The sequence below is a fragment of the Mytilus galloprovincialis genome, chromosome 2, assembly GCF_965363235.1.
Source record: "Mytilus galloprovincialis chromosome 2, xbMytGall1.hap1.1, whole genome shotgun sequence".
NCBI classification, from domain to species: Eukaryota; Metazoa; Mollusca; class Bivalvia; order Mytilida; family Mytilidae; genus Mytilus; species Mytilus galloprovincialis.
The window spans coordinates 4,517,232-4,661,410 of record NC_134839.1 but is presented as its reverse complement, the minus strand read 5'-3'; the positions used below and the strand labels follow the sequence as shown (position 1 = coordinate 4,661,410).

Sequence of the window (144,179 nt, the reverse complement as noted above, 5' to 3'; positions counted from 1 at the left end):
ATTTGTGTGTCACTGATTAAGTGTACAAAATTTTAATCATGATATCTTTGATGGGTTTATTTACAAAGGCCGAAGTTAACGATCAACTGATACCTAATTTTTAGTTATACATTTATTCAATCTAAACCGATCTCTCATCGCTCCCGTTTTCTGATATGTCGCGTGGGAGATCTAACGAAACCCGCTTTAAGGTCACATGTGAGTGAACTGGAAGTTATGAATTTATAATAATATGCAAATGAGTTGACGACCTATTAATAAGCCAATCAAAAAAGTTTATGAATTATTTGGACTGACGATTTCTTCGTAAATAAAATGAGTTACAACCCTTTATCTTACGATAAACTTTCAAGATCGTGGAAGACTCATTTTCATTGGTCAAAAAAGACACACCTACGAGGTCACTCACATGTGACCTCAAAGCGGGTTTCGTTAGATCTCCCACGCGACATATGAAAACGGAAGCGATGAGAGATCGGTTTTTAATGAGATTGACATTTATTAACCCTGCAGTATTATTTCCGGGTTGCCCTCTTCGGACTTTTCTGTGTTCAGAGCATACCTTCCTGTATCAACCATTGACGATGCATCTTTTTATTTTAATTCCACAACTATGTTCTTTTTTGTCATTCTCTTTACTAGTGTGCACGTTTTTTTTTCCAATATCATCAATATTTTTACATGTGGAAATTGATATTATTTATATGTCGAAGATTATGTCAATGTGTCGATCGACTATCATCACATCAAACTGATGAATATTAATTGTTTTATTTGTTTTTGTTAGATATATTAGTTAATAAATCTTTGTTTTGTTTTGAATACTATCTTTGCATGGTGCTAGGCTAAAGGCATAATGAGGATTTCACATGACATACATATGCATGGTGCTAGGGTAAAGGTAAAATAAGGATTTCACATGACATACATATGCATGGTGCTAGGCTAAAGGTAAAATGAGGATTTCACATGACATATATATTAATGGTGCTAGGCTAAAGGTAAAATGAGGATTTCACATGAAATATGTATGCATGGTGCTAGGCTAAAGGTAAAATGAGGATTTTACATGACATACATATGCATGGTTCTAGGCTAAAGGTAAAATGAGGATTTCACATGACATATATATGCATGGTGCTAGGCTAAAGGTAAAATGAGGATTTCACATGAAATATGTATGCATGGTGCTAGGGTAAAGGTAAAATAAGAATTTCACATGACATAAAATTGAGAAAGGAAATGGTGAATATGTCAAAGCGACAACCACCCGACCATAGAGCAAACAACAGCCGAAGGCAACCAATGGGTCTTCAATGTAGCGAGAATTCCCGCACCCGTAGGTGTCCTTCAGCTGGCCCCTAAAATATGCATAATAGTACAGTGATAATGGACGTCATACTAAACTCCGAATTATACACAAGAAACTAAAAATTAAAATCATACAAGACTAACAAAGGCCAGAGGCTCCTGACTTGGGACAGGCGCAAAATTGCGGCGGGGTTAAACATGTTTATGAGATCTCAACCCTCCCCCTATACCTCTAGCCAATGTAGAAAAGTAAAAGAATAACAATACGCACATTAAAATTCAGTTCAAGAGAAGTCCGAGTCTGATGTCAAAAGATGTAACAAAAGAAAATAAATAAAATGACAATAATACATAAATAACAACAGACTACTAGCAGTTAACTGACATGCCAGCTCCAGACCTCAATTAAACTGATTGAAAGATTATGTCTTCATCATATGAATATCAGGTACAATCCCTCCCGTTAGGGGTTTAGTATCATACTATCATAAAATATATGAGAAGAACATAACCCGTGTCATGCCAACAACTGTTTTTTTTAGAAATAAATGTGTTTAGTTCCGATGCAAAGACCCTATCAGTGAATCAATGTTAAAGCCAAAATATGCAATCTTTAATGACCTGACAACAGTATCGTAACTATATCCCCTTTTAATAAGTCTATTTAAAGGTTTTGTTAGTTTCTGAGGAGAATACTGACATTTTTGTGCTTTATAAAGAATATTTCCATAAAATTTTGGATGTGAAATACCTGAACGTATAAGATGTCTGCATGTTGAGTTATATTTACGAATTATTTCCTTATACCGGTGATAAAATTTAGTAAATGTTTTGACCAGTTTGTGATATCGAAAACCCTGGTGTAATAATTTTTCAGTAATACATAAATTTCTCTCGCTAAAATCTAATACATTGTTACATACACGAGCGAATCGTACAAGTTGAGATATATAAACACCATAAGATGGTGACAAGGGAACGTCACCATCTAAAAATGGATAATTAACAATAGGAAATGAAAAATCATACATACATATACATGGTGCTAGGCTCAAGGTAAAATGAGGATGTCACATAAAATATGTATGCTGGTCCAAATAAAAGTTAAATGAATGGCAACCTATACATTGACTTCTTAAATGTGAAAGATCAATGCACATAAGGATCCGTCGGCTTCGTGCATGAGATTTTTAAAATATATGCTGAAACGCAGAACGTCTAATCCAAGGAACATGAATGGAGAGTGCTACGGTCAATGCATATATAACCATGCCAAGAAAGACCTTCATGCGTATAGGCGTTCGCAGATAATTTGTAACCATTGTCAGGCATGCACATATTCTAACTACTATATAAACACACCATTGATTTCCGGCATCAGTCGACAATATCGGTCAAACATTGTTTTGCGCTCCAGTGACAACTAATAACACAGTGAAAGCAGCTTTATATATTACATGTATATTAAAAATACAAGGCGAAAAACCGCTGCGGTCCAGAGACAACTTTGAACTTTCGTATGTATGTGTCCTGTCATTTTTCATAAGAACAAATCTGAGTATTATTATTAGAAATAATATTAAGGTAACCAGGGAATATAAATAAGAGGGAAACAATTTTCATGATTATAAATTGGGATCATTAAGTCAAGTTATAAAAATTTGACAGATCTAGAAACGTATATTGTCGATTTCATTGGAACTGCAATTGAATTCTTCCAGAACACATTGAAATTTGTTCTGTAGCCAATATGTAAAATATCATTTTTTTTTAATTTTAATTTATCATTTTAGTCGAAATACGTTTAAGGGACAATATAATAATTCTTTTTCATTTGTTATGAAAACTGTAACAATACTGTCTCATGGTATTTTGAAAAATGATAGTTAACAGTTATTTATCTTAAAATTTATGAATATAAATAAAAGAGGAATAAGGATACGTTTGTTAAAAGCAATTTTACGATTGGTTTAGAATGGAATTCAAAACAGTGTGGCTGTGGCCATTAATTGACACATTAAAATCATCCATTGACTGGGACAATTTAGGTGAACGTTTGTATGTAACAACCACTGCTCACTATGTACTTTTTAAAGACACTTAAACTATGGGGTCACCAAAGGTTCTCAACACCTTAATAAAGTAATTCGAAAAACTAATCAGAAATAACACGATGTTTTGATTTATATCAATTATATAAATTAAAACATAAAGGTTATTCCTGATTAATTTTTTGAATTATTTTATAATTAAAGGCGTAAAGAAACCTTTGGTGACCCCACAGTTTAAATGTCTATCGTAGGTACGTCGTGAACGGTGGTCGTTACAGACAAACGTTCATGTAAATTGTCCCAGTCAATGGATGATTTTAATGTGTCAATCAATGGCCACAGCCACACTGTTTTGAATTTCATTCTACATGCAATATTTATAACTGTCCATTTCGTCGAGTAACACTGTTCCATACATGCAAATCGATTCTCTCGTTACAATTATTTTTTGTTATTATCAGAAAAAAATACTTCCAAACTTAAAATACCTGATCTAACTGCTAAATTTTGTATCTTCGGTGTAAAATGTTCAGTACATTTTTATTCAATTTACACAAATTTCTTGAATAGAAATCAGATCAATGCTTCGATCCGTGTTTTATTGGCAATTATGCTTCATAACACTGTTGTAATAAATTACCAATAATCGAAGTATGAGTGTTACTGAAATTTATTTTTATCTTCCAATGGACAACTGCTATGTTGGTTCATCCCGTAGTACTATAAGCTAAGCTGCAGCTAAAACTAATATACGGTCAACTTGAATTTCATTAATTTATCACAGACTTACTTTTTTACAGAGCCTGTGCTGTATGTAAATAAAGGCAACAGCAGTATACCGCTATTCAAAAGTCATCAATAGATTGAGAAAAAAACAAATCCAAATAACTGAAGGAAACACATCAACTATAAGAGGAAAACAATAGAAACACTCAAGTGCAGCGAAAACCAAACGACAATGCAACACACACAGAAACGAACTATAAGATAACAATTGTCATTTTTCTGACTTGTAAGGCGCATTTATCTAAAGTACATTTTTTTGTTAAAAAAAATGACAGACAGTAAACCCCATAATCATTGCAATCCGGACATTTGATGTTTTATTATTTGTTTTGATTCCACCCTTATTTCATTGGCTTGTGGTCTAAAGAAATTGGTAGCTTGACTAAATTGAGAAATTTTTCGTTGACATATCATTTACATTGTCCTATTGGAGAGTTTGTCAAAAACAACACGACAGCTCCATGTTTTACAAAGAAAACATTGCTTGGCCGTCTTTACCTTAACTAAAATCAAAGAACACAACTCCCAAACCTTGACTCATTTGTCAGGCCCTGTAGATAGAGTTACCGATGACATTGTATTTTACCAAGGATAGCGACGGATACATCACGTTAATACGGTCCAGCTATGCGAAGTCCCATGTACTTGTATAATTTGTGAGAAGGGGTTTGATTTTATCAGATTCTATACTTTTAAAATTAAAAAGAAGAATTCAACATTACCTAGACAGTTGGTCAAATTTGGCGCCCCATGTTTAGGAGATGCCAATCAAATTTATAAGTCACAAATATGATTCTACGCATGAAACATTATACATTAATTTTACACAGTCAACTGATTTTTTCACCTATACTTTTTAAATGAAGCGCAGCAGGAGAAAACATACATTTTTCCGGAACTGTCAATCAAGTTTCCAGTACCTTTTAACGATACCTGATCTAATTCGTGATAAAATCATCGTTTCAATAAAGCGTCTGAATATTTTGACAGGAGTAAATCTTTTTTGGTTTATAAAGAATTATAATTTTAAGATAGAAGTATGATAGCTGAATATTCAGAATAATTCGTTAAGTGGTAGTTTTGAGTATTACAGATTGTTGACTGGCTAAAATCGTTTCATCTTTTTCTTTCTCAGCATGACAAGGTATTTCTTAAAGTATCTCTCACCCCAACGTTAAAACCCAAATTATGATATTTCCTTTTTCTATTTTTATCAGATGAAATTGCATTTTTATTGGAATGAAAATATTAAATACCTACGTCATGAAATATAATATACAATCATATATGTCAGATGGAACAAAAGTATTATTAAATGAACGTTACTTAGTCAAGTTTAAGATAGAAAGTGGTCTACATGTTGCATGGTCAATGAATCTGTAGGATCCCCTGGACCGTTCCCATCCGATTGAAAATCTCGTTCCAAAAGGGAGTACATTTGGTTATGTGGACTGTGTGAATACTCGGGCATTTCAGTTCGAAAATGAAACGTAAAATCGAGCCCATTGGTATGAGTGCACGAAAGGAATCGTTATACCAAACCTTTGGTGTTTTTTATAAATAAACTTCTATGTACGACTATAAAACAGACTGTCCGCGCTCCTTCCAGTAACAGTCATACCTACTATCCCATCCGACCTCCTGATATATCGTTAGATCGTTCTATTTTGTGTCATTTAGGTAAAGAAATGGAAGGATGGTGTTGATTTGTGTAATTATTTTATCATAAATGAGACCATTAGTTCGCTAGTTTGAATAGTTGATATTTCGTCAATTAAATCGGGGACCTTTTTAGAGCTTACTATATGGTTTTGGTTTTTATTCATTATTGAACGGCAATCTTTTGACTCTTAATGGTCACATGTCAAAGATATGAAGTCAATTACCAAGATCAGACTCTTAACAGTAAAGCCAATCTCTGCTAACTGAATATGCATAATCGTTATGTTTATGTAATATAAAATATCATGCTTAATTTTCAAATCAGTCTTTTACTAGTCAAGAGGCGGTCCATCGAAAACCACTGACAATTTGATACAAACTCAACGGTTTAGTAAATTGTATAACTGTATATTCCAATGAAAGTATCAGTATAATTATCTACAATTATAAATTGCAAACCATCGATAAAAGTTTTAATTTATTTCATCAACGGAATATGAAGACTGCATGTGTTTCAACGAAATTTCAAGTGCTATTTAATAAACCTTGCTATATAACAAAACAGAAAGGAAATGCTATTATTCGTTTATTATCCAAGATGCAACGGTAGTGAACGATTTTTTTGGTATCACGATTAAATCTATTTTGACAATAGACTGTTTTTTTTCAAGATGCCTCTTAGAGATTGTATATTACTATAATACTTATATTAAAGAATGAATAAAATAACACTTCAACAAACTGACCTTGTCCCTCTGACGATATCACTTTTTTTTTCACAAAATGATGTCAAAACGCCGAGTTTTACTTTGTTTGATTGTCTACGGCCTCATTCATCATTACACAATGTATTGCCGAACAAAACTAATTATGTCACATATAGATGCAGCAGTTATTGCTTACGTCACTCTTCTTTAAAACACATAAACAACGGTACAATGTACAATCCTCAAGCTAGATTGTGACATTTTATTTCCCTGTTTCCAATTTTGATCTGTATATTTTACCTTTTATTCATTGTATAAAGAATAAATGTTGACATACATATGTCTTTTGAATATCTGTTTCGTTTTGTTGCTATCTAATTGATATATATATATATATATATACTCAATACAATCTTCCCTAGCCAAGGGTTATGATCCACTTCCCTCAACTCCCCCCTTGGCAGATTTAATAAGCCAACATATGTGATAACAATGTTGTGCCATTTATCGGTAGATTAAATGAACACCCATTCTGAATTCATTATTCTTGGTAGCACTTGAACTCTTCATTTTTGAGGTAAAATCACCGTAGCGTCTAGATTCTACACACTTGGTAAATCAGGAAACGAAGATATACGTTGACAATCATGAATTTGTGCAAGAAACATACACAGGAACTTCTATTAGTTGATTAAAAATATTCAAATTGTCACTCAATATAGTCGTATGTTTATACGTTCTATTTATTTGTATTGTAGTCCTGTAATATTATGTTGTCATTTTAATGTTACTGCCCGTAACAGAGTAGTGATCGAATTCGCGTTTCTTTTACCGTCAGAATAAGTTATGTTATCGACAAACTTATTTCAGAAGTGACATAATTTAATTTTCTTCATCGACAAAATATTTCATGTCCAACGTGTAAGTTTTCATTGTTGAAGTCGAAGTTTTGAAAGCCTCGAAATACATGATACTTTTTCTGTGCGGTAGTTATATCTACAAAATCCAATCATGTACACGACATATAATACATGTATATTCATACATATATATTTATATATTGGGAATTTATTTTTGTTTCCAAACAGAATTATAAGGTTATGTATAAGTGCCTCCATTCACTGCACAATTGTAAATTGTCTTCCTAAAGACCAGCAAAAATAAATAGCACAAGTTCACGTAGTCATAAAAAAAGTCGTATAATTTACGTTATCAAACAAAAAATCAGAAATACAGAATATTATAAGTGAATGGTTAGGAAATCCGTTTCCCCTACATGTTTTAAAAGTCTAAGAAAAATGTTTTCCCTGATACAAACGTTTTAAGAACCAGCTTTGTGTACCTATAGACAAATTTGACTGGATATAAGGAAGTTAATATGTTTACTCTGATTTGAAATAATCTTTTAGAACTTTTTTTAGTAATTGAGAACCTATGTTGTTTATGGGTAATAGGTGAAATGTTGCATGATCCCTCAAAATGACAGCAAGCGCAGTTTTCCGGACGATTTTCATTTGTACACTGCTAAAAACTGTCAGGTCCTGGCCATGGTATATTTTGGAGAAATTTTTTTTTACTGATTTTTACTAAAAAAAATATTCTCTGTGTGTGCAATTGCAAGAAATAGTTTTGCTCGTTATTTTGTCATATTAAAAAAAATACTCAACATTATTCCATAATGGTATTATTTTAGTAGGTTTCTCTATATGAATTGGATTTTGAATAAAAAAGCATATTCACCTGAGAAAGTGTTATTCACCGCGCTAAACGTCACGCGCTTTTACATGCAACGTTATGGTAAAATGTTTCATGTACAATTTGATTTTGGTATATGTTTGGCATTAAATACAGTTTCTTTTCTCGGAATATGGAATAAAACAATTACTGTCTTTTGTTTCGGTAAATATGGGGTTTAATTGACTTTTGAAAAACTGATATTCACTTCGGCCGTCGGCCTCAGTGAATATCAGTTTTTCAAAAGTCAATAAAACCGCATATTTACCTCATCAAAAGACAGTAATTGTATAAAATTTTCCCGTTTAAACTGTACTAGAAAAAAGTTTGGCATGTGAAACGGACGAAGACATATTCTAACAGAAGTACAAATACCAGTCCTCCCTTTTGTGTATATATATGAGAACACATTTCAAAGTTATTGATTGAATTCAAATCCATCACACATACGGTACACATTGTAGTCCGAAAAAAATAAGGGACTTCATTCCTATCAAACACCTTTTTAATTGTTTACCAGTATATTTCTTTTAGTTTTGGGTAAAATTGTAAAAGAAATAATACTATCAAGACGTCCTTCCATAAATCTTTTTGTTCTGTTCTGACTTTGAAGAAATGACTACTTTTCGCCCAATCGGAATGGTGCATGGACATATTTTGTTTCATATTATTAGAATTATTTTCAATATTATCGGTATTAAACTTGATTAGCGACACATGAAAGTTTGTCAGCATCGTCAATCTTTTTAACGTTAAAGTACCAATAGTTCGGTCACTACTCAATTAAGTTTGTCGATAACGTAGCTAATTTTGACGGTAAAGAAACATCAGTTTGATCACTTCTCTGTTACGGGCTGTATATTGAACATTGCCATTAAAGTGCGAGGTTTGGCATGCCACAAAACCAGGTTCAACCCACCATTTTGTTCTTTAAAAATGTCCTGTACCAAGTCAAGAAAATGGCCATAGTTATATCATAGTTCGTTTCTGTGTGTTTTACATTTTAACGTTGTGTTTCCGTTGTGTCGTTTGTTTTCTCTTATATTTGAGTCTGAATTCACATTACTATAAGACGTGTCACGGTACTTTTCTACCCCAAATTGATTTATTTGGTATTTGGTGTTATATTTGTTATTCCTATCAGATTTGTCTAATGCTCAGTCCGTTTCTGTGTGTGTTACATTTTAATGTTGTGTCGTTGTTCTCCTCTAATATTTAATGCGTTTCCCTCAGTTTTAGTATGTTACCCCGATTTTGTTGTTTGTCCATAGATTTACGAGTTTTGAACAGCGGTATACTACTGTTGCCTTTATTTGGGGATTTTTAAAAAGACTTGTTGCACAATACGTGGCAGTGTTATCATGGTATCATCATCTAACATATTACAAATTTTACATTTTCTTTCATTTCTTGGTAATTTCATATATCTACCAAGTCATTTAATGACGATGATCACTTATTCTAAATTTGGTTAACATTTTTCTTATTTCTTTGTTTGGTTAAGACAGGAAGTATTCCATATGGTTATTTATTTTAGATCTAAGAAATTTATATTTTTGACACTTTTATCTATTATGTCTGTTTGCATCGTTGTCAATATAATGGGATTTGATGCGACTGTCATACAAGTGAGGGGTTTACCTAGCTTTAAAACCAGGTTTAAAGCACCATTTTCTACATGAGAAAATGCCTGTACCAAGTCAGGAATATGACAGTTGTTATCCATTTGTTTGATGTGTTGGAGCTTTTGATTTTGCCATTTGATTAGGGATTTTCCGTTTTGAATTTTCCTCGGAGTTTAGTATTTTTGTGATTTTCCTTTTTTTTATATTTCATTATTTTCCATCAAGAGTTGTTAATAGTTGGTTTTTTTTGTGTGAAATATTTTTTGTAAAAGTATTCCAATAGTATGTTCATTCAGAATCTCTGTCTCGTTAGATTATATGATTCATCAAGATAAGGGTTTATTATTACAGTAGTTAATCTTGATATGTTTGGGTTTTTATACAAAGATATTAATAGTAGTAGACCTCGTTCATTTCTTACTGCTATATTTGTTGAGCATAATTTAGGTCAATGTGACAATAATTGGGATACGTCAGCCAAAACTTTGTAAACATACAACACTGACACACAATACAACTGGGGGCATCGGTGGCCGAGTGGTGTAAGTACTTACTACTGTTATCACTATCCATTCAACACTGAGGTTGTGAGTTCGAACCCCGCTCGTTCGGGACCAGTCGACTCCAATCTTAATTGACTAGGATTGCATTTTTCCTAATAAAGGTCGGTGGTTTTCCTTCAACAATAAAAAATGGATGGCTGCCACGATATAGCCCAAAAGCAGTCCTTTAAAGTGGCGTTAAAACACTAAAATAAAACAAAATCATAACACAACTGATTAAAAAATTCAAGCACACATAAACAACATTATAACTTATACAATCTATAAGTGTTGATAAGTCAGCTCTAAAACTTAAAAAAAACCTAACTGTTGGTTCTTCCACTTGGACGCATTAGCATGTTACATAACATTTATATCCGACACGTTCAAAACGTCTTAATTGTGTCTCGAGTGAAGAGGATATCACGAAGCTATTATCTTAAAAACCATTTTTCCCAAGTTCGAGAGTAACTAGACACAATTCGCTTTGTTAGTAGAGAAAGGTTAAATATTAGAGAAACTTATTTTCCTGATACTTTTTATCGGTGCCTGTTAGTCTATGATTAATTGGCGATGACTATTAGCTCATCACTATAGAATGCCAAGATATCCTTTTCTAGATATAACGCTCGCTATCGGTCATAAATATGCGACAGCAAGTCCCGACACTAACACTACTTCCATTGTATCTTAACACGATCAAAATAGAGGAACACTCAATACAAATAAACTTTGTCCTCAAATTCATCAATTTTGGGGGTTTCCCATTTTATATCTCAAACTTCCATTTCTCATGCATATTTCACACAGTTTCATATACATTTTATATAAGAATTTTGGGTTTCATACAGCAAATATTTTGTGAATCAGCTGCTGTCTTTTTGAGTATTGTACCTGTCAACATGAACTTGTATTGAGATTTTAATTCAGCACTGAAGCAAATGCATCTCATTCATTTTGATAATTTTGTTAATGTGAAAACCTTGATAAAGACAAGATAAAACATGATTCTGATGTCTTTTAAAGGTTTCCGTATGTCGTATGTTATATGTAAACTGTGTTTTAATCAAATCCAAATATAAAAGTCCAATGGATAAAGCAGTACACACAAAATGTTATTATTTACAATACGTAAAAACATGCATCATGTATATCATATATATGTTGTTGTGCTATTGTAAATTTAAGTGTTAATGTCTAGTTAATATGCTTTGTCCATATGGTTTGTTGAGCTTCTTTGTTACACATTTGTTATGTTTTATAGTGATTAAAGTAATAACACAATGTAGACTGCTGTATCACTATTTTTGACACTTTTACCTATCATGTATTTCTTTTGTTCACACATCGTTGTACATAAAATGGAATTTGATGCGATTGGCATACATGTGAGAATGGTTTAGCTAGCTATAAAACCCGTTTTAATTCATCATTTTATACATAAGAAAATGCCTGTACAAAGTCAGGAATGTGACAATTGTTATCCATTCGTTAGATGGGTTTGAACTATTGATTTTCCAATTTGATTAGAGACGTTCCGTTTTGAATTTACCTCTGAGTTCAGTATTTATGTGATTTTACCTTTTTATATGATGACCAATGTGCAGCTCACGATCGCGTGTGATAGTTTTGCTAACCCTGGATATAATATTTAGTACGTCCCTACACTAACACTAGTAACATTGTATCTAACACTATCAAAATAGAGAAACACTCAATACAAATAAACGTTGTCCACAAATTCATCAGTTTTGGGTTTTTCCCATTTCATTTCTCAAACTTTCATTTCTTTCGCATAATTCACACAGATTCATATACATTTTATATAAGAATTTTGGGTTTCATACAGCAAATATTTTGTGAATCAGCTGCTGTCTTTTTGAGTATCGTACCTGTCAACATGAACCTGTATTAAGATTTTTAATTCAGCACTGAAGCAAATGCATCTCATTCATTGGGATGTCGTGTAGGTTTTTAATACTTTTGTTATTGTGAAAACCTTGATACAGAAAAGACAAAACATGGTTCTGAAGTCTTTTAAAGGTTTCCTAGCACTATTTTGTATAGGGCTTTTATATGTAAAATATGTGTTAATCAAATCAATAAAAATATATGTCCAATGAAAGCGGTACAAACAAAACGATGTTACAAAATGTAAAAAAACATGCATCATGTATATCCTATATATCTTATTGTGCTATTCTAAATTTTTGTGATAATTGTTTTTCATGTTAGCTAATGTGCTTTGTCCATATGACTTTTTGAGCTTCTATGTTGCATATTTGTTATTTTTTATAATGATTAAAGTAATAACACAATGTAGACTGCTGTATCCCTATTTTTGACACTTTTACCTATAATGTCTTTGTTTTGTTCACACATCGTTGTACATATAATGGAATTTAATGCGATTGTCATACATGTGAGAGGTTTAGCTAGCTATAAAACCCGGTTTAATTTACACTATCAAAATAGAGAAACACTCAATGTAAATAAACGTTGTCCACAAATTCATTAGTTTGGGGTTTTCCCATTTCATTTCTCAAACTTTCATTTCTTTCGCATAATTCACACAGATTCATATACATTTTATATAAGAATTTTGGGTTTCATACAGCAAATATTTTGTGAATCAGCTGCTGTCTTTTTGAGTATCGTACCTGTCAACATGAACTTGTATTAAGATTTTTAATTCAGCACTGAAGCAAATGCATCTCATTCATTGGGATGTCGTGTAGGTTTTTAATACTTTTGTTAATGTGAAAACCTTGATACAGAAAAGACAAAACATGGTTCTGAAGTCTTTTAAAGGTTTCCTAGCACTATTTTGTATAGGGCTTTTATATGTAAAATATGTGTTAATCAAATCAATAAAAATATATGTCCAATAAAAGCGGTACAAACAAAACGGTGTTACAAAATGTAAAAAAAAAAACATGCATCAAGTCTATCATATATATCTTATTGTGCTATTCTAAATTTTTGTGATAATTGTTTTTCATGTTAGCTAATGTGCTTTGTCCATATGGCTTTTTGAGCTTCTATGTTGCATATTTGTTATTTTTTATAATGATTAAAGTAATAACACAATGTAGACTGCTGTATCCCTATTTTTGACACTTTTACCTATAATGTCTTTGTTTTGTTCACACATCGTTGTTTAATTCACTTTTTTCTACATAAGAAAATGCCTATGCCAAGTCAGGAATATGACAGTTGTTAACCAATCGTTGGATGGGTTTGAACTTTTGATTTTGTTATTTGATTAGAGACTTTGATTTTTGAATTTCCCTCGGAGTTCAGTATTTTTGTGATGTTGCTTTTTATATAATTACCAAAGAGGAACGAAATTTACCAGAGGGACAGTCAAACTCATAAAGCGAAAATAAACTGACAACGCCATGGCTAAAAGTGAAAAAGACAAACAGACAAACAATAGTACACATGACACAACATAGAGATCTAAAGAATAAGCAACACGAACCAAAGGTCGGTTTTTTAAAGGTTTCCTAGCTGTATGTCGTATAGGGCTTTTATATGTAAAATAAGTTTTAATCAGATCCATATATAAAAGTCCAATGGATAAAGTAGAAACAAAATGGTATTACAATACGTTAAAAGCATGCATCATAGGACGCCTCCGGGTGCGGGAGTTTCTCGCTGCATTGAAGACCCATCGGTGACCTTCTGCTGTTGTCTGCTCTATGGTCGGGTTGTTGCTTTGACACATTCCCCATTTCCATTCTCAATTTTACATTTGTTCAACAGAGTGTTTACTGTAAAATTGGTAATCGTAGATTTAAATTCTTTGTTTAACGTCAGTTAGAAATAATACAAAACTTTTCCATAGAAAAAAAGAAAAAAAAAAATTCACATTCACATTATTGATGTCTTGTCATTTAATAACATGTTTCTTTTGTTATTTATGTATTATTGTCATTTTGTTTATTTTCTTTTGTTTCCTCTTCTGACATCGGACTCGGACTTCTCTTGAACTGAATTTTACTGTACGTATTGCTATGAGTTTACTTTTCTACATTGGCTAGAGGTATAAGGGGCGGGTTGAGATCTCATAAAACAAATGTTTAACCCAGCCGCATTTTTGCGCCTGTCCCAAGTCAGGAGCCTCTGGCCTTTGTTAGTCTTGTATGATTTTTAAATTTAGTTTCTTGTGTATAATTCGGAGTTTAGTATGACGTCCATTGTCCATTATCACTGAACTAGTATAGATATTTGTGTAGGGGCCAGCTGAAGGACTCCGGGTTCAGGAGTTTCTCGCTGCATTGAAGACCTATTGGTGACCTTCTACTGTTGTCTGTTCTATGGTGGGGTTGTTGTCTCTTTGACACATTTCCCATTTTTACTCTCAATTTTATTAAATGAGTGTTTGTCTCTTATATATACACATGAGCTTCATATCAAGGATACGTCCAAAATCAGGAGGTCTGCTTCATATCATGATTATGTTTCGATACTGATACCGATGGACGAATCTTTTAGAAACTAATAATTTCAATTTTCAAATTGTCAACTCCCACTTTTCATCATTAACAATCCTTTACCTCCATCGTAACTGATTTGCATATCTAAAGTCATATGGTACCTTTGATAACTAATTATGCTTTTGTGCATGTTCATATTATGCGAATTTCATTACAAACAGGGGTATGATGCTGACACACAATTTGTTTCCATTAGGGGTATGAGGAAACACTACTGAAATCGACACTGCATATAAGTCTACGGTGGTAGACATGTTTTAGCTGTTAAATGTATTTAGATACCATAATATCAGGGTATGTTTGGAAAGTTTACCTTTTTCCCATTGTCACATTTTGACTCAGTATGGATTCATTTGTTGGCTGATGCCTACATGGATAGTAGGAGGTGCATAGCTTGTTGACGCATCAATGCCTACTCCTGATGGAGTTTTGGGATTCTCTTGGTTGTTTATGTTTTACATGGATTTGTATCATTTAACGGTTTATAATCCTGGTACTTTTGATAACGGTTTATTGAGATATTCTTAAATTGTCCTTTTAGTTTATGATCCTTTTTGGTCATATAGTTCTTCGTCTGTCTCGTTGCTTATACATACGTGGTTTTCAAATGTTAAGATTTTAGTGTTTCCGATGAAGTTAACCCAGAAAAGCAATTCGATAGCACAACCATTAATACAGTGTTGTTATGATGTTTTACAACAATTGGTCGATACCGCTGCCAATGAACTTCCATTCCCGAGTGTATTATCAGCTCGATCTTAAATTGAATTGATTACTATTTTTAAGTCTGTTTTGCTACATAGATCTTTAACTATTTAGGTGCTAATACATTCTTGGCGTTCAAATATTCGGATTTGAACATTCCTGATGAAGGTATAAACCAATGGAAAAGTTTCAGACAAATGATGAAATTTTAAAATTATTGTTTTCACATTTTAAAATCGATATTGCTGCTTGTGGACTTTTAGTAACCAAGGATAACTTGTATATTCTTTTTTAGTATTCTTTAAAAATTGACACTTTTGGAAATAATTTTATATTTCTGAAAATTTAATGTTTGGTTAAGCAATGTCATGACTTGGATTATGCTCACCTTGGTTCAGTTTATAATTAATACATGTATATCATCCTTGCATGCGAAATACAATTAGTGAAACAGATTACAAATAAACAATTGCATGTATGATACAACTATTTAAAAAGAACATTTCTCAAATAGTAAATGATCTAACAGCCTACCCTGTGTCAGTACAAGCCATTGTGAACTGGTAAAATCTGTCATCCAGATGGGACAAAATGTCACAAAAAAAAACTTTTCAAGTCGCATGAAAATAACCATCAATATTTTCGTGAAGTTATTATGTAATCCTTATTATCCAAACCATGACAATCGAACACTCAATTAAAGTATGCCAATTGTATAACCAAACCTTGACAAATTTAATATGGTGATCGTTGATAAACATCAATCTCATTTTTTCATAAGTGTAATTGATTTCATTTTAAGACATACTCGAACGATCATCAATATTTTCGTGAAATTGTTATGTATTACTTATTATTCAAATCATGATAAATATGAAACAAATCGCGACAAAAATGTGGAACACTCAATTGAACTATGACAATTTTCGATATGATAATCGTTGATAAAAATGAGAATTATACAACTGAATGGGTCTATGAATACACGTGCTATATGGATCTTCAAAGATTCAAATGTTGTTAAGACTCTGTCATATCTCCATGCCAATATCAACCCTTAACTGAAACCCCAAACAAGGTCTTGTATATACATGTGTAAATCACATTACATAAACTGCTTGATAAAGGAATTAGGTATTGACAATTCACTTACTGGGTCTTCCGAGTACTCCATGAAATCTGTCTAAATTATCAACATTAATTTATCTAGTCAGCAATTGAAGACTGGCTTCAAAGTTATTGTGAAACTACCTACTCTAGGGGCGGCATGCATCTGATGTGTATACTTACAAATTTGAAATATCAGTTAGAGTACATGTAATCTAAGTCTATTTCATCTTGCACTAGTATTAAAACATTTGAGTTTTCTATCCTTTACACAAGTATTCACCATTCTAAACTAAAAAACAAAATGAAAGAAATGGATGATGAGCGTATGAACAAGTATCTTGTTTTAGAGAAGGATTAATCGTACTTTGTTGAAAATTACTCCGATTCAAACAAGAAAAATTGCTGACATTGACATCAAGATGCATGATTTATTGATTGACAACCTATGTGTTACGTTTGCATGACGTATTTTTAACAAACAATTGGTATACACATGGAAACTTACTGTGGTCCTTTAATTATCAACTTGCTCTTTTATTCATGCGAGGCTGACTGTATATAGGAGCTTCTGAGAAAGATTGAAACGATGCTAGAATTATCATTAAACTTCATATTCCAATATATAGATGTCGCGTCTCACTAAATAGTTCAAGATAGGTGACAATGTTGAGTGCATCTAGCCCATCACACTTCAAAAACAGGATACACGAGTTACAAAATGTTATTAAATTTGCTGTTACAAAATATTAGAAATTATTATAAATTAAAGAATGTATCTCCCTCATGCAAAGCTCTGATTCCTTTCACGGATTTGGCTATACCTTTTGGAACTTTTGGATTTTAGCTCTTCATCTTTTATATAAGCTTTGGATTTTACATATTTTGGCTACGAGCATCACTGAAGAGACATGTATTGTCGAAATGCGCATCTGGTGCAGAAAAATTGGTACCGTTAATGTTATTACATTGAAGTCTGCTTTATATCTTGAATTACATCTAGAAATTGACAATAAGGGTCAGTTGAGAACAAAAACGACAAAAAGAGGATTTCAGCTTCCCAGTTATCAAATTTCCCCACTATATGGATATATTCCAGTAGCACATGTATATGGTGTATACGTTTTTTTATTTATACATCATTGCAGAGCTTGCATTTTTTATCACGATGTATACCACAGGGTCGATGCCACTGCTTGCTGTTAGGCGTTTCGTCGCAAAGGGTATCACCATCCCAGTAGTCAGCACCTCGGTGTTGACATGAATAACAATTATCTGGTCATTTTCATAAATTAACTATTTACAAATGTATGAATTATTCGAAATACTAAGGATTTCCTTATCCCCTTCATATATTACCGTAGCCGTATTTGGCACATTTTTTTCAAAATTTTGGGTCAACATGCTCAAATTGTATTACTATTGGCTTTCTTACTATTTTGATCTGAGCGTCACTTATGAGTCTAATGTAGACTACGCGCGCGTCTTTCGTATCTAATTATAAGGCTAGTAACTTTGATAACTATTTCCTTGTAAGAGGGTTGCCGTTTATAAAGAAGCTTATAAACCTAGATTTCTAAGTGGCGAAGTTATAATCATCCAATGATTAATTTTAGAGCCACCGTTACGAAGAAGTTTTTAAAATATCTGTTTCAGAGGAGGAGCGAAAGATACCAAAGGGACAGTTAAACTCATAAATCGAAAATAAACTGACAACGCCATGCATGGCTAAAAAAAATTAAAAGACAAACAGACAAATAATAGTACACAACATAGAATTTTAAAGACTAAGCAATACGAAACCCACCAAAAACTGGGGATGATCTCAGGTGCTCCCGAGGGGTACGCAGATCCTGCTCCACATGTGGCTCACAGATGACGACAGATATGTTGAAATTGTCTTCACCATAATCCCATCCTCCTTTCCTCGAATGTGACCTAAATTTAACACCGGATTGGTACTTAAATGAGCAAAACAACGGTGCCATATTGGGAACAAGATCAGATTATCGTACCGGATCAACTGAGATCACCCCTAGTTTTGGTGGTTCGTGTCGCTCAGTCTTTATTTTTTCTATATTGTGTTTTGTGTACTAATTGTTTGACACATGATGAAAAGTCATTTTAGAACAAATTGTTTGAAAAAAAACATATTGCTATGTTTACTAACATTTACTTGTCCTACTTTCTATAAATAGTATGACTGTTGTAACGAAACTGATAAAATACTTGAACGATACCCTACAGAACGTAGTAGTGGTTTTGCTAAGATGTATTGAAAATAATGAAGTAATTTATCTATATAATAAGTATATAAGTTGGTCAACAACATGCCAAATAGAGACAATCTTGATACGCTTTAGATATAGAAGAATAATCGGTGTTTTAATGGCCAATGAGACAACAATCTCCCGTTTGACATATTAGTTAACAACTATAAGTACGGCCTTTAACAATGAGAAAAACCCATACTGCATAATCAACTACACAAGGCCCCGAAATGTATATTTTCAGGATTAAAATAGCAAATAATAAGTCAACAAAACTAAAGTGACCATCAATTCTTATGACATGCAGTGTGAGCAAAAGGCAATTATTATAAGTTACAAATAATATATAGATGACAACTCATTTCCCATGCAGTAATCACAAATATTGAGATTTTTAAAAACTACCACTTAAAGACAAACATTTAAAAACATTGCAATCAATTACAAGACTGAAACAGAAACTATGCAATGAATAATGTTTTGTTGGAATTTTTCTCAAGAAATTGCATAACATTTTTCGCATTTCACAGGTATTTTTTTCAATTATTGGATAACGTTTTGTCGTCTCGTGTTAATTGAACATAGTATTTTAATTTTTACAATATTCCCCGTAGATAATTATAAAGAGAACTATGCATAATGAATAAAGATTAATCTTTATAGTAATAGATTAATAAAAGAAGCAGCTAAATGAATTTTCTTTACACAGTATACTAATAAAGATATCATGCTGTCAAAAAAACACATAAAAGCGATAAAAATGAAATATGATCACGTGTCTGGTGTGTATGAATACTGAAGAAGACATGGACCAACGGAACTCTTTAGTTGTTGTCCATTTACACTGAATTTATTAAAACGCAAAAATTAAAGTATTGATGGAACAATAATCAAAATTTTAACTTCAAAGGAGGTCATTTCTTTTTAAGAAATCTGATATGAAGTAAGCGTTTAGACAATGTTCACAATTTGTAACATAAACATAACCTAAAACCGTATGAAATGCGTGCTTACAAGACGTGTTTCTGGAATAATCTTTATCAGTTAAATTTAAAAGATGTGACTTATATCCATGACATTTGAACTCTGTTGTATAACAGCCCATTGCCTACCATACCACATTTGCTATTTGATGTAAAAGACCCAAATTGACAAAATATGAAACAATTCAAACAAAATCAAACAAAGGTAATTTTTCTGACTAAACAATTAAAACAAAATACTACTGTTACAGACAACCACTACATTACAGAATCCAAACATGAGACTGATACGTATAGAATATGTCGGGGTTAAACATATTTGTGAGCACTCAATCTTCCGCTAATCCAGAAAAATGGCGTAAAAGAACAACATAGGAACATATTGTAAACCACCGCGTTTGAAATCATTTAACGAATTAGATTGAATCCAAGATATACTCTAGACTAATTGAGAAATAATATAAATCGTTTGTGGTAAAAGGAACAACGGGAGAATAAAAAGAACAGTCAAATCTTTCTATTCACACCCAGGTTTAATCCACCACTTTCACATAAGAAAATGCCTGCACCAAGTCAGAAATAAGACATTTGTTATCGATTCGTCTGATGTGTTTGAGCTTTCAATATTTTTTTTATTTTACTTTTGATTGTGGTGGAGGCAACATTAGTTTCAGATAAATACATGTTTCACATTTTCTATGAATTCGTTCATAAAACCGTGTTTCAACCAGTTGAAACTCCAAAATCCCAAGTTTACCGTGGATTACTACGGCAAAACAGCGCTGCTTCGTAACACTTCTCTGGTATTCCAAATAGCTTGCTCTGTCTGTTTTGATTGCAGCAGATTTATTCACCATATAGATTTATATGTTATTTGATGGTATCGCAAAACTTTCCTTGTGCGTCCCATTGTTTACTGTGTACCATACATGAAAGGACTGTATGAAGACATAACAAATACCGAATTAAAAGTCGACTTGTATGTCAATCCCAACTGAAAACAACCAAACATTAAGCATTATAATATGCTATCATTTTTATGGCAAAGCGAAATTGTATCTTCAATATTATGTAACAAATAACAGAGTTTGGAACATGTTTTGTTAACAGATTTGAGAATAAGTAAACAATAATGTTGAGTGTATTTATATATGCATTGCTGTAAAGGCAAATCGATTAAAGCGTTCCGATTGCACCAGATTTATTTATCATATAGCTTTATATTATTCCAATATGACGTTCTTCAAACGCTTTGAGAACACACCCATGGTAAAAAATGAAAATATTGTTTGGGTTATTCCGACCATACTCCACGTCATATGCTTTTCATAACTGAACTACCCGACGTCATTGAACGATGACGTAAAAATATAAGCATTTTCCGGGAATGCATGATTGTGAAACCTAAACTCATCACAAAAAGATAACATTAACAAACGATGATAAAATGTGTAGTAAGCCTTTGATAAATCAACATTCAAACCTATCTAAATAGGTTATGTCGCTAGTTCAGTTTTCTTCGTTCTTCAACGTCAATGTAAAAGTGTTATATTTACGGGAACGGCAAATATAAGCCTTCACCTAGAAAGCTTCGATCCGAAGAATTGCCTTATTTGTCCTATTAGAATAGAAATAATTCATGGGGGCTTGAATTTATACTGATCGTACCAGTAGTTGGTCCTTTATGCCGATATCGTACCCCTCGCTATCGCTCGAAGTAAAATATTAAGGATAAAGGGCGAACCCGTGGTAAAATCAGTATAAATTCAAGACTCCATGAATTATTTCTTTTTTTGATAATGTCTCGAAAACACTCTTCATGCGTGCCATTGTTTACTGTGTATCATACATCAAAGTACTGTATGAAGACATAACAAATACCGAATGGAAATTATCAACGTAATAATAGGTTTGAACGTTATTTTCAATTTAGACTTGATTATATTTATCGTTTTGGCTTGTGTTATATTTTCCTTCGAGTTTATATAATCCGATCATCTTATTTTGACTCATTAAAATCAAGAGTCTATCCTAAATGGAGGTAAATTATATGGCCTTACAAATACCGTTTTGATCCCTAACATCACTGAAGAGACATTAATTGTCGAAATCCGGATATGGTGTACAAATGTATGCACCTCATGTTTGCTATATACTATCTTCTTCGCAAGTTTATTGTTTTCTGTTTAATATTAAACTAAAATTTAAGATCCATGTTACATCTCGTGATCAATTTATTTCGCAATCGTCAATGGTAGTCAGCAGGGTTTAGAAACATCAGTTGTTCGACCTGTTAGACAAATGCGTTTTGTTAAAATATACTTTATACTATTTTGGTCTTTTTAAAAATGTTGTATGTGCTGTATTTAGACCCCTCTACCAAGAAATTTGTTTTACATTCACACGTATACAAATTGCGGTTTTTATTCAACCCAAGCATAGGTTTTCGATTTAGGCTTATGTATATACATGTACATGTATATCTTACTCTAGTTGGTGTACAATTTCCAATTCTTTTATAAAAACAAACATGTTGTATGTACTTTCTTTTTTAAATTTAGATTTACTTACGAATTTATGAAGTGGAATTAGAGTGCATATTCATTTAGAATTTTTAATCCGGATCTTTGCAATCATAATCTTGTCTGTTCAAGTCGGACAAGACTGCAGACCATGTTCATCCTTATTTTTATGCCCCACCTACGATAGTAGAGGGGCATTATGTTTTCTGATCTGTGCCTCTGTCGTACCGTTCGTCCGTCCGTGCGTCCGTTCGCTTCAGGTTAAAGTTTTTGGTCAAGGTAGTTTTTGAAGAAGTTTAAGTCCAATCAACTTGAAACTTGGTACACATGTTCCCCTTGATATGATCTTTCTAATTTTAATGTCAAATTATAGTTTTGACCCCAATTTCATGGTCCAATGAACATTCGTTTTTGATGCGTTTTGTTATTTGATTTTGTCATGTGATTATGGACTTTCCGAATTGATTTTCCTCTGAATTCAGTATTTTTGTGATTTTACTTTTTGATATGTCCTGTTCCATTTCAGGAATATGGCAGTTGTTATTCAATAGTTCGTGTCTATGTATGTTGGTGTTTGTTTTTGTTCACTTCAGTTTTCCTGTTGTTCTTTTGTTTAGCTCTTATAGTTGATCTGTTTCTCTCGATTTTAGTCTGTAATTCTGATAAGTGTTTTTGACTTTTTGTTTTTGGAATGAAACATTTGGAATGCATAATTTGTTTTTGGAATGAGAAATATTTCCTACAGCCTAAAACTATATTATAAATAATAATAACACTTAGGTGTGTTATATGTTCTTTTTATATTGCATTCAAATATTAAGAATGAATTTCGTTCACTAGATAACCACGTTACATTAATGTTCTTATAAACACCATTATTCTGCTTTTGGGTCTATTACATGCTCTAGTAAACCATTTTCGACACTTTTAACGTCTGTTCCATTTTATCTTAACAAAAACAGACTCGTTTGTTAACGTTAAACTTTTATTTTCTTCTTAGAAGCTTTCTTATAAACATTTATTCTAAAACCATTTGTTGGCATGACACGGGCTATGTTCATAAGGACATACGAAATACTACAGATAAACCTAACCCAGGTTAGGGGGAGGGTTGGGATCCCGCTAACATGTTTAACCCCGCCACATTATTTATGTATGTGCCTGTCCCAAGTCAGGAGCCTGTAATTCAGTGGTTGTCGTTTGTTTATGTGTAACATATTTGTTTTTCGTTCATTTTTTTTACATAAATATAAGGCCGTTAGTTTTCTCGTTTGAATTGTTTTACATTGTCTTATCGGGCCTTTTATAGCTGACTATGCGGTATGGGCTTTGTTCATTGTTGAAGGCCGTACGGTGACCTATAGTTGTTAATGTCTGTGTCATTTTGGTCTTTTGTGGATAGTTGTCTCATTGGCAATCATACCACATCTTCTTTTTTATACTAAAGACCACACACAGACTACACACATAGAACCATAAACCGGGGATGCTCTGTGAGCTCTTGAAAGAGGTAAATCTTGTAAATAACAACATCAAAGACACTGACGCCGTGAAATTCCGGGAGGATATTTTTGCTACTACAATGTTATATAAAACACATTTTACCTTTTCTGGCAACTGAAGGTTTCTGTGAATTTTCAATTCACTAAATATCAAATGATGATGAAGTGAACTATAATTAAATAAAGAAAACAAAGAAGTAAACAATACAAGTATTTTATCATTTAATAAAACCATTGTTACATGCAATGAACTTTGAGCAAGTTCTCTTAAGTTATTAAAGATCTTATGACAATATATGATACAATTTACACAAATGATGATTCAGCAGTAAATATAATGCATTTTACTGAAATCTTCAATTGAGGAAAAAAACTAAATAAACACAATTAAAAAATAATTTACCCTTTAAATAAGTTCTTACCCTGATTAACCATTATAATATATGTTCATTCAGTTATACAAAAGCAAACACAATTATAACATCTACATTAAAAGATAAGTCATCCACTGGGAACTCTCTAAATCAATTTTCATTTTGCAATTTTCTAGAGAGATAGGTTTGATTATCATTTTTCACACATTCATTCATTCGTTTAAACATAATATTGACAAACAATTATTCAAAAGTGCAAAGACATAAATAGAAAGAAAAAAAAATTATTTCGTAAAACTCAAAACTTGAAAAGTCAGAACTACGCAAATGTCCGCACAAGTTGTCAAATGCTAAGTTTTGTACATTTAGAAATGTTGGGATGAAAGTAATAAGAATCGGAAAGCGGATTCGGTGTGACAATCCAGACTACTATGGCCAAACTAGTACGCGATGGGGCTTATGAAAAAATTGTTTTCAGAGTGAAGTTATATTATATAAATTAATATATTTGATCGTAAAAAGAGATGTAGTATAAAATCTTTGAACGTTTATCGTGTATTAAAATGTTTGGGCATCAAGGCGCAGTTTCAATACAAAGTTTCTATCGAACTGCCTTCAAGTAAAACTAAAATGCAAGCAATGCACACTAAAATGATATGTAAATCTATTTTGTAGTTCAAAACCTGAACAATTGTTGTAATTGAATACAACTGCATTTCAATCAGACATAGTGCACCAACTACAACTCGAAAACCTTTGACCTCGGATTTGATTGGTAACATGACGTTTCGGGTCATGATCCAAAATCTTGAAGGTAAAAAAAATACAGTCAAGATTTTTTGTAACCTAGATTTGAGATAAACAATGTACCGTTTTAACATTTAGATAATTTGTACCAATTTAAAATAATTGGCATCCGTAAAAAAATTTGTCTGTTTTAAAATAAATCAATGTACACCAAGGTCAATGATACATAGATACAAGTTATATACTTAAACTATTTAAACAGCTTGAAAGAAAGAAGAGAAATACATGCATTAAAAAAAGTATTTCAGACAACTATTTTGATCAGACAGAATAATTTTTTTAGTAAAATTCTCAAATTGTCTAATTACCGTCTTAAATTATTATATTTAAATTTCGATAATAATTTCCTCTTTAATTATACGCTTTGTAAATTCGGATAGAGACAGTTGGCTTGATGGCATAATAATTGGTCAATGCGAATGACATTTCAATCATTTTCTTTGATCGTCAATGCGTTATATAATGGCGTTTTACATTTTAGAAGTTTTCTTTCTTTTACATCAATTGCATTATAAGCGTTTCAAAATTTGGACAGATGTATATTTTTATTTAATGTTGATTTAAATTGCTCTTGGATATATTAAGCACTAATGACCACTCATGTGTATAAAATGGTCATTCCACGCGCCAAGGTCATGGGTCATTAGATTATCTGTCTAAATTTTGTAAAATAATGGAATCTACAACCATCCTTCGGCAACAATGTATGCGATACGATCAGAAATGTCTTTATACAAATATGTCCAACCTGACAAAATTATTAATATTCAAATTTTCACACCATTGTAATAAAATATTAAGTTTTAACTCAAGGCGATAATCGAATGCACAGCCAGTAGAAGGAAAATACATTATGTTATCGATTTACCGTTGTAAATATTTTACAGGGAAATATTAATCTAGCTATTTTATATTTTACACAAATGTCCAATAAAATATTGAACTTCAAAAGCAGAATATTGTGTTTACTTTTTGAAAAGTACAATTCACCTGTGACCTAATTTAAAATGTGAATATAATTTGGTTGGCATTGATGGTTTCAATTAGTTTTTCATGTTTTCTCCTACTGGGTCTTCAGAAAACATTCTCTCCATCAAAAACAATATGGAAATCGATTACATAGCAATCACAATAATCACCTTGAAATTGACACATCCCGCTATGAAAGTGACATATCCTGCAGAGAACGTCAAGCTTAATTCCCATTCGTTTACAAATGTATATTTTTGAGACTGGCTAAGAACCGATTACTCGATGTATGGTTGTCAACCAATTCCCAAATCATAAAATAACTCTTTAATTGGTTTCACTCGATATAATGGCAATTGGTTATCGAAGCCAATACATTAATTGAACAAAGTCAATTTCAGGTAAAAAAATATGTTATGACTAGTAGTGAAAAATGATCTGAAGCGATAAATTTCAAAGGCATGGTGCATGAAAACCTATGATCACAAAACGGTTTTGCATTTTCGTGTTTACAGACACGGTAAAAAAACAAATACATAGACACCACAATGTCAAGATAAGGCACATGCATTGCTTTATGTAAATCTTAAATGTATTTTGAAGTCAGAATTTTGAAAAATAAGCTAACATTACAAGCAACAAATGGTCAGATGGTACTGATTAAAAAATATCACGATGAAAAAAATAATTTACAATGCTTTAGGAAAGACAGAAAACAATTTACTCTTTTCCAATCTTTGAGATAAGTCTTCATGAAATATTACAAATCTATTCAGTTTCAATTACTGTACCCACTTATCTGATTCCGGGGGCACGCAATTAAGACATTATCATCTCCTAGAACAGATAAATAAATGTCGCCACTGTTGACTTTCTTTTCTGACTGACTCATTCAGAAAAAAACCTATTTGACAAATGTAAATAATATAAATCAGATTTGTCATTATGTAATGTTTGTAAGTGCTGATTATTATATCATAGAATTTTACATAAACACATTCAAAGCCATTCAATACACTTGAGAAAATAATTATCGTCAAAATACACTTTTACCCGTAAATTATACTGTTTTATTTCTCGTTCCAGGGTAATAACTGTTACTCTCTACAAGTGAGTTAATTTAGGTACGTAATCATACTGCCCCTGAGAATATGAATTAGAACACGGAATATGGGACGGATACATCTGTCCGTACGGATCGTCCATACTGGGTATTTCATGATATAATTGTCCATTGTTCATATAATGGCCGTTGTAGCCACCCCCATGATTAGGTTGTTGTGCGCCCATTGTCATATACATTTGTGACGGATGTGAAGTCGCCATTGGTGAATTTGAATTAATTCCGGGTGACAAAGATGGTTTCATAGTGGGTGAATGTGTGTTGGATTGACCAAACTGCTGAAAATGATGTTCATTATCATTAAAATGACCTCTCATTTGATCCAAGTTCATTTGAGGACTAGGTCCTTGTGGTGACCTTTCGTGAGGTCGCTGTTGAGGGCCGAGATTAGTTAATTGTGCGGAATTGTGTGATAGACTGTCCGGTGTTAGTTTCCCTCCACAGTCGCTCCCCATTCCGTCTGGACCCATAGATCCCTGGCTATCACTTTCAGATCCTGATATATTACCATCCTTTTTATCAGAACCTTTATGTCTCTGTTCCTTTTTGAATTTCATTCTCCTATTTTGAAACCAGATCTTAATTTGTCTTTCGGTCAAATTTAACAAGGCAGCCATTTCTATCCTTCGTGGACGGCATAGGTAACGATTAAAATGGAACTCTTTTTCTAGTTCAACAAGCTGGGCACTTGTGTAAGCTGTGCGTGCTCGTTTTGTAGGCTCTGAAATACAAATAATATATTTTTTTGAAAATGTGTATCACTATTTTAAAGAAAACAAGTTCAAACTGTTGTAGATTGAAAATTAAATTATTCGTGAATACATATATTTTGTTGTTAAAATTATTTCTGGGACATGAATAGCTTATATAGTTAGGTATGAAGAAAGAACTATGACTGTTTTCTTGTAAAGAGTTCTGATTCATCTAAGAGCTACATCAAACAAAATGTAAAATAACAAATTTTCTTTTAAGGTAACCAAGATTAAGAATTGAACTGGAAAATTATTTTACACGTATACAAATGCTCCATTGATGACCAATTTTTAAAATACGAAATGAATAAATTTATTGTATTTACATTTATAGTTTTAGCGACAACAAACAAATAAATTCCAACTCATTTTTATGGCTATAAATCTTTAAAAAAATCTTTCTTGAGTTTCTGAAAATAGAAATCTATGAAAATAGATTTGCCTTAAATTGCAATAAATAAATGAAAGATAAAATAGCAATTGGATTTTCAAAAATTAAAGCATATAAATTAATTGTATGTTTTCTAGAATTTTGACATGCGCGACTCGTATATTTGCATAAGAAAATATACATAAATGAAGGAAAATTATATTGTATCATACACAGATGTGAAAAAGATTAATTTTAATAATAAACCATTAAAAGTTATAATTGTTTTCTTACATTTTTCTTAGATCAAGGCCAAGCAGTTGCACATGCAATAATTAAATTGCATCATAATATTTACTTTTAATTACAAACTTTACTGTGTAGTGAAATTTAGAAAAAAAACTTGTTATTTTATAACTTTTGAAAATATGTGTAAACTGAAACTTAGAAATAATTCAGATTCAAATTCAGTAAGTGTTTTCATATCTTCGTTTTACCGTTTCTTTCATGAATATAATTAATTACAAATGAATTTATGATAAGGTATTATGATTTTAATGTGAAACTTGAATTTTCTCCGATTTCTAAGATAACCTCTTCGAACATAAAAGATAAGTAAAAAAAGAATAACAAAAAACCGTTACAATAAGTGTATATCATCATCAGAGAGGAAACGGCATAAAATAGCACATATATTTTCTAAAAGATATAATTATTTCGTTTTATTTAGATCGGCGTTATACGAAATATACAACACAGAAACCTCTAAAGGAAATTTATGAGTTTTACAATTTTAAGTATTAAAGTAACTAAAAAAAAATTATTAATAAAAAAATGTATGTATATTCAATATTCATTACTTCTCCATATTGAACTGTCTTAAATAGGGATAATCCCTGTCCTTTTTGACATATTTATACATTAGGGATGTAGAAACCTTTATATACCAATATTTCTTAAATTATAACCCGATGTTCCTGCGTTATTTGCACACAGAGGAGGCTCAAGTAATAAGATTACAAAAAAACAATCAAAAGCGTAAAAAGTTCACAGAACACATTAAAACAAAAGATTAAAAAAAATATATTTATTAAATTTTATCTTACTGAAGACGAATTAAAATCAAAACAAGACTTCTGAGTTTTTTTGGCTAATTTTAAAACTATATGTAAAAATGTATCGGATGCGGTTGATAAAATAATGTATAAAATATATATATATAAAACTCGTCTAAACATCAACCCAAAAATGTTCTGTAAATTTGCTTTCGCAATTTTTTTTTTCTTCCCTCGTTATATATATATGAAAGTTGTTTGGTGTATAAGATGTCCAAAACAGAATTTAATTACGTGAAATCAGATAAAATGGAAATACGAATGTGAAAAACATATGTACATTATTTTTTTTATATACATTTGTTGAAAAATGTATAAATAAGATGTTTTATATTTACAACTTTTACCTGATTATAAGCAGTACATTCCTGTATATATTTTCCAAAATCTCTATAAAGATTCATTTACGGCTAATTAAATTATATGAATTATAACAGTACATAATGGAAATGGCTCACCTTTCTCGTTAGAAATCAGACATGATAGAAAATTGAATTATCGCATCATGTAGTTAAAAAAAATAAGCAAAAAGTATCCCGTTTCAATTCCCAAAAGTACAGTAAATTAATGATGAACTCATTGATTAGCTCTGCTTAATGTCTGTCAACATACAAACGTAAATTGGTGAGTGTTTTATTCGAAACTGCACACATCATTACAAATTTGACGCGGATCTTTTTTATGTTTGATGGGTCATTTATCACCGTAATCAAATAAAACACTTACCTGACATAGTCTGTTGGTTTGATGCAGTCGTCTGCTGGGTTTGAGCAGGTTGTGAGGGTGTCGGCTGCTGCTGTTGTTGCTGTTGCTGATGGTTCTGACGTTGCTTAGAATTTTGCCTACTTTCTGTCATCCATGGAAATATTTTGCCCGGTTTTGAAGAGGAATGGCTCACAGGTGAATTTCCTGGTGGAATATTCTGATTTTGATAATATAAGTTTCCATAATCCTCATTGCATGGTGGATTTTTGAATTCAGTTCCACTTGTCGGAATAAAGTCATTTTGGATTCCACACGATCCGGGTGGATAATAATCCCCACCGGTTGGGGATTGGGCAGTATGTCCAAACGATGGTTCGTATGCATAACCATTATCCCCAGGAAAATAATGTGGAAAATTTTGTGGCTGATTATAATAAGCTGTCTTATGCATCTCGGCGTTTGAGAAATTTATTGCATTGCCTCTAACCGACATGTTATGATACCACAAATCATTTCTACAATCATCTGTTTGATGAGTCATGTGACAACTAATCTGACCAATCAATTGTCAGCTTACTTCTCTGTTAAAATTGATGATCTGAAAAATAGAAATAAAAACATACTGGAAACTGAGTGTTATAGTATTGTTGTTTAAATTTAAGGCAATAAAATTTCAATCAATTGTTGACCTTCTCATATTTTTCACATAAATTATCTTTAGTTTGACAAACGATCAGGTTATGTTCATTCATACCTTTCAAGTGGGTATTCTACGCTATGTCCAGGATTATATAACGCCCCACGTAAACATAGACTATTGGACCTAAACGGAGCCCAACTTTTAAATAAGAACTCCACATCAAATCAACCGCTTTCTATATCAACAGGATACAGTTAGATAACTTGGATTTGTTTCTTTTAAATTAGAAAATTGGATTTCGATTAAACTTTGGTGTTTTGAGTTTTAACTATTTCAACATAGAAATTCATTTAAATTTAGAAAATAAGTCAGAATTTTTAAATGGTGAGTTTGTAAAAATCTAACTATAATACTTGACAGGAAAGGGCTTGATTCAGTGATCAAAGAAATTTTTTAAAAGTTTTCCTTTATACGTAAATAGTCCTTTTTAAATGAATTTCGACTTATGCATTAAAATGACAGATTTTACCCTGTCACAATGAAATTAAACTTTGTTTGATGTTTCGTTTAACGAAATTAAAAAAGTTTAATTTGAAAAATGTAATAAATCCTCTTTTTGATACGGTAACTTTTGTTTTCATTTATTTCTATAAGTTTTATGCATGGATATAAATCATATATTTTCCAAGAATATATGTCGATTAATTTGCACAAATTGTTAATATATCTTTGTCTCGCTGCTAAACAATTATATTTAAAATATTTAAAAGAATCTTTCGTTATAGTGCATTATAACTAAAAACAATTCAACGAAGTGAATTTGTTCTGTCAATTTAGCAATTACACGAAAAACCCATAAATAATTTTACAATTTCATCCTCTCATTGAAAACATTTTCTCAGCAAGGCTCCATAGAGTGTAACAAAAGTCTATAGTACCACTGGGACTATACTTAGACTAAAAACTTGTATACAAGAACTTTCAATCTATGGAAATGTGTTTCGGCTGCGGAAATGTCTCATATTCAAATTAAAATCAACTGACCGATGACTAAGGATCACTAAGACGAACAATAGACGTATACATTTTACAACCATTTCATAATTTCATCATAACCATAAAAATATACGCTTCCAAGAAAATAAAGATGAGACTCAACTTCTTCCTCCAAGATAATTTTTAGCATGTAAACTCGAAACAAATTTAGTTCGACGTTTTACCTATATAGTTTGTGCCACTGTATAAAATGATTTGTTATGGGTTATCTTTTAAGACTTTTAAGACCTAATGCTTTTATTTTCGTTTGTATCTAATAGTATTGCTTGTTACCGATTAAGCATGGTTCATTTATGCTGCACGGGTGTTTATTCTAAACAAGAATGTGTCCCCAGTACACGAATGCCCCACTCCCTCTATCATTTTCTATGTTCAGTGGACCGTGAAATTGGGGTAAACCCTCTAATTTGGCATTAAAATTAAAAAGATCATATCATAGGGAACGTGTATACTAAGTTTGAAGTCGATTGGACTTCAACTTCATCAAAAAGTACCTTGACCAAAAACTTTAACCTGAAGCGGGACAGACGGACGAACAAACGGACGAACGGACGCACAGACCAGAAAATATAATGCCCCTCTACTATCGTAGGTGGGGCATAAAAATTCAGCCGTCATATTTGGCTGCTTTACGATTGCTGCGTATTGACATTAAGAGAAATTCCTAACGGGTTAAGGGGGCTGTATTATTTCAGTTCCATATGTTTACCGGTTTTAACGGGTTAAGGGGGCTGTATTATTTCAGTTCCATATGTTTACCGGTTTTAACGGGTTAAGGGGGCTGTATTATTTCAGTTCCATATGTTTACCGGTTTTAACGGGTTAAGGGGGCTGTATTATTTCAGTTCCATATGTTTACCGGTTTTAACGGTTTTGTATTAAGATCATTGTTATTACAATTATGGGTTTGGTGTTCTTTGATACTTGAATAATGTTCAATATGTTCTGTTTTTATCTCTCAGCATTGGTTCCCATTTCATACGCTCTAATTGATTGTACTTTCCCAACTATCGTCACACTTTAAAGCAAATGTATACGTTTTACTTAAAAGGTTTTACAAGTAACCTTTGAAATATATATTTTTAAGTTAGAAGATCAGTCCTAAAATAAAAATTTGTCCCTATTTCATATTGTCTAATTGGATTATTTCCACAACCACATTAACATTTACAATCCAAAGTATACGTCTTATCAAAAAAGATTTTATAACCTATATATTTAAAGTTAAATTGCGCAGCTAAATAATCAGTCCTAAAATAAAAATTGACCCGTATTTTATATGCCCTAATTGGCTTTTCTTACACAACCACTGTAACACTTTAAGTCTAATATATACTTTTTGTAACCTAAAATAATTTGCTTGCCTTTGAAGTATATTTTTTAAGTAAAAGTGCAAAGCTTATATGAGCAGTACTGAAATAAAATGAGTATACCTATAATTTGTGTGCTTCATTACATACAAAGATTTCAAAAAGATACACGGATATATACAAATATATTTCTCCGAATAAAACAAATTCATTTAAATATATAATTTTGACTTTATTATTAGGTTAAATAACAATGACCGACACGGCCCAATAAAAATATTAATAAATTTTACATTAGTATGTACTTTAAGAAGTCAGTTGAGTCGGTTAATTTATTCTTATCAGCATACAAACTAAAGTGACAATACAACATTTTAAAATAATGCTTATTGCAAAAAAACCCAAAACGCAAAAAAATCAATTAAGAAAGAGGCCCCTTTTATTGAAGATTTCAACAGTAAAACGTGTTGCAGTTGAATTAAATTACACCAATTGATTTTTGTAAAACTAAGAATAATATTTTTATAATATTTAATATCAGAACATTGACCTAAGACCTAATGCCTGCATCCCTTAAAGTTGCAAAATGTATACATAAGCGAATCTATATTATATAAACATTTGCATTCTTCATTAACATACTAACATAGCATTTTAAAATGTTCTTTAAAATAAGTGAATATGCATGTACATATTGATCATGAGTCGTAGTACGTTAAACATACATTTTCGGGTTTACAAAAGCTCCTCTGAGTATATTACTCCACGGGAAACATATATTAACATAGATATTCAAAGTTTTAAAATATTAACTTATTAAAAGGGACAAACTTTACAACATGAAACTCAGTTTTCTATGTCTTCGATGCCAAACTTTGGTCGGGCATTGGTGTGTTTTACGTCCAGCGGCAAATATCCCATGCATATTCAGGTCAAATGATAAATTATTAAATAAACCAGACATTTTTGTACACTGTATATGCTCTCTAAATTCTTATGATCAGGTTTAACCCGGATTAAAAGTTTTCTAAGAACAATCACTTAAGCATTGGGGGTGGGGGGGGGGGGGGGGGGTTGATTGATAGACGAAACATATTGCTTAAAAACAAACCGCCTTAGGATCCCTTGGTTTCAAGTTGTTTTTTTAAATTTACACGAGGCATCGGATTTAACAAGGTTGAGTTCAATATCGCAGCAGCCACGTAGCGGCTACATAGCTGCTATCAATATCTGTGTAACAACTAGTCTATAGCTAAACGTTCAATAGTCAAAATCTCCGTAGCACTGCGTAGCTGCTACGATATTGAACGCAGTCCTGGTCATTGCTTCAGATGAACACACGCACCAAAGCGAAACTGACACCACTTTTAAGCATGGTTTTTACTATCGTATGGAAAAGTCCAGATTACCATAACTCTATATTACAGTCAACACTGTCACACTTCGGGAAGAAATTGGAACCAAATCGAAGGATTTCAAATTTGTTCAGCCGTATACAAACCTCACAACACCAATCTTCAATATATATAAATTAAAAGAAATGTTGGTATATATGTCAATGAGACAGCATCGCAAACACACAATAAAACAGACTATCCCTTGAAACCATTTCCGAGTATGGTCTTGAGGACTTGAGGAACGATAATAGTCCGTCGGAAGGGGACGATAAATGGCTGACCCGTGTTGTGTTAAGAGTGAGCAATATCTCTTCCACGTAAAAGACACCCATGTAGATTTCGAAAAAGAGCAGACCAAAGCCGCTACAAGGCAGTACTCGCACAAGCAAATTGGAGAGGGATTAATATAAGTTGCAATAACTTGTTTCCCAATCCCCTGTAAATAAATATTTATAAACTACTGCAAAAGTTCTAGGGGCTACCTTGTGTTCTCGCTATTGACATTTTAAAAAGGCTCCATTTAATTGTGGCTATTTTCACTTTCTTATTACTTAAACCATTCTCGAATGTGCCGATCTGCGAAATAACACATTTAAGTATACAACCTTATTTCTTCAGGGATAAGTTTCTGAATGTACATCGAGTCAGTGTAGTTTAACACACCACCACGTTTTCCAAAAGAAATCGTTCATGCAAAAATTTAATCTGCTAAATTACACCAGTATTTAATCAAATTAAAGATATCGCAAAGCATGTTACAAGACTGTATTTAACACAAAATAGATGATTTGTAGCTATTATCTGTCTGTGTCGATACATGAAGGTTACAAAGCAGTTCTAATCTTTCTTACAAATATTCAATTCTACTTAATTGTAAAGATTGATTAATTAATTGTTGGTTGCTTAACGTCCAGTGGCAACTATTCCATGCATGATCAGGAAAAGAACAAACAAATAATGTATATACATGTAATATGTATAGGTCTTGGAATAAAGAAAGACCTGGATGAAGGGAGGGTAATTTGAAAAGTCACCGGAAAATGAGAATATTCGGATTGAGCCGAAATGTAGCCTTTTAATACTAGTAGGCCACCTACGAATACATAATAGAGTCGTTGCAGAGGGCGTGGCACGAAATATCAAATTTAACGTCGTGTTCTGTCTGAATTTGGCTGTGCATTCAAAGAATCCGTACAATCAACAAAAACTTAAAAACTCTAAACATCTCACGGAACTAATACGGCACAGAAAAAGGGGAATTCGCTATTTTAAAATTAAATCATCTCTCTTTAAACAGTTTAAGTAGGTGCTTTATGCCAAGTATATATATATTTGACTGTGTTCTACGAATCTGTGATTTCGATTTTAAAGCAGGATAGAAAGGATGATTATACACAAATCAATGTTTTTAATAGTCATACGTAAATTATACTTAAATTATTCAGTACTCAAAGGTTAATATTCTAAATGCAGTAAACAAAACAAATACAAATTGTTTAAATTAAAGGTATCATGTACAATCTATTTCAGCTGATATCTGTGATTCCTATCTATCCAAAAACAAATAAAATGGTAGTTTGATTTTTTGCTAAACATTTGAAATTTCTGCTTTTATAGTAGAAAGTACACAAATATATCCGAATGGCTTCTGTATGCAAACAGATTGTTTAATTGTGTTTTCTATTTAATCCTTTATCAAAATAGCAATAAAGTTTTCTCTTTTTCAAAGTCGAATGCTTGTTTTCATCGAACAAATTAAAAAAATATACGAATCGCAAATCATGTCGCATTTTTGAACCGTAAAAGCGCATGGCGATTTAGACAAGGTTTTTGATATACGTGTGTGTAGCTTTTGATTCAATGAACTTTGAGTAGGAAATTGCCAATCAAATGAAAATCCAAATTATATCATAGCGTTTGTATACCTTACGATCGATTTCACCTTTTGTTAATTGCTGTAAGGTATTACTGTCAAATTTGCATATTTTCTTTGTAACTTAGTCTTTTGTCCAAAGATAAAAGACAAAATACGTTTTACAGGAAGAACTAAACTCGCAACAATAAAACCGTTTTCTTGTCGGAAAGCATACCAGTGGCATTCAAAGTGATTAAATATAAATTAGCGACAGTAATTACCAAAATTCAAAAAAATAATTTGAGGAAATTCTCAAACACGATTGAAGAATTAATCAAAGTGGATACCTAACTAAAATAATATTCGTGCTTTTTCTCATGCACTTTAATTTTACATATAGATGGAAGGCATCTGATTGAGGACACTCCTTAATGTGATTTTTGTCCTTGTGATGTTATAAAAAAATGTCGGCATACTTTTTCGAAAAGTACAGACTGAGCCACATACATTGTCAACCTTTTTGTTTTTTGTTAAAAAGGATGGTGTTTACATATTTCGTCCATCTTGAAATCAATCGCCGTCAGGAAAGTGTTTGCAAACATGCACTTGACAACTTCAGAAGCAAGGATATGATTAATTTGAAAACAATTAGTCTTTTTAAAATATGCTCACTGCAGTAGCTTTTCTCTAGAGGATGAGCGTCTAAGTCTTGCTTTGATTTCATAATAGATTTACTTCTGCTACCATTTCCGCATACAGACTTGAAACGTGTCGAAAGTTTAACCCCTTATTACGATTGGAAGGTGCAAATGAAAAAAAAACGTCAGTTTCTTTTTTACAAACTCTATATTCAAAGCCTTCTATAATATATGCAGAAATCAAGTTCCTATAGAATCTATGAAAAACTTACAAAATAAAATCTACTTGACGACAACAAAAGGTTCTTTAATACTTTGTGTGGAACTGAAGGGACGCTCGTCAAAGTTGGAATATGTTACAAAGTCGTAAATCATGTTTGACATTTTCTGGAAAATGTGGCTCTTCACGATAATAGACACAAGACAGTTTCGGACAATAGTGTATGACATCATAACGGTTACCGTGTATAATTTCTGAATTTGATCAATTCTCTACGGTTTTTCTAAATTTCATCTTGAGAGATTGGCAGATTTGATAGTTTTATGACGTGCTCATGTTGGCATTATTTCACGATCTGACAGCGAGGCTTCTCAAAGGTACATCTTTAGATTTGTTGGGTATGCGCAGAAGTTTCATAAGGAATCGAAAACATGACAACTTAGTATAAGTTCACAACCCTTGAAGATTTTTTGTCAGTATCTTCGTTAACGACGTTGTAAGAGACCATGTGTTTTACTGGTGTCAATGGATGCACTTCGTCATTAACACGTGGGACATATTCCAATCTCACACTTTAGCCATGCACTTTCAAATTATAAATCCAACAGAATGTTGATCGCTGCATTTAAGCAAATGAAAGATATTTTATGCATGTAAAGAACAACATTCTTAACCAAAGCTTAACTTTGGAAATCAAATTATAAATTTCAGATTTAAATTAATTAAGCTTAGTTGACAATATTCGTAGTTGCAAACTTTTACGAAATCTGAACTTTACCAACACTTTTGTCTTTTTGCACGGAAATATGTAAAATTGTCAGAAAAATGTTTAAAGTATATCATATGAGATAAATTTTACCCAATGGGTGAACTAATGCAGGTGCGTGTTCATGTGTATCTCCTAATAAAAAATAACATTTTTTTTCATAAAACGTATGATACTACTAGTATACATACAACTTAACCCAGATATCAGAAGAAGTATATACATGTACTATATATAAAGTGCCTACAAAATCAACCTAACAATGTTAGAGTAGATCTGATTCATAATAGTTGTATGTATGTGTATATGTATTTATCATGTATATGATATATAATAAAATGTTTGTCAATAAAAACCTAGATTGCTGCTCTTTAAGGAATAAAATACTAAGTATTCCAAGATTTCACGTGTTCATTTAGTAACTCAACAACATAATTTTACTGAATAAGTAAACGATGTTAAAGTAATTTGGTGGCATCCTCTGAAGCTTAATTGAAAAATAATATTATTTGGCTCTTTATTATCCCTTTCCCTCTTTTTATGGCACAAAATTAAAATTTAGATGATAAGACATACGATATAATGAAAAGGACCGAGATAAACCGAAATAGATGATAACAAGACATTATACGTCAAAATGAAAAGGACCGAGACAGATCGAATAAGCGGAAACCCGAGTTCAGTTTTGTGAGAAATATGTGTTTTCCTCATCCGAATGGGTTAAAAGTTTTCAGTTGTGATATTACAAAGATAGTCACAGGGTTTTACCCTAAACAAAATCCAAATTATCAAAGAAAACCAAAGCTTTGCCTCTGATAAGTAGTGACTGTTTTTGTAATCATTGGACTCAGATGGTTTAAGTTTGTTTTTGCTTTATGCTTTTTGTTACTATCCAAACTTGAAAAAGTATACAGAAAAAACACTTCAAACTCTTAGCGCTATCTGCTAAGCTGGTATTTCTTTAACTCGTTTCATGGCTACTGCGCGTAACGTCAATTTTGATATCATGCTATTCTTTTGGCTATATCAAAGACGGTACCATGCTGTTGCAGGCACTCTTTTTCAATCTGGAAATATGTCATTTATGAAATATAACGTTACATTGTAATCTTTAAAGTATGTTTTTCTGAGTATCTACTGATTTTTAAGCTTACAGAAACATCTGACTGTAATGCGAATGCCGTCAGTTTGACAAATTGAATCTTACGAACGTAAAGCAAAATCATAGATGAAATTTACAGCGTTTTCAAATTAGCAGACATATAACTGTATTTCAAGAGCCTCGATATGACAGGGGGTCATTTCTACACTTTGCGTTCTTCTTTTAACGTTGTTATCCACTTCATTAAGGTAATTATGCGATAATCTGAAGTATTTGTAACTATAAATAGAACCAGAAGGTTTATTGACATAATGTACTTTTACTAAGAAGAGCCTAGATCGTTTTTATTTTGTACAAACCTACAATTTTCACTTAAAATTTGATTTTTTTTCTACAGACTTAATAGCTTTATTAAGAGTTCACGTCAAATGGTCTTTCGAAAAATATTTCTTCAAAATTTCATCTTTATTTTTTTCTTTACTTTTTTTGGGGGGGGGAGGAAAGGGGGGTAGTCAATTAAATATATAAATGATGTTCTGTAATTTTAAATGAAACAATTATATTGATGTTTTGAACCTTTAGCTGTTGAAAACATTAAAAAGTTTGTTAGGTTAATGACTCATTTAAAGTCGACAAGACAAATTATAAAATATAAAGTTATTATTTTTTTTCGGCAATATTTGTTCCATATTAAGTTCAGATTTTTACACAATTTTCACATCCGTGTCTTTGAACCAATCACCCAAATGGGACATAGTTCCTTTTTCGTCTTCAGTTCGAAAATAAAATGTTTTATTCATTGAAAATTAAAATTGAATCTCAATCACAAATATATAGATATAGGCGTTGACCCTGGAGAACCAGAAATCATAAATAATTTTGTTTTATTATATTTGCGTGCCTTTTTATTTATTAAATATTGCATGAAGCTACATGATTTTTATATGATAGTCGGTTAAAGTACTCATCTCTGTTCATGTTTCACTATTTTTGTATACATGTATGCTGACTTTAAATAAAATTTACTTACTTACTATTCAACACCAATGATATCATAGTTATTGAGAATATTTACAAACATCTTAATTCTTTGCGTTATTCGTTTTTTAGTGCTATTCAAAACGACTTTTTGCAGTTTTAACATATTTCTAATATCTCAAAATAAAAATGTTGAAAAACAATCATATGACATAAAAAAAAAAAGAATTAAAACTTCCAAGAAGTCTCAAAATATTTTTAAAACAATTCTTAGATACAAAAACCAAGAAATAAAACTTCCAAGATGCCTCAAAGTACTTTTGTTTTAACAATTCTAAGTTAAAAAAACAAGAAATAAAACTTCCAAAACTTAATAATTCCGGTTCAGCTAAGGACAAAGCTTTGCCAAACAGTGACGTTAATAAGACAGCTCTGTAGAGACAATTTGTGTGTCGCATGTCCTAAGACAGCTGAATCCGTTCGGTAACAGCATTTAAAGCATATACAAGTCTCGGTTTTTATAAGATGAAAAAGCCATCCATCATTGCCTTGCTTCAATAGTAGATCTGAGACAATGAAGTTACACTGACAACTGCTACTTTCTACAATAAAGATACTGTCGGCTAATTATGACAAATAGGCAAATGATATAGGGACGTGCTGAAGAAAATCATAGCTCTCTTTGTCCAGTTGTTTTGAGGTCTGTAAATAGTGTTCACAAATTAAGTTTCTTAATCTGAACTCCATATTGGATTAGGGTATTATATGACAAAGGGAAAGACTCAAGAATCTGCTTTTTTGATTTGATAAGGTATTGAAAATTTGTGATGTGAAAAATGAAGATAAATGGAGTCTTTTTAAATCAAATATTGATTGGTGATTTAGTTAATGAATTAAATAAAGTCTAACTTTTGTGGGGGTTATGTCTGACACGTTGATACTGAAAAACAGAAAAAAAATCTGGAAGATCGGGCATTGTATCGTATTATTGTTGACGTGCAGGGTTCACAATGAATTGTTTGTCAACTAATTTTGAAAAATAAGATGCAATTTGCTGATATGAATTTTTCGTAATTGTGAATATCAGGAACGCGTTTTCAGTACCCTCACCATGGTTCTATATATCATTAAATAAATTTAATGGACCTCATTTCTCAATTTCTGCCTTACAATCTTGTCATATTAAATTGTAATATTAGTGTGCGTTGCTTTTTCATCTTTAAAAAAAAACAATTATATTTTTTTAAGAAAGTAATAAAATAATTTTTATTTGACAAAATTAACATTTTCCTTTTGACTTTATTTTCTAATCCTCTTCAGATCTGTTTAAAAAAAATAGAAAAAAAAATTAACAGAAATTTATTTTAGGATAATATCTTGTATTAAAAGTACAGACAACTGTATATTTTTGAACAGTAATAAGATCACGGACATGGTATCTGCCTCAACACCTCCTAACCAAAATAATCTCACATATTTTAATGAATATCAAGATATCATCTTTAACGGATCAAATAATTGCCATATTAATGTCATTTTTTAACCCGTCAAAATGTTGTAGTCATCTGTAAGATACATTAATTCAGATTACAATAAATAATATAGTTTTGAGGAAAATACATCTACGTTTCAAATGCATTAGAAAACGAAATTAAGGGCAATTTTATGTGAAAATATCAAAAGTTTAATCGAGAACTTGTTTGGAACGGGTTGTATCATTTGTTATTTACAATTTACGATTTCTATTTGGGGCGTATACTCGCAACATTTTCCCATAGTGAATTATTCAATGGAATTAAATGGTGAATATTTTGATACTTCAGAATAAAGTCAAGCATAATAAATGTTCCCGTACGGTACAAACTTTTCCTTCTCATCCTTTTAATCATTTTAAAATTCGATAAATGCACCCAACAGCTCCTTTAACAATACGTTTACATTTGAAAATAGAAACCGTTTTTGTTGCGATTTACGATCTCCTAAATCAAATTTATTGGTATCCAACCAACAAAAATTTACTAGTCTACAAAAGAGCAGTTAAATGAATATTTCTACTTAAATCGTAATAAAATAACACTTTACATGAAAGCATGTGCGAACTGAAACGATATAAAGCTTTCCCTGTCTGATTTATTATCCCATGAATTAAAACGCATCTGCAACATTCGGGGTGCATTCCTCATCGATGATTTAAAAGACCCGGATGGAAAGAAGCAAAAGGCACGTGGGGACTGTGATTTATGATTTTTCGCTTGAAAACGCTTGTTTTATGGGAAAGTTAATTGACAATAAAATCCAATCCGATTTAGTATAGTAAGCAGTGATGATATAAAGTATCAGACAACCTGTTTGTACAATATATAAAAGTAAAGAGTCGGAACAAAGATGTCATGTTATTAAAGCAAATTACATATTGATTTAAGATTAGTTTCAGAAAGTAGATTATAGCACACTGCTTGGGAGTAAGACACCATTGAGGACTAAAGGTCAAAACCACGTGTTACGGTGGTCTTTGTAGCAATGTATCAAAAACAGAAAGTGTCAAGTATGTGTTTTACCTCTTTATAATGGCTGTATTGTATGCACCAGGTTTGTTTTCTACCTCTCTGACTACATGAATAGAGCTATTCTATAATGCAACTCCGCCATTGCCAGTAAAATAATATATACCACTGATATGTTTATACGCAGGCAAAAGCAGCAGTCTGTACTATTGAACAGATGCTCAGCTCCTTTCATACAAATATATGAATTTTTAATTTTAGAGTAAAATCGATTTAAAATAGTGTCACAGGTTTTTGATGTTTTAGAGATCGCATTCATTCTTATCTATGCGAGACTTTTAAAAGTACAAATGTTGTGAAACAATGCGGCTGCTTACCGCATACGTAAATGTATACATCATTCTTAAAAGCCAGTACATTTCAATAAAATTAAATCTGGGACATTGAATTAATAAATTAACTAAGTATAAAGCCTAAACATTTCTTTATTTATTTATTGGTGTTTTATGGCACTTTCTCTGACATAATTTTGGGAGTAAACTATCAGTGATGCGTAAATTCGATAATAATTTTCGAAGGTAAAACAAATGTTATATGTGTCTGCAGATGTATTTTTTTTTGAAGTGTCAAAAATATTTTAAACTTTTTACATACTTTACTTGCTCAACTTTTGACCAGATGCACATCAAGCAATTTTGACAGCCTTTATGCTAACTATAATATAATTAACGACAGCTAAGGAAATATTGAGAAGTTCAGCATGCACAATATTAAAATTGGGTCTGTTCTTACTCGCTGCCAAAGTTCTTTGACCCGTTTAGTACGTCAACATAAATATACTTCACCCATCAAGCTGTATACCTGGTTCGTTACTAAAACTTATTTTTTACCTTGGAAAGATATCCGAATTTTGTAAATTACTCTGTCAGTTCTCGTCTTGATCAGTTTCATGTCATTCTAAATGTCAGTTTCACTTCTTCCGGTTTAGTTTACAGAAATCTATTGGTATACTAATCGTGAATGAAAAGACATCAGTTTGTATTCCTTGGATTATCGTTGCTATAAAACAGCCACATTTAAAAAAAAATGCTCATTATTATCTGAAACTTGTACACCAAAAGGTTAATTTGAAGATTTTTCATCTATCTTGTATGCATCTTTGCGGAAGCAGTGTTTAAAACGATATTTCTCCACGTGTAATTATCATCTTTAAACTCATTTGTTAAAAAATCCTTCGTTGTGGATTTATCATAAGTTTTGACAGAGCAAATTGAGCGCCTTTCTCATCAAACGAAACGAAAAACTTCACAGAAATGATGAATATTTCACACTATGAGAATAATGTTTATCTTCAAAAACTCAAACGTTAATACAAGTGTTTAGTTGTATTAAAAGTACAACATTCCATCAGTGGGAAATTGCATTCAACCATAACGGTTAAAAATTGCACAAAAGAAATCGCCAAGTCTGTTTCCCAGCTGAAATTTATCAAGCTGTTTTAAGAATAGGAGTGGTATATTTCAGATGGTATATTCATGATCATGTTGAAGTTTATAACATCCAGAAATTAAATAAAAAATGAATAAGAAATATGAAACCTTGATTCTGTTTGATACCTTTTATCTCAAGCTTTTGTTGTCAACAAGTGGGATGACAGGGACAAAGGGGAATAACTCAATATCATATTTTAATTTTCTTTGAGACAATTGAAATTTCAAAAGTGGTTTTTCTTTTATTGTTTAATTTACATCAGAGGCAATACAATACCGTAAAATTAAAATTGAGAATGGAAATGGGGAATGTGTCAATAGAATATATGCTCCGCATTGCTTCGTTATCGAATTCAGTTAACAATAAACGAAATACAGATAGAACAAACAGCAACCAGCGCCAACCACTGAATGTCAGGCTCCCCTTCCCCTGGAATAAAATACTATGAGCCCTGATAAAAAATACTATGAGAGACATTAAAAGTCGTGATTTAGATTAATGCTATGACTATGAAAGTCAAAGAGTCGTGGCACCTAACAATGTCCCAGAGACAGATGTGCTTTAGTTAGTCTTCCTCAAGGCACTAGTTTTTAGAAGGTTAGGAATTACAGAGTTGCCCATACGTCCTGATTTTGGACGGGCACATCACTGAAAGAATGTGACGAGTTAAACATGTTTATGGGAGCACCAAACTCACCTCACCTGCATTTGCCAATGATGTTATATTTATACAGGGTGTAAAACCAGGTTGGAAATGCCCAGACTCATAAAATCGACACGAGGACTGTATGTTGTTATTCATATCCAACTATCTCCGTCATCACGTGACTTTTACACTTCTGTTGTATATCATTAATGGCCGATAGATTATCAATGAAAGTGAACGGGGTACATAGATAAAACGGTCATAACTTTTTTGTTTTAAAGTATATTTTTCCTTCCAACCCCGCGTTTTACAGTTTATAAATTTTTACAATTAAATATGTTTTAAGTTTCAGTTCAGAAATATGATTTCGTGCTTCGAAATAAGTTTGAAAATTGAGGTGACATAGCCACACAGCCTCCGTTGACATCTTCGTTAAAACTCGACAAAATTGCAATGGGACCTTTTTGTAAAATCAATTTTCTCAATTAATTTATTGTTACTTATATCCTTCCAACCTCTAAAAAGATCGACAACATATTTAGTTAAAGTAAATGGCAAACCATATCAGTTCAGGTATTAAACTTTTTGCTTCGAAATTTGTTTGAAAAGTTCATATTTTGGCAGTCTTCAGCAATATTTTCAAAATGGCGGACACTGTTGAAGGTTCATAACGACACGACATGCCGGTATTCATTTAGTTATAAATCAAAAAGTAATATTTCAAATATTTATCAAAGTGTGTCTTTTTGTACTTAAGAAATTTCTTTTTTCACATGTTCTTCAATATATTTATTAGAAACAGTCTCTCACACTAAAAATAAAGATTTACATGCACCGACCATGCAGTTTAGAACATTGATAGCGTGGGGCGACATGGACATATATATTTTTGAAGATTTGTACGATGAAAATCGTAAAATTGTTAGATGCATGTCTTTTCAATAATTGTCTTACCTTAATGCAGCATATATTTAAACACTATTTCCCTCTGTGAAAGTGGATACATGCTATTTGTTTTGATAAAATTTCGAAGTTACATATAACAAAATGGCGACCAAATAATTTCAAACGTAGAGGATGTTCGACACTTAGTTTACACATGCAAATAATTCAATAAGATTTAACTGTTTGTATTGCAATTAAATATGACACGTTATTGTAACTCGTATGATAATTAAGGATAAAGCAAGATTGTGGAGATATTAATTAAGTCATCAACGTGATCAAACAAAACAAACATGGCAACGTGACCTAATCACGATGTAAATTTTGACAAGACTTAATATATATATTAGTATTATACGATTGTTTATGAAATCATTTTATGATAATATTTTATATCAACGAAAGGAAACCACGGATGGGTTGAAACAAAGATGCAATATCTATATATATATATTTTGAAATTATTACTTGGGTAACCAGTACATTTTACATAACCATAATTAAACCAGTCACATACAGAGTTATCGAACCTAATTATGACTGGAATAGTTGCATATGTCTGCCGTTTGAATGCTCCTTTTGTATCTTTTGCATCTCTTTTAAAGTAAATGTCATATCAGCGTGACAGTCGTATATAGAATGAAATACGATACCATTTGAACAGTCAAAAGACTCTTTTCAAACTCGGAAACACAGACAACTATATGACCAAAACGAAAACCTATGAAAATACAAAGTTGAAACAACCGTTCCCAACACTTAGAATGACGTAAATAAGGTCCAAAGCAGAACTTGCAGAGTAATTTACAGTATTCGGAAATCTTTCAAAGGTCAAAAATTAAGTTTTAGCAACGAAACAAGTATGCAGCCTGATATATAAAGAATATTTAATATGGAATAACAGGAGCTGCACCATGTATTCCTGCGTTATTTAGTAGATCATTGTCTCTGCGAGTTTTATACAAGTATACAACTGCCTTTCAAAACGTGAATATACAGATGCAGTACATTGTCAGTTAAGGTAATTTTACCGGATTCATAATTTGTGACCTTCCCGTATGGTTTTGTGTTGTCTTCTAAATATAAAAAAAATCTTGTTGGTTTTCTTTTTTTAAAACAATTTCAAAACACACATATTTTAGGCAGTACTTGAACAGCTGGCGATATTTGGCATCTTAATATTAATGACCTGTCATTAAGCATAAAGAAGTGACACCTAGGACTTGAAAGAAATTTGATTCAGTGAACAGGTTTACATTTCGCAACTTTACACCATATATATATACAACTGCATTTGATCTGAAATTACACGATGTAAATATCAATATTCATGTTTCGTTTCGCGAATCACTTCACGGCCACAAATGCAGTTAGTATTTCATGGGCGGGCCATACAGAATCTAACATCTTTAATTTTTTTATGAAATCTTAAATGAAAATAACAAGTTAATCTATCAAGCTAGGATATTTATAATGAATCGAAATATTTATTTGTAATTGTCTTTAAAAAGTTCTATTGAATAGAGAAAAGAAGCAGGGAAAGTGTCAAAGAGGCAATCCATCCAAAGAGCAGAAAACAACCAAATGCCACCAATGAGTCTTCAACGAAGCCAGAAAATCCTACAACTGCTGTCGGTTTTTAGCTGACTACTAAATATCAATGTTCTAGTTCTCGCAAAATGGATGCCACACTTAACTCCGAAACATACAAATGAACCAAAATTAAAAAGAAATAATGGGTGTTTTTAGTTATGTAAATTATATGAAAAGTCAATAAACGATGAGCAATTTCTTGTGAAAACCCTTGAAAAACATGCAAAATTCGTTTTAAATTATCTGTCTCAAAGAGCCAGTGGGATCTATAAGCATTACTCTGTGTCAATCGTCTGTCTGTTATCGTCGTCCGTTAGAATTTTAAAACATCTTCTACTTTGGAACTTTAGAAAAACGCAACCAAAGCTGGCCACAATCATCCTTTGATTACTGGTATTTAGAAGGTGTCAGATGTATCCACCGGCCGACCAACATGGAGAAGATCGGAACATATGGACAATTGCAAGATATCCCTTATATTTGGTATAGCAACTGAAAATCTGTCTGGGACCAAATGTTCAGAATGTCAAGGTTTATACTACCTTCTGTCATATTGAGCATTTTGTCAGACAACTCCTTATGGTAGATATCGTCATCAAATAACAATTTTTATCAGTTTTGACGTGATTTTTTGTTAATATATTTGAACTGATAACAGATATATAGTTACTTTAAGAAAAATTCGTAAGGGTTCCACGGAACCCAGTGTCTCGCCGTCTTTTGCTGTTATTCGCAGACTCAACAAAAATGAGGAAAAACATCAATAAAAATTTCCCTCTCGATACTGTCTTTTGATTGAAAGAAGCTTCCAAGTTTGGTAAAAAATCCAGGATAGTTTATGAATCTAATAAATGTTTTATAAACTTTAACTGCAGACTGTATGTAATGTTAACTGGAAGAAAAACTAAGTCCATTTATAAGTAAAATACGGAAAAAGTGAATTTTTTTTTTTACAAAATTTACTTCTGAATAATATATCTTATGATCAGAAACAAGCTTTTGTCTAAGTTTGGTAGAAATCCAGGATAGTTTAAGAACATTATAAAAATTTAAAAAACTTAAACCACAGAGTGAATGTTTTGTTTCTGGCAAAAAAACTAAGTCCATTTATAAGTAAAATACGGAAAAGTGGAAATTTATTTTTACAAAATTTTCTTCTTGATACTATCTTATGATCGTAAACAAGCTTTTGTCCAAGTTTGGTACAAATCAAGGATAGTTTATGAAAGTTATAAAAATTTTAAAAACTTTAACCACAGGGAGTGAATGTAATGTTTCCTCGCAGAAAAACTAAGTCCATTTATAAGTAAAATACGGAAAAATGGATTTATTTTTTTACAAAATTTACTTCTGGATACTTTCTTATGATCATAAACAAGCTTCTGTCCAAATTTGGTAGAAATTCAGTATAGTTTAATAAAGTTATTAAAATTTCAAAAACTTTAACCACAGAGTGAATATTTGTGGACGCCGCCGACGCCGACGACGGAATGTAGGATCGCTTAGTCTCGCTTTTTCGACTAAAGTCGAAGGCTCGACAAAAATCAGACGCAAGACAAGATCTGCAATAAGTCTAGTTTTGAAATCAGCACAGAAGACAATAACTGAATAGGAGAAAACATTATGGAATGATCCTACAAAGAAATAGTTAAAACATGTTTGGGTAGTTCCACTGAAACAAAGACGTGAGATCCACTAGGTCATCTTAGTTGAATGTTTTTGTCTGTTTGCTTTGTTTATATTTCTGTCTGCAAAATGATACCATACCGAGGACAAACTTGACAAGATTGATGTCAATACAGAGCCAAACAATACAGCTAAAAAACAAGAACTCCTACACGTGCAAGTAATTATTCATATACTAACTTGTTGTATAAGAATAAACAGTAAAGTCATACAGACACTACCTTGCAAAACGAAACATGTTATCATATGTTTCAAACCCTTAACCAACACAAATCTGCGGCAGTATATCGACATTTCATGCATCTTATTTTCAACGACTGTTGAGTGATTGACGCAATCAAAAGGGAAAATTACACATTATATTCCAATCTATTATCTCAACATTTACATTTATAAAACAGCTGCAAATTATGATTAATAATGGTTTATTCAATGTTCAGTATCAAATGCAGAAGGATACTGGAGTCTTTTCTCTGAGAGAGTAAAGATAATATTCTTAACTCTGAAAAAAGAGCTGATATGTAAATTCCAAACACCGAAAGCATTATTAAAACACTCTAACAATCGACCTAAAAGTACTGCAAAAACGACTATCGTCGTGTTCTGCAATTCCATGGAAATAGTGAGTTAAAGCTGTCAGCGATACTGGAGTATTTTCTCGGAGAGTTAATTCTGAAAAAATGCAGATATGTAAATTCCAAACACTGGCAGCATTAATAACGCACTCTAACAATTGACCTAGAGGTATGCAAAAAAGACTATCGTAGTGTTCTTGATTTCCATGCATGGAAAAATGGCGATTTTAAATCTGTCAATGATACTAGTCTTTTCTCTGAGAGAGTTAAGATAATGTTCTTAACTCTGTTAAAACAATCAGACATTAAAATTCCAAATACCGGCATGACTAGTAAAGCACTCTAACAATTAACCTAGGAATACTACAAACACGACGTCGTGTTCTCAACGGCTCCCCATCAAAATGGCGGAGACAAACCTATCATCTCCACGATAGTCATTCGAGTCCAAATAAAAATATCCGTAGCCGCAACGTACAAATGTTTAACCCCAAAAAAAAACCATATTAACAACATTGGCCTTGGAAATGAAACAATACAAAGGCGAAGAATATGATACACAAGACTAACAGTCTGATCATACAATATCAGGAAATAAATCTGTATCCACTGAATGTGGACAGTTATCCCGTTGGTGTCTTTAAACAAACTATGTTAGTATAATAATCAGTGATTTCTAGTTTTCTTACGGCAAATGTCTGTTGTATAAAAATTATTGCCATTTAAATAGTATTTCTAACCTGTACAATGATTGCTTATTAAAAAACGTCATTTTTTTTACACAAATGGGAGACAACTCACATATTTTATGAAAATGAGAAACGTGTATGGCATCTTACATTTTTATTTTAAATCACCTTTCAAGTCTACAACTAATACTTCTGGAAAACTTTAAAATTGTTTATCAGTGAAAAATTCAAACAACATTGCTATATATCCATTTATTTCATGTATCTCAACGAATATCACTTTAGTAAATCCAATAATTTGAAATTTCGCATTTTAAGATCAGGAATTTATGTGGTGAATTCAATCCAAGCAGATCATGTAGAATCAAAATATGATGTTTCACTTCTAACATGAAGTAGAGCAATTTTACACATAAGCAACACTTAATGTCCCAATATGCATACAAAGAACAAGAAGTATTCCTCAATTTACTTTTAAATTGCGCAGTGTTCCGGTGTGTTTGATGAGACAAATTCCAGTCATTCGAATGAACCTAAATGTTTCAAATGAAACAATACATATTGTCCACTAAAGTTATGTAAAATCCGTCTTCATTTGAATACTTTCTTGTCGAGGGGTACCATAATAGATTTTAACTATTTATCCTAAAACTATTTTATAATTTCCAAAGTGAATTTCATTTGAAACATCCTTATTCCTGAACAACCGACGAAGAACTGCGGCCAAATTTAATATGTAAAGAAAATTAATACAGATATAAAGGATTAAACACAGTGTAGGAAAAAATATATCATGTTTTAGTGTTAGGAAGTTTAGTCAATTGTTCTAGACAGTTGGATAAGTCGTTTATATAGCTAAAACTGGTCATTACTTGTCCATTAAAAACCACTTAAGGCTATAAAATAATTATTTGCACACTATGATAAATTACTTTCGACTGAAAATTCTTGTAAATGAAGTTATTTTATGTTATTTTAATTTGAAATTGTAGATTAATGACCGATGAGAAGACCGTATTTTCTCAACCCTTCAGATAAGTCCGATGCATTCCGAATGATTTATAATCTGAAGAAAGACAACAATTTCAGCAAAGGTCGATACAACTCGATTTCTCGTTCATCATGTTTTCGTATGTAAATTAGACGATAATAAAAGTGGAAAATGATTACAATAAATGTGTTTAAACTCAGACTCCTAATTATATCTGTTTGCACAAGATACGATTTGTTCTTCCCGGGATTTTTTTTATAGGGGAATTGTTATTTTCGAATCTGTCAAGATGATAAATTATTATTATAAAAGGTCGTTTGTCATTTTGGAAGTCGAGTAGACTTAGAGATTCCCCATGGTTTATTTTGTTGTCGGATTTAGACGTTACTAGAGGTATAAAGTAAACTATTGCTAAAAATTTGTGATTCTTGCAAGTACTCAGTGCATATGGTGATATGTTTCTTTTAAAATACCTTTATTTCAGTCATATATGTACATTCATTTGGATTATTTTTCTGTGGCGAAAGGTAAGTTCAGTTCGTTCAAACATTTACATGAGAATAACTCGTCACTAGGACAACCGCCCCTTGGCAGTACTTTTGCTAAAAATCGCTGTTGTGGAACATTATCACTATGTATACATCATTGATGGAAAAATGGCTGCCAGGGGGAAATTGATGGAGTTTAGCAAATCAAATTTATTCCATAAATGAATGTTGAAAATTTCTAAATATTTAAATTTGGTATAGAAAAAAAAAACCAACATTATTAAGACTTCACTTGATATTTTTTCCCTAAAGAAACAGAGTATCTACCATAAATCTGCGACTGCGTACATCATCAGAATTTGATGCTACAGTTGGTATAAAATATTTAATAAGAATAAAAGAATCTGCAAATTAGTATTTACCTAATCTTTTGTGTTAATGTATCGATTTGATTTATGCATAGATAACGTAAAATTATTAGTATAAGGGGCGGATCCAGGATTTTGGAAACGGGGGGGGAGGGGGGTTGAAGTTTTGAAAGATCGACGAGAGGAGCGAGGCGAAAAATTTTTGGGACCTTTTTGGAGCTAAAAACATAAAATAAATGTAACATGCACTTTTCAAACGGTTACTGGCGTGGGGCATGTATATTTTGAAGTTGCTGTAAAGTGTAAGGGTTGGATATTTTTAATGCTGTATTCTCTCTATTAATTGTATATCATAAAATGATAGTATAAATCCAGAGCTATGGACTGATAAATTTGATGTGGGACTTGTCAATAGAAAATAGACATGGAAAATTCTCGCTGCTTTGTTGTAAGTTAAGTTATTATAACTTCACAGATTTCTTGTTGTAAACAAGCTATACGTCGGGGTATTCAATGAAATTTACAATACGGCCGGCACAAGTTAAAAAAGACAAGCAAGCAATTTCTTATCCAAATGTTTGGTTGATATGTTTCACCCAACAACATTAAGGGAAGTGAGGGGTTCCAAATCAACCAAAGGCTAAGAATGAGTCTGAAATGACAACGAATTTATGAATGACGGTCGACAAATGGAGACATAAAGGCCACACCCATCAGGCAGATTGCAGTATGGTCTTGAAAAAAGTAATTAGTATATCAGTTCGGCGAAACAGACATTCCGTTCAGACATGCAAATCCCTGCCACCAAAAAAATGCCCGTTTTTTATTCATCATGTTCATTTAATGCTAAATAATTCTGTTGGAATGTTTTGTTTCTAATAGCAAAAACAGTGGACATGATTATTGTTGTCAATCCAGATACAGCCAGAATTTTTGTTTAAGGCAAAAATCAGTTATTTTTTTTTCTCTCAAATGTCCCAGACTGTCTCCTCAAATCAATTGGTACGCCCTCTACGCCCCCCCCCCCCTATGGATCCGCCACTGCAGTCTCTTCCAAATTCTGATAATCTTCCGAAAATTAATACAATTAAATTCCTAAATATTGGCAGTGGATTAAATTATACGGAAGCCGATAAGGGCCATTCAAAAAAAAATATTTTATGTCGTAATTACGACATAGCATGTCGTAATTTCGACATAACATGTCGTTATTACGACATCGCTATGTCGTAATTTCGACATAACATGTCGTTATAACGACATCGCTATGTCGTAATTTCGACATATCATGTCGTAATAACGACATCACTATGTCGTTAAAACGACATAGCTTTGTCGTAATAACGACATCGCTATATATAAAAGAATATGTATTATGATTGCCAAGAGACTAAATGACACAGAAATTAACAACTATAGGTCATCATAATGCCCCCAATAATTAGAAAAGCCCCCGATTAGTCAGCTATAAAAGAGGGAGGAAAGATACCAAAGGGAGAGTCCCCGAAATGCTGTGTGGCAGACAGTGTTATTAATTAATTATTAGCTCCCTTGGTAAAACTCCAAATTTCATATTTAATGTATTTCATTGTTAAATAATTTACATGAAGCTTAATAAGTATATATTTGTTAATTGCATAGCTTTTGCTATTTGAATTCATTGGTTAAAGATTTTTTATTTATATTGTAAAGTTTAATATTTGCATCGTCGCAAAATCTTTGGTTACCTTCTTTGGATACCTTCAGTGAGTAACTTATATATTTTTAAAATCCCGGGTAAGTTTAATAAGTTACCTGCCGTGGAAGGGGTGTGTAGCCAGACAAGATTGATATAAACAAATAAGACGTGGAAATATATGAGGACTGACATTGCATGCTAAGCACACCATCTCCCTTTACATAAGCGCAAACTACATGGCTTCTTGTAATAAGGGTGAATTGAAGTATTGATAGCTCTAATTCTACTTTCAAATATTGGGCACGACATTCCTACAACACGACGTTACACTTTTAAAACATGCGGCGTCGAAGAGGGTTTTTGACTTAGTTTAATTTTTGCAAGTTTTATTCGTTTTTTTATATTGTTGGTTGATTCTGGTTCTGTTCGTTTTGTGATGTCATTTTATCAAAAATTACCTCGAGTTGTGGAAATCGATTTAATAATGTTTTCCCTTTAAGTTATTTCAACTAAAAATGCAGTACTGTCGCAAGTAATGTAGGAAGGAAAGATGGGACGGAAGTACATGTATACGGTTTTCCATATTTTTGTTTTATCATAGGATGTTTAACTTTCAAGGTGCATATCATCTGTCATTGTAAAATTTCTATATCTTAATTCAACCAATACAAATATATCTGACACTGCAAGTAAATCGAACATTTTTACCCTTGGTTAAATTTGAATAGAATTGTATTTTCCCTGCACATAAGTTGTCGAAATACACCCCTTCAATTACTTGAACCTTGGCTTGAGAATTATTTCCCAAGTCATCTATAGCGTTTAACTTCTGATATACATTCTAAAATACAGTAATCTACTCCTGGATCGTCCGCGAAAACGGCAAATATAATCCCGGGTTTTTATTAATTCGATGAAACGGTTTTCGTTGCTGTTTGGGATTCGTCTTTCAATTACCTCCATTTCATGCACAAGTTTATATTGACGAAAAGTTCCGGCTTCGCTAGTACAGAAATTATTTTCATCACGACCGTTATAACATGAATAGCAGGACAAATTGCGAAGTAAAACATTCCGTGAACTGGTATTAAGTCTTTTAATATTGGTGATTGCACCTTACTTAAGTGACGACTTTAAATGATCTATTTCGGATTACTTCCGTAACATAAATTTCAATTCGCATTTTACATTTAGAGGACTGTCTTGGTGTCTCCAATTTGTCTTTGCAAAAGTTGGACGAAGTTCATGTAATGGGATGTTTTCCCCATTTCCCAATTCTTTTAAATAAATCGTTAAAAGCTATAAACGATTAATAAAAATTGCAAAATTTAACCTGTGTCGAACCTATGTCCCCGGGCGGAGTCTATAGCAACATGCACTATTCTCTTTTTTCGGCAGCAATCATCAACCTCTTTTTCCAAATTTCATAACACGATTTGTTTTAATTATCATGAACATTTAATTGAAACTTTAGCACATGTAACGTCGGAAATTAGCGTCTTTAGGATTTTATACGTTTTCAGACGTTTGGACAAATTGGCTACCGTTTTGTAATGTGTGGAAGCATTTTATTCCTTTAAGACCCAAATATGTAGGTAATAAGAAAAGAATCTTGGCATTTTTTACTCTTCGTGTATCTAACTTTTGTTTTTATCAATTATAGAAAATACGCGTTAACTGCTTTGAAAAATGAAATACCAACTTGGACAAAATGACTACCGTTTGAAAAACGACTGTGTAGAGAAGATTTTATTGAATCAGAAATATTTGAACTCACATGAGGCAAATATTTGTACTTTTGTTAGATATTATTATTGTCTTACTCTTTTTATTCATTTTCTGCTATATCTACTTATAAAATTCACTTTCAGTCGTTGAGTTAATGAAAAACGTCGTTGGACATTTGTCTTATTCCAGCTTAATATGCAGCCACCGAGTCAAATGAAATTTGGCAAAATAACGGCTTTAACGGCACAGAGAACCAACACATGTCGTTGTTCCTGCCAAGAATGAAGAAGATCAGAGAATAAGAAATAGGATCACTATACATAAGAGTTAAAACAGTTTTTCATAAATGTAACGTTGGACATCCGTTTTTTTCACATAGCTTTCTTATTTTAATCCTCAAATAAACTAAATATTACTTAGTATATGATCAAGAGCTGTAAAAACATAATTTAAAACATATACTGAATTTGTTACAATATTGTTTCGTGTTTTCTAACATTTTTATTTTTATTTTGTTTTGCGGATGAAATTTCGAAGATTCTGTTTTAAATCCTAGGCGTTGTAGGAACATCGTGCCCAACGTTTGAATGTAGAAATAGAGCAACCAATACTTCAATTCAACCTTATTACAAAAAGCTTTGAAGGTTACACTTATTTGTAGGGAGATGGATAGCTTAACTTTCTCAGTAGGAATGAATGTTAGACCTCACATACACGGTCGGTATAATTACATGAGATCTATAAAATATATAAGTTTCTCACTGAATCTATTCAAAGAAGGTAACCAAAGATTTTGCGACGATGCAAATATTAAACTTTACAATATAAATAAATATCTTTAACCAATGAATTCAAATAGCAAAGTCTATGCAATTAACAAAAATGTACTTATTAAGCTTCATGTAAATTATTTAACAATGAAATACATTAAATATGAAATTTGGAGTTTTACCAAGGGAGCTAATAATTAATTAATAACACTGTCTGCCACACAGCATTTCGGGGTCTCTCCCTCTGGTATCTTTCCTCCCTCTTTTATAGCTGACTATGTGGGGCTTTTCTAATTATTGGGGGCATTATGATGACCTATAGTTGTTAATTTCTGTGTCATTTAGTCTCTTGGCAATCATAATACATATTCTTTTATATATAGCGATGTCGTTATTACGACATAGCTATGTAGTGATGTCGTTATTACGACATGATATGTCGAAATTACGACATAGCGATGTCGTTATAACGACATGTTATGTCGAAATTACGACATAGCGATGTCGTAATAACGACATGTTATGTCGAAATTACGACATGCTATGTCGTAATTACGACATAATTTTTTTTTTTGAATGGCCCTTATCGGCTTCCGTAAAATTATGTATTTTCATTTTTTTTTTAAAGTATCAGTTTCAAGATATTAAAACATATCTTTACATTTTTAGACCCGGGAGGGTCTTATATATTCTGTCTTCAACTTGTTTTGTTTATTTTAGCTGGTTTTTTTTAAAATTCAAAGTGCAGTCCATTTTTACAAATCTACGATATAAAAGCAATTAATTAAGTTCTGCCTATAAGTCAGAGAATAAATATTAAATATATTTACATACCTATTTCCTATCTTAGACAATTTGTGGGTTTTAAATGTGTGTAAAAAGTAAGTTCAAGGTTATAAGAAAAATAAACTTTCGTTTGAAGTATTCCCTCAAGTATAATTTAAAACAATAGTTTCATCAATGGTAAGTGTGATCATACTGTGTAGTATTACATAGACTTTCATTTTACTTACATGGTGTGACAGACACAAGATTTTAAGCATACTTAATTTGGTATCGGTTTAACACGACTCTTTCATTAAAAAATAAGTAGTGACTCCGATTTTATCCGAAAAAGGGAAAATAAACAAGAATTTATTGATTGACAAAAGAATTGTAAAATAAAGTTTGCATATATCATTTTATCATAAAAGTCTTGGTTATCCAAATTATATCTTTTCCGCTAAAGACGTCATCTAAATAAGACGAGGAGTTAATACTATTTTCAAAAAATAATTATAGTTACAAACAAATACAAAAATGTCACAGTAACTGTTTAAAATGTTTGGGTTTTTTTAAATGTGAATAAAAGACGTACTTACCGTAGTCTGAAAAAATGGTCTGATTTTACATGTACACTGAAAAGAAACAAGAAACCAATAAATTTATTTTGTAAAATAAATACATAATAATAGAATTTATTGCACGCTAACTTTTGGTTACTTTCTGTTGGAAATATTATATTGCTATACAATAAAATATTTTACCTATTAGCTCCTGCAATTAATTGCAAAGTTTAATTTTTTTTTTATTTCAACTAAAACTCTTTCTAAATTGTATCAGCAACATTTTATATTTTAAAGTATTTTAACATATGAATTATATGCAGTTATGAAGTTAATACTGAAGAATATCCTATATTCCAAAATAAGAAATATAATTTTCTAATCTGTATAGTTATATGTTTTTCATATAACTAAAATAATATTTTAACTTCATATATCCAGTGTTCAAGTTATTTTATTGATTTATAAATAAAATAATCATAAACAAAATGAAGCTTTATATATATTTCATTCACATGTGCTTGTTGTCTTGAAAACTGCAAGTATAACTTTATTATTTCAAAACATAAACCTTATTTTAATAATCCGAGACCATTATTCGACATTAAGATAGTGCTTTTAAACGGAATATTTAGTTTTCTGAAAAAGTTTTCAAATTAAAAATAAAACGAAATGAACGAGAACATATTATTTTATTTTATTTCATATGCACAGTTGTTTACGTTTTTTTTTTTGTCGAACACTCTGTGTTGTTACAATTTTATACTGTGGGAAAAATCTCTTAAATAGTTACAAACGTTAATAGAATAAAGAAATATAAAATACAGGGAATAGAGATGATGTAGAAGACACATTTACACGGCGACGAACGCCTCTATATACAGGAAAATTATAAACTAGTCTTGTACCAAGTTCAAATAAATATCATCGTTACAAGAGAAATAACAAAGTGATTGTGTCGGCTGTAAATTCGTAAAAAGATCCGCCATCCAAACAATGTTCATGTCAATCAAATGTAAAATGATATAAACTGCCGCTACGACCCAAGTGGTACTATCGCACAAAATAGCTCTATCATAATACAACTCTATTTATGCAAGCCTCCTTTTAAAATGTTGAAAAAATACGAAACTGATAAGTCATAATTGTTTGTTGGCGTATTTAGAGACGTTCAAAGAGCAGTTTTCTACAGGGTACTATTAAATGACATTTGAACTTTATAACCTTTATATATCAATCCTCAGTGCGAAACAGTCCACAAGTTTTGCATATATGTGGTTACTAGAAAATTTCAGCAGACGGTAACTGCTGTGACCTCAGACATTAAAAAAAATGTATCAATTTACAATTGGTTTTGTTAATTGAAATAGTTGATACTAAGTAGTGTTTTGCATTGAAACCATTTTTCAGTAGGGATATTATTTTAAAAGAGCCTTTAAAACTATTATAGTACAGAAAACAAAAAAAATAAAGAAATGACAAAATGTCAGTGTTCCTTGAAATGGGGAATTCGAAACAAAAATTCAACGTATAGAGTATGAAACCCAATGAGCATCCGAAGTTGCTAGCTTACAACAATATGCAGTCTTTATGTTAAGTATCGAATATTTAAATCATAAAACTTTGATTTCTGAATATACTAGCATTTGAAACTGAATAAATAGTTCAGCAATTCAAACATTTTTTTTTTTTCATATCTTCAAAATACTTGACAAGCTTCGATTTCCTGTCTTTTAACATTTTTTTTGTCATCAGCAGTTGTGGTTATTTGATCACAAATAAACAGCAGGGTTCGGGTTCCTTCTGCGTTTTTGAATATGTGTTTTCCATTTTAGACAGGTAAAACAGTTGATATTGATGAATACGACATTAATTTGACCTGAACCCATCTCAAACTGCCGAACCTTTTCAAAATACGACAAAGATTTAAATAAAAGACCATCTTTCTCATTTTGTTTAATGTAAATTTCTCCACCCTTTTCAAATCATTTTAACTTGAGACAAACATTTTTTAACGAAGATCATTGATATGTCACTCTCTTGTATAAAGAGGTTCGAAAAGTGTATATTATCTACAAGTCTGAAGATGACACGCGTATTTCTTTCAAATAACCACATTTCAGAAGATTTTTGAAAGCTATCATTGAATGTTTTGAAAATGTAATGCAGATTTGAAGGAGAAGGAATATTCAATTAAATTGTTTGGGGTATTTTCAACCGTGTTTGACATGTCAATGAAAAGATATGTAAAACTCCTGTCCTGAAAAGCTGAAGTGCAATCATAAAATTTCAATTTGGCCTTAAGTGGCCTGTCCTTTAAACAAACTCGCACCTAGTTACACTGCACCTGAAAATAAGGTGATGTGTTCTGTTGCTAAAAGTGCAAAAAACCTGCAGCAGGGTAGTCATTTAAATGCAATAAGATTAACCTAAATAATCCAAATCTTACTTTTCATTCCTGATGCAACTTATCTTTTTAATATCTTCTTTTGGTAAATATAAAATAAACTGACTTTAAATCCCAAAAGGAAGACATATCGTTACGGAAGACGCCCATTTTGTTCATATTTTATATTAACAGAAAAGTACATGCTTTTAACAGAATGATGTACTACTAAAATTTAGAATGGAGACGGGAAATGTGTCAAAGAGATAACATTCCGACCAAAGAGCACAAAATAACACAAGGCCACCGATTGGTCTTCAACGGTACGATAAAAAGCACGCACCCGAGGTGGGATCAAGCTGGCCCCTAAATAATAATGTATACTAGTTCAGCAAAATGGACGCCACACTAAACTCCGAAACATATAGATGAACCAAAATTTAAAAACACACAGTACTAACAAAGGTTACTGTATATTGTAAATAAGAATAAGATGTAACAAGAGAACATTTCTCCAGTAAATCTCACAAAATATCGTAATTACTGAAATCATCCGAAATAGCAACCGGTCTTTACATATTTCTTACATGTATGTTTACAGTTTTGACGTACTTAAGGTGGTATGGGTGTCTTCCTCCATCTTGGATTGTAAAAAACAGAGAATCAAAGGTCCAGATTTTCCATCAAGTTAGCAAAATTTGATGCAGGAATGCAGATATTTAATGTACATTTTCATTTAAAAGTACCAATTTATAAGAATATAACTTCTAAATATTGATATTTTTGCAAATGTTAATTATTTTTGGTTGTTTTTTTTTTTTTTTTTTTTTTTTTTAAATTGGCATTTTAAGGGGAGGTAACTCTAAAAAAGTGCATTTTCTGAAGGATTCTGTATGGAATTTTCCTATTTTGTATTTTAGCCGGAAAAAAACGTACGGTGACCCTATCTTTTCTTTTGATATTCTCAAAGCAGTGTTTGAAAGCTATCTTTTCCTAAAGTATTTAACAATTCTATCATTTTGTTTAGTTTCTAATCACAAAATGGTGTTTTTTCCTGTATATTCCTGTATAATCCATACAAAATGTGTCATTTTGTCCCGTCCTGTAGCTTGAGAAAATGCGCGGTGACCTATCATTTTTATTATATTTTTCAACATGTATCAATAGATACAACGTTTTGGCAAAGTATGAACAAATTCTATCATTTTTATTTTAGACTCCCATACCACCTTAACAGGCTGGCAGCCTGATTAAAAACGGTTTGACGGTACAAAAAGACTTCGATCCTCCGTAACAAACTGAAAAAAGAATTCCAAAAATCATCAACCGAACCTGCCAAATCGAGTAAGATCAACAGATGCAGATTAGAAAAATATGTTCTGTATGTATTAACTTGATATACATTATGGAACAGTTCAAACTGTTAAGCAATTTTTTGTAGGCGTATGTGTCAATTGGTTTTAAATTTTGATGTTCATTGTTCTTATCCTTTGATTTGTCTTGTCCATATACTATATTCTTAATTTTGTTATTTGATTCCACTACTAGTAATACGTAGCTTGTCCCTATGAGTGGCCGTTCGTGTCATTTGCGCGATATTCTATCGCGTTGTTAAATGTCCCAGTATCGTTTATCCTTTAGGATTCCACAAACAAGAAATATAGATTTCCATTAACTGCTTACCCTTCCGGAGCTCAATTTCACTCCTTGTATTTGGTGGGGTTCGTGTAGATCATTCTTTAGTTTCCTATGCAGTGTTGGTTGTCTTTTAATGGTTTTTCTTTTGACCTTTGTTTTTTTCTATTTATGTTTGAACTAAGGTGTTTGCATGAATAGCACCTTTGTATCTTCTCGCATCTTTTGTCGCATATCTTAACAGTTTATTTATTCATGGATTCCTCTGTAGGGAGGAGAGAATGGTATTTATCAATATGAATTTACATTTTCTTGAGGAGGCTCCTGCAATGTACACTGAGGCTCCTGCAATGTACACTGAAGAGTGTTCTCAGTGTCTGACACATCCAAAAACCTTAGCATAATTTAATCGGAAAGCAAAATACATACAGACTGTATCTACAACTCGTTCTTAAAAAAACTATTTAATTTAATTAGAACTTTTGAAGTTTATACGATAAAGGCATTTGCTATAGCCAGACTGAATCGATCGAGCTAGTGCAGAGAGGTACTGGAATCATATCCAGGTATTAATCTTAAATGATTCACAGTATTTATCATATAGGACAAAATTCTCATTATTAGCAAAAAGTTAAATCACAAAAGTACTGAACTCCGAGGAAAATTATAAACGGAAAGTCCCTTATCAAATGGAAAAATCAAAAACTCAAACACATTAAACAAACGAATGGAGAACAACTGTTATATTCCCAACTTGGTACAGTCATTGTCTTATGTCGATCTGGTTTTATAGCTAGCTAAATAAAGGTAACAGTAGCATATCGCTGCCAAAAGTCACAAATCGACAGAGAGAAAACAAATCTGGGTCACAAGGGAAACACATCAACCAAATCGCTTGTACGATACAAAGACAAAGCTCGATCCAAAGTATATATGAACAATAAACATTTTTTAAAAAGCAAAAAACAATAGCATGACTTATCGTTGTTCAAATAACACAGCCAACCAAATATTTTAACAACAAAACCCCTCATCCAAATACTGTTTGTAGTTATTCAATATGTATTCTATGGTACAAGTATACATAACTATCGATACATTTCATATTTTTAAATTGTTCTTTTTCGAAATAATAATCGTTTATGCAATTACATTTAAAAAAAAAACATTTATTGAAATATCATAACTTAACACGTCAGAAAGCTTCATACTTCTAAAGATTTTTTTTTTCTGACAAAATCATCTAGACATGTAATATATAAAATTACAGTCAAGAGTATCGTTAATTAATTCCTTTTATTCGAATATAGTTGTCTAATCGACAGTAACAATAGCATCTGTTGAATAATTAAACAGCAATATTGCAGAAGACATGCAATGTAAACACGTCTGAGTATTCATTATACGAAACTACGACAATAAAAAAAACGCCTGATTGTTTTGATATGAAAGTGCAAAAAGTTAAATACTCATAATACAATATATACCAAGAGACATAGCACATATTATGAGGAAACAAGAGACTATTTGAATGCAAGGAATAAAAACAGCCCCAAAATATATAGGATCTTATTTTGACCAGACATTACAATCTAGATCTTTCTCAGCATATGAATTTCACATTTGAAATGTGAATTTCACATTGATAGTAAATTAACGAAAACATCAGGTCAGACCTGAAAATGTTGTTTATCGAGAGAGAAAAAAATAACCCCTCCCCTTCCTTTTCCCGGTTAAGTCCTTACTTCGTGTAACATCGGTTATTATTCATCAACAACGACTAACCATACCAGTATAAATCTATATACATTATCGAGACTTTCCGACATAATATCTAATTGTACGTTTCATTTTATTTAGGGGAGAAAACACAGCATACTTATGCATTGATGTTTACTAATCTTGAACTTAATCCACAAAAAGAATTTCAATGATGCGTGTCATTATTGAATTTGAGAATTGGAATAGTACATCCGATCTTACAATTTATGTCAAATAGAAATACCTTGAAAGCAATATAAAATGGTTTCATCATTGGAAAAACCACTTTATTCTGACATGTACAATTATGAACCACTTGAATTATTCTAGTGGTTGATTAGAACAAGCTGATATTGATGTTAAAAATATCAAAGAGTTTGTTCTGCGCATGATAATGTACATATTCGCTGTAATGCAGTAAATATGTCATACTGAGCTATGATTTTACAATTTCTTAAAAGTACAATGTTTATACGTTGGAGCTAAAATTACGTAAAGCTGTATTCTATACATTATGTCATATTGTGAAAATCAACAACATAAAGTACTTTTTCGTTCTTTTTTATCGATACATTTTTATCACTGATCACCCAATCAGAATTGGTATTATTTCTGTTTATATTGTAACGGAACTACATTTAATTTCTCTTTTAAAAGTCATTTTGTACAGTTTTTGAAACATTCACTACAACTTTGTGGCACCTTACTTTGTGTAGTTTATTTTGTTTGGGCTATCTTAATTTTTATAAATGAACATTCGCTCTCACCCCATATGGAATTTACTGACCCCATATATACCGTATTAGGTCACTATAGCACACTATGTAACTCTTAATATACCGTATAATATTATTATTATGCGCGACAAGTGGAACAATTGCCTTAACTCTGAAAGTTAAAGTCCCATAACTCTAGAATGACAAAAGGAAGTCGAAGCATATATTACATTACGACAATCTGACTGAACTGCAGGTTATGTGTCATAGCTTCGTTCATCAAGCAAAGGACACAGGATCTGTATATTCAATCATAATGCATAACAATCCATGTTGGTGCGAGTAGTCTCAAGACATTTGCTCTGATAATACTCGCGACATGTGCACATTGATATAAAAGCAGAACGGTTGGTAGTCATGCAGAACCATGTAATCAAAGAGTGGAACTTTTTTTTTGTCTTTCAATTGGATTGAATATTTTCTAGCTTAAGGTTAATACGATGCGATATCTGTGAATATCATTAGATATAATCATTCATTCAATATGTATATTCACTCTTTTTACCTTCAATTTGGTTGGTCTGAAATCCCCTTTATGTTTGAATTAAATGTTATTACATTATGAGCTAGGTAAACATCCTGATTTTAAGAAGAACATACAAACAACCCAAATGCTATATAATCAGTACACTTTTTATAATTCATTCAAATTTCATTTCTAGCAAAATCTGATGAAACATAGCATTCAATTCTTCTATTTACAGATCTTGAAATCAAATCTGTGAACCGTTTTTTGGTTTTCTATACAAAGTTGTGTGTTTGTATTATGTTGTTTGTCTTTTGGTCGTTTTTATCTCGGTTTCCCTCGGTTTTTGTTTGTAACCCAGATTTGTTTTCTCTAAATCGATTTATGAATTTCGAACATTGATATACTTCTTTTGCCTTTATTTAGTTTGCAATGGCGTTGTCAGTTGCTCGTCGATGTACAAGTTTGAATATTTTTGAATATTTGGTATATTCAGCCAATATTTTCATCTCTTAAAATTTTAAACTGAAAACTTCGGCAGAAATTGTCTAATGAGAAACACGTATTATTATTCCTCTTGGAATCAATCCTGATACGTCACACATACAGCTACAATTTGAACACGAAGATAACGATTTCCAAGTTAAGTTAGCTTGTAAAATATTCATTGAAGTTAAATCATTATTTTATATGTATATCATATATAAATTATATGATGATAATTCTTGTTAAATATTTATATCAATTACCAATTGTACAAGTTATATTGCCAAATATTTTGTTCAGGTGAATACAATTTGCGATTTTTAAAAAGAATAATCGTTTACAAGACGTACACAAGCAATGCGAAAAATGTGTTTATGAATTATGTTCGCGAAGCTTATAACTCTTAGTATAGTTTAATCGAGGGTTGCTTTTATACTGCACAAGTTGCTTTGATGAATACAAAATAAAAGGCATGTGAAGTAATCAAATTATTCGTCTTTCAACCAATTAAAGACCAGCATTAGTACAAGTTGAACACATACTGTAAATATTAACTTGTAGTGCAACTTCAGCAAATTCTGGTGTCTTGAAATAATGTTATCTAAGAACATTTCACTCACAAATATTTAAAAAATCTACCAGACAATAAGACCAGGTCATTGAACCAAAGCATAAATATAATACTCGTATAGAAAATCAATTTATTTTTGTATAGTTTTATTATGAATCTTTCAGAAAAATTCCTAACGTTTCAGACTTCCATTGCATTACTACTAGAATAAGAATACATGCAACAGTAAATTATAGATGTTCAAATTGCGTTAATTGATTAGGGAGAGACAAATCTGGGTAACAAACAAAAAACTGAGGTGATATAGACATATATACAACATTAGGTCAATGTCAGTCAAATATGATTGAGGCTGAAAAACTGGGGAAGGGTGAAGTTCTACCTTCTCCAGTTTAGTGTCGAATATCAAAATGTTTATATTTTTATGAAATTGACCAAATATTGTTTTATACTGCAACTTTAATTGATACACTGATAGCTTTTTAAATCGTAACACAAATGTCAAACTTACTGTTATCCCTTAATGAACCCCTGATGGGGAGAAATTGATCCATGATGACATTGACATTGAATAAAATATAGCTGTGTTACTATATTAAGGAAATAAACACAACCAGTTGCAGCATAAATGAACTTATAAACAAGTAATCGACACCCTTGCTATTTTATTATGCACCATTTTATTTTATTATAGGACAGAGTATGTTCTATACATAAATGAAATGTCGTATTGTCTTATTTAAAATGCAAGCTACCTTATATGGTTAGGATGGCTGGTAAATTATCATCTAATCAATATCTTATATATAAAATATCTGGTCCAATTAAACTAATACCTTTATATAGTCCGGCAAATGTAGTCTATCAAATCAAAAATTACAATAATCGTACTTTAGTTATTGTATGCTCTTTATGAGTATATGGAACTAAGTGATATCAAATGAGTGCAAAACCTTTTTTGAACTTGCAACACTTCAATTGATTGTTTTCGATATTATATAGTTTTATCAATATGATTTGTATGCTGAGTTCAGTGATTATATATACTATACATCATTAAGATATACAACGAACAAATTAAAACAATAAAGAACTTTTTGAGGCACGCTCATCAATAATAATTTATCAGCATCAGTTGTAAATAACCTTAACGCTCTGAAGCTTTGACTGTTTTGGTACTTAAATGTGCATCGAACAGCTTTTCCCTCCCTAAGTCATCTGAGAAAGTGTTATGCGTTAGGAAACATGTCCACACGTCCTGAATATTTATGAAATTTTTGTCGTAGGAACAAAAGTATAATAAAAATACCGAGCACCGAGGCAAATTAAAAAAAAAATAACATATCAAACGTTATCAATCAAAAGAACAAATGAAAAACAACTGCATTATTCCTGACTAGGTACAGACATTTTCCATGGAAATAGTAGGTTACACCTGATTTGATAGCTAGCCAAACCTTCCACTTGTATGACAGTCGTATATAGTTATGAGAGTTATACGGACACGATAAGATCCAGACATAAAAATCTGTGAAAAATACATCAGAGACATACCCACTTGTATGACAGTTGTATATAGTTATGAGAGCCATACGGACACGATAAGAACCAGACATAAAAATCTGTGAAAAATACATCAGAGACATACAACATAACTGACTAACAAATTAAAAAAAAACATACTAATTAAAACAAACATACAAATTAATTAAAAAAAGACGCCAACAAAAATGATGCATAGCGTATAATAACAAAAATACTGATCTCCAAGGAAAATCTAAGAATAAAATCCCTTATAAATGTCAAAATCAAAAACTCAAAAACATCAAACAATAGAAACGACTGTCATATTCCTGGATTGGTACAAGCATTTCATTGAATCTGGCTTTATAGCTAGCTAAACCTCTTACTTTTATGACAGTCCCATAGAATAGCATATATTTGACAATGACGTCAACAACAAAAATAAAGCCAACAGTAGTATACCGTTGTTCAAAATTTTTTGTCGTTGATAGAACCTACCGGATATAGTATGAATTTTCTCGATAAAGTAAAAATTAAGTAAATATGAATATACAAGGGTAAAAAATAGAAACAACGCCATAAAACCCCTTTGTGTCTGAATCGCACATCAAGACCCACGTGCATCAGTTATTCCTACATATGATAAATATCCATTTGAAGTTACCTTCATATCTGCGTTTGCGCTAGTAAGTTTAAGTGTCTTTATATAAGATTAAAACAACATATTGAGCTAATTCGTTGACAAAATGAAACATAAATGCAGAAATCTAGTCTATGTTCCGATTGTGCAGGATTTGTTTTTACCTGTATACATCAACAACTTGCTTGATTGTCTGAAAAACTACTGAACAGAACTGGATTGCCTGCATGTGATTCGTCTGAACAGTACTAAATATATCGCAGTCAATTAATCTGAACATTGGCTGTAATACTGAACATGACTTAATAATCTGGTGTTCAGTATTTTCGGAAGATGTTGAGGTCAAATTGTCTGTTTCAGACTAAAATTCGTTTACTATAGTTCCTGTTTGCTCTTGAAGGTTTCAATATCGTTCTTAATTCCTATGTTTGGTAGACTATTTACACTTATTAAAGTATGTTTGAAGGTTTCATATTTTTGTCAGTTCGGTATAGGATTTGAACCATTTGGGACCAATTGACAAACCCAATTGAAAATATATGTTCCCTTCAATCATAGAACTTCGGTACACCAGCAATTAAAGGAGCCAGTTTACAGTATCTATGGATTGTGTCGTTAAGCATTTTAAATCAATTTAAAGTTCCAAGTTTTATCATTTCAACTAATGTCAGTTTGTTGTTAACTTGTTTTATTTACTCAGTATACAACAAGACCTATGGAAGTTTTGAAATGTGGTCACCTCAACTTTCTTGGTCATACGTTGCGTCAGTACAAAATGAACTCAGTGCATCAGAGCATGCCCACAGCCAATTGGAGTCGTAGTCTTGACCTTTCAATATTGGGCGAGATTTTGTTTCGAACTCTTCCCAAAATAGTCGGTTCTTTGTATTGAAAGTCTATATGTCGTCCTTCATATTGCACGGTCAAAATTGACGATAATTCCTAATTAATTAAGTTCTTAATTTTTCCATCCTGAATTGTAGTATTTGAACAAAGATGGCAAGCAAACAGCAATGAATCATTGTTACTGAGTATTCCAATTTTTTCCAAACATTTTATGCATGTGTAACTGAAAACTGAAACTTCGTTTCATTTAATTAATCTGACATTGTGTTTAACAAATATCAATCAGTCAAAAAGTACATCAAAATAGTCCTTTTTTACAATAGTAATAAAAATACATTAATCCATTCATATCATGGCATTGTTTATTGATATTTTTTTCTTGCTTGTTCTGGTGTTCTGTTGTCTGGTATGAGATTATTTTGGATTGAAACGTGCTGTTGTTTTTAACAAATTTATTTTTTACTTTCTTTTGTTATTCCATTGTACGAGATAACTTAAAAAGAGAGAGGGAATAGATATCTGAAAACTAGTTAAACTGCGTTTTATTTAATTTATTTTTTTATGTCAATCGATATACTAGTAGTACTTTCGAACAGCGGTATACTACTTTTGCCTTTATTTATATAAGTATAGTAAAAAGTACTTTTGTAAGATCTTTTAACAGCTTTTGCTAAACTTATTAACAGCTTTATTTAAAATCTTTCTCTCCCTGTCGTGATGGTCCTTTAATATAGTGAATATACGATCGAAATGTCCAAATGAGGAAAATCAAATGTCCAGGTTTTTACAACGAAGATACAATGGGTAAGCGTTGTTTCGTGAAAAAGATAACATGAACCAGAAGGGTGAATGATATATTGAATACGTATAAAAAGTACATTGAACTCAAGGACATGTGCATCCAATATTGCATGTTTGAAGAGCACGATATTCGTTGTAGATAATTTGTTTGATACATCTATTAATAAGGAATCCTTAAAGTTTAATTCTTTTAGTTCCAAATTTGATCATTCACTATTATATCTCTGCCCAAATACTAAAGACTTGTACTTAACATGTACATCTTTTCATAAAAAAGGAATGAAAACGAAACACCCATGATAGCGTTTGATTTTATGGACTATTCTTTTTGAATTAGATGGAAATTCGGTATTTTGTGTACTTTTCAATGCAGTGGAAATTCCCTCATTGGTCAATAGGAATTAAAAAATGACTATTATGAAAATTAAAACATAGATCACGTCCAATATTTGAGTCGTCCTGTTCATAATCACTCTAGAATCTGGAACAATACACATCATTCCGAAGCTAGATTCACAACACTCTTCTATAGTGTCCACAAGCTATATGTGCAAAGCAACACCTAGCAGTTTCATGATACTACCTTCATAAGTACTGTCAAATAAATAGCTGGTTTAAATTATAATCAAATGATGCGTTTTTGTGTGCAAATTGATTTGAAAGATATGTTACAGCTCTTTTTGTATCAATTACCATACCTAAACGAGCAGCTATTCCCTTTGGAATCTTCCACCCTTGATTTAGAAACATAATTTAATTAAATGTTTTAATTTTTGTATTTGGTTTTGATGTTATATTTGTTATTCTCATAGGATTTTGTCTAATGCTTAGTCCGTTTCTGTGTGTGTTACATTTTAATGTTGTGTCGTTGTTCTCCTGTTATATTTAATGCGTTTCCCTCAGTTTTAGTTTGTTTTTTGTCCATGGATTTATGAGTTTTGAACAGCGGTATACTACTGTTGCCTTTATTTAAGAAACTTCTGAAATTTTGTTAACATTTATTATTACAGTATTATGTTATCCTGACACATTATCAACTTGTCTTTTCTGCCAAAATATCGACAAGCATTTTAGAAGTAGTCGTTTAAACATTCATAATTTTGTAGAATTTACTAGGCCTGTCTTAATTTGGACTTTACATCTATTATATATCTTTATAATATATATGTCTGACTTTCAGGATTTAGAAGAGTCATTACAAAAAATATCGCTTAGGGTGCCTGTTTGGCTATAAAGGATTGAAAAATACAAACACAGGTCTGACATTTGTCATCTAAAATACAACTAAAACTATTCGGTTCTTATGTGCGCGCATGGAGCACCACACAATCCAACACGCGTGTGTCATTTACTATCCGTGCACACAGATATTTTTTGTGAATCATTCTTTATTTTTTGTGTATTTCAGTAAGAATAAATATCCATTTGAATGAAATACTAGTAATAAATCTCTCATACATTTCTTTCCAATATTTCTAATCATAAATTTAGTTGTAGTCACGGTTTTCCGATACAAAAAAGAAAGGTATGATGCCGACCAATAAACTGATCAAAACATTCAAGATGAATTCCCATATATGCTCAATAAATTCACAGTTTTAACAGCTTCTTCACTGAATAGAATTAAAATGGTATAAAGGAAAACCTGTGTTTCTTTCATTACAGTCAATTGCGCGTAAAACGTTCTGCAATGAATAAACTTAATCGTTATAATTAACTTGCTACATCTTTATTATACTTTATGTGTATCGAAGTATTAAAACATTATGATGGAATACATGAATATTTAGCATTTCATTTTCTCTGTATTCGGTAAATAGTCATCGCAGTTTCATGATAGCTTGATAGGAAACGGTTGGTAGACATATTTTTAAGGTACTATTGAATGGATTTAAATTTAAATTAAATGTCGAAGAGATAATCAAAATGTAATATTCAGAAAGATTTGAAAATTAAAAAAGAGGAGTTGCAGTATAATATTAAGTGAGACAACTATACTCAATAAGCATTGTATAGTGTCCAATACTTGGTAAAACCTGTCACAGTACCGTATGCTTAACATAACATTAAAATGGTATGTAGAAGAAGAAAGGAGAATAGCGTTAAGTCAGGAACCTGTTAGTCAGTGTTTTCATTTGTTAGTGTAGTTTTGTGACATTTGAAGATATGTCTCATTGGCACTCATATCACATATTCTTATTTCTATATATAAAAAAGAAATTGTGGTATGATTACCCATGAGTCATCTCTCCACAAGAGACCAAATTGACACGGAAATTTACAACTATAGGTCACCGTATATGGACTTCAACCATGAGCTCAACAGCCCATATCGCATGTAGTCAGCTATGAAAGGCCTCAAAATGACAAATGTAAAGCAATCCAAACGACAAAACCAACTGCCTTATTTGTGTACAAAATAATCAACGAAAAACAAATATGTAACGCAGCAATAACGACAACCACCGAACTGCAGGCTCCTGACTTGGGACAGGCACATATACTATATATATATATATATATATATATGTTGTAAAACAGCGTTTCAGAAAGTTTTATATTTTTATGTTTGAATTATACGGTACAATTCTTAGATGTCTGTGAATCTCAACAAAGGGCTTAAGAGAAATTGATCTTTCCAAACAATCAATACGGGGAAACGTTAAAATCTGGTAAGATCATTAATCATTCCCCTTCAAACTGACAAATATATAGAAAACCATATTTCCAATTGATTGTTTTTGACGGCTTTTCAAAAGAGCGAAAATTCCACAGAAATCACTGACATATCCCAAACTGAAAAGTCTCCAAACAGAAACAGTAGATCGATCTGATATGATCCAGATTAAATTTTATAGAGTTGAAGATTAATTCTCTCAGACTTGTATAACGCCCGAGTTAGACTTTGAGGAAGTCCAAGATTAATATTCCAAAATTAGATTTCGTTAAATTTATGAAAAAGTTAGATAAAGATTTTCCAGGAAAGTTAGACAAAGTATGTTGAATTAAGTAGATACAAAAATATTTTTATCTTATAACTGCAGAAACCAAGGGAAGAACCTGTTTTGTTTGTTTTGAAATTGACAATTTGATTAGTTGTAGATTTCACATATCCTTGCTATTTGTTGTTACCTCAACATCTTTAAAATATTCATTTTTATAGTAATTAAATCAGTAGTTGTTTCATTTCTTTATACGTTCTTTATTTTTATAATTTTTGGCTTTTGCTTTCTTTTTATTTTTGCCCTCTTAAATGAAAAGCAATACACAGATGTCTTGCACTTATCACACTCTCAATTCTTTATAGAAATATACAAGATAGAAACTTGAAACTAACACCTTGTAAATTGAATGTGTCCGAAGCTTTTTTCTTAATTTACCTTCATCAATAACGCTAAAATTCAAATATTTTAGAGTCTAGGATGTATATATTCCAAAACTAGAGCTATATGAACAAAAATGGTGCAATAGATAATGGCCAAATCTATCTTAGATAAACTTTTCAATGTTAATAACAAACCATGGGTGATTTGTTAATGTTTCAAAATATTTATAATGTTAATTGCAACGGCTTTAAAATAACTGTTATAGTTCATCGTAATGTCATGGCAAAAACGACGGTCTCTTTTGTCTTATTGCATAATACGTTCGATAATCGTCATTTATAAATTGTGTTTTGAATTTCCGAAATATGTGAAACAAAAACTTTAGTTGATAAAGTCGATAAATTTTATGCAAATCCATATGGAAGTTGCAGTCAAGTTGGATCATTAAGAACCAAGCAGAAGAGGATCCACTGAATCAAACATATGTAGCAAGAAAATATACTAAATATTTAACGGCTTGTATTTATTACTGGTGAATTCCAAGTTCAGCGTATACAGCTTAATTCATATCAGTTTTATTAACATAAAGTTCAGCTTATACCGCTAAATATACAGCTGTTTTAGTAACATTAAGTTCAGCTTGTATCGCTACATTTACATCAGTTTCTTTTAACATTAGGTTCAGCTTTTACAGCTAAATTTACAGCAATATTATTAACATTAAGTTCACCTTATACAGCTAAATTTAAAGTAGTTTTGTAAATGTTAAAGGGAAACTTCGCAAAAAAATCAAAAATTGATATTATGTTCATTCTGTATAAAAATGCTCAAATTCATAGATATTAAAGTTTTATTCCGCTAGATAAGCGATCACCATCGATTTTAAATTTAGAGTATCAATTCTCTGCGATCCGCCATTTTGTCTTCTTTCCCGATTAATAAAAACGATATGTCTATAAACCACAAAGAAACAAAACTACAGTAACCGATATAGTCGTAATTGCGTGTCGATATCTTGTCAATCGTACGGTTGTTTTATCCGACTAACTAACTTGATACGAAAAATATTCTTACTTTTTTTAAATTACCATGGTCTGTTGTTTTTAAACTGTTGATATTGGAATTAGGTGAAAAGTCAAAGTTGAAATCATAAATAAGTGTTCCGTGAAAATTGTTTTCGAAAATCTAATTTGTTCATAATTCTTTAAAGTAATAAACAAATATATTTTGATCTTCCCTCATCTGATCACCAGCATGGCTAAAGGTATTACTTCCAAAGGTATTCTGAGGGGTGTGAGGTGACACGTCCAGGTATTCAAGCGATTTCCTGTCGGGCTTGCAAGTTCATGCATCGTTTCACTTCTGCAGGTATTGATCAGTGTACACGGCTGATAACTTATAACTTATAACTTTCCATTTTGAACTATCAGATGAATAATATACAACTCTGTCTTACTTGTCATTACTAAACTCATACGCTTGTTTATAAATAACATTTCTGGTGTAAAGAATATAATTCATAAACATATAAATAATACCCAAAAAATAAGATTTGATGAAATTAAAATCTATTTAAATATTTTTTCCAAGGGTGAATTTGGGAAAATGTAATATATAGTCATTGTCAATAGTGAAGGACAGATTGGAACAGACCAGAAATATTGATTTAAAAAAATGTACGCACTTGCCGACGATTCGTTTATACGACTGGATAGAAAGTTACGGAACTATTGCGCAATTTAAAATATATACATGTATACATTGAACATAAGAAAAAAACATATATTTTGAATAAATAGGGGTAAAAGTGTTGTAAATAGACTAGTCCACGTATGCCAACAGTATGTAATCATCGAATGTCGATAGACTATTGTATACCAGAAGAAGAAGAGAACCAATTTGATTTAAATACAGGTCGATGTATAACTTTTGCTTTGGTTCATTGAAGCTGTGGACCTAGTAAAATCACAGATTTATATTTCAATAAGATTGTTCTCGAACAAAGGAAGTAATTCGTCATCACAATTGTTATATATGCCACTGGACGAACACTAATTATCCCCAGGGAATGTGAATATTTTGCTGGGAAACTTTTGAGTATCAAAGTTTCAAATTAATTTCGGGATTTATTTTCTTTCTTGGTATTCAATAACAGAAAAAAGAATAAATTACTTGTTCGCTAAATAGGGGTATTCTTGTCAGATAAAAGACTTTTAGTTATATTTAAAAAATAGGGAAATATGACATTAAATTGGTTCTGTCTTTTTTTTAAACATCGTTAAAAAGATGTGTGTCTAAGGTGAACGCCACAAGAACCCTGTAATACTAGTACGAGAGTATAGCATGTAAACATTCCTTCTCAATAATATGGTTGTATTGGAAATCTTTTCATACAGATTGACAACTCATTGTCCGATATGCATGTAATATTTGCCACATGACGCCCATAGTTCTTTCTACCATCATCATCTTATTCTGTGATATTGCTGTAAACATCGATGGTTCACACCCAAACAAAATGGGAGTAATGGACCTTCAGAGCTTCTCCGTGTTATACACTTGTGAAATATATAGACGAAATTTCTGTATTGAAATGAATCTACATCTCACAAACAGGATTTTCAAATAACGATTGTGAGTAATCACCTTACAAACCAATATAAACGTATGGCAAGATATAACCATGAAGGAATTTAGTTTTTGTCAGACGCAAGAACTCATCACTATATATATCATAAACGTATACGTATATATATGCATACAGTTTCAAATATTAAGAACAAGCGGTCGATGTCGATAGTCTGTTTTCTAACTGTTCAGAGTTAGACATGTCACTTGTTCATTCTTGGAAGCCTTCATATTCCCCGTCTAACGATGGGAACTCTTTCTGATTGTGTTGACTATAAATGCTTGTATGGTAATTCTGTCGTTTATCTGTACAAGCGGTTGCATTTCCTCTCCTTTCCCAACAAACAAACGAACGAAACGCCAATAGTCTGATTTCTCTGGAGCTCATCCTCAATGGCTCTTATACGTCAGGAAACTTACATGTATACTAATAATGATTGTTTCAAGAACAACGATGTATGGACGAACTATTATAAATTCGTCAATATCAGTTATGCATGACTAAAATATAACTTTTATAACAACTACTGTATTACTTATTTGGATTAATGACGGCTATCATGTTCAACATTGCACAAATATTATCATAGAATTTAAAAAAAAAATCCTCAAAAATCCTCAAAAGAAATAATGCCTTAGCTTAGATAATTGATATTCTTTTCACAAAAAGTTCGTGTAAATGATTGTCAAATGAATTTAATTATGTAAGAATAAAATGTTAAAAAGAAACTAAAAAAAAATCATGCATGTTGTATGTTGTATTTTTTTGTCAATTAAAAACTTTAAAATTGCAATAGTTTTATTAGCATTTAAACACAGCCAGATTTGAATACAAGTTAAGAAATTCCGGTAAAGTCAATGATATCAAACAGATGTACAATGGTATATCAAATTGGGTAATATTGCATTTAGTTTTTATAAAAGATTAAAACTACTATTTTTTGCTTCATATTTGAATCTTTACGCCAATTGTCGCTAAGAAAGTAATCAAAAATTGTTTCCTTTTATTTTTATACACTTTCGGAATTACGAATCTGAATTTTATTTTCAATTAATTTACACAATTTAATTATTGTATCTTTATTCTCATCGTGTATTAAATCTTAGTGTATTAACATCGTGATAGCATACTCTTTCTAATCCTTTCTGTTTATCCTTTCCAAATAACAACATTTATACCTGTGTACGCTTGAACTCACACCTGCGGTTAAATAGCTACAAGGTAAACGAATTGACCTCAAGCCGAGAAATATACAGTGACCTTTACAAAATAATATACACACTCTGCTCACACATTAGTTGCATTGAAATGATTATCAAAACAATAACGGTAAATAGAACTGAAATATTTTCAGTTCAATATCAGTAAAAATGTTCAATAAATATTTTATTAAAAAAATCTCAACAATATTTAATTAAATTTATTCAAAAACATTTACTAGAGATAATTTTATAGGAGTTTAATTCAATCAATACAAAACGGTATATGCATATTCATTTTCGTTCATTCTTATATTGTGGTTAATAACTTCGACCATTCGTCAGCTGTGCGCTTTTAATTACGTATATTGTCGATAAGCTATAAGAGTTAAACAGATTTTATTTTTTCCCAGAATTCAATAAATCGGGCTAATACGTCACGACCCACTCGAGAATTCAACCAAAAAAGTTTCAAATACTTGATTTTCTCCGTTATTAGAAGGAATATAAATTTAAAACTTTGCAAATGTGTTTTTTATGTTAAGATGAACATAATTAGATGATAAGTAAAAAATCGCGGAATTTCCCTTTAAGTTCAGTTTATACAGCTAAAGGAGTAGGTTCAGTAAGACCCCTTTTTGGCCCCAAAATATAGCAGTTTTACAAAATTGTTAAAATGTAAACCTTTAATTATTTATTGGACAGTAGAATGCTTCTGCTACATAAATATTGGCTGTTTTTGGCAATACAATGCACATGTATCCGGTACTAGCACCATTAAGTCATGCTAAATTACTGAAATCCTCATAATTCTAGCATTTTAGTTAAATTTTAGACGGTTTTCGTGTAAAACGAAAGTGGCCGCATTCGTGTTCATCCTTAATATTGAAATGTAAGTTGTATTTTATGATAATACATAACATATATAAAGGTTGAGGATGAACACGGATGCGGCCACTTTCATTTTTACCAAAAACCATCTGAAAAGTAACATTTTTCGGCATATTAGGTAGATTTTTCATATTTGAGCTTGAATCGGATCGTTTTTAATGACTAAATCTGTTAAAATCTTTCACATAAACTAATTAATTCAAATAAAATAGACACTTAAGTGTTTAAAAAGTGGTCAAAATCTTTCGTCAGATGAACCTGAAATTTGAGGCCAAAATCGGTCCTTACCGGACCTACTCCTTTCACATCAGTTTTATTGAAAATATGTTCAGCTTAAACAGCTAAATTTTACATGAGTTTTATGAACAGTAAGTTCAGTTTATACAGCTAAATTTACAGCAGTTTTATAAACATTAAGTTCAGCTAATACAGCTAAATTAACAGCAGTTTAATTATAAACATTAAGTTCAGCGAATACAGCTAAATTTACATCAGTTTTATAAAAATTAAGTTAAGCTTATACAGCTAAATTAACAGCAGTTTTATTAACAATAAGTTCACCATAAACAGCTAAATTTACTTCGGTTTTATTAGCACCAAGTTCAGCTTGAAATAACTGAATTTGCAGCATTTTTATTAACACTAAGTTCAGCTAGAACCAGCTTTATTAACACCACTGTCCAAATAAAGAGATGTGGTATGATATAATTACAAATGAAACAACTATCCACCAAAGTCTAAATGATGAAAATGTAAGAAACCATATAAGGGCAACGTACGAGCTTTAACAATGAGAATCAGCTGTAGAGTTTGACAAAATGTTAAATCACAAGCTTCTGACTTGTGACAGGCCCATAGAAAATATGACAGTGTTAAACATGTTCTTAGTTAATTTTACTTGCATCTTCACTGCCAACATTATTCAAGACTATATATAAAGAAATGGTATTCTTTAAAACACAAACAGACAAATCTTTAAATTTAGGAGAATTGGTTTTAAATAAAAATAGATTTGCATTCAATATTTATGTTTTATACCAAAAATATCTTTGAAGCTTTCTAACATAATAATTTAAGATGGTGAAAACACTTGAAGGCTTGAATATAATGCGGGCCAAATACAATTATTTAAATAATGCCAAAATATTTATATTTTTAAATATACTCAAATGATTATATTCAATAAGCTCGGATTCTAAGCAGTGTCCTTCTCAGCTTTCCGACCGATCTACACTTGAATAATAAACAAAATCCAATTGAAAATTTTACTGGTGTTACATTTTATGACTTTATTTTAACTTTGTCAAAATTGACTAAGATTTACTTTGGGGGTAAATGTTCATCTAAAATGGACAATAGGTTGCAAAATCAACAGTTTACCTTCTTAGTTTGTCCCTTTTATGTCAAAACTTCAATATTCAATTCTTTTGCTAATCTGCACATTTGAAAATGAGTATTATTCAAGGAATGCGATTAAAGTAGTAAGTTGTTTTTGTTTTTTGATTTTTAATATCAGTAGTTGTTGTAGAGTAATTCGATTTTTTAATGTTTGATCAAAAAGTTTAAAATAAATCTAATAGAGGACTTGTACACCTGTGATTTCAACAACAGACTAACACATTTTCGTACTATGTTAAAAAAAAAAGTGAATCCACTTGTAAGATCATTTGAAAAAGACATTGATAAAAAATCATTATTGCAAATACATAATATTATTTTAATATGTGAGTTTTAGCTATTTACATTTACACAAAATTTGTCATAAATTTATTTTAACGTTTAAATTTTCTTAGGAAAATGACATTTCATTGTTAAATTTAAGCTATAATAAATTGCATGATTATTATATAAAATATATGACCAGAAATATAGATATCCTTTTGGTTTACCAATAAATGAAGCATGACTATATTAAACGTTACAAAAGTCATTTCATTTAAGATTCAAAAGAACTAGTTTTGATTCATTTGCAAATTGTTTGCATATAATTCGATTTTCATGCAAAAGAAAATTTAATGTATTTGGTAGCTTTATAAGATGCTTTGGCAGTGAATCAGACCTGTACGTATTTTTATGCAGACAAAATTCCATATATGAACCATTTGTTAAAGTTAATGTTTTGAAGACAACACTTTTGAATTTTAAAAAAACGACGACCAAAGAAAATCCTTTATATAATTTATAAAACAAAACAGCGGAATCATATAATATACATTTATTTACTGCTTTTATTTTATTTTTTTTTTTTCAAATATCAGTTTGTTGATTATTTTCCTTACTGCTATTATATATTTATATGACCTTAGTTTAAGAATATATCTTATTATTTTTTCTTCAAAAATTAATAATTCACGTTAAAAATATAAATATTACCTGAGGTTATACATCAACGTGTTGAAAAAGGCCTAAAGATTATGTTGTACTTTTACAACTAAATTGAAAGCCCCCTCCAGCTGTTTCATTTTTTTAATAATTTTATTTCGTGTTTTCTACAATCAATAAGCTTACTGCTTTTAAGGTGAACTTGCCCTTTTTACAAAAGAAATAATAGAATACATTATTTTTATGGGAATAGTATGCAAATGAGATGAAAATTTCATTATCAATTAGTTAAATGTTTGTTTATTTACAGTTAAAACTACGATTCGGGATGCAAAATATTGTATATTTTAGCTAAAATAATTATCTTTATATTTATCATTTTAACTGCGAAAATTAAAAAAAAAATAGTAACCGTAACTGCGATGCAAAATTAATACTTACATTTTTGTGGAAGTTCGGTCGATAATCAGACGTCTTTGGTAAAGTAATGAAAACCGCCAAAATACATTAATCAAGTGTATCGTAACCTAATATATTGATGTTTTTACATTAACATCTAAAAAGAATTTTCTACACATCAACATAAAAGATAGGTATATACATTAAATGGATTTCTTTAATTAAACATCATTTTGATTTTACCATTTTGAAATTTTAGAGTTTTTCGATAAGTCAGTGTCAAAGATGAAGGTAGGCGTGGCTTAGCGTATATTGTAATCCAATCATAAAACTACAGTTGCGATAATACTTTTCAGTTGTAACACTCCGACAGTCAAAGGAAATGTTTAAATTTTCAAACTTAAAGTGAAATGAATCCGCAAAATTGTATTCATCGAAGTGAGAAATAAATTAAAAGCCCAGTTATTATCTACATTTCGGGGTAAAACTTGTATAATTTTGTTGAGAAATGATAGATTCATCGTAACGATTTTAAAATGTTGCTTTTATCTATATTTAACATTTGTTAAAGTTTATTCAGCCAAAACTTGGATCAAATTTCAAACGCCCCTTTCAAAATCGAGATGTATTTGAACTTAAAATTTGTAATTATAGGGTGAAGTTTAAATTTTTATTTATTTGGTTTAGCGTTCAAAGAAAAAGAAAGTGACCACTTAATAGATAGAAGAAATTAGCCAAAGACAACTGTGATCTATTTCATCTGTAGTGCACGATTTTTTTTAAAAGGATACCACCTGAAGGTTACATTTTTAAAAATTATTATAATTCTTATTATTTATTTCAAAACGTCAGGAAAATGTGAATAGATACAAGATACAAATAAATACTGTTTTCATTTAACTCTTTGCAAATTCGATGAACACTATCAACCGCATACAGTTTCAGTTGTGCAACATTTATAAAACTTTTTCATTTCCATTATAACGTTTCAATTCTCATTTTCCTGGACAAGCGGCATTAACAAAAAAATGTTGGTAAAAATGGGGCAACGCATGTATAGAAAAATATAACCCACCAAAAAAAAACCAAAAAAAAAAACATATGTAAATTTCCTAATGTGCAATGAAAAGTGCCTTTTTGTCTTTCCCCTGAATTTAACCGTGGCATAATGATGAATGGGGAGCACCATAGGGTTTCTTTGAAAACATCTCATGGCAAATTTATTTATCAGAACAAGATTTCATACAAGTTACCGGTCAATAAGTCAGATAAAACATGATTAATTATTCAAAGTAGTCTTGACATGTTTCTGAATAATAGCCTTGGTATCGGATAAATCGGGATCTGAAGAATCTCTCTTTCAGATTTGTTCAGATATGAACTGTTAAGTAATCACTATTATATAAGAAAAACAACAGATAAGCCTACTCTCGATGCGTCCTTATGGTACACTATTACTCTAAGTCATCTTCAAGATTTTGATAATTATAGCTCGCTCACAGAACAAAAGTTTGGCCTAAACCTTTGTTGAGAATCATTTAGAGGGCGGAGAGTCCTGTGTATTTAACACGAGTAAAGCACAAAATTATACACGTTTACTCTAAACCATGTTACTGATTTTGATACAATCTAGCTGACTCTAAAGACAAGTTTGGCCAACAATGGTTGATAGTTGCAAAAGACGAAACACTGACATGGAACGGCGGACGACATGCACGTGATTTTTGTACCATATTATAAAGTAATTACTAATAGTGTAATAAATAAAATTTGTAATGAAAAAACAAATGTTTAATTTTTTGCTGATTTTTTTTTGTACCCGCGAGCCTCCTTAACATCAAATGTACGTTCGACATTCCATTTTTTTTTTTATCCAATCCTCCTTTTATATATATAACATGATAGAACATACGTTTCTAGGGAAAATATATATAGCGCATATCATAATTTTCTTAATACGAATTGATAAAACATACGTTTCTAGAAAAAATGAGTAAAAATACATATAGCACAGATCATAATTTTCCTAATACGAATTGACAGGACATAAATTTCTAGGTGAAAATAAGTAAAAATACATATAGTGCAGCTGGATCATAATTTTCTTAATACGAATTGATAGAACATACATTTCTAGGAAAAAATAAGTAAAGACGCTTTTTCTGGATTCACTAGGAATACTTAAAGCTGATACCAACCAGCGTTGTAAAAATGAAAACAACATTTAATAAATATCATTTGTCCGAAGCGCTTTTTTTAACAAAAATAAAACATTTAAATCGTTACCAAAATCTGGCCGATTTAATATGTAAATATTACGTATACACACTTGTGTGTTACTAAACACGCATTTGAATTGTAGACGTGCTTATTTGCCAGAATAATGTAGGGTGTCGTGTTTACCGGCAGACTGTTTGTCACCTTGTGAACTAGCATGCAAATAACTCGGCTCAACATGTCAGTCTGGAATAATGCAGGGTTTATATTCGTATTACACTACCATGTTCTTGTCCTGAATTAGCATTTAATTTTACACTGAACGATAAACAGCCATCCATACACCATCAGTGGCGGATCTAGGGGGTGGGTGTGTGGGGGGGGTCCAGGGGTTAGACCCCCTTTTTTGAACGATCAATGCATTTGAAAGGGGACATATAATTGGGGAACCCCCATTTTGTCCTGGATTGGGAACCCCCTTTTTAAAATGGCTGGATCCGCCCCTGCATCATTGCGTCCAAGGTCCAAACTAACAGAAATCTTTGAAGATGACCAAAGTTGATGCAAAATTTCCCAAATTACACACAATGTTAGAATAAAAACAGACTTTAATATTGACGAAATTTCCATCAAGGGACAAGCACATATACTAGTGTGGTAGCGTTAAATAGTTTTTTGCCTCCATCCTCCAGTCATACTATTAATCAAGATCAGTTGAAAATCGACAGAAACCGTCGTTTAATTTAACCATGGAAGTATTATATATAATATATAATCTTTCCACGATTTAACTTATCAAAAACTACAGGAAAGCGATACTTTTAAAAATTAGCAAATTTTAACATATTGGACAATTCAGTATGAAGTGTCGTTAGTTAACAATTTTCTTACAAATTCAATACTTAGGATAAAACTATTTCTCTACCAAATTTATGTATCCTTTCCACTTATATGTATATCTCTTTCAGATGTATCTTCAAAGTATGAACAGGGGGTCGAATTATTAATGGCTTCGTTTTTTCTATTGTGACTCTTGTCGTTAAAAAGCAGAATTTGTGGTAGAGATACTCTGCAGAGAAGAAAAACATCAAAAGCGACTCCTGCAGTAGGGCTAAGAAGTTTCTTTGAACGAGTTAGCATGTATCTTCAAGATGAATTTATATTATGTAAACTTTCAAGACCTGTTTTCCTAATCTACGTCTTCAAATGAATTAGCAGAATGGTTATCAATTCTCTTCTATATGTTCATCTGGGCAGCAAAAACACTTCAAAGATACTTGAGAAATGGTATAAATATATCATCCCTGCCAATACTATTGAGAATTTAGTATTGAGCAGCGTGGTTTTATTAAAACCCCTCCAGAAACAGTTACAGAGCCAAAAATCAAAATGTGATGCAGATGCGAAACTAAAGGTGCAGGAAAACATCAAACGTTTTCATGATCCTGATCTTGAAAAGAGATCATTGTCATTTTTAGTCATTACACACATTCATCAAATATTCAAACGCCGTTTGAATAATTTTCTTAATCTATCATACACGCGTTGGCCAGAAAAGGATAAAGGTATCGGATCGAGATGGTTTATTTTTCCTCAAGAGATTTAAGGGTTATGTCAGATTTGACAAGTTTTTATATACAAGTTGGAAGTAAATTATTTCAAGTATTTGTTTTTTTATGAAAAGAGCATCGATTTTTAATAAATAGGTTGATGTTTATTATGACTGATATGACATGGAATCATTTACAATGATTTGAACATGGTAATATTTACAGAACAACACAAGTAAAGCAATTTCATGCATCTTATTTTAATAATAAAAATGCTTTGAAAATGAAAGACAATCAGTAAAAAAAACATTTGCTGTAGAATAAAGCAGCATTCGCTATGGCTGTATTAAGTTTGCCTGTTGAATTTTCCATGACTATGGTTAAAAAATAATTTGACTTGCTTAAGATTAAGCAAAGGGCAAAACCGTCTTTGCAACACTAACCAGTTATAGTGTGGTTTTTTTTAACTGTCAGACATATCTGCCATAGAACTGTTCTAAACAATTCTAGGGCAGTATTGCTTCATTTATTTAGTAGAACTCCCCAAATCTGTTCTATTCGTTTACTTTTCTGCATTGGCTAGAGGTATAGGGGGAGGGTTGAGATCTCACAAACATGTTTAACCCCGCCGCATTTTTGCGCCTGTCCCAAGTCAGGAGCCTCTGACCTCTGTTAGTCTTGTATTATTTAACTTTTAGTTTCTTGTGTACAATTTGGAGTTTAGTATGGTATTCATTATCACTGAACCAGTATATATTTGTTTAGGGGCCAGCTGAAGGACGTCTCCGGGTGCGAGAATTTCTCGTTGCATTGAAGACCTGTTGGTGACCTTCTGCTGTTGTCTGCTCTATGGTCGGGCTGTTGTCTCTTTGGCACATTCCCCATTTCCATTCTCAATTTTATGGTATTACCGTAAAACACTCAGGCAGAATCTGTTATGATTCAAAAGAGCTCGAAATGACTTAAATTAGAGCAGTTCTCTGGTCGCAATTTAGAACTAGGGCATGCAGTTTAGTTAAAAGGATTTACCCTTAATGTCAAATATTATACGAAAGAGAAATAAAATGATCCTTAGTTTTCAAACCTCAAAACCGTCACTTTTAAGCATTATTGAAGTGAACAGTCGGATAGCATTGTGTTTTGTTCTAATTGTATGTAATTACAATGTTATAAAATATCTAATACGCAAGGCAATCAAATTATTAAATGATCCCGATAATTGTAACAATAATCAAAACGACGGCGTCATATTCTGTCAATCAAAGTTACAGAAGCGCTTGGCAAAAGCTGAACTTGAGGTAATAGTTACGACTTCTATCAGACCTAGAATTGATACTTGAAATGAACGCTGTCAATACGGATAAGAAAATATCATCACAAGTTCTAAAACAAAGCATCTGAGGTACAAATGCAATATGAATTCATAATTTTCAATATCTGTATAAAGCTTCTGACTTAGCGTTTATATTTTTGATTAATGAATTTCCGTTTTCTTTCGCTAAAATGATACACCTGCTTAATCAGTTGTAACAGTGAAAGAGAGAAAATGGAGATTCTTTGTTTTCTAAGAATGATAAATTGGATCGCTAAACCAAAATCTAGACGTTTTCCTAATCATATGTTTGTAAACAAAGACTCGAGTTCGACCATTTTGTTTAACAATAGTGAATGAGTGACGTACAACGCATGTGTCACTTCAATATACATTCTTGTTATTTATTTCATCATTGAACAATAATCATATTATTACTAAAAACAAGGAGTATCGATATAAAAAGGGCCGGGCGAAATATCTGACAACACCATGGCTAAACAAAGAGAAAACGACAAACAATAGTACATAAAACCACAACATAGAAAAATAAAGACTAAGCAACACGAACTCATGCAACCAAAAACTGGGTGCTCATGAAGGGTGAGCAGATCCATCTCCACATGTGGCATTCGTCGTGCTGCTCATGTTAGTACAACTCCGGTAATAAGTCGAACTCTAATAAATGTAAGATGGCAAAAATTGTAAAAGGTGAAAAAGACAATGTCAGATGAAAGTAGGGAAAAGTGGATTTCTTTAAGGGTCAGAAAAGGTGATGTGACACAGTCTACATATGGGTAATATTTTTGTGTATTTGTGTAATCACAAAATTTAGCTTTCGATCTATCAAATAGAAACAAATGCCAATGGCCGATGAAACCAAAGGAACGAACTGCAACAACACATGGGGATCTAAAGTGGTTCGCAAGAGTAACCATATTATTTTATGATTTAAACGGTATCCAGTTAAATGTTTTCTACGAAATATCCGAATTATGTCTCATATTAGGTCTTTTGGGGTTTCTCATATATCCTGATAAAATGTTTGTTGAATTATTGTATTAATAACGTACGTTCGCTAGCTTCCAAAGCTTTTTCAAAAGAGTGCCTATTGAAAGTAATACTGAAACATTATCTTGAGGCAAATATATATTTATTTCCTTTGTGTCATATCTTAATATTACGTATGTCACGTAGTGATGTTCCAAATGTCAACATGGAACAAATAATAACTTCACGTGGTGATAATGTTCCAAACGTCAACATGGAACAAATCTTAACTACTCGTGGTAATTATGTTCCAAACGCAAACATGGAACAAATCCTTACTTCACGTGGAAATAATGTTCCGAACGTCAACAAGGAACAAATCCTAACTTCACGTGGTGATAATGTTCCAAACGTCAACATGGAACAAATTATAACTTCTCGTGGTGATAATGTTCCAAACGTCAGCATGGAACAAATCCTAACTTCACGTGGTGATAATTTTCCAAACGTCAACATGGAACAAATTCTTACTTTACGTTGTGATAGTGTTCCAAACGTCAACATGGAACAAATCCTAACTCCACGTGGTGATATTGTTAAAAAAATCAACAAATACTAATGGTCATAAGCATTTCTCCCTGATTGCAGTAAATGGTTGATTTTTTTTCTATTTCAGATTAAACCATTTTTATAGACTTCAAGAATGAGAACGACCTTTTCCTGGTATAAAACATACTGAATATTGCGATTGTAAACCAGTCTAGAACGACCTGATTGCTGCAGCTCAAACCAAATGAGATACAGTATCGGGCATTTGTACCCAACCTTTCGTATTTTGATTTTCATGCATGGAAATTAATCTGCAGCTCAACGTTCATAACGTAACTCGACGTTCGACGGATAAAGATGAATGGGTATTTGCAAGTTTTATGTTAAAACCGGCTACATTACCAACACTATAAGTCTTTACAAGCAGTAGTTAAAAACTGTGGAGAATAGGAGAACGGTAGACATGGCTTCCAGGATAAAGCAATCACCCGATAAAAAAAAACCAGATATACAAACAAAAGAGGGTTGTTCTTAAATGTTATCGGACAGTTTAGAAACTTGCATAATTTTAAATAAAAAAAACATTCTTAAGAATGTTAGCTCCTGCAGTAAATGACTCGTGGTGTTTCCGTGAGTTTACAACAACATTGCATCTTAAAATAAAACACCGGCATTACAATGTTTGTGACTGTTTTTTTAATTTGAATACATAAATCATAGTATATCCAGTATCAAAAAGATATGAAAATGACAAGATTAGATTGCATGTGTTCAACGAAAATGAGCTTTACATGAAAAATACCGAAACATTTCGAGATAAACGCTAATTTTAAAAGGTCAGCATAATTTATACGGTTTTTACATGTCGGACCCGTCTCGTTAAACACGTTTTCCATCCTCGGATGCTTAATGATCAAACACCCCCTATTCTCATTTATAAATACGGTAAATGGCCTTTCTATTAAGCATTGAAATGCTTTAAAAGTACATTGTAGTTCTCTAGCATAATAAATGGATTCAAACATGCATACATATATTTGGTAACCTTTTTGGATAACTGATCTTTGATTTATATGATTTGATTAAATTGATATTACAAAATTCACTACTCAGTCATCCGTTTTTATGAATTTTGTGTGTTTGTTTATTCATTCATTACGTACAAAAACCAATACACAGAAAAGTAAATGTTTTGTTTATTTTATCTCTTCATCGGAATTGAAAAATCCTTTTGTTGTCATATACCCCTTCTCCTATCAAAACATCAACACTTGTATTTTATTTATTTAATGTGACTGTAATCAGGTTGAAATGCAAATGTTTATGAGCATGGAAAAATCCGGAAATCTAGGCGCCAAACCGATTTTGACTTTCATCAATATATTCAAATCGATACAGTCCTTCTAAATTAAGACGAATGATAAATTGTTTTCTTTCCGGTCAGAAACTGGGTAATAATTTAATATTGACGGATTTCCTTTGATCTTAGAATGTTGGTTTATTCTCTTGGTTTACTATTGTTCAGCATTAAGTAATAGTAAAAGTAGGAATAAAAAGATTTAGGTCGGGAATTGGTGGTCCTGATACCAAACTAACACGATCAATAAGAAAACCTCGGATAAAGCGAAAAGTGTTTGAAAAATCCTATGATAATTGTTACCTTTTCCCCTTTCATCTCCTTATTTATATATCATGTTATTACTGAAAAATTGCTTCATGGGAAATGAGAAATATTTATAGAATGTATACTAAATTCAGCTTTCACCTTTGTGGTTTTAATTTACTGCGTTATTTAGGATGTACCTTTAAAAGTAGGGAATACCAGGTATTTTAGACACACAACTGAATTATTTTACTTGTAAGTTACTCTTTGGTCCTCTTAACCTTTTTTAATTAGTATATATTCTCAACACTAGAAGCACTTGATATGGTTAATTCAAGGACCTTTTTTTAGTAACGATATAAATCCTTGGTTACTTTTGCTATTGAAATAAGAGTTCAAACTTTCAACTTAAGAAATTGAAATTCTATCATAGGAAAACTAATGCACTTTTCGATGGAAAAACAGTATGAATACAAGACAAATTCAAAAGGGGAAGAACATTAGACACTGGAAAACGTTATCAACAAACGCAATAAGTGGAATACAACTGTCATATTCCTGACTTGATACAGACACTCTCATAATGCAGATTTTTTTATTTATCAACACAAACACGTACTGACACGCATTCACAAATATATTTACCTGTTTATACATGTGTTCTGCTGCAAAATAATCTTGTTAAAAAAAATTGTCGAATAAAATGAGATCTATATGGTATACTATATATATATATATATAAAATATATATACGAGTCTAAATTGAAAACTACGTTCAAACCTATGATTGCGTTGGAAAAAAAACAATTTTTATACGTGTGCATGTAAAACAAATTTCGTTGTAGAAGGGTCTAAATACAACACAAACAACATTTTCCAAAAGACCAAAAAAGTGAAGAAGTATATTATATATACAATGGTGAAACAACAACTAAACAACACTATACAATCCATACCGTTTACAGAGTTTACTATTATATATATGTGACCGTACTTTCTTTGTTATAATATTTCAATCATTTGTCGATGGCGACGTCATTTATACCAAATCTCTCTTTTTTTTTAATTTACAAATCCGCATTCATGTATAAATTGCAGTCATTGTAATTTACATAAATTAATTGTGGGTTTTTTACCAATGTAATTCTTCGTTTTAAAAAATTAAAATAAAACCAATCCGCTTACGAACAGGAATTATTGCGTCTTTTTAATATATTTTTTTAGTGTGTACAATTCACTGTCACGAGTATAACATATCAACACATATTTAATAGTGCAAAATTTGGAATTGCAACTTTCTTTTTTTTACAAACAACTATTGTTGACGGATATAGCAAATTCTATTGCTACAAATGTATTTTCCAATTGCTCTATTTACCCTGTTGTTATGCAACTATTTCAACTATTTTCTATAATAGAAAACATTTTGATATAAATAACTTTCCATTTGTTCAATAATTCTGATTATAAACGTTACAAATCTGTCTGTTGAAATTGTTTTAAAGATTTTACATAAATAACTTTCCGTTTGTTCAATATTCTCTGATTAGAAACTTTTCAAAACTGTCTGTTCAAAATTGTTTTAAAGATTTAAAGTTACGTAAAACAGCAGCTACTGTCAAAATTTTCAATTTCGCATCTGTTTGCTATCAAACTTTAACACGTTCATCTCCAAATTGGAAATGATTTGTGTTGAAGCGATTTTAGTAATTTAATATGACAAGAATGCTCATTAAAAAGCAACAACTGCCAGTTTACACTATGCTTAACATCTCATTTTTCTATAGGTTGAATATAGCTTTATTTCATTTTATTGGCATATTTTTCAATACTTGATGGTAATGTTAAATAAATTATAATAGTGAAAATTTTCAATTACAATTTATTCTTGTAGAAAAACGTGAAATAATGTGTTTCAAATTTTTTGGATGAACGAGCCGACAAATTTTTTACAATGTCCTTAACATGTTTAAAGCATAATTTAACGTATGTTTTGCTTATAAATCTCATAAAATCTAAATGATTTATCTATCAATTTTATTGTTATGACTTTGAATGCGAAATTTTGTGGTGCTTAAAATTGAAATGAATACTTTTATTTTTATTTTTTTAAGCTTAGAGTACTTTTACAGTGAGAACATTTTTATAGTTGTCAAATGCTTTTTCAAGCGCATTAATGACATTTTTCGTTTTTATTTGATAAACTGATTTAACTTATATGAGATGAAAATAATTCAAGTATATTTTCGTAAAGGTCGTCTGCTATAAGATTATGTTGCTGATTAAATAAATAAGGTGACCGTCAGATTTATTCCAAAAAGGGGCCATTTTTAAACGTGAGTTCCATATGCGGAGAACTTTCGTATAGATATCTTTGTGGAGTAAGATCCCTGTCCACACTTCTGGAGCATTTGAAATGACCCCAAGGTTTTGCTGGGGTCCGTAACGCTTAGATTTTAGTTTTCTTTGTTGAGTTTTGAGTACGGTTGTTTGTCTTTTTTTTCTTTTTTCTACTTTTTTCTTTTCCTGTTTATATTCGACTTATGAGTTTGAATGTCACTTTGGAATATTTCGCCTCTCTATTAAATATTTAATCAGAAAGGTCTTTTTGAAAATCTGAGATTTCTTCTTTCTACCTTGTTAAGAGGTATGGATTCATTTATTTTTTTTAATTAATTTTCTTTGAATAAAAAGTGTAATATACGAAAATACCAAGTGATAAATTCACACGAGTCATATATGCTTTTCTGGATTAAGCTTCGTCAGGAACGCTTAAAGTCGAATATTTGAATATTTATTTATATTAAAAAGTAAGTGTATAATTGCATCTTACATATAACTCAGCCTGTCCTGCTTTTGATATTGCTGTGCTTTAACTATGTGCAGTATTATTTAAAACCGGTATATAGTCAGCTGTCAATGAATTGAATAGTTAAGCTACGGTAAAAATAAACACGTTTATTCAGTTTAGAAAGAGGGCAGAACGTTATGAGAATTTTACGTTTAAGATAGGGTTTGTCTTCTGCAAACGGTGCATTACAGGAAAAAAATGTGCTAGTAAAAGCAAGCTTATATTTTATATTGATTAGACCGTTGGTTTCCACGTTTGAGTGGTTTACATTAGTATTTTTGGGGCCCTTTATGGCTTGCTGTTCGGTATGAGCCAATGCGCCGCGTTGAAGGCCGTACCTTGACCTATACATTGTTATATGGATGGGGAGTTGTCTCATTGGCACTTATACCACATCTTTCTATATCTATAATATAAATTAATCAGTTAATTGAGTCTTGAATTATTCAAGACTCATAACCATAAAGTTTATTTAGTTGTTTTGTTTTAATAAACTTAAATAATATGTTCTTTTGATCATAAACGCTACCCCTTAGTTTTCTGAAAAGATATTGGAATTGTTACTAGGTTTATCCTTCATATTTATATTTTTCTAGTCTCTTATAATGGAAATCCTAAAAAGTAAATACTATCAACAGTTTTCAATAAAAGCGCCGCCTTGTGAATGAAAACATGAGAAAATATTAAGTATTTCTAACATTGATTGTTCAAAACTATACAGAAATTGTATCCTGATAATATATATTTATTGCCAGACAAACACTAAAAAAAAACGACAATTAGATTTATTTAAATATTTTAATGTCATAAAATGGCCTACATTTAGATTTGACTCAAATTATTTTCAAGAAAATTTAGATAAATTATAGAGGTACAACCAAGTGCTGACGAATTGAATAAACAAGTTCTTAATACTAGTAATATAGATTTTTCAACAACTGTACATTTTTCAATATAATATGAATATTTATATAATATGACAGAAAGATATTGTATATTCAAACTAGAGACAATTTTGACTTGTTTTTGTAAATCTTATAAACATTTATATATGTCATCGGCTGTTGTCTGCTCTATGGTCGGGTTGTTGTCGCTTTGACACATTCCCCATTTCCTTTCTTAGTTTTATACTGAATATCAATTTTGATTTTGGAATAGAACGGCCTTTTTACATTTATGGGGGTTTAAATTTTACCGAAATCTAGTAACAGTTAGACTCGTATATGTCAATATAATATTAAAAACAAATATATATATAGAAAAAAAATCCTAAAAAGAATAAAATCCTGAAAATGTACAGATAATACAATCATGAAATAATACAGAGAATAGCTACTACTAACCGTGTAATTTTTCGACAAGAAACTAATCTCTTAAACCGTTTTTTAAAAGCAGCTTCATTTTAAATTTATTACCAAAACATAGTTATACGGACCACCTTCGTCTATCTTTTTATTGACAAAAATGTGATTACGAACGGTGTATTCGATTTATGTCCCTGATAGTCCAATTAACTTTTGTATCATACAAAAATCGACAAATTGATGCCTCTCATAATGAGATTTTTATAGCTCGTAAAAGAATTGCAAACATAAATGATCATATAATCTCATCAGAACGCCTTTACTACTTGTTTAACTGAATAGTGATTTATAACATGTATTTTGTATAAAGATATCTCGTTTACAACGATATAAAACGTGATGTTAACCTACAGGCAGTTATTTGGAGATTTTCTCACCATTTAATGGACATAAAGTTAATTCTTCAGTGTATATAAGAAACATGAGCCCCGTTACTATTGCTAGATAAACAGTTCATAAATATTCAATTGAAGGCCATTAATGATTTTCTATTATATATGTATTACCTTTAAGATATATAGAGGTATTCTTCCAATACACTAATAGTTATTGAAACTGATCTACCTAAAATTGTATTTAATGGAAAATATTCCACCCTCAAGGAGTCACGTGGTTAGTTTCAAGATGCTGAAACTGATAAAGATTATTTACAAAAGTAACTGTGACATGCCCTGTCGTCATTGGTAAAATTTTGAAATGTCAAAATATTTAAAAAGCGGGAATGAAGGAGGAAATACTTCAATTTGTTCTTAGTATTTTTTTAAAAATAAGTCTAGATAAAGCATCTCATCACAACACGAGTAAGCATGACTATGTTTGGGAGCATACCAACCGAAAAGACCAATTTTTCGGAGACTTTAATTTTGTTCATAATTTGATTTAATTGTTATGTTGCACCAACCTATTAGATAAAATGGAATGATCGAGAGAGAATATTTTATCATATTAGAATTAACATTTAGAAACAAGAACTCGTTTTAATATATACTTGCAATCAGTTCTTCGTGCGCTCTGCACAAAACTGAAATTATGAATCGGCGATTCATACTCAAATGATTATAACAGTGCCTTTTATCAGTAAAATATGTCTGCTTTTTTGTAACGTTGGGTTGCTGTCTCAGGTAAAATCCTCATTCAAATAACGCATTTTGAAGAATGTTTGAAAGGGATTATTATTACAGATTAATTGTATCTATACATGCGCTTTCGAAGCGAAGAAAAAAAAACATTTAACTCTCAAAATGAAAGAAAAGTTTATTTATTTATATTTGTTGAAAGAAAGAAAAAAAATCGCCTCAACATGCATTTTATTTTTTTCTTAACAGTATTTAACTGCACGCAGCATAGAATGACTAAACAACACCGAGATGATTTGTTCATTGACCAATCATACACATAATTAAATTTCATATTTTCTTGATTGTAATAAGATATTTTTTTAACTGTTGTCTTATTGAAAAGTTGAAACTTGTCCAAATTTTGGAATAAATATCAAAATGCACGTGAAGCAGAAAAATGAACTGTCACATAGTCCACTGGTTTGAAATTTGATTTATTTTCCTCATGTTGGTTAACATAATTAATTAAATTTGCATACGTGATTGTAGAGATCTCGTGATAGTTCATTTAAGTTATTTGTTGTAACGTCAATCATATGTTTTGATCGTCAGCAAACATTGGAAAATGATTGATCACGTATTATACGTTTCTCAAATGTATGGACGCCAAAATAGACTATCCGACAATATTTAGTGTTTTCTAAGTTTAATTAAGAACTTGGACATTCTTACTCTTATTGTTTGCTATGTATTTGAATCAAGAATCATTTGTAAAATTACAATTGATCTATTTTGAGAAGATGTAATTGGGCGTGCAGTTTTTTTTTGTTTTTTTTTTTATAATTTAGAAAGACTTCTACGTCATTTGGTATCCGGTTGAGTTTGTCTCATTGGCAATCGAACCATGTCGTTTTTTTTTGTGTAAAGGCGTAACAATAATTAACTTGATATGGAAATAAACTCATCTTAGGATGTTTTAGTCGAATGTCATACAAGTGAGAGGTTTATCTAGCTATAAAACCTAGTTTAATCAAACGTATTTTACAGATTGAAATGCCTGTATCAAATCAGGCATATGCCAGTTGATTTTCATTCGTTTGGTGTGTTTTAGCTTTTGGTTTTGACATTTTTTAGACTCTCCGTTTTCAATTTTCCTTGGAGTTTTGTATTTTTGTTATTTTACTTTTTTTATTAGATTTTCCAAACTTTTGTTTTTCACTTATCTGATAAAGGTTATTCCATATTAACAATGCGTTACTTGCGTTATTTTATTTGAGCATTTCTACTGTTACATGTAGTCCCCTATGTTAACATTGACTTGATATCTTTTTTAAAATTCTCCGTCGGAAATTACGACGTTATAAAAGAACTAAGGTTCCTAATCGCTCAGACTAATGTGACTTGAAACGAATTTGGCTATTTTTTTATTTCCCTTTAGGCCATATAATTCTTCCCATGTTTAGGTCTTAAAACATCTTGTTTTTTTAATTTTCACCAACTATAATGATCTCATCACCGACTGTTGTGTTCTCATCACTGACTGTTGTGTTTTCATCATCGACTGTTGTGTTCTTATCACCGACTATTGGGTTCTCATCACCGACTGTTGTGTTCTCATCACCGACAATTGGGTTCTCAATACCAACTGTTGGGTTCTCATCACCGACTATTGGGTTCTCATCACAGACTATTGGGTTCTCATCACAGACTATTGGGTTCTCATCACCGATTGTTGGGTTGTCATTACTGACTGTTGTGTTCTCATCACAGACTGTTGGGTTCTCATTAACGACTGTTGCGTTATCATCACCGACTGTTGGGTTCTGATCACATACTGTTGGGTTCTCATCACAGACTATTCGGTTCTCATCAACGACTGTTGGGTTCTCATTATCGACTGTTGGGTCCTCATCATCGACTTTTGGGTTTTCATTACGAGATGTTGGGTTCTCATCACCGACTGTTTTGTTCTCACCACAGACTAATGTGTTCTCATTACCGATTGTGGGGTCCTCATCATCGACTTTTGGGTTCTCATTTCCAATTGTTAGGTTCTCATCATCGACTGTTGGGTTCTCATCACAGACTATTGTGTTTTCATCACCGACTATTGTGTTCTCATCACCGACTGTTGGGTTATCATCACCGATTGTTGGGTTCTCATCACAGACTATTGGGTTCTCATTACCGACTGTTTGGTTTTCATCACCGACTATTGGGTTATCATCACCGACTATAGGTTCTCATCATCGACAATAGGGTTTTCATCTCCGACTATTGGGTTATCATCGCAAACTGTTGTGTTCTTATCACCAACTGTTGTGTTCTCACCATCGACTGTTTGTTCTCATCACCGACTATTTGGTTCTCATCACCGACTGTTGGGTTTTTACCACCGACTGTTGTGTTCTCATTACTGAATATTGGGTTCTCATCACTGAATATTGGGTTCTCATCACCGACCACAGTGTTCTCATCACAGACTATTGTTAAAATTTTCTCATCACCTGCTATTGTGTTCTCATCACCGATTGTTTTGTTCTCATCACCGATTGTTGTGTTCATATCACCGACTTTTGGGTTCCAATCACCGACTATTGGGTTCTCATCACCGATTATTGTGTTCTCATCACCGACTATTGTGTTCTCATCATCGACTATAGCGTTGTTATTGATAAACTGTTTCTATTGTTTTTCTCATTTTCTTATATGTGTTCTATATCATTCTCTTTGTTGGATTCACATACAACTTGACACAGGACAATTCATATATTGGACATGTTCTCGCCGTTGAAGGTCGTAATGGTCCATCCAATATCAACTCTTATTTATCATCGTTGTCAATATAATGTTCCCTATATATGGTTAGTACATATACACAAACAAGAAGATGCGTTTTATGAATGTCAATGGGACAAGTAGAAAGCAGTGACCAAATGACATTGATGCAAGGTACTAAAGGTTACCACATGACCTTCAACTAGAGTAAACTTCATAAAATATAGTTGCCTTTAGGACCAGGCCTGACAAAATGAGATACAATAATTAAAAAAAGAAGAAATCTGTCTATACCATTTACACTGATACAATAATTTAGAAATGAAAAACAAACGCCAACCACTGCAATACTTGCTACTGGTACAGACACATACATAAAATGCCGGTATTGAATATTCGTGTTAGAACTTATCCCTCACCCCTAAGTTGGAACAGTGATTTAAAACTCAACACAAGAACATACTAGAAAAATCAGTTTGACTTATCAGATCGACATGTAGCACGAACAGCTACACAAAAAGACAAAAAAATATAGATTACCAATCTAAGAGTACTTGCAGAGTCTGAAAGCTAGCTCAAAGCAAATTTTATTCAATAAATAAACATTTCTTTCCACAAAAAATATCAATTAGAAACCAATTACATGTATTTAGATGTTATTTGACGCAATATTATAACATTGGACGTTCCTCTGGGTATGCAGTGCAAGGGTGCACCATTCCTGATGAAGATAGACACGAGACGAGTTGCGATTGTGTTTGTTTATTAATCACTATTTTTCACTGAGTCAAGAAAGATAGAAAGCTTTGTTTTATTCAATTTTTACCTTAGTAAATAAGCAATCTGTAATTGAATTTATTAAGCGATTCCAAAACGCAATCTTATGTAAATTATTCATAATGGTACTAACTGGCTTCCGTAGAAATGAGAATGTTAAAGTAAATTTCCTGATGTTTAAAGTAAACGAGGAAGCAAGCAGAGATCAAAGACTTAATAACAGTGGCAACATTAAAAAGCTGTATGATTTGCTCATTACATAACTGATCCAGGTGTGAACTACTTTCTTATTGTTTCTTAAAAATTATATACTGAACAGGATGATTTTCTTTGATGTATCTTCAAAGAGATAGTTCGCATCGTTGGAAAAAGATGTATACAACTCTGTACTTTATTCATTTGGATTCGTATGAGAGCAACGCTTCTCAATAACATAGAAATATATGAGTGAAGAAATGGATAAAGTTACTAGATCAATTACCTGCAACAAACAAAAAAAGAACGAGAGTCACATTTCTGTATATGTATAAGTCGAAAATAAATAAGAAAATATAAGTTTTGCTAAACATTTCGTAAAAGGAAAACAAAGGATATGGGTACCCATCCAGGACACAAAATCAGTACACGCACAACAAAAAACCACACACAAAGTAAAGTGAAAGCGCTTTACTCAAAGTCAAAGCAAAGCCTTCGATACAGAGCAAAATAGCTTTCAACACATTGTATCAAGACGGCTTCTCATTCCGGTTTGAGCGGAATTCTTTGCAACATAATTCGGATTGACTTTGTAGAATGTAACACTACTAATTCTGGCCCGGTCAAAAGAAGTCCTGAAAAAAAGAAAGTAAGATAAGACTGATATGGTAGACATTTTGCGTTGCATAGAGTTGATACAATTGTTATTTTCCATTCAAGGAAATGCGAATTAGGCACTATATTTACACTAGGCACCATTTCTACCGAACGGACTGCATATTTATACATCCTGCGCAATGAAATGAACTTTTTGTGAAATGAAATTTACTATCGAATGCGAGAAGACTAGATGATTATTGGGACCCTATATGCATGAAAGAAATCATATGCAAAACATCGTCTGCATACCATTACCAGTATTACCAATATAATTCATAAAACAAAGCAGGTCGAGTAACGTTGCTGGGAGGAGCTGTTAGTAGTTTTAGTATCCGAGGGTATTATCATCTGAGAAGTCCGTGCTTTCGTACGGAAATGATTTATATCTTTTTTAATACTGTTCATTGATGAATAAAAAAACCTGTAGTACCAACTAATGCAACAATAGGACGGTTACCAATTCTAAGTTTAGCAAGAAAATATGTGCATGCCAATCATCATACCCTCGAAGTACTATATTGTCAGGATAGTACTTCCATTTCATACTAATATCTATACAGAAACAAACAGGAGGACTCTGCCTTTCATACTTATTGGTGGTGATGTTTTGTTGGTAATCCTTGTTACAAGAAGCTGCACAAAAAAAAAAAAAAAAAAAAAAAAAAAACAACAACACAACTGTGAAATGAAACCGTTTACATTCTATTAAGTTTTTCATGCAATCGGTGTAGCTTCAACTCCAATAAAATATCAAATTAAATTTTGACAATCCTAAAAGAGCACTTCACATTTTGTTTATTAGAAATTGCCGTATTTGTCTTTACACATTTTGCTCGATAGCATTTCTTTTTGCTTTGAAGATAACTGTGTCCCACTTTTAGCTGATTTAGTTTTACGAAATTGCTGGTTATGACTAAACGTCTATGAAAGCGCAACTCCGTATATATGTTTATTTAAAGCAATATCAAGAGATATAATAACGAAATACAAATACGTATTTAAATGAACCAATGAAATTCATGAACCTTATATGTTATATGGTCCTTACGTCGTAACTACAATTCCCTTCCCTTTTCATGAATGTGACCTTCCGAATTATACTATTTACCGTGTTTTTAATAACACGAGCAACACGACATGTGCCTCGTGTTGAGCAGGATCTGCTTACCCTTCTGGAGCATCTGAGATCATCCCAGTTTTTGGTGGGGTTCGTGTTGCTTAATTATAGTTTTCTATGTTGTGTCATATGTACTGTTATTTGTCTGTTTGTCTTTTTCATTTTTAGCCATGGCGTTGTCAGTTTATTTCCGATCTATGAGTTTGACTGTCCCCCTACTATTTTTCGCCCCTTTATTTTAATATTCCCTTGCTAAATTCAGCAGTACATACATGTAATCATTGTCTATTTTTTCATGTTGGTTATGTCAATCTGCATGCAGTGAACTATTGTCAAGATATACTTTAGTACTTTCAGGTTCATACCAAAAATGATATCAAACAGGACAACTCTGCCTTTCCTATTTATTTGTGGTGATGTTTAATTTATTATTACTCATTTGTATTAGTGTATTCCTGACTTGTATGAGTGTATTCCAGATTTGTATTAGTGTATTCCAGATTTGTATTAGTGTATTCCAGCAACAGGCCTCGACGTCAAAGATTATAATGAACGAAATTTTGTCTTTGATTTTTTTTCTAATGTTTTATCTTCAATTTAACAGGATTCACTCAATTTAGTTGTATTTTTTTTAAAAGTAACGATTTTCAAAATAAATAAAGGCAACAGTAGTATACATATAAAACGATTGAGCGAAAACAAATCCGGGTTACCAACTAAAACCGTTGAAAACACGTCATCTGTAAGAGGAAAACAGCGAAACAACAGAACACTATAGTGTAACAAAAAAAAAAACGACAATGCAATATAGATTCTACATAGAAACGAACTATAAGATAACTGCCATATTCCTGACTTGGTACAGGAAATTTTAAGAAAAAATGGAGGGTTTGTTCCGGTTTTTATATATATATATATATTTATAACTTCTGTTTTAAAAAAAAATCCGTCAAACAAATATCTTTTGTTAAGTGGAATGAACTTAATTCCAATATAATGGAAAGAGAGAGATATATTTAGTTTAATTATTAAGAAATTATAAAGTTTCCAATTTTCGATTGCGATTTACAAGAATCTTCATCTGATAATGATTAAGAAAGTGTCATTCTTATTTTTATCCCAAGAGATTAACCTTAAAGTTTGTTAAAAATAAATATACACAGAACGGTTGATTTCTTTTGTCAATTAACTCTCAAAATCTGTCTCTCAAAATCAATATTAATTAGAAAAAGCCCCTAATGGTTCAAAGCTAACACTGATATCAACAGAAACATCTGATAGAACAAAATCCACAAAGACTAGGACGAACCTAATTATGCAAAAATCCAATACGAAAGTCGTAAATCAAACGGCTTATCTATGCAAATTTTCAAGTGTCGAATGAATGGAATCAAACAAAGTTGGAGAATTGTACAATACAGACCTGATCAAATGAAAGCATGGTATCGTCTTTCCCCTATTCTACCAGGAGTCACAAATCTATCTTCCGAAGTCAAATGTACAAATCTATCTTCCGAAGTCAAATGTTTGGTCATGTTTCTTTCAGTTTCAGTTAATACAAAAACAAAAGTAGACCAAACAGCAAACAATCTAGTGAAAAGTTGCATGTCCAAAAACAACTTTCCACGTTTCAAGTTTTGAGGTTATTTGATGTTTGAAAATATCAGATATATAAATAAAAAGTAAAATAGAAAAAAATACAGAACTTCAAGGAAAATTCAAAACGTAAAGTCCTGAATAAAAAAAAACCTCAAACACATCAAACGAATGGAAAAACAACTGTCATATTGCTGACTTGGTACAGGCATTTCAAAGTATACAAAACTATTTACAGGATTGTAGTCCAATTTCTGAAATATGAGCAGGGGTAGATTTCGTATTGAGACCAGTACAATTGTTTATTAACAAATCTAAAGCTTTGTAAAAAGACGGACAAAAGAAATACAACTATTAGATAAAGAAATCTCAAGTTTGAGATTCAAAAAAAGCAACATTTATTTACAATTACGGAAAAACGCTCATGGTGTGAGATTAAAGTTTTAAATCGTGTACGGCAGAATTCAAGATAAATGTATGTTTTATAATTTTGTTTGCTATTAATTTTAAAAATCAATTATTTACTGAGTTTTTCTTATTGATATGCTTTTTAATGTCACCACTTTATAATAATTAAACAGTGCTTAAATGCGAAGTATACAATTAAAATCCTGAAGAAACTCCAAAATAATTTATTTTCTATGATATCACAAATTTTTTAGTACACAGTGTATGTTGACATTATTTAGATTTTTAACAAGGTTAGTATATTCAGGCAATTAAAAGATTTATAATTTTAAAATAAATTTAGAATTTCATATATACATTTGTAATTGCAAGTCTCCGGCAACCTACACACAAACCGGATATTGCAAAATAAAATGCATGAACATGTTAAAGCACATAATTAAAGAGAAAATATCTAAACGTTAGTCTTAAAAATAACCTGAATATACATTCATTCAATCTAATTTCCGATTAAACAAACTTTTTAAGGTAGTACCCAACTCCTTCACTAAAATAAATTTTGCTCGTTTAAGGAGGTAGACCTAGGTTAAGGGGAATAACTCTTAAAATCATCTGTACGTTTGTGTCAACCATTTTCAAAAACATATTTTAAGCTTCTAGGTTACATAGATTATTTTTAATCTGTTTCAGGTAAATGCTTAAAAAAACATTGATGAACTTGACTTTTACAAACGCTTAACTGATTTAAAGAGTTATCTCCCTGAACCAAGGTCTACCCCCTTAAATTTCATAAAATTTTGAAAAAGTATTTACTTTGACCATTTGACAAAAATATAAAAAATTAAAAATATTTGAACCAACCCTTTTATCAGAAAATTAACACTAACAGCAATTTCGCGTAATTCTGAAATTAATCTATTTTTCAAAATAGAATTTAACGTTTATGATTCCACATGCAAATAAAAAAAGAACTTGATAGAAATCGTTTTTTCGTGATATAAGCAACAACAACCAAAAAAAAAAAAACGCATTAGAAAGTATTGAAGGGCCCCTTTCAGTTTTTTTTTTTCAGTTGTAAAAGCGTTGAACGTGTGCACATTTCTAGAGTGAAGCGCAGAATACAACATGTACTTCAGTCAACGCTTTTACAACCCAATAAATTTACAAAAATGAAGCATTCAATTCTTAAGTGAATGAAAACTTAATCTACATAACTACATTATGTGAAGAGGTCAAAGGGAAACAATGTGTTTTCGCGATCAAAACTTTGTAAAAATTATTGACAAATAAGTCTAAAAGATCCTTTCGAAGAAGTACAATTCTCCCGAACATAAATTTTCAAAGCTTTTATAGGAAAAACACTTGTCCTTAAATTGTGACGTTGTTGTATAATCCTGATCTATCTATGATGAGTTTATTTACAGACACGGAGTCGATGCCACTGCTGGTGGAGTTTTTATTCCCAGAGGACATCACAAGCCCAGTAGTCAGCAGTTCTGTGTTGACATGAATTATCATTGATATGGTCTTAGAATGAAATTCAAAACAGTGTGGCTGTGGCCATTGATTGACACATTAAATTCATCCATCGATTGGGACAATTTACGTGAACGTTTGTCTGTAACGACCACTGTTAACGACGTACCTACGATAGACATTTAAACTGTGGGGTCACCAAAGGTTTCTTAACGCCTTTAATTATAAAATAATTCGAAAAATTAATCAGGAATAACCTTTATGTTTTGATTTATATAATTGGTATAAATCAAACATCGTGTTATTTCTGATTAATTTTTCGAATTACTTTATTAAGGTGTGGATAACCTTTGGTGACCCCATAGTTTAAGTGTCTTTAAAAAGTACACAGTGAGCAGTGGTCGTTACATACAAACGTTCACCTAAATTGTCCCAGTCAATGGATGAATTAAATGTGTCAATCAATGGCCAAAGCCACACTGTTTTGAATTTCATTCTAATTATAAATTAACTATTTACAAAACTTTGAATTTTTGAAAGGCTTTTCTACCTCAGGAATAGATTCTCGTAGCTGTATTTGACAAACTTTTAGAAGTTTTTGGTCCTCAATGCTCTTCAACATCGTAATTTATTTGGCCTTTTAAACCTTTTTAGATTGCAGCATCACTGCTGAGTCTTTTGTAGAGGTAACGCGCGTCTGGCGCAAAAACAAAACTTCAATCCTGATATCCATGATAATTTTATTTCTAAGATAGTATTGATGTTATGCAAAGAAAATTGGATCAAATTCTTCGATGTCATTTTACCAAATATAGCAGTTTTTTCAACAAGGAACTAACTGTCCGCTCTTTTAGCAATTTTGTTCATTTTCTGATGTGAATTGTATTTTACAAAAAAAAACAACGTGATTGACATTCTCAACAATGCCCGACTTTGTTTAGAAATTAGAAGACATTGACATAACCCGTTTACACAATCTTCAATTAACACTATATACCAATTAAATGATATTCGTCAACTTTTTTTTTTTTAAATCTTAATAGCGATAGTTATCCTTTTTATGACCCTTTTATTGATTTTCTTCGGACATATTTTTATTTACTAAACATTTACTTTATTACAAAATATCTATGGTTTCAAAATTATTACATATATATACGATGCTTATACCTCGTATATGTCAATGTCCGTTTTTTTTCTACAAATAATTCATAAGTGACAGTCTAATCAACAGCGTGAAATTGCCGAAAGCATTTAAAATACAAAAAAAAAACACAAAAAAAACCCCAACAAGATGGCCTTTTTTAGTTCAATCAACAACACTGAAGTCAGAAAAAAGTAACGAAAAAAGTGGATGTCTATAAATGAGCTGTTTAAATATATTTTGGAGATGTTGTAGCTTAACTGTTTCTCAAACATCAAACTATGTTAATGAGAGAGATGCAATTATAGTAATATGTTTTTTTTAAAGTAGATATAGGAAGATGTGGTGTGAGTGCCAATGAGACAACTCTCCATACAAATAACAATTTAAAAAGTAAACCATTATAGGTTAAAGTACGGCCTTCAACACGGAGCCTTGGCTCACACCGAACAACAAGCTATAAAGACCCATTTTACAATCGGATAAACATCAATCTACTCACATGAGAGACTAACGGTATTAGTATTTTTTTAAAGTGTATTAGGTATATAAGAATATTAGGCATCCAAAGCCTCTATAGGAAGACAAACATAATGCCTTAACGTATATAGACAACATAGGGAACTTAAAACTAATCAAGTTTTCAAGATCAGGGAAAATCAAATTGGGAAATCAGAGCAAAAAGCAAATTGTTTCTAACCGTAAAATTTCTACTATAATGTTTTCAATCATACCTCACACTTAACTTTCCAAATGTAAATTCAGAAAAGCGGTCCAAATTCACCAAATAACTTTTTTTCTCATTCTAAAGTAGATTTTGATAAAAGTAATAAATGGAATCAGAGTTATCCTTCTTTGCATGGACGAGTTTGAGGCGTTCGGTGATATAATACGATTAAGTGTCACATCGTTAATTCAGATCACTACACCTACTCGGACATGAAATAGTGCATTTGTTGTTGTATTTAAAAATACGCAGACCACCAAACTTTAACAGTCTAGAACATCGCACTTTAAAATTGATGTCAATACACTCTAGCCACAACGGTCGTACATCAATTAGCTCAGCAATCATATTTAGAGTTCTTTCACATATTGTGTTTCTTAACATGTTTATTCCGCCAAATTTCACAAGTTTATCCAAAACAGGGAAATAATAGCTTAGTGCTATAGTCGTTGGTGAAAGCCTATCATACATTTTGTTTCATTAATTGCTATACGCACAAGTCAGATAATTGATTTTCACTTTTGAGCTGTATGATGTTTTGTTATCAAGGATCTTTCATAGCCTACTGTACAATTCTGAAGACCAAATTGATTGCGATCGTTTTTTTTTAATCTTTTTTAATCAGTCTTCAATTAAATGGATAGTTGTAACATGTGTAAATAAAGGCAACAGTAGTATACCGGTGCACAAACCAATACCAATATCAAGTCGGTTAAGAGCTCTACAGAGCTCATGTTTACCTTGTTGAATTGTACATATCATATCATGCCCGACTCTAAATAAAAATTACTTACCTACTTACTTTTATCAAAGGAACACATCAACTATAAGAGGAAAACAAAGGAACAACACGAACATCGAAGCAGGGGCAGATTTAGGTGGGGCGTGGTGGGCGTGCGCGCCCCCCCTAAAATTTGAAAAGCATGGGTTGTCATCAACTTATCTAAGTATCAGAAGAGACCATTCCATCTTTTTTAACATTCAAAGTAAAAACAGTCAGGTTAACAGAATCAACGTGATTACTATTCAACTGACCTATGATTGATTAAAGTTCTATGAATATTATTTACTCCAAAGGAAGGTGTCAAACTCCGATGACAAATAATATAGGTTTTTAGCAGTTAAAGTACAAACATTTGCGGTTTTTATAATCAATTTCTTTGATAATCGAAGTTCCAAAACATCCCTAACACTTACTCACTTTCCCAATGTCACCGTCGTATTTATGTGTATATTAAATGGTTATTCATCAGTTCATTTCATTCATTCATTCATTCATTCCATTGTCTGTTTCATCATACTCATTATGACGATTGACTGAGACTGACGACATTTCTAATATACGTCACTGCACAATTTCATATACACGTCACTTCACACCTGAACGATTTAAATAAAATAAAATATTATTGCACGAGCGCGGGAAAATATGTGTACGCCTTATTTTTATATAGAGATTTAGGATTTCATTAAATGAATAGCAGCCTTTCAAAGCTGACGCTTCAAAGCTAAAGCAATATTTACAGGTTGGTTAATTTTGTTATTTGGAAAATATTATTTAGTTTCTCGATAGAGTTTCATTCATTAAAAGTTAAATGGAAATATTATGATAGTTTTATCATAATCTGCAATACAGCTTTTCCGTACTTTTTACATAGTTTTATGGTAAAGTTCAAATTACTGAATTACAGCTAGAAATTGTTTTATTGGCGATATTAATTCATGGCGTAATTTTAAAAGTGCATTGTCGAATTCATTAGTCCGTCAGTCCTTGTTTCATTGTAGTTTGTGGTTTTATATTTAGAGTATGAATGAATGTAATTGTTTCCGAATTTGTTGAAAGATTTGTATATGTTGAAATAAATGTATATTTACAGTAATAAAAGTGGTACTAAAGTCACTGTCTGGTATAAGCCATATGTTAATTTGGTATATGTCAAGTTCACTGTGACACCAATTTCATCATGGCACGGCCAAGAAAACAATCCAGGTGAGATTCTTTCTTTATGTCCTTAATGAAAGATAGAAATACTGTTAAAGGTTAGTTTTAAATTTGTATCTTTGTGTCTTTATATATATTATTCACTTGCAACCTGAAAATTTTGCCGAATTATGTACGGTATTACATGCATGGGATCCCCTGAAAATAAACATAACTTCGTAAATGTATCTTATTTTGATTTTAGTGGTTTGTGGCGAACACAGTATATATAAAGTCTGGCACGACCTCTGAAAATCAAAAAAAGTAAAAACAGATATTATGAAAGGACAATTAAAAATCACGTAGAAAAGTAGAAATTTTCGTTTGCAAAAACTTATACTAGTATTGGTCAGGTGAGTTGTGATCTGTCTCGTCTCGATTTGCTTCCGTCTGTCCCCCCGTCTATCTGTCAACTCTTCACATTTCCATCGTCTTAACCAAGTTTGTCGGGGATGGTGTTAAAATGACGTTACACAAGGGTCTATGTTTCATTTGACCATTTCGTGATGAATAAGTAGGACAAAAACAAAATTCTGCGTATTATTTAAAAATATATATGATCATATTCATGGTGTGAAACGGTCACGATAAATATCATGTCAGTTCGCAATTTAGCGGCCATTTTCGAAATTCCATAGAGCTGTAAGATTTGAAAATTCGAGTATACAAAAATGAAAGCAAGCACTTCGATATTACAATATTTTCATATAAATTATTGAAAAGGTTCGCCACCTCTACATGAACAATTCCAAACTGCCATTTTCATACCAAAATTTTAGGATGAAATTGTAATTATAGATGAAGCAAAGAGAGGATGTATTGTAGCTGTTGCTGCCATTGACCCAACGAGGATTATTTTTCATTATAATCTTCTTGAAAGACGCATATTGGGGATGTTGAGAGTAAAGATAAAAAGATCCTTAAATTTGTCGCTATAATTGTAGTTCGAAAACTACAGTTGAAGGCGGATTGATAACATTTATACTATTTAAAAGTAAAATCACAAAAATACTGAACTCAGAGGAAAATCAAATCGGAAAGTCCATAATCACATGGCAAAATCAAATAACAAAACACATAAAAAACGAATGGACAAGAACTGTCATATTCCTGACTTAGTACAGGCATTTTCAAATGCAGAAAATGGTGGATTAAACCTGGTTTTATAGCGCTAACCCTCTCACTTTGATGACAGTCTCATCAAATTCCGTTATATTTACAATGATGCGTGAACTAAACAGACATAATAAATAAAATAGTCAAAATATGGGTACAGCACTAAACAGCTTTGGTACTGGCTGTTTCCACGCGATAAATATGCATAGACTTAGATACTTGTGATGAGGGAGTCCTGAGCATCATAGAGGATATACATTTTGCAACAATTGACATGCTTTGGCTGTGACAAATATTTGAAATAAGTTAAGATTATGAGGAAATAAAGTTTATTTGTCAAAAATATATAATCAGTCATGTTAACAGTCTTCTTTTTTTTTTTATATGAGTAGTTAAGGGGATACCCAACACTATACCCCAAAAAATTCCTGTCGTTTAATTTTTCTTAATTTTTTTTCATTAATAAACTAGGCCAACCTAAACATCTTGTAAAAGTTTTAAAAGATTTGAACCATATGTTTAAAAGATTTGGCAACTCAAATATAGCACCTTTTTCATACTAATATCGGCCAAAATTGGAAGTTTCTGAAATATGGGTATGGGGTTAAATATGTTAAAATTTTTACAACTTAATCCTAAATTGACAATAGCATAGCTAATAATGATAGATGAGGTGAATATAAGTTCACTAATACCCTTTTCTTGCAAGATTTTTATTCTAGATTTAAAATTGTGTCCGAAATTTAATAGGGGGTGTCAGAATCAGCCCCGAAAAGTAAATGCTGTGCTTCTAGTATTTGAAGAAGAATTTTTTTTTTGGAAAAAAAATGTGTCGTTTAATTTTTTCAAAAAACTAAGCATTTGGAGTGCTATACTAGTCGGTTGTTCTTGCAAATTTTTTTTGAAATTTAACCGTTAGATTTTTTGGTATTTACGTTTAAAGAACCCCCCCCCCCCCCACCCTCAAATTAGTTCATTAAATAAGGGCAAAATCTATTCAAAAAGTACATAATGGCCATATTTTTTTTTCTTCTTTTGAACTAGGCCTTAGATATTTGGCATGTGGATGTATCATCAAGGGGTTAAGTGTCTTGCATCATGATGACCTTATTGTGACCTTCAAATGTGACCTCAAGGTCAACTTTATGTTGTTTTTTTCATGAAAAACACAACCATGTAGGCCATAACTTCTTCGCCCTTGACCTAGGTCTTACATCTTTGGCATGTGGATGTATCATCATGAGGTAGTGTGCATTCTTAAAATTTTGACCTTCATGTGACCTTGAAGATGATAAATGTGTTTTTTTGTAAGAAACACTTGTACGGGCCATGACTTTTATGTAATTATGAATTCATATTTATTTAAAAAAATCATATAACATAAGTTTTAATCGACCATACAACAATATAGACACATTTTATGACATGTCAACCCATTCCATGAACACGGAATACATACATGTAATGGACATGTAGTCACATAAAATTGTTTGAAAAGGGAATAGTTTCTATTGAATCGCGCACTGTACGTACTTAACTACTCAACAGACAGCAAGGTGAAAACTTCCTAGGTATCAAACAGTAGGAGGAATTGTGCCAAATATATACCAATAATGGGACAGACGGACGGAAAGACGTACAGGGGTAAAACAATCCCCCCCCCCCCCCCCCCCCCGACATTCAGTTGCAGGGGCAAAAAAAGGATGTTACTGATTTTTGATTTGACACGTCAAAAAACCTATAATACATAGGGAAAAGCTTTAAAGTTGGGCTGAAAATCTTGACCATGTAAAGCATCTGCCATTGGCAGATGCTTTACATGGTCAAGATTTTCAATTTATTGGTCTACAGATTCAAAATAAACTCTTCATAGATACAAGGACTAAATTTTATAAATACGCCAGATGCGCGTACGTTTCGTCTACAAAAGACTCATCAGTGACGCTCGAATCCAAAAAAGTTGAAAAGGCCAAATAAAGTACGAAGTTGAAGAGCATTAAACAATATACAATTCAAAACTTAAGAACAAAACTATTCGTGCAAAGAATGACGGCTCATGAGAGACTCAAAATAGAGCTGACCACATGCAAAATCCTTGTACTGTGAAATCAAGTTCGTTAAACATATCTCACTTTTTTAGTATTTCTGCAGAGGTTATGAAAATATGATACAACTGGTTATTAGTTTCACATTATTTTTTGGGCCCCTTGTTATTATAGAGAACGATTAATCTATTCAGTAATAATCTTGAATTGAGACTTGAGAAGAAACAATTTCACTTGTCACTTGCAATATAACACCACACTTTCTTTTTTATATTTATTTAAAAATTGCATTTGATAAAAAACAAGAGGCTCTCAAGAGCCTGAATCGCTCACCTGAATTTTTTTGGTTTAATCTCTCATCAATGATTATTTTGGCTTTTCAATTTATTTAAATGTTCTTTGAATCGTCCTATTTTCTTCAAAAGCAAAAAAAAATCATTTTCTCCTATGTTCTATTTTAGCCATAGGAGCTATGTTTCTTGACATACAAGGAAATGAAATATAAAATTTATACTAGATACTCTGAAACTTTGAAACTCATTTAGCCTAAGTTTGGCTGAAATTGATACAGCAGTTTCATAAGAGAAGATTTTTTAAAGTAAGTCAACATGATGAACAAATTGTGAAAAAAGTCTTTAAAGGGCAATAACTCCTAAAGAGGTCAATTGACAATTTTGGTCAAATTGACTTAATTGTAGATCTTACTTTGCTGATCATATTTGCTGTTTACAGTTTATCTTTATCTATAATAATATTCAAGATAATGACCAAAAACTGCAAAATTTTCTTAAAATTACCAATTAAGTGGCAGCAACCCAACAATTGGATGTTTGATTCATCTGAAAATTTCAGGGCTGATAGATATTGACCTAATGAACATTTTTACCCATGTCAGATTTGCTCTAAATGCTTTCGTTTTTGAGATATAAGCCAAAAACTGCATTTGACCCCTATGTTCTATTTTAAGTAACGGCGGCCATGTTTTTTGACGGATCAAAAATCGAAGCGCACATTTTGTGCAGGATATACTAAGGAACAATCATGTTAAGTTTCATTCAAATCCATTCAGTAGTTTCAGAGGAGAAGATGTTTGAAAAATTGTTAACGACGACAGACGACGACGACGACGACGACGACGACGACGACGGACGCCAAGTGATGAGAAAAGCTCACATGGCCTTTTAGGCCAGGTGAGCTAAAAAATCGGAAAGATACACAAACATGACAAAAGCACAATAAAAGAAAAATATCAAATTTTGCTATCCCTAACATGTTCTATTTATAGCATACATTTGTAGTTTCAGTTTCAACCATGATTCTAAATATAGAATTTTCTTTCCCTAAAATTGCGGACGGAATAGAAGACACCCGTTTATTTGCTACACCTGTCAGGATAAAGGTTGAAAAAAGATACTAGAAAGATGTAGTATTTTTTTATTCAGATGAATATGAAAGTGCATACATGTGTGTATTGTCTTGTGGACTGAATCGGATGTTTTTTCTTCTTGTCTTTGTTCCATGACATGTTAATGATGCACTGGTCGTTGATTATCCCCCTCGGTATCTTCTTACTTTTTACATGAATATAAATCATGTAATAAAATATTCAATTGCACTTCTGAGTTCAAAAATATATGCCATAAATTTGAAAATTATAAATTATTCATAACATATTTTCTTTTGGTATTTTTTTTTTTTTTCACTCTGAAATTTCCCTTTTATAAAATTGAGAAAGGAAATGGTGAATATGTCAAAGCGACAACCACCCGACCATAGAGCAAACAACAGCCGAAGGCAACCAATGGGTCTTCAATGTAGCGAGTTTATGTCTCTTTGAAGATTCATTTATTGAAAATGAGTAACTTTAAATTGATTAAGAGATTAAATGATTAACAATAGGTGTACAGCTGCTCTTAGCAATAATGTAAACATTCTGGTCATGATCTTTTAAAAGCTTGCATATTGCACATGATTTTAAAACGTAGGAATGAATCAGACTATGAGTAAGAGTTATCTTATCTTAGGTGTTCTGTACCCCCTTAAATATCAAAATGCTGTATTAAAAATAGTGCAAAGGTTTGACGTTTTGTAAATAAGTCGGTTGAAATAATTGAAAACTATGTCGAGTAACGTCTCCATAACATAACCGAACACTGTGCGTAACGTCTCTAGAGTGTTACTGTAATTCTTAAGTGAACCGGTTTAATTTAACATTATTGAAACCATGTACAATTGGTTTACACACATTTATGATGTACAAACAAGGGTTATTTATTTTTGTGACAACTACCAGCACCATGTCTTTCAAGGACTAGTTGAGATAGTTGTTACCTGATATTGATATATAGATCATTTTACAAAAAGTGCTGGTGTCTTAATAATCTAGATTGGTTTGCATAGGAACCCAGAATCAAAATAAAATGTTCGCATGATCTTCAGCTTTTGTTTTTTGGGCTGCAGCTTTATAACTGTAGCTTTATGAACTCAAATATGCAATATGAATCTCTTAGTGCGTAAGTTAAGGGTGTAAAGAGATTGTTGAAGATTTTTCTAATTTGTAGGCGACCTTGCCATCATAACTCGAAAGTTCTTCGCGGAACAGGAACATATTGTTTTACCTCTGTCCGTCCATCCGTCAGTCAATCACTAGTGATTGTACATTGTTGTCAGGATGGATTTAGGCGGTTTCTGCTTGAAACTTTAATCTCTCGCTAATTTTACATCACAATAGTTTGAAATACCTACATTGCACCCCTTTAGAAGAATATTTCAATAATTTTACATCAAATAATTGTTTTCCCTCGCGCAACAAAAACATACGACAACACTCATAGAAACATATCACTGGACCGTTTATATTTCTTTTATTATTCTCTTATTTAAAAGTGTTCTTTCATATCAAAAGAAATCTGAGAATTTATTGGATACATGTACATGTCAAACGTGTTGTTTCTTTATTTTCAAATTTACCCGCGTCTTTCACATTTGAAATACCTAAACAAATAGGTCATGTGACTTATGTTGGCAGACACAAATTGTAACTAGCGACAGGAAAGATAGTATAGTAAGTTTTTCTTTCACTGCTGTAGTTTATATTCACAGGTAAATATCAGTTATAAAGTATCTGCACACTTCGCGTACATAAGAACTTTGATGAACAAAGTGAAACTACAAATATAAGTAGTTTCCTTGTTGATTTTCCAGCTCCATATAAACACGATTGACCAAGGTAAGATCATTCCTACCATATCTCTGTCTTGATTAAATTTGGTAACATTCAAATACTGAAAATAAAGACAGAGTTAACATTTTAACATACTAGTAACAGAAACCAACAGAACTGTTATCCGTATTCGATTGAGATCCCTATTTTGGTAACTTGTTTTAAAAATACTACACAAGATTGAACAGTAGCCAGGGTCCCTGTAAAACGGGAGAGGGGGAGGTATGGTTTGTTACGAGCGTTTTGTGGTAGTTAATATTTATTCCAGTATTGTGATGACCAAGGAAGTAATCATTTAATTATAAGTAGGTCTCGGGGGTGTCATAATCGAGAAATTGAGGACGACAGCTTTGTGCATGACTATGACACACTGCCATATTTATTCACAATACATGTGACCTCCTTTTATTTTAGCTGGTTATTTTTGTCTCGAGTACGTTTAAAATTTCTGGGATTGTTTTCGCAAACAACAAATGATATTTACGTTGGTATGTGACGTGTAATATAAAATCCTTACCACCGTTTTCATCGGTATGGAACGAGGCTCGACACGTTTGATTCATAGATCACCATAGTTCTTTCTTTTTTTTTTTTATCAAATTTATAACCTTTGTAAAACAAACAATAAAGGAAAAGGTGAAATGCTATTGATATTGGCACTGTAGGATTTTTTGTTGCCTCTAACATCGATAAAAAAAAATTGCGCGTAAACGACAAAAACAAAAACAACAAAATAAAAAATTGTGTACACAACATTGCTTATCTCCACACGAGTCCAGACTCAAATGATTAAATCAACATTATTAATAAAAGATTGAAAAACATATTTCTCAACAGCCAGTAGTAAAACCAATGAAGCATAAACAATAGACAAGTAACTAAGTTGAAAATTTAAAAGTAAAATAATATCGGCGACGATACTGATTAAATGTTATATCAACACAACAATCGTACAAATGTATATTTATAAAACTTTTTGTTCAACTGTATTATTCGAAATATAAATGCAAACTCAAAATGTTTTCTTTTCATTATTTTCGAGAGATAATGATTTTCAAGATTTTGAAACTGCCATATAAAAAAGGTAGTCCTATAAAATGAAGTGGATGTTATCACTTATAAATAACCGTACAGCCTTCAACAATAGAATAACCCTTACCGTATAGTCGCCCTGACACGAAAAATATGAAATAATTAAATTGAGAAATTTACAGCCTTATTTATATCAAAACAAATTAAAAAATAAATAAATAAGACATACATGAACCAACAACAATCATTGAACAACATGCTTGTGACTTGTGACAGGCACTAAAAGAATGTGGCGGGGAAAAACATGTTTGTGAGCGCCCAACCCTCCACTAACATAAGACAGCACAAAATAAGAAAAAAGTTGAAAAGGCCCAACTAGTCAGATCGATACAAAGCAGAAAAAACATCTAATAGTAAAAACACACACAGGACGTGACAGGGTAAGAAAGTAATGTATTGTAACATACATTTTTACAACTAGTTGGACATATTTTTCTTCGTCTGTTTTGGTACAGATAAGACACTCTCGACTTTCAAATATCTGAAACTAAGCGTGCTTGATGTAGTGAAAAATCAAGAAAAGTTCTTCGGACACAAAACTTTTATAAAGTGTTATAAAAAAAATCAGTCCCCTAAAATTTTTTTTTTTATTTATCAATTGTCAGCAGGGTTCGAACCCTATGTTTGACTAAGATTTCCAGATTTTATGCGGAAGGTCGACAGGTCTCTATGGGCATTATTTATTCCTCAATCAATAAAAAAGGCCGTCAAGATAAAACTTACATCCATAATCCACTAGCAAAGAATTTATATCAAAATTTACCTCAATCAATTATTTATCTTCACATTTTATATTTGATTAGGAATAAAGTATGGCATCTAAACTTAACATATTGTGTGGTTCATGTGGATATGAGGACATCTCGAAAAATGCAAAGAAATGGTGTACCATATGTGAAGAAGGATTTTGTGAAGATTGTGAAAGATACCACAAGTCTATGAAACTATCTAGAGATCACAAGATGATTTCTATTGAGGACTATCGTCAAATAGAAAACATTTCCGTAAATCTGAACTGTGAAATTCACGGTAAAAAGCTAGATCTTTATTGCAAGAAACACGATGTTGCAGTATGCGTAGTCTGTATTCCTTTGGACCATAAATTATGTTCATCTTCTAATGTCATCTCCATTGATGACGCATCAAAAAACTCTAAACAATCAAGTGCACTCTTAGACTTAGAAGGAACTATCTCAACAACGATAGACAACGTGAAGCACTGCATCAAAAACCGAGAAATAGCTCTGAAAACTGTTGACAAAGATGAACAAATAATACGGAAAACGATTACAGACACACGAAAGAAGAAAGAATCTAAATGAATACTTAGATAACCTCGAGAGAAAACTGCTTCTAGATTTGAAATCCAAACATGGAAACTGTAAATCTAAAATTGTGAAAGTTCTAAATCAATTGAGGCAAATGGAGAAAGAGGTAGAAAAACTGAAAGAGCAGACACTTCAAATGAAACGTTTTGCATCTGATCTTCAAGTGTTTCTAGGAACGCGTCAATTAAACCAAGCATTGTGTAAAAAAATCGGATCGCTCAAAGAAGAGATAAGAGATTATAAAAATAACAACATGGAGATAAAGGTCAATCACGTGATCGGTTCCTTAATGAATAAGGTAAAACAGTTTGGCGAAATTCGAGTTAGTGAAGCAATGGTTGAGCTGTAATTACAAGATGCAAAAACCGACCAGGCTCAGATACAGATACATGGATTATCGCAAAATATTCAAAATGTCAGTCTGAAGCTGAAACAGAAGTTTGATATCAAAGGATCAGAATCACCAATATATGGCTGCATTGTATTACCAGACGACCGAATTATAATTGCAGACTTTTATGGATGTGAAGAATTAAAGGAATACAATATCTATGGCAAACATATTCGTGACATTCCCACGTCTAATGCACCATTCAGTCTTACGGCAATAGACACCGATCGTATAGCTGTCACGTATGGAGATAAACAATACTTGGAGATTATAAACATTACTGGTAATAGTAAAAGTAAGAAGGTGAAATGTAGAAGTAACTGCTGGGGAATATCTTACCAGGACCCAAAGCTGTATGTTGTTGTATTTACACAAGGCATAGTAGTGATGGACTTGAATGGAAAGACATTAAATACCATCGATATCAATGATTCGGTGTTGGCTTTAATGACAGCGACCATTGACAGGATATACTATACATACCACTTCAGAAATACAATACACTGTTGTAGCATGACAGGACAAAACATCTGGATATTTGATAATAAGTCTATTTCCGAACCGACAGGGTTATCTGTGGACATGAATCAGAACGTATTTGTTGTTTGTGAAACCTCTAAAAACCTTATAATTATACAACATGACGGGAAAGATAGCAAGGTCGTACTTACTTATCGTGATGGGCTTCAGTTTCCTTATGCAGTGAATAATTACAACAAACAAAATAGGATTCTCTGTTTAGGCTACAAAAAAGGAAGCGTCGCATTGTACCAAGTGTCGTAAAAATACATGTTATTATCATAATGAAGTCTTTACTGTTTGTTATGGTTTGTCTTACATTAAGTTTTTACATGATGTTACATTCTCGATTTTCAGAAAAGAGACAAACACTTAACCTGGCATTAGATTGGTTATTTAATTCAATAGAAATGCTTTTGCCTAAAATATTTAGTTATTACATGCAAACACATTATAATACAGTTATTAAACTAAGTGCCTTTTGTTGAGTTCAAATATATTACAACAAACAAAATAGGATTCTCTGTTTATTCTTCAAGAAAGGAAGCGTCGCACTGTACCATGTGTCATAAAACTTCTGGTGAAAATCACAATGAAATCCTTACTGTTTGTTATGGTTTGTCTTTCATTAAGTTCTTACATGATGCTACATTTTCAATTTTCAAACAAGTTGCTTTCTTTAAAAAAAGAAAAGCAATACATGAACCTAAGACCGCTGACTGCCGGGTCACCAAAAGATTGTTGCTGAATTTGTGTTTACTTTTGAATTGAAATAATTGACTGTGAATAGAAGAAGCCAGTTGAACGTATTTATTTACAGCTTCTATTTGAATAGTTATTTTAAAGCTCGACTATATATTACTTGGGAATGTACTTATTTTTTCCGATTATAATCCATTTGCAAATCCCAATTTCTACTAACCGGATGACTTATGCAAATTGCACAAACCTATTGCAATATAAATTTATGCATTCAGTTTGCTTTATAATCTGGAATTCTGGATGCATTTATTTTATCTATCACATCTTTATATTTTGTTTCCTAAATGAATGCCTTTATATTCTCAACTCGTATTTGAAGCTGTCTTTACTCATGGTATAGATGTTGTATGCGGTTAAACCTGTGGCATGCAATTGATTGGGACCTCTTATGAAGAGACTTATTTTGGTCTCATGAAACATATCAAATTTTAAGGATTTCCTTATTTTACTTAAATCAATTCAAAAAGACAAACATTATACAGAGAAACTTAGTTTTGCCAAAGAATATCTTAATTAAGAAGTTTATGAATACCTGTACACACTTTCAAGAGAGGGACGAAAGATACCAAAGGGACAGTCAAACTCATAAATCTAAAACAAACTGACAACGCCATGGCTAAAAACGAAAAAGACAAACAAACAACAGCACACACGACACAACATAGAAAACTAAAGAATCAACAACACGAACCCCACCAAAAATAACCAATTTATGTAAAAAGGTATGTAGACACGAGTTAAGTCTACAAAAAAAGCATCAGTAACGCTCGAATGAAAAAAATTAAAAGGCTTAATACATTACAAAGTTAAGGAATCTATTCCTTGGTTAGACAATCCTCAGCTTTTTGAAAAGGCCAAAGTTTATAATAGGACAGTGTCTCAAAAAAGAAACAAAAGAGAAACAACTCGAGGTCAGAATACCGTTAGTAATGATGACCGTGCTTGAAAGTCACATGTAAAGCTCTTTCTGCCGTGTCCTGAATTTAGATAACAAAAACGAAAATAAGCTTCCACGACTGAATTTAATAGTTTGCATGCAAGTAGTATTTTAGCGCACGAAATAGTAAATAGAAAGCATCTCACTGATACTTAGGAAAAGAATACGCATTTGCGTCATCACATATCTTAATCTAATAGTTGAAATCGAATGTCAAACGGCTTACATTAAATGTTTTGACTCCGGATGCATTGACATTTTATCCGGAATTTTTGAGAACGCAAACCGATATATATATAGTGTGCTTTTGAAATGTTATATATAATGTGAATGAATCAAGACGTGTAGGATAGTTGGTCAACGCAATTAATACAATTTTCAAAACCGTACCATAGTACAAATAAAGTTTAGATGCTATAAGGTTAAATTATTAAAACAAACAAACAAAAATTGAATTAAAATTTTATAATAAACTATAACGTTCTTATTAGTAATTTTTTTCAAATTCTTTTGAATATATATAATATCAATAAACACGAACGTCAAGTATTTACGGATGGACTTTTTATTTATCGAATGAATCTATTTTTAAATTCTAACATTCCACTATGTGAATATATTACTATACAAAGACTTCTAAATCCATACTAACAGTATAAAATAATCAACATTGGGGTTGTAATTAAATTTTGTTGTGATTATTGTAAATTATTTGTACGGTTGTTGTGAGCTGCAAGGATTTAAAATCATGCTTTATGAATTGAAAACACACAAGTATTTTTATTCACGACCGTTTAAAATTTAAATATTTAATAAATTGATCTTACTTTCCGTTTTATGGATATATTACAATACAAAAAAATAAATAATAATTACTCATAAAACATAAAAACTAAAATGGTATGAAATAATTACGTTAGAAATATAATGATTATTGTTTATACACATTTTTTTTGTAGGAAGCAAGAATTTATTTAGATTTAATTTTTATGTTTCCTTTACAAATGAATATTAAAAAATACCAAAGCAGAGTATCTTGTCATATAAAATACTTTAATTGTAACTCTGAAAATATTCTGATTGCAATCATTGTTAGTTTCTCCAGAAACATAAATACAGTATTTATTTTGTATATATTTGTTTGTTTCCGATTGAATTAAATACTTTTTATAAGAATATCATCTTTCTGTTTTCCGAACTAATATTATTTATCTTTCTGTTTTCCAATCTAATATTATTTCTCTTTCTGTTTCCCGATCTAATATTAATATTTTAACCAGAATGTCATCTCCCGTAAGTCTAGTATGATGAAATACACAGTATCCCGTGGTTAAATCTTCAAACATGATTAGTTTACATGTTATCGAGACAACAGACAATGCCACGTTATAATTGACCCAGATACACACAGTACACAGTGGTCGTATTAAAACAAATATAATTGCGTCGTCAAGGGCCATCAAGGGACCATATCATAGACGTTGATAACAACCTGTTAAGACCTGTATATATGACCGAAAACTTTAGAGAAGTTCCGAGAATTTTATTCTGACTTCCGGCCGAGAGATATCGAGTGGCCCATAGACACATTCAAAACTCACCAATATATAAGCATGAACCCCTCAGGGGGTTCATGCAAAAAGAGACAAACACTTAACCTGTCATTAGTTTGGTTATTTAATTCAATAGAAATGCTTTTGCCTAAAATATTTAGTTATAACATGCAAACACATTACAATTCAGTTATAAAACTAAGTGTCTTTTGTTGATTTCAAATAGCTATATATGTTAGTCTTTCAGATTAAATTGAGTACAATTGATCAATTGACAAAATGTACAAAAACGATGCATTTGATTAAATAGAATTCTAGGCTACAATCTCTCTGTGCTTGCCATCTGATCGCCAAAACAAATATAACATGAAGGATAAAACTATTAAGATTTTGTTTTAGGTTGTTTTACGCTGTTCTGTTATTTTACATGTCGTTGTATTACTGTGGTTAGCATGTCGAAATGTACTATTGTATTGTTTATTTGTGTATTTATCTTTCCTTAATGTTCTTGCATTTATTAGTACTGTATTACTGTCATGTGATGGTGTCATTTCAGCGGTATATTTAACATTGCCATGAAAGCGTGAGGTTTGGCCAAAACAATACTTTTCTAAAACCAGGTTTTACCCACCATTTTTTCTTTAAAGGTCCTGTTACAAGTCAGAAAAAATGGCAGTTGTAATCTTATAGTTCGTTTCTCTGTGTGTTGCATTGTCGTTTGTTTTAGTTGCACTTCAGTGTTTCGGTTGTTTTTCCTCTTATAGTTGATGAAACTGTCTATTTTAGTTTGTGACCCGGATTTTGTTTTCTCTCAATCGATTTATGATGTTTGAACAGCGGTATACTACTGTTCCGTTTATCAAACTATAAAATTTAAGATTTTTATACGACAGCAAAAATTTAAAAAAAAGTGGTCGTATATTGGAATCACGTCGTCGTCGTCGTCGTCCGAAGACGGATGGTTTCCGGATAATAACTTAAGTATAGGTGAATAGAAATAAATAAAATTTTAACATGAGGTTTATAACCACTAAAGGAAGTTTGTGATTGATTTTGAGGGTTTTGGTCCCAACAGTTTAAGAACAAGGGGCCCAAAAGGGTTCAAAATACGTATTTTTTTTGTATCGAGACAATAACTTGTGTGTAAGTATATGGGTCTTTCTGAAATAGTACCACACGGTTTCATTCCAAAAAGGAAGGTTTGGATTGATTTAAGGGGTAATGGTCCAAACTGTTTAGGAATTAGGGGCCAAAACAATACTTTTCTAATACTTCGTATAAATTTTTTATTTCTTGACCAATTTCAATGGGGTTTTATTCTTGAATTCTTTGGGTTCTATGAGATTTTGTTCATATTATAACCTGTTCGCGGCGTAGTAAAAATGGCACAGTTTAAGCCGCAAATAGAGTTCCTATGGGAAATTGAATCGTCTATATGTTTACAAAAATACCACCTTTTAGAGTTTGTTACACTATAACCTGTAAAGTTTGTTATACTATAACCTTTAAAGCTTGTTACTCTACAAACTGTAAGATTTTGATTATATTATAACCTGCAGGATTTTGTTATATATCGATTTTGATATATTTATTTATGTTTGTATTCAGAATACGGGAAATTTTACGTACAGGAATATCAACCTGCTTTCTCTGAAACATTGATTTATCACACCAACAGTCATTAACGATACATTTCAAATATCATCTTACGTATTCAAGATAAAGATAAGGAAATGTTTTAAGATGCCAACCAGACAACTTTCCATCAGAGAACAAAAGACGAGGATGTCAACAATCATAGGTCATCCCACAGATTTTAACAATGAACAGCACACATACTGTTTAGTACCATACTATAATGAACCCGACATGAAAATAAAAGTAAAACGACTCATGAAACAAAAAATCCTGACTTATGGTTGAAACTAGTCTTACAAGGCTATTTTATTTTTTCCTGTGACACCTTCCCTGAAGGATTAGCTGTTAATGCTCCACGTGTGACAGCCGCCGAAAGTCGTGAAAAAATCAAACGGATTATATCTGATGTCAACCAGGATTTAAAAACTGTTATTTAATTTACAGATTGATCAAATATCCGCCATCAACACATAATTCTACAAATACAATTTTTAGGCAGTTAAGCTGCCTTATGCGAGCACCCTGGATTTGGGTTCCCCCTGTGAATTTTTGAAAAAGTGCCATTGCTCTGATCTGGCAGGTCTGGTAGATTCTTTATAACTAATAAGACATTTTTTCACACTTTTTGTTATGAAAAACAATAAATATAAGGAAGATTACCTCTAATGGTCGTCGATTTACCCAAAACAATCGATGTTCCCCATTTGAAAAAGTGCTAATTAAAAAGTTAAGCATAGCTTTATTTCGTCTGTGCTTTTGATGAAGATGTAAGTGAACTATTGTAAGAATAATTTCATCGCCGAAAATGTTTGTAATGAAGGCATTAAAATATGCCAAATGGCGCATAGATATTATTTTGCGGCTATTTTTAATCAGTGACGCCGTTGAATTTGGTGGATTCCATCCTAATAAAGGTAAATATTTAAAAGCATTGACTTACTTCCTCTCTGTATAAGTCTTGAATTTGTAAGAATACTTGATTATTTTATTTCTACATTGTATGAAGATATGTATTTAATTAATTTTTAATGCAATCTGATGTTATTATTATTTGTTATCGTGTCTCTCCGTACTTGTTATGTATCGTGTAAACCCCCAAACATTATACTCGATCAGGGCCTTTGCAATTTCAATCGGGACCTCATTTGAATACGTATTTAAAGATTTTGTCCATGTCAAGGCCATTTCACGATGGTTTCCTTTATCGTGTTTTTAGTTACGGCTTTGGTGTTGCAGACTGCTACATGTGCTTTGATATAGCCAAAGGCGCTTCAAACAATATTAAGATTACTACTATCAATAATTTGCTAAAGGACAGCATTATTTCACTTCAAAAGTCGCTTATAATTGTAAAATATCAAGTACGAATTTGTGACGCGTCCCAAGCCGTAATTGATTTGGATTTACAAGCACTTTTCATTTTCCGGAAATGAAAACACATCTTTTTCGATGTTTCTTTTTGTGATTTTTTCATATTTAAAGACTCGTGAAGTTTTCAAGAATCATAACTTTGCGTTTCCGTCAGCAACTTGATACTGGTAAACCACTTTTCTATGAAATTACTGTTAAAAAAACCTCGCATGATACGAAAAGTTGCCCTATAGAAGGTAACGTTGTGCCTTAGGAAGTGAAGCACCTGCATACGGGGTATATATCTCCCAATTGATACGATATTCCCGTGCTTGCATTTCCTATCATGATTTTCTTGATAGAGGGTTACTGCTCACAAGGAAGCTATTAAACCAAGAGTTCCAAATGGTGAAGTTGAAATCATCCCTTCGTAAATTTTACGGACGCCCTCACGAGTTGGTTGACCGTTATGGAATAACCGTTTCACAAATGATATCGGATATGTTCCTTACGTCGTAACTACAATCCCCTTCCCTTTCATGAATGTGACCTACCGATTTGTAATCACATAAGCAACACGACGGGTGCCACATGTGGAGCAGGATCTTCTTACCCTTCCGGAGCACCTGAGATCACCTCTAGTTTTTGGTGGGGTTCGTGTTGTTTATTCTTTAGTTTTCTATGTTGTGTCATGTGTACTATTGTTTTTCTGTTTGTCTTTTTCATTTTTAGCCATAGCGTTGTCAGTTTGTTTTAGATTTATGAGTTAGACTGTCCCTTTGGTATCTTTCGTCCCTCTTTTTTTTTCAACAAGTTACAAACAGTTTTTTTTATTAATTCCTACATCAATTATTTATAGAACAGATATATTATTTTATTATAACATTGGAAATGGATGACAGCGAATCCATGATCAAGATATTTCACTAACAATATCAAATAAAATTGGAATGAAAATGTGAAATGTGTTAAAAAGACAACAACCCGACCAAAGAGCTGAGAACAGCTGAAGGCCACCAAATGGTCTTTAATGCAGTGAGAAACTCTCATACATGGAGGCTTGCTTCAATTGACCCCTAAACAAAAGTTGCTAGTTCAGTGATTATGGAATTCATAGTTATACTAAACTTAAGTTAGAATTATACACAAGAATCTATAATTGAAAATCATACAAGACTAACAAAGGCCAGACGATCCTGACTTGGGATCCTAGAGAATTTAAGCATTACAAATTTAATTATAAGGGCCTCAATGAACATGGACAAAACTAATACATAAAGATTTTAGACATGAAGCCTTTTTGCTACATTGTATATGTCAAAATTTTAAAGCAATAATATTATACCTATTTGTATTTGTTTTTATTTCAGCTTGATTCCAATCTTTGTCAATGGCTACTACAAGAAGAGCCAAAGCATACATGTATATGTACAATACATGATTCTCTGTAGCAATTGGATTGTCTATTCACCCCTATAGATTCACAACAACAATGAAACTCTAGACTGCTACATGTAGGATGTTATGAAGATATTTACATATACCTACATGTACATCTACATATATGATCAATTTTGAAGATTGTTTATGCCAATTCTAATCATGTCGACTAGTACAACAAGTTTTGATTCCGCTTTCTGATGGGAATTATTTATAAACTTGACAGCAGTTACAACAAATGAATATTATTAATTGAGTTAAAAATTAAGCTCATTCGGAGAGTGAAGTGATTTTGACGCGTATTAAACATGTTAAACGTTTCAAATTGATATCGAATTATGTGTAAATGCAGCATTGATTTATTTAAGAAATTAAGAATATAGAAATATTAAAAAAAGATGGACAAAATATTTGTATTAAATTTGTTGGAATTTTTGTCTTGCCAAAGATGACCGAGTCAAAAAGAGAGGCATATATATAGGTGTGTTGTTTTAGCAGCATCAACAATGTATTACAAAAATGTAGTTTGTGATTTTGTGATTAGGTCTAGTTTATGGGATGTCAATGATATTTGGTAAGTACTGTGGATTCATTTATTTTCGTGGATACCAATTTTCGTGGTTTAAGAAAAACTTGTATATTCGTGGATATTTAATTTCGTGGTTTTGGCAAAGTCTGCAAACATTCCTTTAGAAAATTTGCAATTCGTTGAATATTTAAATTCGTGGTTTCCATGTACCAACGAAATCCACGAAAACTGGTATCCAACGAATAATAATGAATCCACAGTAGTTGTGTTAGCATAGGTATATCTCATTTCCAGAATATTTAGCCCTACCCCCTTTGTCATGGTCTTTTGACTGTGAAACTTAGTTTACATGTATTAGTTTTTGATTAGGTCAGTTATTGGGGAACCACTAGTTAATGGTCAATGATATTTGGTGTGCAGTTGTATAAACTTTGTCACTTTCAATTTCTATTGAGGATATTTGGCCCTGCTCCCTCAATTATTCTCTTTTCACTTGAAAACTTATGTTACTTTGAAATTTCATAAAGCTTTTGATTATATTACTATGAGGGAAACCAATCGTCGTAAGTCAATGATGATTGCCATGCAGGTGAAGAAGCATTAGTAAATCTCAGTTCCATAGAGGATATTTGGTCCTTACCCCTCAGTCATATGCATGATCTATTGACTTTGAACTTTTAACTAGTTTACTTGAAATAGTTTGTTAATATTATAATTATGTCAGTTTAAGATACCAGTAATCTTAAGTCAAAGCCATTTGGTATGCAAACATATTGGTATTTAAAAGTTTCATTTCCATGGATATTATATAACCTCACCCTCTCATTATTGTTCATTGATTGACTTAGAAATTAGATATGTGTTAAGGTTTGTTTAAAGGGAACAACTAATGAAAAGTCAACGGTATTTGGTAAGCAGTTGTATAAGTGTTGGCACATCTTATTTCCAAAGGGATTGTTCAGCTATGTACAATCATCCATGGATCATTGTCTTTAACTATATTTTACATGTTAATGCATTTCTATTTTAATTGTATTATTTGTATTATCAAAATAACAAATAGGCATTAACAGCTGATTATAGACAAGACATGTACAATTATTATAAAGATAAGAAGATGTGGAATGATAGCCAATGCATCATTATGAGACAACTATATATATAGTAAAGCCCAGGTGGTCGTGTGGTCTAGCGGGACGGCTGCAGTGCAGGCGATTTGGTGTCACGATATCTCAGTAGCCCGGCGAGGGAAGAACAAAAAATTTGCGAAAGCAAATTTACAGATCTAACATTGTTGGGTTGATGTTTAGACGAGTTGTATATATATATATAAACGAGTCTAGATTGAAAACTAAGTTCAAACCTATGATTGCGTTGGATAAAAACCGCAATTTTTATACGTCTGCATGTAAAACAAATTTCGTTGTAGAAGGGTCTAAAAACAGCACAAACATTTTCAAAAAGACCAAAAAAGTGAAAAAGTATATTTAAACAAAACGCATTTGACTAACAGGTCGAACAACTGATGTTCTTTAACCCTGCTGACTGCCATTGGCGATTGCCAAATAAAATTGATCACAAGATGTAACAAAATGGATCTTAATATAAATTTAATACTAAACAGAAAAAAAATTAACTTGTGGACTGCTCAGAAATTAAAGTTATAAGATGCTTATGTCATGTTGCATGTTTGACCTACCTCGGTGATGGTTCTTTTTTCTTTGTCAATATTGCTACTATTTCTGATTTCCCATCCAAAAACTTATTCTCATTTGTTTTGTATAGAAAAAGAAAAGTCAGTGTTCCTCAATCTGTAGTTTTATATGTGGCGATTTTGATTTAGTCTACTAGGAGTAATCGAACATATCACATCACAAGAAACTTTCCCTTGTCAAATTGAAACACGTTGAACATTACTTTTTTTATGTCATTAGAAGTTCAATGTATCGTATGCGTCAAAATAATCTAAATTTCAGCGACATGTATAACATTTTGCAATCGGATGTGACATTCGCTAAATATCCAATTGACTTCAATATTTATAATACCAAAAGTGCAATGCTTTTGGCATTGTTTATGCTGATTTTTCTTATTCTTAGTCGGTTTATCATTCTCTGGACTTGTTGATTATTTTTATTCAATTAACGTGTGATTCATTCATTTTAAGTTCTTCGTTAGTCAAATTCAATAATGATGTCAAATGTTCGTCTACATTTTGTATTGTGACAAGTCAATGCACTATTATTGTCTTTATGCTGCAATCTAGAAAAAAAAAACATTTTCAATTGATGTTAAATGTGTTAATGTTATTCATTTAATTTAAATATTGGGGTGAAATCCCCATTTAAAAGGGCTCATATCAGGCGGGGAAATATACAACTCAATGAAATGTACATTACCTGTTGAAACCGCAATCGATTGTGAACGAATTCGATTGAGTATGCCATTGGACTAAAACATCAACAATAATCATACAACATAATGAATTATAGGTTTCAGCAAAACATATTAACAAGTGTATATGTTTTTCGAAAATTGTAAAAGAAATAAGTTTGAGTCGTTGTATCCATTGGAAACAAGAGCAGGTTGAAGAGTTCGTATGAATATAGTGTTGTCTATTTCTCCCCTTGATGCCTTTTCAAAGAGGGATTTATCCCCCAATTCTTAAATCAAATAAATAATATTAACACACTAAACAATTGAAAAGGTATTTTTTCTATATTGCAGTATAAAGACAATAATAGTGCATTGACTTGACATATCAACGACATAAGAATTCGGCCCGAAATGGGGGAAAAGCCCGGCAGAGCCTCGCATTTCCCCGTTTCTAAGCCTCTTCCTTATATCGTTGATATATCAAGTCAATGCACTATTATTGTCTATACAGTTTCGGCAACTTCTATTTAAATATTCATGAGGAAAAGTGATATCGGGTCAGTGACTGTATATGACATAGAAATATACAGTCAACGCATCACGACTGTTCAAATAGAACGAGTGCAGTATAAAATGAAGTATGGTACTGATTCAGTATTCCAGATCCATGTTGTTAGAGGGTTGGCATATGGGAAAACAGAATAGTCTCAAGCGTCAATTGTCAAATGTTCAAACAAGTACATCTAAAAAAAATTGCATGCATAATTTAAAATTTCCTGAAGGTAATATACATGAAGACACTTTCATTTACATATAGGACATTAAAACCCAGAATGCAAGAGTAAAAACAAATAAAATAATAAAAATGGTATATTGAAATTGTGCAATACGATATCTTAATGTTTCAATTTCAAATTGAATCGAATTCCCTGGATGCATTCGTTGAATTTCTTATTTAAAAAAATGGTTATATCAAGAAGGTAAGGAAAACCATACCAAAAGAGAGACACTTATCGCAACAACAAAAAAGAAACAGGAGAAAATGATAGACAGTATGCTGTTCACAAAAATACATTTACGCAACAGGAACCCTACCAAACCACCGATCAATTCCTGTGTATCGGAATGGTTTGCTATGAATGCTCCATAGTGGCACCCATCGAAAATCATGAAAAACAAAACAGATTTGATGTTGCTATACAATAAACTGATTATACATAATGTAACCATGAAACTAGAACGATCAACGACGTCAAGATGGCAAGGGAAGGAAGCAGATTAACATACAGCTTCATCTGTGGTATACTGACAACTGGACGTATCGACCAAATAAAAAAGTCGTCAAACTTTTATCTATGTAGTGACAGAAACATCATCGTTATGCAGAAATGTAATGTTATTATTTTTGTTATAGGATACTGTTAGTTCTCCCCTTATGAAGTTTGTCTCTAAGATTGAAGGAACAAGTCGGTTAAAATAGGACCAAATCGTTTCCATAAGAACAATAGACGGAAAAAAAATGTTTCCAATAAAAAAATACATTTGATAATGCCAGTTTCAGATTTTGTTCGTAAAAATCGGAGTATTTTTTGGATTTTTTTTAAACGAAGTTCTTTCTTGAAACAAGATGGAGGTTTTTTTTTATCTACGTTAGTTGTTCTTTTTTCGACTCCAATAAATGAAAATAAGTTCGCCTTTCATCAATTTTAGAATGACGAATACTTGTGAAGGAGGCGACAACAGTCAAACCTTTGTAATTAGGTCGACCTTTTTTGGTAGCTGTAATTTAAATAAAGGCAACAGCAGAAATAAAATTGAGAATGGAAATGGGGAATGTGTCAAAGAGACAACAACCCGACCAAATAAAAAACAACAGCAGAGGGTCACCAAGCAGAAAACCGGTGTTCAAAAGTCGTAAATCGATTGAGAAAAAACAAATCTAGGTTATAAACCGAAACCGAGGGAAACACATCAACTACAAGAGGAAAACAAAGGAACAACAGAACCGCCGAAGTGAACTAAAAACCAACGCCACCATACATAGAAACGAACTATTTGATAACAACTGCCATATTCCTGACTTTGAACAGGAATTTAAGAAAAATTGTTGGGTGGACTGGGTTTAATGGCTAGCCAAACCTACCGCTTTATGACAATCTTTAAAACATATCGTTAAAATGATAACACAACGTGACAGAAATACAGCATAAATACACGAAAGATCATTTATAACAGAAAAACGAACAAACAAATAATATAATAGTCGACTAAAAATGCAAACCACAGAATAACTAAATCAGATTTGAAATGTTATTAAACTAAAAACCTTTACCTTAATTTTGTATAAAAAAAAAGTTATTAGAAACATTAAAAAAAATGGAAAAGAGACATTATTAAAGATTAAACGTGCTTTGAAAAATATAACAAATTCAAATGATAGATCTATAAATATTTATTTAAGTTAACATGATAAACATGTACAGGAATATAACTACCTTAGCTGTATTTGGTAACTTGTTAGTGTCCTCAACGGGAATTACCTCCGTCCTTATTTGTTTAGTTTTATTTAACATTTGTGTTAGTCACCGATGGGTCACTTTTAAACGAAACGCGCGTCTGACATACCCAATTTTAATTCTTGTACAGGTATTTATGATGAGTTAAATATCTTAAGTGAATAAAAGTATAAGTGAGGTATACGTCAACTTGTCAGGAGCCTGTAATTCAGTGGTTGTCGTTTGTTTATGTGTTGCATATTTGTTTTCCGTTAATTTTTTTATATAAATAAGGCCGTTAGTTTTTTCGTTTGGGTTGTTTTACATTGGTATTTCGGGGCCGTTTATACTGACTATGCGGTGTGGGCTTTATTCATTGTTGAAGGCCGTACGGTGACCTATAGTTGTTAATTTCTGTGTCAGTTTGGTCTCTTGTGGGCAGTTGTCTCATTGGCAATCATACCACATCTTCCTTTTTATATGTGGCAGCAGCCGACGAATAAAAACATAATATCAAAAGGACATAAAGACGGCAACAAACAAGTCTTCAACATTAGGTAGATGTCTATACAAAAACTTAAGCTCTTAATATTCCCTGGTTCTGCAAATTGAGATTTAAAAAAAAAAGAAATATTAAACATTAGCCGGCATCATAAAACGTTCTAAATTAAAACAAAACAGTATGATATTAAATAGATAACCACTGTATTTTTCCTGACTAAGGGTCTAAAAATATATATATAACTCTCATAAATAATTACAAAGAAACGTAAGTTCACACATTATAGCACAATTTACAGTATATTGGTATCAAAGTATGCTTGAATTTTTTGAGCAAGCTCAATGCATTGATCTAAAATGAGATATAAAAGTAGTCTTATTTCAGTTGATTCACTTCATATAAGATTCCAAACAGCAATGTTATTAGTTAAGGTTACAAGTTCGCAATTATTTGTAATGCCTTTTCCATAGTGAACCAATGGTGTTCCGTATTTGTTCTCTCAAAGACTATACAAACTAGGAAAAAACGGGTAACAATTCATATTACTAGAATTGTTAGTGTTGCATTACATATGATCACGCGGCAAAAATTAACTTTAAATGCATTTTTTAAACTTCATTCTTTTTTTTTCCGCCTAACTGAAAAAGGCATATATTGGCGCCGACGTGCAGAAATATTTACTATACTTTGTAAAATGTGAATATGATTCTCTGAATTTTCTAAAACTAATTGGATAAACTTTTGATTAAAAGTAATTCCAATTCTGTATCATCCAACTAGAAGCCGTACAGTGTTCTATTCTGATTACCATCTTGGGGTAAAAATTTTCCCGGTAAAATATAACCAAACAATTGCGCTCTTGTACAGGCATATATGATTTTGTTCGATACACAGCACTGTACGATTTAAAATGCAGAAAAAACGAATAAAATTTTGGTTTTCGTCACATTATGATTGAGCGAATTGATCTGTACCCCCAAAATTATCCGACGTACTGATTGAATTAAAGTCAAATTAAAAATTAATGCATATGTATTTTATAACTAAATGGATAGTTTTCATTATAAACTTATGTAAATATACGTTTTTTAAGAAAAATCTTTAATAGTCCATTTTATTTAATTGCTTGCTTCCTGGAAGAATTCACCGGCATATTTTTCCGTTTGCAAAGTAACCTTAGCGTGACTCTCCTCGTAAAAATCCGGTGATCGCACTACGCATGAATCTGTCATTAAAATAAACTATTATCTGATTGTACATGTTACACAAGTGCTCAGTATCCCTGCTTTTTGTTGATTGTTTACTATATGGTGACAATCGATAAACTACGGCTTCATAACACGGCAATTAATTAGCAGCAATATTTCCTCATCATAACAGACAGAGAGGAAAAATTCTCCGTTAAGAGACATAATAACGAGTGCCGACTTTTTGTGTTGTTTTTTTGTGATGAGTTGACAACATTTTTGTGCGGACCTTTATTCAAACCAAAGAAGAGCTCAGTAATAAATATTACTTCCCATTTCCTTGTTGTTGTTTTCGTCTGGCATATCAGTGTACCGTTATGAACAAAATACCATTAAGACAAGCTTTTAGATCAATTATTTTTTAATACAAAATAATGCAAATTTATGTTCTAATATCGACTGCTGTACTTCCTATGAAATTTTATACTACACTGGACTATATTGAGACAATAACAACATGAATTTGTTCGTAACAGATTTTAATATTCACTTTTTAAACATGTTCAGAGTAGTTTCGAAGCTTTCCCGAGTTAATGTTGGTATGTTTTAGTGTTAGAGTAATGCCTTATTTTTCTTTTTTCAATTGTTTCATATTTGCATGTCGAGGTTTTAAAGCTGACTATACGGTGTGGCTTGGTTGATATTTGTCTCATTGACAATCGTATCAAGTGTTCTTACTTGTGTAGTATACCATTTACTTTATAAATGTTTTACATTTTGGCGTGTTAGTGCCTTAGGAATAATTAAAACAATGCTCGAGCTGTGTTGTCCACATGAATTGTAGGACTAATGTCGGACAGAGTTGGAAATATTATTTTTTATTAGATTGATCTTTTTTTATCAAATCAGAGAATTTGTCGGATACATATGTCAAACGTGTTGTTTCTTAATTTTCAAATTTACCCGCGTCTTTCACATTTTAAATACCTACACAAATAGGTCATGTGACTTATGTTGGCATATACACCTTGTGACTAGCAATAGAAACGAAAGTTCGGAAATATAGTATCGTAAGTTTTCCTTTCACTGCTGTAGTTTATTAATTATAAAGTATCTGCACACTTAGCGTAAATAAGAACTTTAGTGAACAAAGTGAAACCAAAAATATAACTAGCTTCCTTGTTGATTTTCCAGCTCCATAACGCGACTGACCCAGGTAAGATCGTTCCTTCCATATATTTGTCATGATTACATTCGGTAATATTCAAAGACTGACAATGGAGACAGAGTTATCATTTTAACATAACAGAAACGAACAGAACTGTTATCCGTATTTGATGGCCGTATTAGAAACTTGTTAAATATCATAAAAAGATTGAACAGTAGCCAGGGTCCCTGTAAAACGGGGTGTGTGAGGGGGACATGGTTTGTTAATATCATAAAAAGATTGAACAGTAGCCAGGGTCCCTGTAAAACGGGGTGTGTGAGGGGGACATGGTTTGTTACGAGCGTTTTGGAGACGTTAATATTTTCCATTATTGTGATGACATAGGAAGTTATCTTTCAATTATAAATAGTTTTCGAGGGTGTCATAATGGAGGACTTGAGGACAGCTTTGTGCATGACTATGACATACGGCCAATTTTATTCACAATCCATGTGACCTCCTCTTATTTTGGCTGGTTATTTTTGTCTCGAGTACAAACACGTTTAAAATTTCTGGGGTTGTTTTCGCAAACAACAAATGGTATTTGCGTTGGCCATGGTATGTCACGTGTAATATAAAATCCTTTCCACCGTTTTCACCGATATGGAACGTTTGTGTCGTAATTCATCATAGTTCTTGATTTTCTTTTTATCAAACCAATAACCTTGGTGAAACAAACAATTGAGGAAAATGTGAAATGCTAATTGATATTGGATCTATATAAATTATTGAAGATCTTACATCAATCAATAAAAATTGGGGGTAAATGACCAAAAAAAAGAAAATTTAGAAAAAAACACATATATAGCTATTAAAAAATGAGGAATTGTGTGCACAACATGCATATATTTACACGAGTCCAGACTAAAATGATTAAATCAACATTATTGATAAAAGATTGACAAACAAATTTCTCAACACCCAGTAGCAAAACAGATGAATCATAAACAATAGAAAAGTAACTCAATCTAATTCTTCTCAAAATAAGTCCTAAATTTAAGAGTAAAATAATATCGGCGACGATACTGATTAAATGTTATATCAAAACAACAAACGTATATTTATAAAACTATTTGTTCAACTGTGTTATTAGAAATATAAATGCAAACACAAAAGGTTTTCTTTTTATTATTAATCGAGAGATAATGATTTTCAAGATTTTGAAACTGCAATATAAAAAAGTTAATCTTATAAAATGAGGTAGATGTTATCACTTATAGATAACCGTACAGACTTCAACAATAAGATAACCCTTACCGTATATTCGCCAAGACACGAAAATTATGAAATATTTAAATTGAGAAATTAACGGCCTAATTTATATCAAAACAAATTGAAGAAAAATAAATAAGACAGATATGAACCAACAACAATCATTGAACAACATGCTTGTGACTTGTGACAGGCACAAAAAGAATGTGGCGGGGAAAAACATGTTTGTGAGCGCTCAACCCTCCACTAACATAAGACAGCACAAAATAAGAAAAAAGTTTAAAAGGCCCAACTAGTCAGATCGATACAAAGCAGAAAAAAACATCTAATAATAACAACACACACCGGACGTGACAGGGTTAGTAAGTAATATATCGAAACATACATTTTTACAACTAGTTGGAGATATTGTTCTCCGTCTGTTTTGGAACAGATAAGACACGCTTGACTTTCAAATATCTGAAACTAAGCGTTCTTGATATAGCGAAATCAAGAAAAGTTCTTCGGACACAAAACTTTTTTAAAGTATTATAAAAAAAATCAGTCCCCTAAAATTTTTTTTTTTTTTTTTATTTATCAATTGTCAGCAGGGTTCGAATCCTGTTTGACTAAGATTTCCAGATTTCATGCGGATTTAAGGTCGGTAGTTCTTTATGGGCATTATTAATTCCTCAATCAATAAAAAGGGCCGTCAAAATACAACTTACATTTATAATCCACTAGCAAACAATTTATATCAAAACTTACCTCAATGAATTATTTATCTTCACATTTTATATTTGATTAGGAATAAAGTATGGCATCTAAACTGAACATATTGTGTGGTTCATGTGGATATGAGGACATCTCGAAAAATGCAAAGAAATGGTGTACCATATGTAAAGAAGGATTTTGTGAAGATTGTGAAAGATACCACAAGTCTATGAAACTATCTAGAGATCACAAGATGATTTCTATTGAAGACTATCGTCAAATAGAAAATATCTCCGTAAATTTGAACTGTGAAATTCACGGTAAAAAGCTAGATCTTTACTGTAAGAAACATGATATTGCAGTATGCGTAGTCTGTATTCCTTTGGAACATAAATCATGTTCCTCTTCTGATGTCATCTCCATTGATGACGCAGCAGAAAACGCCAAACAATCAAGTGCACTCCTAGACTTAGAAGGAACTATTTCAACAACGATAGACAACGTAAAACACTGTAACAAAAATCGAGAAATAGCTCTGAAAAATGTTGACCAAAATGAACAAAAAATACGGAAAACGATTACAGAAACACAAAAGAATCTAAATGAATACCTGGATAAACTCGAGAGAAAACTGCTTCTAGATTTGAAATCCAAACACGAAAACTGTAAATCTCAAGTCGGGAAAATTCTAAATCAATTGAGGCAAATGGAGACAGAAGTAGAAAAAGTGAGAGAACAGACACTTCAAATGAAACGTTTTGCATCTGATCTTCAAGTGTTTTTAGGAACGCGTCAATTAAACCAAGCATTGTGTAAAAAAATGGGATCGCTCAAAAAGCAGATTAGAGATTATACGAATAACAACATTGAGATAGAGGTTAATCACGTGATCAGTTCCTTAGTGAATGAGGTAAAACAGTTTGACGAAATTCAAGTTAGTGAAGCAATAGTCGAACTTCAACTAAAAGATGCAAAAACCGACCAGGCTCAGATACAGATACACGGATTATCGCAAAATATTAACAATGTCAGTCTGAAGCTGAATCAGAAGTTTGATATCAAAGGATCAAAACAACAAATATCTGGCTGCATTGTATTACCTGACGACCGAATTATAATTGCAGACTATTGGGGAAGTGGGAAGTTAAAGGAATACAATATCAATGGCAACCATATTCGTGACATTCCCAATTCTAACAAATCATTCAGTCTTACGGCAATAGATACCGATCGTATAGCTGTCACGTTCGCAGAGAAAAAGTACTTGGAGATTATAAACACTAAGAATACTAGTGAAAGGAAGAGGGTGAATTGTAGTGATAGATGCTGGGGAATATCTTACCAGGACCAAAAGCTGTATGTTATTGTAGTGCAACAAGGCATAGTAGTGATGGACTTGAATGGGAAGACATTAAATACCATTACTATCGATGTTTCATGGGTGCATCATATAACAACGACCAGCGACAGGATATATTATACAGACGAAGGCAGCAATACAGTACACTGTTGTAGTATGACAGGCCGAGAAATCTGGGTATATAATAATAAGTCTATTATCACATTGATAGGGATATCAGTGAACATGAATCAGAACGTATTTGTTGTTGGTGAATGGTCTAACAACATGACAGTAATACAACATGACGAGAAAGATACCAAGTTCTTACTTACTGATAGTAATGGACTTAAATCGCCTTATGCATTGAATTACAACAAACAAAAGAAGATTATCTGTTTAAGCTACAAGGCAGGACGTGTGGCATTGTACCAAGTGTCGTAAAATTACATGTTAAAATCATAATTAATTCCTAACTATTTGTTATGGTTTGTCTTACTTCAAGTTTTTAAATGATGCTACATTCTCAATTTTCAAAAATAGACGAACATTTAACCTGTCATTAGTTTGGTTATTTAATTCAAAAGAAATTATTTTGCTTGAAATATTTAGTTATTAAACGCAAACACAATACAATACAGTTATAAAGCTCAGTGACTTTTTTTAGTTCAAATAGATAAATATGTTAATCTTTCAGTTTAAATTTAGTACATTAGATCAATTGATGAAATGTACAAACACGATGCATATGTTTATCTTGAATTACAGGTTACAATCTCTCTGTGTTAGCCATCTGATCGCCACAACAAATATTACATGAAGGATAAAACTATTAAGATTTTGTTTTAGGTTGTTTTACGCTGTTCTGTGTTATTTTGCCTGTCGTTGTTCTGTGGTTAGCATGTCAAAATATACTATTGTATTGTTTATTTGTGTATTTAGGTGTCATACCACCAATTAAAAGTCCCTATCTGTTCAACCAAATTTTACAATTTTCACAGCTTTCTAAATATTTTACCTTAAGTTTAACTTCATAGAAACCAGGTATATCCTGAATTGTATATGTATCAGCTTTCTACATGCCAATTTTCAACAGGTGTTTAAAATCATATAAAAAAAGAAAAGTCTTCCGAATAGAGGTACCACTAAAAATAACCCCTGGTTTTCTGGAAATCTTAAATTAGTATACTATGGGGTGCATTAATCCTCAATTTTGAATGCAAACTCATAAACAAGTAAATTTTAGCTCAAAATGGTCTTAATATATTTCTCTTTCACCAAAAGTTTCATTTCTGCCATTTTGTTGGTTAGTTTAAGTAAACAATGACATCAAATGCACTATTTTTGTCCGAGTCGGCCTACTTTCACATACGTTCTAAATTTAAGGGCGTAATTGGTGGTATGACACCTAAAGAGACAAAAAAGTTGATTAGAAATCTTTTATTTTGCTTTATTCTTAATCCTTAGTCAATTTGTAGTTAAAAACAGAAAATACTTGAAAATTTCATTTTGGGCTACAGGAACATAAACTTTCAATATCAAGATCAGTTTTTGCTGATTTTTCCTTGTTTGTTCTTCATCTTTAAAGACTTTCCACAATTTTTGCAATGAATTAAGTAAACAATTCAAGGTATTGAAGTGTCAAGGAATATTGACCCCCCTTTTTTTCATCTGGTGTCAGTAAAGTACTACAAATTGATCAAAAGTGCAGTCATGGCCATTTAACTGTGTTTATTTACATCAGTTAATAAAATATAAGATATAAAAATTTCATTTGGAATAATAAATGGTACTTTTGTGAGTTTCTGCAGTGTTTACATTAGGCTATGCTATCTGCCAAGTACATAGTATGACGCAATGATATAAGGGGTAAAAATCAAATAATTTCATTAAATCTGCATGATAAAATTTGTTTGGGGGTAGTAAACAACCTATGTTTCAATGTTTCACACCACAGAATAATTTTCTGTGTATTTATAACATTATTTAGGACATTTTTTATATAAAAGCATATTGGCAGGAAGGGAAAAGCTAAAAATAGCACAAACTCAAGTTTTAGGCTCTAAATTTGCAAAATGTGACATTTTGCCCCCAAAAAGATTGAAATGTGGCTACTATTATCTCAAATGATCAGTTAAGACAAAAAAAAACATTTTTTTTCTGATTTTGATGTTTCACCGCATTTTGCTTAAAGAGACAAAAAAGTGGATTAGAAATCTTTTATTTTGCTTTATTCTTAATCCTTAGTCAATTTGTAGTTAAAAACAGCCTATCTGAGCATTATGTGACTTATATTAAAAATTTCACAGCTCAATTTAAACTGAATGTAATGTATGACTTTGATAGAAAATACTTGAAAATTTCATTTTGGGCTACAGGAACATAAACTTTCAATATCAAGTAAAATTGAGAAAGGAAATGGTGAATATGTCAAAGTGACAACCACCCGACCATAGAGCAAACAACAGCCGAAGGCAACCAATGGGTCTTCAATGTAGCGAGGATTCCCGCACCCGTAGGTGTCCTTCAGCTGGCCCCTAAAATATGCATAATAGTACAGTGATAATGGACGTCATACTAAACTCCGAATTATACACAAGAAACTAAAATTTAAAATCATACAAGACTAACAAAGGCCAGAGGCTCCTGACTTGGGACAGGCGCAAAATTGCGGCGGGGTTAAACATGTTTATGAGATCTCAACCCTCCCCCTATACCTCTAGCCAATGTAGAAAAGTAAAAGAATAACAATACGCACATTAAAATTCAGTTCAAGAGAAGTCCGAGTCTGATGTCAAAAGATGTAACAAAAGAAAATAAATAAAATGACAATAATACATAAATAACAACAGACTACTAGCAGTTAACTCACAAGCCAGCTCCAGACCTCAATTAAACTGATTGAAAGATTATGTCTTCATCATATGAATATCAGGTACAATCCCTCCCGTTAGGGGTTTAGTATCATACTATCATAAAATATATGAGAAGAACATAACCCGTGTCATGCCAACAACTGTTTTTTTAGAAATAAATGTGTTTAGTTTCGATGCAAAGACCCTATCAGTGAATCAATGTTAAAGCCAAAATATGCAATCTTTAATGACCTGACAACAGTATCGTAACTATATCCCCTTTTAATAAGTCTATTTAAAGGTTTTGTTAGTTTCTGAGGAGAATACTGACATTTTTGTGCTTTATAAAGAATATTTCCATAACATTTTGGATGTGAAATACCTGAACGTATAAGATGTCTGCATGTTGAGTTATATTTACGAATTATTTCCTTATACCGGTGATAAAATTTAGTAAATGTTTTGACCAGTTTGTGATATCGAAAACCCTGGTGTAATAATTTTTCAGTAATACATAAATTTCTCTCGCTAAAATCTAATACATTGTTACATACACGAGCGAATCGTACAAGTTGAGATATATAAACACCATAAGATGGTGACAAGGGAACGTCACCATCTAAAAATGGATAATTAACAATAGGAAATGAAAAATCATCTCTTTTATCATAAATTTTTGTATTAAGCTTCCCGTTTATGATATAGATATCAAGATCGAGGAAAGGGCAGTGGTCATTGTTATCATTAGCTTTATTTAAAGTAAGTTCTACAGGATAAATTTCTTTAGTATACATACTGAAGTCGTCATTATTTAGAGCCAATATATCATCCAAATATCTAAAAGTATTGTTAAATTTTTGTATCAAATGTTGTTTTGATGGGTCTTTGCTAATTTTAGTCATAAATTGTAACTCATAACAATACAAAAACAGGTCCGCAATAAGTGGTGCACAGTTAGTCCCCATTGGAATTCCAATAACTTGACGATATACGGAATCTCCAAAGCGAACAAAAATGTTATCAAGTAAAAATTCAAGTGCATAAATAGTATCAAAGCATGTCCAATTGACATAGTTCTTTTGTTTATTGCTACTAAAAAATGATCTAAAAGAGTTTGAACATATGTACTCGCATTCCGACTTTTTAAATGCCCAGTTAATTAGGGATGTGAATTTTTTCTTAATAAGAATATGAGGCAAAGTGGTATATAGGGTAGAAAAATCAAAACTTTGAACAGATTCAAAATCACCAATATATGCATGCAATTTATCAAGTACTTCCAACGAGTTTTTGACACTCCAAAAGTAATTAATTCCACTATTTTCAAAGGCCTTATTTGAACAATTTATTATCAGGTTTTTTATTGTACTAAGTGTACTAGTAAGTAAAACAGACAATTTAGTAGTTGAACAATGGCTGGAAGATGAAATAAATCTATATTTGTAAGGTTTTTTGTGCAGCTTCGGAAGCCAGTACATAGTTGGGACTTTCATTGTGTTTGGTTCTGCTTGTAAAGAAGTAGCTAAAAGTTTATGTTTGTTACAGATGTCGTTTTCTGAAAATGAAGTCAGTTTGAATGTTGGTGAATTCGTGATTTCCTTTTGCAGAACCTCTATATAAAATTTACGTCAAACAATAATGATATTATTAGCAGCTTTATCAGCCGGGACAAAAACAAATTCCTTGGCTAGTTCTGTTAGTTTATTTTTGATACGCGAAATAGGGTTTTTATAGTTTTTGTTGAGGGTAAAATGTTATTTAAAATGTTGTATTCGAATATCAACTATCTTCATTACTGAATTAAAAAAAGAGTCCAAAGATTTTTTGTCAGCTTTTTCCCGTTTTACCCATTTCAAACAGTAGGCGCGGAGTGAGTCGTTGATGATATTACGACACTCATTCCAGTTAATAGTTGACGGGGGACGATATTAAGGTCAAGATCAGTTTTTGCTGATTTTTCCTTGTTTGTTCTTCATCTTTAAAGACTTTCCACAATTTTTGCAATGAATTAAGTAAAAAATCCAAGGTATTGAAGTGTCAAGGAATATTGACCCCCCTTTTTTTCATCTGGTGTCAGTAAAGTACTACAAATTGATCAAAAGTGCAGTCATGGCCATTTAACTGTGTTTATTTACATCAGTTAATAAAATATAAGATATAAAAAATTTCATTTGGAATAATAAATGGTACTTTTGTGAGTTTCTGCAGTGTTTACATTAGGCTATGCTATCTGCCAAGTACATAGTATGACCCAATGATATAAGGGGTAAAAATTAAATAATTTCATTAAATCTGCATGATAAAATTTGTTTGGGGGTAGTAAACAACCTATGTTTCAATGTTTCACACCACAGAATAATTTTCTGTGCATTTATAACATTATTTAGGACATTTTTTTTATATAAAAGCATATTGGCAGGATGGGAAAAGCTAAAAATAGCACAAACTCAAGTTGTAGGCTCTGAATTTGCAATATGTGACATTTTGCCCCCAAAAAGATTAAAATGTGGCTACTATTATCTCAAATGATCAGTTAAGACAAAAAAAAACATTTTTTTCTGATTTTGATGTTTCAACGCATTTTGCTTAAAGGTGTCATACCACCAATTAAAAGTCCTTATCTGTTCAACCAAATTTTACAATTTTCACAGCTTTCTAAATATTTTACCTTAAGTTTAACTTCATAGAAACCAGGTATATCCTGAATTGTACATGTATCAGCTTTCTACATGCCAATTTGCAACAGGTGTTTAAAATCATATAAAAAAGAAAAGGTCTTCCGAATAGAGGTACCACTAAAAATAACCCCTGGTTTTCTGGAAATCTTAAATTAGTATACTATGGGGTGCATTAATCCTCAATTTTGAATGTAAACTCATAAACAAGTAAATTTTAGCTCAAAATGGTCTTAATATATTTCTCTTTCACCAAAAGTTTCATTTCTGCCAATTTGTTGGTTAGTTTAAGTAAACAATGACATCAAATGCACTATTTTTGTCCGAGTCGGCCTACTTTCACATACGTTCTAAATTTAAGGGCGTAATTGGTGGTATGACACCTTTATCTGTCCTGTATGTTATTTCATTTATTAGTACTGTATTCCTGTCATGTAATACGTCATTCAAGCGGTATAGTTAACATTGCCATTAAAGCGAGATGTTTGGCTATCCACAAAACCAGGTTGTTTAAACCACAATTTTTTTTCTTAAAATGTCTTGTACCAAGTCAGAAATATGGCAGTTGTTATCTTACAGTTCGTTTCTGTGTGCATTGTCGTTTGTTTTTGTTCCACTTCAGTGTTTCTGTTGTTTCGTTGCTTTTCCTCTTAGAGTTGATGAAACCATCGATTTTAGTTTGTGACCAGGATTGTGTTTTCTCTCAATCGATTTATGACGTTTGAACAGCGGTATACTACTGTTGCCTTTATTTGTCCTACTATAACATTCAAGATTTTGTTTATAATATTAATTTTAAGATTTTAAAAAAATTCAAACGAAAAAACTAACGGCCTTATTTATGTACAAAAAATTAACGAAAAACAAATATGTAAACAACCACTGAATTACATGCTCCTGACTTGGGACAGGCACATACAAACATATTGTGGCGGGGTTAACATGTTAGCGGGGTCCCAACCCTGGGACAGTGGTATAACAGTACAACATAAGAACGAACTATACAAATCAGTTTAAAAAGGCTAACCTCATTAGATGGACAAAAATACAAGTGGACGTGGCCGGATACTTGTACATCCCAACAACAAAAAGACACTAGTTACAGATCTGAGAGTACTCGTAGTTAACTGACAGCTAGTTCAAAACAACTAACAACTAATAAGAGAATCATGCATCTAAGACTAAATTATCAATCAGCACACATCCAGCATCCAATGGATTAAGTGTAAAGACGCCATAAACAGTCAGAGAAAAGTTGTTAAACAAAAACCTTAAAAGTTTGTTACACTACAACCTTCAAGATTTTATTTATATTAAAACGTGCAGGATTTTGTTATTTCTATTATGATATATTCATTTTTGTTTATATTCAGAATACGGGAAATTTCACGTACAGATATATCAACTTGCTTTAATTTTCTGAAGCAGTGATTTATCACACCATTAACGATATATTTCACATTTCTTTTTACGTATTCAATATAATAAGGATGCCAATCAGACAACTTTTCAACAGAGAACAAAAAACGAGGATGTTAACAATCATAGGTCATCACATAATTTTTAACAATAGACAAAACCATACTATGATGACCCCCGACATGAAAATAACTAGAGGTTCTAAAGAGCCTGTGTCGCTCACCTTGGTCTATGTGAATATTAAAGGAAGCAGATGGATTCATGACAAAATTGTGTTTTGGTGATGGTGATGTGTTTGTACATCTTACTTTACTGAACATTCTTGCTGCTTAAAATTATCTCTATCTATAATGAACTTGGCCCATTAGTTTCAGTGGAAAATGTTAGTAAAAATTTACAAATTTTATGAAAATTGTTAAAAATTGACTATAAAGAACAATAACTCCTAAGGGGGTCAATTGACCATTTCGGTCATGTTGACTTATTTGTAAATCTTACTTCGCTGAACATTATTGTTGTTTACAGTTTATCTCTATCAATAATAATATTCAAGATAATGACCAAAAACAGCAAAATTTCTCCTTAAAACTAACAATTCAGGGTCAGCAACCCAACAACGGGTTGTCCGATTCATCTAAAAATTTCAGAGCAGATAAATGTTGACCTGATAAACAATTTTACCCCTTTTCAGATTTGCTCTAAATGCTTTGGGTTTTGAGTTATAAGCCAAAAACTGCATTTTACCCCCATGTACTATTTTTAGCCATGGCGGCCATCTTGGTTGGATGGCCGGGTCACCGGACACTTTTTTCAAACTACTAACCCAAAAGATGATTGTGGCCAAGTTTGGATTAATTTGGCCAAGTAGTTTCAGACGATAAGATTTTTGTAAAAGATTACTAAGATTTACGAAAAATGGTTAAAAATTGACTATAAAGGGCAATAACTCCTAAAGGGATCAACTGACCATTTCAGTCATGTTGAATTATTTGTAAATCTTACTTTGGTGACCATTATTGCTGTTTATAGTTTATCTCTATCTATAATAATATTCAAGATAATAACCAAAAAGAGCAAAATTTCCTTAAAATTACTAATTCATGGTCATGGCCAGCAACCCAACAACGAGTTGTCCGATTCATCTGAAAATTTTAGGGATATAACAAAATACAAACGCAAATTCAAAACAAGCAGTCATAAGTTGAAAATCTAGAATGATGACATAACTAATATTATAGTACAAGCTATAAAAGAGAGGCGAAATATACCATTTAAACTCATAAATAGAAATTAAACTGACAACGCCATGGCTAAAATAGAAAAGAACAAACAAACAAATAATAGTACACAAGACACACTATAAAAAACTAAAGACTAAGCAACACGAACCCCACAAAAAACGGGGGGGGGGGGGTTCTCAGATCCACCAGACGGGTAAGCAAATCCTGCTCCACACTCTAAACAACGATTATGCAATATTGATTAAGATGAACAAATATCAAGAGGGTAGCAAAATCACATCGACAGAGTTAGAAATATTACAAACATAAAAAGACACAGGAGAAACTAAAACATAAAAAACTAACAATTGGATAAATTTCCAACAGGAACCTCCCTTAACG

The 144,179-nt window shown here is 31.8% G+C and overlaps 2 protein-coding genes across 4 annotated transcripts; one reads left to right on the top strand and one right to left on the bottom strand.

The window, feature by feature from the left end:
* Positions 1 to 24,216: 24,216 nt before the first annotated feature.
* LOC143062713 (uncharacterized) lies at positions 24,217 to 80,508 on the bottom strand. The gene is made up of 4 exons (XM_076234471.1): positions 80,364 to 80,508; positions 57,700 to 57,735; positions 30,246 to 30,822; positions 24,217 to 28,003 (listed from the first exon to the last, which is right to left on the bottom strand). The coding sequence occupies exons 3-4, from the start codon at positions 30,763 to 30,765 to the stop codon at positions 27,264 to 27,266; spliced, it is 1,260 nt and encodes a 419-aa protein (XP_076090586.1). The 5' UTR covers positions 30,766 to 30,822; positions 57,700 to 57,735; positions 80,364 to 80,508; the 3' UTR covers positions 24,217 to 27,263.
* A 32,377-nt stretch (positions 80,509 to 112,885) lies between these two features.
* On the top strand, positions 112,886 to 136,261 carry LOC143062712 (uncharacterized). 3 transcript variants are annotated; one of them, XR_012974820.1, is made up of 2 exons: positions 112,886 to 112,937; positions 114,954 to 116,545. XR_012974820.1 is itself a non-coding variant. In XM_076234470.1 (2 exons), exon 2 carries the CDS (start codon positions 134,373 to 134,375, stop codon positions 136,050 to 136,052), a length of 1,680 nt encoding a protein of 559 aa, XP_076090585.1. In that variant the 5' UTR covers positions 112,886 to 112,937; positions 134,364 to 134,372; the 3' UTR covers positions 136,053 to 136,261. The 3 variants fall into 3 exon arrangements, 1 of the variants encoding a protein (XP_076090585.1); XM_076234470.1 differs by lacking the exon at positions 114,954 to 116,545 and adding an exon at positions 134,364 to 136,261; XR_012974821.1 differs by lacking the exon at positions 112,886 to 112,937 and adding an exon at positions 113,026 to 113,064.
* Positions 136,262 to 144,179: the final 7,918 nt, after the last annotated feature.

Bases quoted from the DNA above. Each gene is read 5' to 3' on its own strand.
- LOC143062713 (XM_076234471.1), bottom strand. From the start codon at position 30,765: ATGACTCATCAAACAGATGATTGTAGAAATGATTTGTGGTATCATAAC. The intron at 28,004-30,245 runs GTAAGTGTTTTA...TTTGTATTTCAG, and splicing joins AAACCAACAGACTATGTCAG to AGCCTACAAAACGAGCACGC.
- LOC143062712 (XM_076234470.1), top strand. From the start codon at position 134,373: ATGGCATCTAAACTGAACATATTGTGTGGTTCATGTGGATATGAGGAC.